The 144179-nt window shown below is 44.1% G+C and overlaps 3 protein-coding genes and 1 long non-coding RNA gene across 5 annotated transcripts; 2 read left to right on the forward strand and 2 right to left on the reverse strand.

The window, feature by feature from the left end:
* Positions 1-16825: 16825 nt before the first annotated feature.
* LOC136651339 (sperm microtubule associated protein 1-like) lies at positions 16826-20093 on the forward strand. The gene is made up of 3 exons (XM_066627626.1): positions 16826-17080; positions 17804-17903; positions 19936-20093. The coding sequence occupies exons 1-3, from the start codon at positions 16826-16828 to the stop codon at positions 20091-20093; spliced, it is 513 nt and encodes a 170-aa protein (XP_066483723.1).
* Positions 20094-22179: 2086 nt separating this feature from the next.
* On the reverse strand, positions 22180-33872 carry MSRB2 (methionine sulfoxide reductase B2). Its single transcript, XM_066627793.1, has 5 exons — positions 33671-33872; positions 32463-32569; positions 30150-30226; positions 26686-26833; positions 22180-24281 (listed from the first exon to the last, which is right to left on the reverse strand). The coding sequence occupies exons 1-5, from the start codon at positions 33783-33785 to the stop codon at positions 24174-24176; spliced, it is 555 nt and encodes a 184-aa protein (XP_066483890.1). The 5' UTR covers positions 33786-33872; the 3' UTR covers positions 22180-24173.
* Positions 33873-33909: 37 nt separating this feature from the next.
* On the forward strand, positions 33910-47411 carry LOC136651425 (uncharacterized). 2 transcript variants are annotated; one of them, XR_010794517.1, is made up of 3 exons: positions 33910-34058; positions 41926-42116; positions 45428-47411. It is a non-coding gene; the product is annotated as an uncharacterized lncRNA (long non-coding RNA). The 2 variants fall into 2 exon arrangements; XR_010794518.1 differs by lacking the exon at positions 41926-42116 and adding an exon at positions 42398-42662.
* A 7216-nt stretch (positions 47412-54627) lies between these two features.
* Positions 54628-107680, reverse strand: ARMC3 (armadillo repeat containing 3). The gene is made up of 19 exons (XM_066627628.1): positions 107655-107680; positions 107431-107479; positions 97359-97476; positions 96739-96864; positions 95317-95385; positions 94874-95049; positions 91822-92016; positions 89566-89749; positions 77833-77985; positions 77622-77727; positions 66976-67225; positions 65165-65301; positions 63180-63348; positions 62223-62323; positions 59919-60041; positions 57466-57543; positions 57148-57348; positions 55948-56110; positions 54628-54837 (listed from the first exon to the last, which is right to left on the reverse strand). The coding sequence occupies exons 1-19, from the start codon at positions 107678-107680 to the stop codon at positions 54628-54630; spliced, it is 2634 nt and encodes an 877-aa protein (XP_066483725.1).
* Between the last annotated feature and the right edge of the window lie 36499 nt (positions 107681-144179).

Consider the following 144179-nt stretch of genomic DNA (forward strand, 5'->3'; position numbering starts at 1 on the left):
ACTGATGCCACAAGGGTGGATAAACCTGGGCTCCAAAGACTTTTTCAGTTGTCTCTCCCCTCCCCTCCTCTTGCTTCATTCCTCCCTGCCCCTGTTCTGCTCATCCGTCACCACCCTCCCCCGCTCTGTTTCACCCCTCCCCCTTTGTAAAGGGGCCCAAAAGAAACTTTGTATCCCCTGATAAAACTCCTCTCAGAGACCCTGCGGAGTCACGCAGTGGCCGAACCGCATACCAGTCCAAACCCCATCCCCGGAGGAGCTGCGCGTGGCGCCTGCTTTGCTGGGGAGAGCCTCTCCTGCAGGTTGCCGAGCTCCCGGGGACCAGGTCTTGTCCCTGTCCGAGCGCGCTGCTGCCGGAGGACCTGCAGGGTCTGCTCGGTGCCAGCCCCTCCTCTGCTCGCCGCCTCCCTTCCCCTGTGGACCGTCAGCCCCTGGGACGGAAAGGCACGGGGGGGGAGCTCTGGGGGGGCACCAGGTCTGACCCGCCTGCGTGTGCTGCTGCCGGAGCGCCTGCAGAGTCTGCTCAGTGTTGGCCCCTTCTCCCTCCAGCCCAGGACTGGGGGGGGGGGAAGGGGGCAAAAGGAGCAGCGCGGGCGCCTCGGGGTCCCGGAGCTCGGCGGCACTTGCCAGAAGACAGCCTCCCCAGGCGGCGCCGGCAGCGAGCCTGGCTCGCCCCTCGCTCTTGCCTGGCCCACCTCTGGGCGCCCACCAGGGGGCACCGGCTCCCTTGCGGAGGCGAACCCACCGCTCAGCCGCGAGCCTCATCCCCTCCACGGACACAACCGCTGCAAGTGTAAGGGGATTTCCCCCCCCCCCTTTTCCCGACTAACACCCTAGCCAGCTGCGTGGGGCTACTTGGATCTCCGCAAGCTATCTGGTGGATGTCCAAGCAGCCCAGTGTAATGGGGGCTGGCCTGGGGGGGGGGTTAGGATTCAGCTGTGAGATCTTCGCTGGATCCTGCCCCCCTCCTGGGTCGGATCTGCTGCCTCATTCTGCCCTCCCCCACCCGTAACCGACCCTCCCTATCTCCGATCCACCCTCTCCCAGCCCCTGTGCCACTCTATGCCTTACTTGTCTGGCCAGCGGCTATCAGGTTGGATGCAGCACTAGCCGGGCAGTGCAGGCCACTCTGCTGGCACTGCTTAGTCTATGGGTGTCATGGACCACTTCACGGTGCTTTTGCAACACTTTCCCCAAGTGCAGGGACCACAGCGCCAGTGGCGCTTGAAGATAGGATTGTGCTGTTAGCCTTGAAAGAATCTCAAGCTCAGCCCTTCTCCCATGCACAATGATGCCCTTCTGATTTCCTTGGTTTGAGGCAAGCCCGTTTGCTGGTTCATCTGGAGCAGCAAAACTAAACTTTGGTTTTTTAATAATAATAATAATAATAATAAAACTTTATTTTTATCCCGCCCTTCTCCCTAACGGGACCCAGGGCGGCTAACAACATATTAAAAAACAGATTTTAAAAATAACAAACATTTAAAAACACATTACAGAGGCCATAAAAACAGTAGTCAGATTAAAAGACAGACTAAAAGAGCAAGTTACCGAGGAATCAAGCCTGTAACAAACTAAAAGATGTATAAAAATGTTAAGAAGGCCAAAAATCAGAAGGCTTGTTTAAACAACAGTGTTTTCAGGCCTCGCCGAAAACTCTCAAGAGAGGGAGCCATTCTCAAATCAAGGGGAAGGGAGTTCCATAATGTTGGTGCCACTACCGAGAAGGCCCTATTTCTTGCAGCCGCCCCCTGGACCTCCTTGGGTGGCGGCACTTGCAAAAAGGCCTTCTCTGATGACTTGAGATGGCGAGCCGGATTGTACGGGAGTAGGCAGTCTCTAAGATATCCTGGCCCAGAGCAGTATAGGGCTTTAAAGGTCAAAACCAGCACCTTGAATTGGGCCCGGAAACGAATGGGCAGCCAATGTAGCCCCCGGAGAAGCGGACCACACGGGCCGCCGCATTCTGTACTAATTGTAGTTTCCGAACCGTCTTCAGGGGCAGCCCCACATAGAGCGCGTTACAATAATCTAACCTTGATGTCACCGTGGCATGGATCACCGTGGCCAGGTCTGCACGATCCAAGTACGGTCGCAGCTGGCGCACCAGCCGAAGCTGAGCAAAGGCCCCCCTAGCCACAGCCGCCACCTGAGAATCCAGGAGAATCCAGGAATCCCATTTTCTCTGTACACCAGGATGGAATGCCACAGCTTGGTCCTGGTTTCCAACCCTGACCCCCCCCCCCCAAGTGAGAATAGAAAGGACTCATGTTCTCCCACTGCATAGTTTGATATACTAGCAGGCTATTACATTTTTAACATAAGAAGAGCCCTGCTGGATCAGGCCAAAGGCCCATCTAGTCCAGCTTTTGGTATCCTACAGAGGTTCACCAGATGACACAGGGAGCACACAAGACAACAAGAGACTTGCATCCTGTTGCCACTCCCTTGCACTTGGCATTCTGAGGTAGCCTATGTCTAAAACCAGGAGGTTGCACTTACCCATCATGGCTTGTAACTTGATGGGCTCCACAAATCTGTCCAATCCCCTTTTAAAGGCAACCAGGCTAGACACCACCACCACATTCTGTGGCAAGGAATTTGATAGATTAAATACACCCTGGATAAAGACATACTTCCTTTAGTCTGTTCTGATTCTCCTGCCAGTCAATTTTAGTGGATGCCCCTGATGTTGTTAAGAGGAAAAAGAACATCCCTGCATAATTTTGTAGGTCTCAATCATGTCCCCCTAAGCACCTTTTTTCTAGACAGAAGAGCTCCAAACACTGTAGCCTTTCCTCATAAGGGAGGTGCCCCAGCCTGCCTTAACCCCTATACCATGGGCACTCAAGATGGCACCCAAAGATCTGATGATGCTCATGAAGGGATTCTAAAGAATTTGGGGTCAACAGGTCTACACCACTCACTTCACCTTCAAGGAATGTCAACTGCCACCAGCAGGATCCCTCTCGTAAGAACTGAGCCTTACAGCTAAGCCTTTGCATCTCCAAACGCTGAACAGATACATATTTTGTGTGCCAGCTGTTTCGCTCAATGCCTGCAACTTTGGCAGCCATCCCACAGACATTTACCTGGGAGTAAGTTCCATTAAATTCAGCAGAGATTACTCCTGAGTGGACACACATAGACTCGCACTGGTAGAGGACAGGAGCTCTACCAGAAGCTCTGTTCTCACCAGAGCAGAAAAATAACTCAGAGTTATGATTCTGAAAACTATTTTTGGCATCTTAGTTTCTTCGGATGCACTGGTTATGGTCAGGTCTGCTATTCTCCTTGTTCATCATATCTTTTTGCTGCTGTTTCTATATTGCATAAATGAAATACAACAGAAGACTTTAATCACTGGTACTATAAAGCTGGCAATTTGTCACTATAATAGTCTTCCTTCAGTGGTGTCACTAGGTATGACACCACTGGTCATCTCTCTTACTATTGTTTTTGCTCAAAGCCATTTGCAGCCCCAAATGTGTTGCTCAGCCTTGGATTTGGTGGGTTGACTTGAGTAAAATGTCCCTCTGCCCAGAGCTTGGGAGTGACTCCAACATGGCACTGGGCACGTCTATTGCTTGCATGCTTTTTAAGCCACTAGAGCTTTTTAGAGTGTCTTTTTAAAAAGCTGTTATCTGCTGTTACGTGAAAATCCCCTTTTTCCTTTTGTGATTTTATATCTGGTTATGTTATTATGGACTAAAATATCATACAGGCCAAACTCCCCATACAGGCCACAAAGGAGTCAAGTCAAGCTCATGGTGACAACATCCCCCTCCCTAAGGTTAACAAGTCTGGAAGAGCAAATCATTGTTTAAATGTCTCCTATTCCATGTATTGTTTTAAGTTTTAACCCAATCACTGCTTATTGTGTAAGTTCCCCTAGCTAGGAAGCCAGCCATTAGACACATTGAATTTAGCTGATAAGGGACATCCTGACCCCAAACACCCTGGTGGGTGGCAGTTTTCCCCCAGCTCAGTGCCCAGCCCATCTGGGTCACAAAAAAAATCCTTTTAAGAGAGGGCTTCACCTCATGCTCTCTCTCTCTCTGGCTGCCCCTCCAAGGCAGAGGTCCTCCCCCTAGGAATTCCGGCCCCCTCCCATCCATCTGCTCCTCAGGACAGGTAACTATCTTGCATTCTGGAACTCTTTCCCCTCTTTCTTTCCCACCTATTTCTCCCCTTCTCTCCCCATCTTTAGTTAGCAACTGAGTTTGGCAGACCAGGGACCCCTAAAATCCTTCCCTACAAATTTCCCTTTCCTAATTTCCTCGGATGCACCAAATACATGTCACATGCAACCACCATAAGCTAGGTACAGTTTTCAAGTACTAGAACCAAGAAATGTGCATTATGTTTACCTTTGTGCTTTTGTAATAAAAGTATAATCTTTTATTAGAAGTCATCTTTCTCCCAGTCTCCTCCTTAAGCTAAAAAAGGAATTTCTCTGCATTACGCTGTCTTGTTATCCAGCCTGCGATCCTGAGGTTCCAATAAGGGCACTGCAATTATTCCCCTATATAAAGCAGCCCTTTTGGTAACACTGCCACAATATCCTAACCCCCCTCCCAGCCCAGGAGACCCAACAAGAAACAATTTGTGCCCGCTTAATAGTGGTGCAGATCCAAGAAGACCTATTGGGGCCACCTGGCTGCTACATGGGGTAAAGGAGCATGACACTGCTTCCCTACCCCATTGGATGCAGCAGGCTCTGGCAGCTGCAGCCCTGGGCACTGGGAAGCATAGGATTAGCTGTTTGTCATCCCAATCCAAGGCATGTCTACTCAGAACTAAGCCCTATTGAGTTTAATGGAATTTACGTCAAGGTAAGTGTGAATAGGATTGCAGCCTGTGTTACATTTTCCATTGCAATCTAAAAACTTTTCTAAGCTGGAAAAGAAAATCTACAATTCTGCACATGTTGGGAGTGGGTCTGCTCCCCAAAGTTGGGTAGAATGATATAAAGCTCCTACATACATGCATACACATTGCAGGATTGTGACCCAAAGGATTAACCCATTTGAATGCAAAGATTTCATTTAACTGGGTAATGATCAGTTGGTGACCAGACACAATCCACAGTTTTTCCTGCCACTTATATTTGATTTCCTGCACCATAAATCCTCTTGCTACATAACTAGCGACTGCAAGCGATTGCAATGTTATAGTAGAATCTCCTCCACCAGTATGTGCAACAAGAAGTCCTATGGCGGGCAGAATTCTCCCATGCCACCTGTCTCTGATTACTGGGATAAGTAGCGCTGTGGTAGGATTTAATGCTTATTTGTTCTCTTTTGTTTTCTCGTGTTGTTGTTTGGGTGGGGCTGCACCTGTTCATTAGGCCAGTGTGGCTTTGGTAGGAGGGGTGAACCTTCTGAGTGGGCATATGAAGCCTTTGGGAATGGGTGTGAATTCAGTGCCCTTTCTGTATGGTGCCAATGTTCATTTTGGATGCTGTGCAGGTCTGTACAGCTTGTGCCCTAATTTATAGTCCCTCTGCCGGGTATTTCTCACACTGAGTTTCCCTGTTGTCTTGGAACGGTGCCACGGCTGCTTGGCGTCGTTAGATCAGATGCTTGACATGTTTCTGTCTGGTGAAGGCTGAATGGCTGTCATGTGAAAAACCTCCAACAGCCCTCATCAAGACATGTATCTTGGGCTGATGAGCTGATAGGACAATTCTGGGCTTGCTTTCAAATCCAAGGTAGTGGAACAGCAAATGCATGAACGCGTTTAGGAAATGGGCTTCAGAGAGCAAAGTTGGATCCAAATGCAAAACTGTGCCAAGGGCTGGCACAAATTCAAGATTTTGAGTAAGAATGAAGGCAGAACAATAACAGATAGATCTGGTTTCAGTTTGCCAGAAAGCTAGTTGTTTCCCGATCCAGAAAAAGCTTTCAGCTCCAGCAAGAAGAGAAACCATCCTCCTGGTACCAATATTGGGAAATGGCATTGCCTCCAGCCTCGGATCAGAAATGTAAGATCTTTTAACAGTGACATTTCTTTGCTCTGAATTCTTGTTTTTGGCGCTTTGTCATATTTTTGACAGATGCCTGTCAAAGAGATCTGCAAATAGAAGGGGACCATTTTTCGGCCTATTTGCACTAGGGTGATTGTGATTAAGAACCTTTTGAAACCCGTTGCCTGACAAATTCTCCTATTTGTCAATGACCTTTGCCAAAGCTGGGCAGTTGGATTGCTATGTGTGACTCCTTTATAACAGTTTCACTTCCGGGTTCCACAGGGATCTGTTTTGTTCTGCATGCTGCTGAAATCTACATACAACTGCTGGGAGAGATTGTGGTGCTGTCAATATGCTGATGATACACAGATCTGTCTCTCCATCTGGTTTTAAGGAGGCTAAACAACTGCCTGGCATCACTGAAGGATTGGATATGAGCTAACAAACTGAAGTGTAATCAAGACAAGATGAAAGTTTTGTTTGCTGGAAGAATGATTGAAGCAGGTGTTCCAGATGGGGTTGCACTCTTCCTTAAGGCTCAGGTGAGGTAGCTTGGGGGTTCTCCTTGACCTGGCACTGCTTAGGTTGATGTGCCATTGTCCTGGAGAAGGTCTGGTTATAGACATCTTAGCAGATCACATGCACTGTTTTCTAAAGCTACTCAGCTGTGTAACCATGTAGCTCGCTGTCCACTGAAACCAAGCTCCTTGGACCTCAGGGTTCCCAGAAGTCTGACAATGACATTTGACATCATCGCTGTGCAGCCAGAAACACCAAAGACCTGCTGTGCAGCAAGCAAGGGAGTCTTTACAGTGGTGCAGACCCCTTGGAGGGAATATTGGTCACATGCAGATTTAATTGCTTTAGCGTTGCTTTATATGGGACTGTCAAGAAATTTGGATTGTACAAATAGCAGCTGTTAGAATGCTGGCAGGAACCTGTCCATCAGATCACACAGTATTTACATTGTACTCAAGGGCCATCCATCCATGAGGCCTACTGGAGCAATTGTCTCAGGCAGGTTGGGGGGACTCATTATCCACCGAGATGCCTCCACTGCTCCATCTTCTCCTTCCACTCCATGGAGAGTAAAAGGAAGAGGGGGGCAGAGAGAAAGAGATAATGTGGAGGGGAGGAGAGTGGTGACCTTGAACATTAGAGAGTGGAAGGAACAGAGGCTGGCACATCATGGGGCGGGGCAGCAACATTTGGCGTGCTGCCTCAGGTGTCAGGAAATCTTGGGTCAGCCCTGATGGTTCTCACTCACCATCTGTTTCTGGGCCGAATTCAACTCTTAAGCTCTGAGACCAGGATATATAAAGGACTGCTGAGGCCCAACCTGCAACCTCTTACACTGGGCTATGATCCTTCCCTGGGGAGTATCAGAGCACCATGTGGGCTGAGGGAACCGGATGCACTGAATGAGCTCTTCTCATCCCCAAAATACATTCACATGTATTAAGAACATCTGTATGTGCACATGTCCTTATGGCAGGTGGAATAGATGGAATGTCTATTTTAATAAACACCTTTTATGGCCATTTATAATATTCTGAACTGAAGACACAATAGTTTACTACCTTGTTAAAAAACACAATAACTATTCCAGAAATCACCATTTCTAGTCACCATTTTTCCACAATACAAGAACATAAGCAAAGCTCTATTGGATTAGGCCAGAGGTCCATCTAGTTCTGCATTCTGTTTCCCACAGTGGCCCACCAGTTGCCTCAAGCAGAAGAGAGACATATTTCTCTGCTGCCGTTGCTTCCCTGACACAGATGTTCAAGGACATTCTACTGCGGAACCTGGAAGCCACACTAAACCCCCAGGACCACTGTTCCCTTTACTATGTATGAATATGTGCAGACATGCTCAAAGGTCACATGGGATATTTGAGTACCTTAATGCCACCTAGCACTTACGTTGCTTAGACCACAGTGATGATAGCAAGAAGGTGAAGTCAGGGACACAGAATTGAGTTAAAAATGCACAGGAGCACCACCAGGACATTGTCATTTGAACAAGGCCTGTCACACCATTTCCCCTCTCTGGTTTAGAGTTATAAATATATAAACAATAGGCAGATTCAGCTGTGTCACTAGGGTTGGTGTCAATGGTGCTGCTCTCATGGTTCTGTCCCTTCCAGTCTTGCTCTGGCCCAATCCTCTCACAAAATGGGGCTGACTTTGCAGCTTAGTCTTTCACCATGGTGCTCCCAGGCCAGTCACCCATTGCTTTGCCTCCAGGCTGGCCAGCTTCCCACTTAAGTCATTTTGGTGTCACTCGTTCTGGTGATGTCACCTGGTGCAGTCTGCACCCCCCCTACAAATGATATAGTCCAGGATGGTTGGCTGATGTCTCCTCTGTGGGCACCAGTGTCCTGGCTCTCTCTCTTTTCTGTCAGATGAAGGTAGAGTTAAATTGTTTCTTTATATGGCCAAAAGGTGACAGGTGTTGGTACCAAATGGTATAGCTAAAGGAAGAGGGTTGGGACTTCAAGGATCAACTGCACCTGCAAGCATTTTTTTCCCCCACTTGAGACCACTGTCTAAGTCACTTCCTTCACTTTAACAAAGAGCTCTAAGGGATACAGAAACTTGTCTATCAAGCAATCAGTACAATACCATACAATATCTTGACCCAGCTTATACTTACTCACCGCAGACACTCGCCTCTAAGTCGATCCCACAGATAAGTTGAGGACAGGTTTTGAGCCAACAATCATCAAATTTTCTATGACTTTCTAGTCGGGGGTTAAACTTAGGGGGGTGTCTGACTATAGTTTTGTCTGATTTTACTCAAGGCCAGATCCTGAAAAATAAGCCACCACTAATTGTTATCTAAGAACTGTAGTCTCTAATTTATTAAAAACATTGTGTTGGCATCCTTCAGTCTCGGAAGACTATGGTGTCACGCTCTGAATGGTGGTTCTGGAACAGAGTGTCCTCCAGTGCGTGAAGCCTGGATAAAGTAGGTATGGAGGATAGGCTGTTACCCATGCAGCAAATCCCTCCTCTCCACGTCGCTGAAATGGTCCAATGGAAAGGCAGAAGCCATTACGGTTGGTTCCAGCGGCGTCGCAGGAGTTGCCAGAACATGACTGTGTTCAGCCATGAACTGCCTCAGGGACTCCAGCTCCGGATTTTGCCTTTGACTCTTGAAGCCTTTTCCATAACTGGATGTAGCCACAAGGCAGTGGAGGTTTGGGATCAGAGTTTTCCTTCTCTCAGATGAGCTGCCTTCCCAGGCTGACGAGTCCCATGTGGCTGTTTAGTCGCCTCTTACGACAAGTACAGCCAAACTGAGGGCCTATTCTTATCCCCAGCCCCCAGGGAGATTAAAAACATAGTAAAAGATCATAAGATACATTTTTATTCTTTTAAAATTCTGGTCTTTATCACCTTTTTGTAAGCACTATCAGAGTAAGTGCACTGTAAACTGTTGTTGGCAACCTTCAGTCTCAAGAGACTATGGTATCGCGCTCTGAAAGGTGATTTTGGAACATCGTCTAGTGTGGCTGAAAAGGTCAATTTGGGAGTGACAATCCATTCCACAATGGGAGCAAGTGCAGTCTGACCCTGGTCTGTCTCCCTGGCTATGGGCCTTCCTTCTTTGCCTCTTTGCCTCAGACTGTTGGCCAAGTGTCTCTTCAAACTGGGAAAGGCCATGCTGCACAGCCTGCCTCCAAGCGGGCCACTCAGAGACCAATGTTTCCCACTTGTTGAGGTCCACTCCTAAGGCCTTCAGATCCCTCTTGCAGATGTCCTTGTATCGCAGCTGTGGTCTACCTGTAGGGCGCTTTCCTTGCACGAGTTCTCCATAGAGGAGATCCTTTGGGATCCGGCCATCATCCATTCTCACGACATGACTGAGCCAACGCAGGCTGTTCTGCCAAATTTTCGACTCCTGCCGACCACGCCAATTTGTCCTGTTCAAATATCCCAACTTCCTTCTAATGCCTGCTTTTCGGCTAAATAACACCCTCTTTATCTCTAGGAACAACAGCTGTGGTGTGCAAAGGAATGAACACAGAACTTCTTATCTATAGCAATTAACAATAATTTATTGCTACAAACACATATACTCCCTGCAAGTCCTCTTGTCCAGAGGCTTTCCCTCCCCCAAAACTCCACTTAACTCCGTGGGTGAAGGTCTGACACCTCCAGTCCAAGTCCAATCCGGTCTCCAAAGCACAGTCCAGTCTTCCCAGTCCAGTCTTCCCAGTCCAATCTTCTGCAGTAGAGTTCTCCTCTCCAGCAGAGTGTCTCCTCTAGCAGGGTCCTGGCAGTCCTCTCTTCTGTGTCCTCCAGCAGAGTTCTGGCAGTCCCCTTCTCCCAGTGTGGGTCCGTCCGGGTTTCCCTCTGGGTCAACGTCCAACTTCCTCTGGGTCAGCGTCCCGCTTCTGGGTCAGGGTCCTCCCTCTGGTCAGCGTCCTGCTCCTCACTCTAGGTCAGCATCCCGCTCTTGGTCCTGGGTCAGGGTAGCCTTTGGTCTTTCTGAAGCTGCCTTTTATCCTTTGGATGTCTCATCATCCAAAATGCAGCTCAGCTGTGAGCTACCTTGCTAGCCCCTTGTTAAGTCCAAATTAGGCTCAGCTGAGCCATCTCTTCAATCCATGTCCATTCAAAGTCCCATCAAGGCCAAATGAAGCTCAGGTGTCCATCCAGGTCTCCATTGGCCTTGATTGATTACAGCTGTGGAGCCAGCCCTGCCCTTCCCAGAGCTGTCAAACAGCTGTCAAAACAGGGAATCGCTGTCAACACCACATCATCCACCTGATGATCTTCTGATCTTCCATTACACAGGCGTCTCTGTTTCAGCAGTGCATACATGCTAGGGATTCCAGCATGTTCCAGGACTGTGTCGTTTGGAACTTTGTCGTTTGGACTGTGTCGTTTGGAACAGATGATGCCGAGAATGCATCAGAGGCAGCGCATGTGGAAAGCGCATGTGGAAACTACATACCAGTAAAACAGTGGTTCCCAACCTGGTATTCATGTACTCCCAGGGACACTCAACAGGACCTTTAGGAGTACTTGAAAAAGAATGGAATAATGCAGGTCATGCTCCAGAATGCCTTGCAAGACAGGAATGCCTTGCAAGGACCAGCAAGGCAGGAAGGCAGGTAGCTAGTTGGCTGTGAAAGCCCCACCAATAGCTAGTTTTTGGTCATCAATTCATGTATGAACCAGTGATTGAAAACCAGCACAGTAAAAAAGCTGAAACATAATATGGAAAGTGATCAATCACCCAGAATTTCTCAGCACACTTCTGGTGCAAAAGAGTGCAAAGGCAGAGTCTTCTGTTCTTCAAACAGATGAAAAGAGAAAATATGTGATGAATACATGAAGTCTGGGCTTTCGTATAGAGGAGATGAGGGCTTGTATTATTAATTACAAACATTTTGCTAATATGAAGGGTACAGTTTATGGAAATGGTCTGCCAAGGGATATGCAAGTGAAAAAGGTTCGGAACCACTGCAGGAGATCCATGAATCAAATCCACCTTTAAGGTGTCTGGTGTGTTAAGCCAGAAGCTCTACGTACAACATACAACCCATACAACACATAACTGGGAGCGTGCAATTCAATTCACAGCAGAGAGATGCAGCTGCATATATTTGCAAACCTTTTTACTCAGAAGTAGACCCACTGCTTTCCATGGGTGTTATTCTTAAGGAAGGGTGCATTGAATTGTAGCCTGCTTCAGATGGAAAGGAACATTCCCATGCTGGTGTTTCAAAAAACAGACCTGCTTTGCAAGCATTTGCCAAGCAGAACCAGGCTGCAGCAGAAGGAAGGAGAATTAAAGGTTAACAAATTGCTTCTAAGGAGCTGCCTGGTGCTTGAGAAATTTGTAGACTGTCTGCCCTTGAGAAAAGAAACTCTTCAGAGTAGAAAGGCTCTACCCTCTGATTGACCCGGAGATAAGGCAAAGTGATAATTGGAGCTTGATTACTTGGCAAAAATTTCAGGTACTATAGGCTAGGTACTTTATAGAAACAAGATGATCTGTCTGTTTTATTTACCCCAGCTTAGAGCAAAATCACTCCTCCTGTGTGGTTAAAGTAGTTCTTTGCTGCCACCTTGTGTGTTAAAATGGAACGAATGCATTTTCTCATCCTTCTCAGTCTTCACATTGCTGTTCCTGCTGTACCTGAAGTTCTCTTTTGTCTTGCCATGGATATTACACTCTCGTACTGCAAGCCCTGATAAGAACTTGCCAGAATATTTCAGATATCCCTGTCTCAGTTCTTTATCTGGGGTGTCTTGATCTGGTTCCATCACATTCTGCCCCTAATTTGTCAACTTGGGGCACAATCCTAACCCCTTATGTCAGTGCTTTCCAGCACTGACATAAGGGCAATGCAGCTCTGAGGTAAGGGAACAAACATTCCCTTACTTTGAGGAGGCCTCCATGAGTGACACCCAACTGCAGGATGCAGCACATGTCCCATTGGTACTGCTATGCTAGAAAGCACTGGCATAAGGGGTTAGGATTGCACCCTATGTTAATTTCCCAGTTTGGCAACTTGGGTTTGGATGAACTTCATATGCTTCAATTGGAGAGCATGTTCAGTGCATAGTCCCACCTGAATTCATGTATATGCACCCCTTCCTTCAAGCACCCTCGAGAAGACAGTTTAGTTCCTCAAGAATCCTGTAGATAGGCTAAGTTGGGGAAGGAAGAGACTTATGCCCAAGGCCATTTTTAAAAATCCATTTTAATAAATACCTGTATATAGATTTATAAACATTACACACACAGAGAGAGAGAGTTATAAAAACAATAAAATATAGTTTTAATGATATTCTGTTCTGCCAAATCCCAATCCACTGGGCCTTGTGCCCACTTAAGTCTGATTAGTTTCCCTAGTGAAACTCACCAGTGCAGCAAGCAAAAGTCAGAGTCCAGTTCCAGTCCACAGATTTCAAGTAAACCAGTCCAATCAATGAGAGTTGCCAAATCAGAGTCCAGAGCCAATAAGCCAAGTTACAGTCCAAGGTCAGGTTCCAGGTAAGTCAGTCAAATCAGTCAGGGTATCCAAGTCAAAGTCCAAAGTCAATATGCCAAGTCCCAGTCCAAGGTCAGATTCCAAAGTCCATAAGCCAAGTCAGTCTCCTCTCCAACCTGCACTCCTCCTACAACCCACAAACCCTTCCTGCCACAGGTGCTCCTTATATCCCTGAAGGCCCTATTGCCTTCAAGTGGCTGCAGCTGTGCAGCACACTCTGCTGGATGCCCAGACTTTACCCTTAAAGGGGCCACTGCTGACACCACAGCCTACCTCCTTTCCAGATCTTCCGCGATTCCAATACAACATCTATATATTTTATAAACATCTGACCATGTATAAATATTACACTTATTACCATCTTTGTAACAAAGTTACAGTCTTTGATTTTCAAGACAGCTTCCAGCATCCTTAATAATATTTAAATAACAGGTACAATGCAACATCACCAGCAAAAGTTAAAAGAAAAAATGGTAGTAAAACCAATTGCACCAAAATCACTGAAAAACAAACTAGTTTTTTTACTTAGTGTCTCAAAACCATCAAATTTGGTACCAGGGGAATGGATAAGGGAATTTCTTTCTAGAACAGAGGTACTAATATTTATTTATTTATCACATTTATATACTGCCCTTTCTCCAAGGAGCTCAGGGTGCTGTACATAGTTCCTCTCCTCTTTTTGTCCTCTCCACAACCCTGTGAGATAGGTAAGGCTGAGAGATTGTAAGTGGCCTAAGGGCACCCAGGAAGCTCCATGGCTGAGCGGGGATTTGAACCTGGATATTCTAGGTCTAAGTCAAATTCCGAAACCTCTATACCATCCTAATACGTTTTCCAGACTCACAAAGAGAGTCTGGTCCAATAAGAAGCTGACTGAACATACCAAGATCCAGGTCTACAGAGCTTGCGTCCTGAGTACACTTCTGTACTGCAGCGAGTCATGGACTCTTCGCTCACAACAGGAGAGGAAACTGAACGCTTTCCACATGCGCTGCCTCCGATGCATCCTTGGCATCACCTGGCAGGACAAAGTTCCAAACAACACAGTCCTGGAACGAGCTGGAATCCCTAGCATGTATGCACTGCTAAAACAGAGACGCCTGCGTTGGCTCGGTCATGTCGTGAGAATGGATGATGGCCGGATCCCTATGGAGAACTCGTGCAAGGAAAGCGCCCTACAGGTAGACCACAGCTGCGATACAAGGACATCTGCAAGAGGGATCTGAAGGCCTTAGGAGTGGACCTCAACAGGTAAGAAACCCTGGCCTCTGAGCAGCCCGCTTGGAGGCAGGCTGTGCAGCATGGCCTTTCCCAGTTTGAAGAGACCCTTGGCCAACAGTCTGAGACTCAGAGGCAAAGAAAGAAGGCCCATAGCCAGGGAGACAGACAGGGGACAGACTGCACTTGCTCCCAGTGTGGAAGGGATTATCACTCCCGAATCAGCCTTTTCAGCCACACTAGTCGCTGTTCCAGAACCACCATTCAGAGCGCGATACCATAGTCTTTCGAGACTGAAGGTTGCCAACAACAGACAGAGATTTCTAATTCTGTTGCTGGTGGGCACTACACCTTACCTCTATAGGTAGAGGTACCTAGACTGTGGTTTCTGATGAAAATCTTAACAATTGGTCACATTTGTATAAATACATCTCACCGGTGTTTGAAGGGGAAACTTGTGAGAGTGATGTGCAGGCTTCATGTAAGCCACATGAGCCTGCCCATGTCAGCCACAAAACACAAAAATGGAACTGCAATAGTGCTCTCCTACCAGTGCCAAATGAAGATGATTATCTCCTTTGATCCTTTTAAAAGTCGAAAGTTAGTGCTGTATTACCATGCTGAGTGGGAGAAATAACATCTTTTGTCTCATCATAGAAGATCTTTCGATACACAAAGCCCTTGGAATGAGTTGCTTTTAATTCTGCCATTTAACTGCAGACTCCAAAAGCAGTTTTCATTATCCCTGTGGATGAAAAGAGAGAGGGGCAACTAGTTTGAGTGTGCTTCATTTGCAGTGCTGCCCCTTCTGTAGCTAGCTTGCTGCTTCTGGCACCATCCCAGATCCAGTGGAGGACATGCCTAATGCCACCCTTAGCTGGCATTATCCCCCTCTTCAGTTGCCTTTCTTCAAACGTAGTACCAGTGAGCCAGGCCAGACAATGAAGGCCCCACCATATAATGAAGGGTTTGCTGTGAATAGATTGAAAGGGGATCCATCCTTTGGATCCCTGGAAGATGGTTCACCTGGTGCTCCGACTGCTCCTCATATGACACCTGAACCAACCCCTTCTCATCACTGCTGCTTCCCAAATCAAACAAGCTGCCTTTGGTTCTGTACTGCATGAAGATGCAAATCAGGGACCTGAAGTCTCTACCTTCTGTTGCACCTGTGGCTAAGAGCACTGAAGAGAATCAGGGTTGAGAGCCAGTTCCAATGACAAAGAGCTTCTCCTTTGATTCTTTTGATGCTTGATAGCAATTCGATTGCCACCTGCCATCTAGTTTTAATCTGCGCCCCCATGATCCACTTGTGTGTGGAGATTTTGGCAAAGGAACAAATGGGAATTGCTTTTAAGTGCAGGAGGTATTAGTGTCTCATCAGAAGGATTTTTGTGACCAGGACAGCATCTATGCCAACCTAGTGCCCAAACAACTGTTGTTCAGGGCTCTGCTAGCTCATTATTATTATTATTATTATTATTATTATTATTATTATTATTATTATTATTATTATTAAGTGAGGATGATGATGCTTACTCTTTCTGTAGCAGTTCTGTAGAGTTCTTCAGCCCTGCTATGAGCTAAGTTGCTATTATTACTCTTTTCCTGGCATTTAGTGACTCACAGTGCAATCCTTTGCATGTCTACTCAGAAGTAAGTCCCAGTGCTTCCAGGAAAGATTGCATCCCGATAGAAGGGATGCACTGAAAATGACTTCTGATCATTAAAAGTGAACTTCTATTATCCGGAGCAGAAACACTCACGAAAAGAGGTTTATATGGAAGAAGAGATTTCTGAAATGTCCCAGTTCTTGTTGCAATGACTATTGAGATGTACGAGAAGGACTTATGAGCACATGACAGTCATTGCTGGCCCATCCATGAGGCCATCTGATGCGAGTTGCATGAGTGGCAGATTGGAAGAGTCCAAGGAAGCACTGGATTCTGGGTGACCTTCACCCTAAGTGTGCTGCCATCATCTCCCTCCAGCCTGCCACCAGAGCAAGCTGCAATGATCTGCCTTCCATTCACTCATGCAAGAAGCTGATAATTCCCTTCTTACTATGCTTCTTGAGTGCTGCCTGAATGTGCTGTCCCTGTAAATGAAACCAGAAACTCCACGCATCCAAGTTTCATGGCAGTGCATAAGAAACATGGTACTAGTTTGAGGGGGGGGGGTTTTGTAGTACAGAGGTGGCAGTCCTGAGGCAGCTGTCTGTATCACACCACCCCTGATGACACTATTATACAAAGACTGTGTTTCATTGGTGAGATCCATGGGCGGGTCTAAAATGCAGAAAACCTCTCTTTCCTTTATCGTTTGGGCCTGGTGAGGTAAAGCAAACAGTTCAGTGCAGAAAGAAAAGCAATTTCTGTGGACAGGTAGTGGCCATAGCAATACATGCCAGGATTGTTGATGCTGCTGGCTTGCTCTTTCCAGCAAACAAGGGCAGAGTCGACCAGCTGCTGACACCTTTCATTCCGTTGGGAAACAATTTGGACACTTTCTCAAAAGTGTTGGTGTCAGTTCTGATCCCACACTTCTGCTCCCCCCCACTCCAATACTGGTTTAAAGCAGTGGCTCTCTTGCTCTCACCCACCTTTGTGGGAAATTCATGGCACTTTCCAAGAAAAGGAAATTTGACCGAGTGAATCATTTCCCGCCAACTTCTTCAAAACCAGAGCTTCTTCATAAAGAACAATGGTTCACTTTGGACTGTGTGGCCATGGACAAGATCTCCAAGGACTATAGCCAGAGTTCACCAAAGCTGGGCTCTGTGATTCCTCCTTATGAAGCTCAGCGGGACCCCCATGCAGCTGCCTATTTTTCAAGCAAGCCCGTGCTTCCCTTGATCCAAAAAATGGGATGGGTAAGTCCTCATGGGAAGAAGGGAGAAATGGGAGCCAGGATACTGCTCCTCATCCAAGGTGATGGATACTGTTCAAACAGGTAGTGTCAATTTGGGAATACTGTATTAGAGTAATTTCCAATATGTTTGTTGAAAACTACACACATAGAGTGGGTTGATAGATGCAGCAAATATGCGGCACCTCTTTGTAAATGTGGTTCCTAGATTAGGTGTCTCTCTCTTGGGTGGAATATAAACAGTTCCTCCAGCTTTTTTGCTTGCCACTTTCCCTCTGAAAAATCCTGTTGCAGTCCTGGAAGGGAATCAGTCTCCCACCTGACTTTCATTGCTCTGCTCTTTCAGCCATTTTAAGTTATAACCACATTTTGAATTGTATCCACATTCTTTCCTCTTTCATCCAATCGTCCACACCATTCGTTCTTATGTATTTTTCTTTTATTTCTGTTTGTTTATGCATTGATATATAGTTATTTACATTTTTCGCCAGCGCCAATGAATTTGCAAGCAAAATCAGGCTGTGCTTTGAAATTCATCCATTTTTGACTTTCATCCATGCTCTGGGCCCTAACCAGACAAAAGTGCAACTCGTTGCTGCATCTGAGGAAAGAGAAATAAAATAAATTGGTTTGTTGATTTGCACGAATGATGAAGGGGGAAATGGAAGAGGAAGGATGCTAGTTTCTGTCTTAGATTAACCAGGATAGGATGTTAAAAAATTTACAGGTGAATCGACGTGCGTCAAGTTATGAGCGATTGGTAGACCACTTCCAGCACAGAGGAGATGCAGCGCTTTACTTGCTGAACAGAAATAAAGCCGGAGCAGGTACTCAACAAAAAGCCTTTGTAGACAAATGTTATGTTACACATCAGTCTGATGTTTTCTGTAAGTTGCAACTCTTCATGTTATCTCCGTGTTTAGAGGTCTTGCTCTGGACTGAGACTCTGGCCTAATTCTCTTCGAGGTGGTACACCTGTTTCTGGGCTGAACCACTTCATGCTGCATATGGGAGTTGGTATCGTGTGATAAACTGCATCTCCACCACCACCACCACCCCCCCGAATCCCATAAACACACATGCCCAGGTGGAAGACAATCAGCTTTCCATTTGGAGCATTATCTTGGTTTAGGGTGAAGGAAGGATTGCCCTGAAGCACACCAACCCAGTTCATGCTGCTAAATGTTGGAGTTTGTTTACTGAATGCAACTGCCATGATTACATAATCGGTGACTGGAAGGCTTGGGGTGAGGTGCTGGAACTTGGGCTCTCTGCAGTTAGGCTCTTGGGCCTCACCTCTTGCACCAACAGTGCTATGTTTCCATGCCAGTCTGACAGGTTGAGTTGTGTTTTTGAGGTGCCATCTAGGCTATTGTACTAGATGGGGGCTGGCCCTGAGGGTCAGCTGACTGAGCTGAGCATTCAGACAGCTGACCTCAAGAGCTACCGCATTTCCACTATGCCCTGATTGATGGATTCATGAAGACATGTTTCACCCAACGTGGTGCCTCCAAGGTGACTTACAACCACAAATTAAAAGCACAATTCACCATGATTTTGCAGGTACAAGTCCAAGTAGAACTCCTCACACAGCAGAGGCTTACCCCCCAGGTAAGACAGCAAATGTTCCCTTATTCAGAGGAGACCTCCACAACTGCCCCCGCCCCCCAGAATGCAGCAGTAACCTTTTTGGTGCTGCTGCATCAGCGGGGGTGGGGGGAAATTGATAGGATTGGGCTGTTAGGCTCTGTAACTGAGAAGGCCCTTTACCATGTCCCAGCCAAGCAAACCTGATGGCAACAGAACATGGAACTTGGCCTCAGATGAGGAACTTAGTGGAAAAATATCCTAATCCCAACCCAGCTGTGGCTTTATGGGGCCATAACCAGCAATTTGATTGTGCCTGCTTGTGGGTTTCCAGAGGCATCTAGCTGTCTGCTGGGGAAAGCAGGCTGTTGAATTGGTTGGATCTTTGTTATGATCTAGCAGGTCTCTTCTCATGTTCTTATTTATTATCAGTGGCATAGCTAAGGGATCTGGTACAAAAACACTTCCTGGGGTGTTAACAGTCTCTGGGGGGTCAGACGCCCAGAACACCCCCCCCGGGGGGGCATCTGGGAGATAGAGTGAGGCATTTCACAAAAACCAGAAGTGTCTTTCTAAGCCCTTCTGGAAGCCTTCTCAGGAACTCCTCCCAGACACCTCAGGATCCTCTGTCAAGGTGTGGATTGGCACCCCAAGGCATGGTACCCAGGGCAATGTATCCCCTGCTCCCTAGCGATGCCACTGTTTATTACCATCATTAATATTCACACCAAGAATAGCAGGGCTGGTCCAAGACGTCCTGGTGCCTGAGTTGGTGTGCCAAATGCTGTTCCCCTTATCTGGCAACATGCCAGTTTCTGCTCCTTCCACTCCTTGAAGTGGAAAAGGAAGTGGAGACACAGTTGCAGAGGAGATGTGGAAGAGAAGGGAGGAGAGTGGTGGCCTAGAGTGTCAGAGACACTAGACAGAGTGTCTAGTCCATTATTCTCCTCCACACCTCTTCTTCCTCTCTGTCCTCCTCTTCCAATCTAGGGAATGGGAGGAATAGGAGAAGTAGTGTAGGTAAGTGGGCACATAAGGGTTGGTGTCTCCTACTAATCTGCTGTCTGAGATGCCTACCTCTGCTGGCCTCATGAATGGGTTTGCCCTGAAGACTGACTTTCCATCTAAAGTGTAGGATTCACAATAGATACTCAAATTGTACTATATCAAGTTCATTATTATTATTTTTGCTCCCATTTGTTTAATGTTCAAACATTTTTTTGTTCACAATGAACCAACTTAAATCTCTATCTGCATTTGTGCCTCCCTCAGGTCATTCCATAGCACAGGTGAGGGGTCACCAGCTATATCTTAGCTCAGTTAAACCTGTGTTGGGCTACAATGGAGCCTATGGCTACCGAAGGAACACCCCGTCTCTGCGCAGAAGACCATCATCCTTTGGGATTCTTACCAAGTTGCCAATTTATTAGCTTTCTTTCACCAGCTACCTTCTTCCCCTTCTCCATCATAGTGTTAGTGCTGGACCACTGAGGTGCAAAGCTATATTTCTGCATGCAATGACAAATATCTCATTCACCACAGCTATGATGGACCAACTAATTGTGTGGGATTTGATTTCTAGTTTGTAGAGAGCTATTAGAATGCCTTGTCTATCTGCATATGATAAAGTAGCACCTAACCCACATCTTACTCATCTTTATGGTCAATATAGTACAGTTCATCCCCCTCTTCATACCCATAGCACAAGTTCCTCCCTTTCTGTCATGTTCCAGCCATACAGCTGGTGTTGCACTCTGCCTGGCTAATCTTCCTAAGCAAAGGGTCCCTCTCTGATTCATATGCATGCTTTCAGTGGCCCAGTGTTCCCCAGGCCCTGTGTGCTCCTGCTAGAGGTAGCCTAGATACTGGGAGCTAGAGAAGGTGTCTGTAATACTCACATGCACTGGCTATTTTGTTGTTAAGAAGAGTGGTTGTTAATGACCCAGGAGGTTAGTGTTTCCTTAATGGGAGCTGAAGTCTGAGAGATATCTGATCATCTCTCTGCAGTGTTAGTCATCAGAACTTGAAGGAGTTGACCTCCCCCCCCCCAACTTGTAAATGTTGTTGGACAATTCAGGAACTTCAGCAAGGAAGTGAAAGACAATCACAGACCCAGGCAGGGTCTTTGGACAGCTCCTGTGTCTTTCTTCCAATGGTTTTGTTTTCAGCAGTGATCAGCTTTGGTTGAGCTGCAGCAACCACAAAAATGATGTTTGAGGGTTGCCAGGTGATTCTTGAAAGGACAATTCTAGTGCCATTGGATCACATGGGTGAATTCTCTTATGTCTGCTCATTGGGGACAAATGAAGCATTTCAGAGCGATGTAAAGGCATGACAAATGCAGACTTGCCTTAGACCTTTTATTAAGATGTCATTGCTTGCAAACATCCAATATTTCTAGAAACACTGATGGAATTGATGGAACACAGAATGCACCAAGCAGCTAAGTCTCTTGTTAGAATCTTCTTAAGCCTAAGACATTAGAATGTGGTGGGCAGCCCAATTCTACTGAGGGTTTACATGGTGGATCTCGCAATCCACTGCAGTAAGTCCCAGTCCAGCATTGTAAAATATGCTCCACTGTTCTGAACTGTGGGACCGCCAGTACAAATAGCTGGAGGCCCTGCAGGTGCAGCAATGTTTAACCCAGGCCATGTTGGAGCAGGTAAAGTGATGGCAGGGGCAAATCATAGGCAGTTCAAACAAGGATTGGCATGGGGAGTGGAGCAGGCAAGGGGCAGTTTAAGGGCTGGAGGGGGGATGGATCTTGATGGTAGTCATGCACACTGGGATCCTATTCTCCTATTCCTGGTCTGATACCCCCCACCCCCACCCCAGGCTTCTTAGACTTACGTCAGCTAAATAGCTGGCATAGGTGACAAGGAGACACATTGGCAGCCAGGCAACTTAGGAAGCTAAGCAAAACATATTTTTATTTACCTCTCCTTGGAATAGGAGCATTTGGAAGATGCTTTAGTGAATTCCCAATACTTCCGAACATATGTCATAGTTGACAACGTAGTCCATATCAGTGATCAGAGACAGCTGAATAGCTTGCTGTGTTTTAGGGCCCAATCCTATTCAACTTTCCAGTACCAATGCAGCCCTGAGATAAGGGAAAAAAAGTTCCCTTACCTTGAGGAGGCCTCTGTGACTGCCCCTCCCACCACAAGATTCACCTCATGCCCTACTGGCGTGGCTGTATCAGTGCAGGAAAGTGGGACAGGATTGAACCCTTAGTCTGAAAATCCAAAAGGTGACCCCATAATGGTAAAAAATATCTTTAAAAATGTGCTGCCTTGTAATGATACCCAAAAATCTGCTACCTGGAACAGGTCTTTTTACCCTGTCATCTATCCAAGCACTGATCAGAATTAAAACGATCTAGCTCCAGCAAAGTGACAATATCATGTACCTCCAGTCCAGACCATGCCTGAGAAGAGCACAGTGCTCAGCTGACAGCTATATGAATGTAATTTTTTGACCTCAATTTTCTACAAAATAGATGCACCCTAATCCAGAGAGACATATTTATTTATTTATTTGGGGATCTTATATCCTATCTTTCTGCTTCCAAGAAAGCTAACAAGGCAGCTTATAATTCATTTAAAACAATCATAGTTCATGCTGCTAAAAATCATAAAAACACAATTTAAAAGAAACAAACTTTTATAATATAAAAAGCTTTATAAAAGCTTATAATTCATTTAAAACAATCATAGTTCATGCTGCTAACAATCATAAAAACACAATTTAAAAGAAACAAACAATTTAAAAGAAACAAAACAGCAGCACATATAATTGGTCAGCAGTAAAATAGCAATAGACCAATACTGTACTTAAATTATATGTTAAAAGCCTCCTGGAGTTAAAAAAAAAAAAAGTCTTTGATAGAAGGGCAAGGCTTTCCAGAGCTCACATGTGATAGCAGATAGCAACATATCATGATGCTGTTGATGCACATTTATTCTCAAGTCCCTGTCTGCATCATGGTGTTTATACAGGCTTTACAGGTATCTCTTTTGAAGCAGCTATATATCTACCAGTTTTTACACCCAACTTGTTGCCTACCACTGCAGACAGATTGGAACCTTGAGAATAGAACTTGCTCAGATTTTGACATCATTGGGGCTTGGTGTGCTACTTCTACATTCTGGTGTCCCAAATGGATGGAAAACAGAATCAGCCTGTCTGTCTAACACAGAAGTGTCAAACTCGTTTCATACCAAGGGCTGAATGACATTCATGATGCCTGCTGAGGGCCGGAAGTGATGTCGTTAGGCAGGAAGTGATGTCATTAAACAACTCATAACCAAAAATAAGCACTTTTTCCTCACTTAGGAATTCATTAACTACAAATAACAGAAGAGAAAACATGCAAACCTTTATCATATTTCAAGATATGGGAGAGCCCAACTTTTGTGGGGGCTGCCCTTTTAGCAGTAACACCTCAGCACTGCTCAGCAGCTGAGAACCTGAGGGCCAGATAAAAAGCTTCCATGAGCCACATCCGACCCCCGGGCCTTATGTTTAACACCCCTGGTCTAACAAGTGGTAATTTAATGAACGAGCTGGAATCCCTAGCATGTATACACTGCTGAAACAGAGACACCTGCGTTGGCTTGGTCATGTCGTCAGAACGGATAATAGCCGGATCCCAAAGAATCTCCTCTGTGGAGAACTTGTGCAAGGAAAGTGCCCTACAGGTAGACCATAGCTGCAATACATCTGCAAGAGGGATCTGAAGGCCTTAGGAGTGGACCTCAACAGGTGGGAAACCCTTGCCTCTGAGCAGCCCGCTTGGAGGCAGGCTGTGCAGCATGGCCTTTCCCAGTTTGAAGAGACACTTGGCCAACAGACCGAGGCAAAGAGGCAAAGAAGGAAGGCCCACAGCCAGGGAGACAGACCAGGGACAGACTGCACTTGCTCCCAGTGTGGAAGGGATTGTCACTCCCAAATTGGCCTTTTCAGCCACACTAGACGCTGTGCCAGAACCACCATCCAGAGCGCGATACCATAGTCTTTTGAGACTGAAGGTTGCCAACAAGGAGGAGGATATTTTAAGTTAATAGGCACCCCAAATTCATTATATTAACGTTTTTGAAAATGTACAAATGCATTTGCATATAATTATTGTACTGATTAAAAATCAAACAAATAATCAACTACCAATATTTAATTGACAGACACATTTAGTTTGCATATTCCTTCGTATGTCTGGATCTGCAGTCTGTCCTGGATTTAATGGGAGCTCTGGCATTTAAAAGACCTCTGTGTGCTTGGGGCTGTACGTAGCCGACTGCATCAAACAAATGTATTCAATCACAGAACATGCACAGCTGTTCTCACATCAGAGGCTTGGCATCCAACACATATGTGAGAATTATCTTAACTATATGTACACAAAATTTACTACAGGCACTGGATACACAGTCAAGGGGGCCCTCACCAGCAAAAGAGATTTCAAAATGAAAGCATTTCAATGATCAGGCTGTAAAGATGCATATGCGTCACTGAGTTGCGCTTGGTTTAAATGTCAGTGAAACACTGTTGATGCAGAACCTCTGCCCAGATGGCTCAGGACCGTCGTTGAACACGTGGCCCAGGTGGGCATCACACTGCAAAAGAAGAACAGGTTTGACTGTAGTGCCAATATCTTAAATTAAGGCACATCTGTTTAAATGAAGCATGTTCATGCGTTTCCAAATAACCGAGGTATAAAGTGAAACATCTCCTAGCTAAACTACTTGTGAAAAGATCCCTTTCCTGTGTCAAATGGCTTCCTAGGTCAGACACAATCAGCTGGGTCATATACAAACAGTTGGTTTGAAATCTTGATTTGTTGGGGATGTATGTATCAGGCAGAGATGTAGCTACTGCAAAAATTTTTCCCACCTCCCCAAGCACTTTGGTGGCCTCAGTACTTCTCAGGACTCAGAAGGCCTGCCAGAAGCCTTAGAAATACACTTCTGGTTTTAGCTAAAAATGGGTTTCTAAGGCTTTCGGCAGGCCTTCTGAGACCCAAGTAGGCCGTGTGGCCTCCCCAGGCCTCAGAAAGGCACCTCCCTGACACCCCAGGCACAACTCCTGAGGGAATTGGCCCCCTAGCCCCCCTTTAGCTACGCCACTGGTATCAAGGACAGTGATGATGGCTGGATGGAGTACCTGGCATTTGTAACTGAATTTCAATGTTTCCATTAGTATGGAAACATACTAATATTCTATAGACCTTTTGTGTGAATTTGATTTCTTAATACTAAAATAGAAAAAAGTAAGCTTTATTAAGGACAGAACTTCAGAACCAGTTGATAATATGAATTAAATGTGAGATTATCACTCCTGTGAGAGCCTCACTGTTAAATTAATGGGTGCTTCTGTATGCTGGAAAACTCATTGAGATTTTCAATACAGATTCCACATGCATAATCAACCAAGGGGCAGAACATGAAATGCCACATCAGCATTTGTAAATTTATGTCATCCAGACAAAGAGGTCTGGACGACTTGGACATTTATTCATTACTTTGTGGCTTTTTAATTGGTCCTAATAAAAAGGAATTTTCTTCACTGTGACTTCTAGATTTTATTGTATGACTGACTTCTTACATGTGCTACTCTGCTCAATCCTATGTATGTTTACTCAGAGGTAAGTTTCACTGATTAACACAACTTACTCCCATGCAAGAATGCATATAAGTTCAAACTACCTCTTTTTTGAAATATAGCCCACAATGGTATATATTACTGGCAGAATGGGCAGCAAAATGGCAGATGCGCTTCAATGTCAGTAAGTGTAAAGTCATGCACATTGGGGCAAAAAATCAAAACTTCACATATAGGCTGATGGGTTCTGAGCTGTCTGTGACAGATCAGGAGAGAGATCTTGGGGTGGTGGTGGACAGGTCAATGAAAGTGTCGACCCAATGTGCGGCGGCACTGAAGAAGGCAATTCTATGCTTGGGATCATTAGAAAAGGTATTGATAACAAAACGGCTAATATTATAATGCTGTTGTACAAATCTATGGTAAGGCCACACCTAGAGTATTGCATCCAGTTCTGGTCACCACATCTCAAAAAGGAAATGGGAAAGGTGCAAAAGAGAGTGACTAAGATGATTACTGGGCTGGGGCGCCTTCCTTATGAGGAAAGGCTACGGCATTTGGGCCTCTACAGTCTAGAAAGGAGACACCTGACGGGGGACATGATTGAGACATACAAAACTGTGCATGGGAAGGATAAAGTGGATAGAGAGATGCTCTTTACACTCTCACATAACACCAGAACCAGGGGACATCCACTAAAATTGAGTGTTGGGAGAGTTAGGACAGACAAAAGAAAATATTTCTTTACTCAGCATGTGGTTGGTCTGTGGAACTCCTTGCCACAGGATGTGGTGATGGCATCTGGCCTGGATGCCTTTAAAAGGGGATTGGACAAGTTTCTGGAGGAAAAATCCATTACAGGTTACAAGCCATGCTGAGTATGTGCAACCTCCTGATTTTAGAAATGGGCTATATCAGAATGCCAGATGCAAGGGAGGGCACCGGGATGCAGGTCTCTTGTTATCTGGTGTGCTCCCTGGGGCATTTAGTGGGCCGCTGTGAGATACAGGAAGCAGGACTAGATGGGCCTATGGCCTGATCCAGTGGGGCTGTTCTTATGTTCTTATCTGGGATCAATTTCACGGTATGCAGCCTATCTTTGCATATCTATCTTTAGACAGATATATGTGGTTGTAAATGAAAACAGTGAAGCATGCTTTTGTCCTTACTTCTCAACTCACATGATAGTTGGAATGGGCTGTAGCTCAGTACTAGAGCAAATGCTTTGCATGTAGAAGGTTCCATGTTCCCCGTATCTCCAAGAAGAACTGGGAAACCTCCAGCTCTGAAAATCTGCTGCCAGTCAAACCGAGCAAGAAGGACCACTGATCTCAGGATATAACAACTTTGTATATTAGGCAAATGGAATACAATTCTTGCCTTGAAAAACCATCTGGGCTTCCTTCTAGACAAATATACCTGTTTGCAAATGACTTCCATGCCATTGGATCCTAATGAATGATCAGGCCGTCTCAGGATATTAGTATTCCTTTCATCTGTGCCATGTGTCCCCTCTGCTTCGGAGAAGGAAGGCCACCCTGTCCCAGAATCATACTTTGCTTTTGAGCTATTAAGGAGAACAAAGTGGAATATTAATAATTATTTTCTTGTGTGTGTGCGTGTGCTTATGTGTGTGTTGCTATGTTCAAGAACGTTCCACAGACTCAACAGGGATTGTTTCTAACTAATGCATGCAGAACTAGGAAGACCATTACATCCTATTACTGTAGCTCAAATGGTTTATATATAAACCATTGATAAAATCCTTGGTTACTTGCACTAGTGTGGGTAGAAAAAAGAGCAAAGGAATAGCCACACTTTAATTGAATCATTCCTTTTTACAAATGAGTTTTTTGAAGCTGTTCAGTTCTAGGGACAAGTACATTATTACCACTGTAAACAAAATCAATGCTACTTTTAACCCTCCATATATTGTATACTATTACTATATAGAGGAGCTTTCTTGCAGCATTCCAGAACCAATATTCTTTAGTGGCACCTAGTGGTGGATGCAAATGGTGGCAATCTTAATTATGGAATCAAAAGGCAATCTTCTCTCATGCTTCAACCAAAACATCTCTAAAGAAAAGCAAAACACAGGTTTTTTTGCCTTTAAAATGATTGATGCTTGCAATTGTTCCATACTCAAAGAACAACTAGGGCTTTAGAAGTTATTTTTTGAAATAAAAAAGGGACTGTGGGGTTGGGGCGGAAGGGAGGGAAGGAGAGATACAGTCATAAATGAGAATTTAATAAAATTCCACTGATTTCAGTGTGAGATATTTAAGCATCACAATTGAAATCAGGGAAATACGCCCATTACCCACTTCCTGTGCTGTTTCTTTAAGCAATCACTCATGTCTGAAATTGGAGTGGGGGGGGCAGATGGGGGGAACTGCTTAACATAACAGACTGCAATGAAGTATGGCAGAAGAATCAATGGCCACTAAGCACAATGTCTACATGCTATTTCCAGGTCAGGATTAGATGGGTCTTTGATCTGATGCAGCATGGGGAGGGGGATAGTTTCACTTCTCCCACACTTCTTTCAGTGAGTGCACACACCCCACAGACACCTGTACTTCAGATGTGAACAAAGCATGCACAAACATGGCTACCCCATCCTCCCTGGTTTTGCACCAAGTCCTTTCCTGATGCCCCAAGGGGCAAGAGTGCTGGCAAGAACTGACAGCATTGATTATATGCTCAGGTGTTTGTTGGTGGTGGTGGTGAAGGAGAATTCAAAGCAAGACTCCTACAATGATACTGTCTCTATACTGGACACTGTTGTGTTTTGCAATGGACACAAAACTTTGCTAGTTCACCATTGTGTCTTCTCTACATGAAGTTTATGTTAACTTGCTTCAAGAAGCCACCTGCCAACAATCTGGCTTATTAAAATGGATCCCAACCACAACGATCCCTGTGTGGTTTATTTATAGGTCCACTGCTTTAGATTTTCTGCCAGAAACATTTTAGTGGCCACCCAAATACCAAAGCTGTTCAAAATTCTATTTGAAGTATTTTGCTAGAGCACTGATGAATAAATGGACATCCCCAAAAAATGCGCGTTAGATTAGCTCTCAATACACCATACCTCCAACATATGTCATTTGCTTTGATCTCTATTTAAGCTATCCTGAAGGCAGTCAAGATATTTTAAGAAGTATGATCCTTGACTAAAATGTTCTAACTGGATTGAAGCTTGATGTTCCATTAAAGTTCTGTAATTTGCTGTCAATAAAAGCCCAGGCTTACATTCCGTGTATTTCTAATCCTCAGTGAGTGTTTTGTAGAAGAAAACAGTAAGCTACATACAGCACAGAAATACAATGGATACATTTTACATGCGCAGGGATAAAGATGCTTCTTAAGAGGTCGTGTTAAAATTTTGCATTCAGGTCTAGACCTGTACTAGACCCAGAAATACTCAAGTAACCAGTGCAGATGCACAAGAACTGGTTAATTATTGTGCCTTTTGCTCTCTGTCCCAGTCAAAAGTCAGAACTCAAAACCAGTTGATATTTCTGGACATTCTCTGGGGCAGCTCTGCTGCACAGAGTGTGATACTTAACAAACTGCAAGGGTCCCGGGGCATGATAACAAGTAGGTTCCCCATAAAAGAGAAAGTCATCTGCTTGAAAGGCTCAAGTTAGAAAGAAAGAAAGAAAGAAAGAAAGAAAGAAAGAAAGAAAGAAAGAAAGAAAGAATTCCCTCCTCCTGGCTCGTAAAAGTTGATGCTTAAAAATATAGGAAGTGCGTTTTGATTTTTGTATCTATTTCTCATGGTCCAGTCCTGTCTGCTTGTGACCATTTATTTGTCTAGCTTTTGTCTGCTTGTGAGCTTGTCTAGCCCTCCTCTGCCCTGATCTGATTCAGCACCCACCCAACCCCAGTTCCTTGTTTCCCCCTTAAATCAAAGATCTTCTGAATTACCTATTACCAGGTATACTTTTCAGACACATGTTAACATGTGCACATGGGAAAAATTTGCTTTGTGTGCTGGGATGCAATGACATCGTTCAGGGATTTGGCAAAAGAAGAGAGAGGTGAGGGTGAAGGTGCGACAAACAAACCTTATTGCAAGGTGGTTTACAAATGCAGGAAAGGGAATAAAAGGCAATGTATTGTCTCTTAGCCATTCACACAGCTAGGCCCTAATTTGAATCGGTTGATATGCAAGAGTGAAAAGGGGAAGGAAGAAATCCTTAAAAAGGAAAAGGGGCACAATGATGCAAGCATGGAGAGGGGAAGGAAGGAAAGAGAAAAACAGAAGGAATTTTAGAGGGTTACCCAGGGGGAACTGAAAAACTGGAGGTTTTGCAGCCCTGGAGAAAAAAGGGCAGAGCGGGGGTGTCAGGCAACACGTATCAAGGTGCACACTTAGTCTGCGCTGATAAACTTTGCATTTTTAAAAATTTTTTGAAACATTTGTATCCTGCCTTATCACAAAGGCTCTAGGACAGCCATTTTTAACTTTTTTCATCTTACAACACACTGACAAGGCACTAAAATTGTCAAGACAGGTCATCAGTTACTATTGACAAGGCACACCACATTGCCAGTGGGAAGCTCACACCTTCCAATGGTCCTACTAATAAATGACCCTCCCCAAAACTCCCGTTGCACACTTGTAGACCATTCACAGCACGTCAATGAGCCATAGCACACTAATTGAAAATTGCTGCTCCAAATTCTCCTTCAGCCACAAAGCTCACTGAGTGAACTTGGCTCAGCAATTGTCTGACCACATAACCGACCTCGCAGGGCTGCTTTGAGGATATAATTGGGAAAGCGTCATGTACTGGTGCACCTGAGATCTTTGAAAGGATGGAAACAAATGTGATAAATAAAAATGAAACATATTACCAGTAGACTCCTACCTGAACAGTGGGGCGTTGCAGCAGACACAGTGGTACATCCCAGACTCTGTGTTAGTCAGATAGATTCCACTAAAAGGCTTCAAAAATGGCAGGTTAAGATTTGAATTCAAAAGTTACTTCCTTCTCCAGAATCAGCTAGTAATGCCACTATAGATACATAATCAATTTGCACGATCAGCATAGTGAAACACTGCTATCCTGCAATATCCCCCTTCCATTTGATGGGGATGTCCGAGCCAAAGGGCAATTCTACCTCACTCATGTTTAAGCCAATTCAAATGAGGACATGAATATGGACCTCTGGAGGGTCAGGAAGGACTTCTTTGCACAATGCATGATTTACAACACCACAAGATGTGGCAATGGCATCTGGCCAAAGCAGCTTGAAAAGGGGGTTGGAAAAATTGGTGGAGGATGGTTCAGTCTATGGGTAAGGTTCAGAGTGAATAGGCCACAGATGGCCAGTTGCTTGGTAGTGGGAGAAGCAATCTTCATAACCCGCTCGTGGGCTTTGCATCCCAGTAAGACTCTTATGTTCTTTTTTAACTTCTTTACCAACTTACCTGTGCATTTCAAAATGTTAAAAATAAAAACAACAACAATTATATTCCATGCAAGACTAGGGAATCCACACAGCTTTTACTAGAATATATATTGCTCATTGTGAGTCAAACTACATGAGATGCCAGCAAATCTTTGTCTTCAAACATGAGTTTGCCCCAGTTACCTGTAAAGTTGTGGGCAGTGTAATGGAGATACGCAAGATCCCTTGAGGAGATAGATCAAATGGGCCACTGTGGTGACAACAGTGGCCCCTTGCTCTGACAGGTATGGGAAGCATGAGGTTAATACTGGGATTGCAGTGAGGGTGCTGCACAGCTGCAGTCACTTGAAGGCAACAGGGCCCTCAGGGATAAAAGCAGCACCTGGAAGGAAGAAGTGCAGGTAACAGAAGGAGGAGAGAGGACTGGCTGATAGACCAGCTGACTGACTAACAGATTGAGGGACTAATGAATTGGCTGATGGACTACTGGACCCTCTGTCTGGCCAATGGACTAACTGACTGATGAATGGGCAGGAGGATGAATAGACTGCTGGAGACTAGTGCATGGCTGCCACACCCACGAGCTGCTGAGAACCACGGTGTTGCTGTAGTGGCCAGAGAAGCTGGTGGTGAGAAGGAAGGAAGGAGAACCTCTGCAGGTTGAACAGGAGCCACCCTGGTGGTGGGGTCCAGCAGTGCTGCACTGCAGAACTAAGGCCACTGATGGGGAAAGAAGGGAAACTAATTAGCTTAAAGTGGACCTAATTTCTATACAGGAATGGGAATTTGGCAAAACAGGCAGGGGGAATGATTTGAAGCACAAGGCTACTAACAGACCTTCTTTTCCCTCTGCAGTTTATCCCCCAGGACCCCATGTTATTTCCCCCCTTAGAAGTGAGCTCAGCAATGTGAAAAGTGGCCCAAGGAAGAAAGATTTCAAAGGGAAAAGAGGGGAGTCAGGTTGAATGCTTCCTGTGCATGCTGCATCCATGCGTTTTTGCATTATCAGTTGATCTCCCTACCTCACTGGTGTACCTGGGGGGTCTAAGGGGGACAAGTGCCACCAGGCATCACACCTGCAGCGCTGCCACCACCATTAACTGCCCCTGTGGCTGCTCTGGTTTTTTTGCTGTTTTTTCAACATGAAAGATGCAGGCCAAGCTCAGATCAGCTGCCTACATCTTTCACTTTGGAAAAAAAAGACAAAAAGAAAAAACCAGGGCATTTGCAGTGGCTGTGCACCACTCTAATCAGCTGCCCACTTTTTCGGTTTGTTTTCAAAGCAAAAGACGTAGGTGTTCGATCTGAGCACCACCCATGTCTTTCACTTTGGGGAAAAAAGAAAGAAAAGAACAGGTTGGCTGTTAGGAGCAGGGAGCAATTGCTCAGAGCCTGCCGGAAGTAATTGCAGTGATGTCATCATGTCAACGCAATGACTTCCAAGTGATGTGGGGGGCAGTATGTGCATTCCTGGTTCCCAGGTGGCAGAACAGTCAGGAATGCCAGTGTCCTACCTGTCACCCTCTTACATGGGACTGAGACAGGACACATTTAAAAACTAAGATCTGTTGCCATCACTGCAGTTTGGTCTTAATACAAATGCATAATACAAACAGTTAGGGAATGAACGGTTACATACAATGTGCCTGCCTATATGTTTAGTACTTAACCTTTTGATTCATACCAACCCACCATTCAGAACTAAGAAAGATGTATAAATTCAGCCTAACACCCCTTCTCCTTGACAGAATTGGATCACTTTGGCTTACCAGTTCGGTTCCTTTCTCTCTGGTGACATAAAACTGCTCAGGAGTCAATTTCTTTTGCCAGTCAACGCTCAATTCATTGTACCTTGTCAGAGAGCCCATGCTTTTATCTGGAAAGGTGGAAGAGTGAGAAGCACACCTGAATGTGCTGATGTGCAGATTGACGGGTATGAGCAGCCAAATGTTGAACATTATGCCCAACTGGAGGCTGCCCACATGTCCCAGAAGGAAAGCTATAATTACATGCAGAGGAAGGGGAAAACAGAGCATGGAGGCAGCTGACAAGGTGCAGAAAGATGGCACACTTGGAACAGCTGCCAAGTGTGAATCTTTACATTGACAGCCGCAGAATACGCTAGAAAACCGTCAAAGGTTCATTTTCAAGCAGGAGATGTTTAATGGGGCTCAGAGTGCAATAAAAAAGGGATACAGTTAAAGGAAAAAAACTTTATAAGGAAACAAAATTGTCTCAGACATATCAAACTTGCCACCAGCTCTTCCCTTCTCCAGTGGCCCCATCTGAGCGGAGGATGTAGCCCAGTGAAAGAACACTAGGGTTGCATGTGGAAGGTCCCAGGTAAGGTTAGACAGTGCTTTCTCTGAAACCCTGGAGTGGAAAGTGGTTTCCAGCCAGCTTGGACAACGCTGAGCAAATGAATCTAGAGAAAACCCACCGCCTCTAATTGCAAATCAATTAGAATTCCTTCCATAAGAATGTGGTGACTCACTGACTCCTACCAGTAGTGTAGCTGGAGGGGGGATCAAAGTGCTAAGTTTTGCAGGCACCTGAACGTGCCATTCCGGTGTGCTCAGCTGCCTGCAAAACTTAGCGCTCTGACTCTCCTCTAGCTATGCCACTGAGTCCAACAAAGACAACCAAATGCAATCAGGCGGAGAACTGGATTTTCTTGAACCTTTAAGAACAGGTCTGGAAACTTCCCACAGATGCAGCTTCTCACCTGGGCAGTGGGGGGTGTGAAAAGACACCTGCCCACAAGTCGTCTTCTGCTGAGCAATTAAAGATAAGGGGAGCCTCTACCTTCAAGTAGGTAGACACCAACCACATCCTGTGGCAGGGAGTTCCACAGGAGGACGGAGGCAGCTCTTGGGGCTGGACAGAAGAGGAGGGGAGCAGCAGGGCCGAGAAGCGCCCCGGCGCCGCTGGCATTTGGCCCCGCCAGAGCCAGGCGCAGCGCCGCCCTTGCCCGTACCCGCGTCGGTGCGCGTCGCGTCGGATCCCACCCGGGCGCCGCTGCGAGCAGCCCCAGGAAGCGCCCCCCGAAGCAGCGGCTGCAGAGCGGGGAGTCTTCGGAGCAGCCGCGCCATGGCTGCCTGCAGGGCGCTCGGCCAGCGCAGGAGCCCAGGAACCTCCCCAGCCCGGGGAAGCGAACGCCCCGACCCGCCGTGGGGATGCTCCGCCCTGCCCGCGTGATCTCTCGTCGCCAGCAGGGCACCGCTGGGGGCCGATCAAAGGTGACCGAGGCTGCCGCGCCCGCGTCGCTTTCCTCGCTGGGCCCCCTCGCTTCTCACCGCTTCCCAACAGGCAGACGTTCCACAGGGAAAGCGTCCCCTACCACAGCGTGCCCACGGGCTTTCCAGGTGGGGCTGCGACTCGGTGGATGGCACTGTGAGAGGGAACAGGATCGGTGCCGTCGGGGGAGGATAATTTATTAGTAGGCCACTGGGGATTTGAGCCTCTCACCAGCAGTGCGGTGTACCTTATCAGTTGTCAAAACCGTACAAACACACACCGCGCGCGCGCACACACACACACACACACACACACCCCAGAGCAGGTTTGCAGCCTGAATTGGGGCAGATCCACTGCCTCTGTTAGTCTGAACCCCCTTCCTCTTTCAACAAACAAAGAACAAGCAGGTGCATGTCCCATCATGGCAGTTAATGCTTCCTCTTCTTCTGGCCAACTGCCTAGGGGTGGGGCAACCCCTCCCCCCCAATACCTGCAGTTCATCATTGCCTCCTTCTTGCTCTCACTAGCCCTGCTTGGAATCCATCTAGTCCAGCTTCCTGTATCTCACAGTGGCCCAACCAAATACATCAGGTTGCACACAAGACACCTGCATCCTGGTGCCACTCCCTTGCACCTGGCCTTCCACAGTAGCCTATGTCTAAAACCAGGAGGTTGCACACACACATCCCAGAGATGGACTTTTGCAACCTGTGATAGACTTTTCCTCCAGAAGTCTGTCCAATCCCCTTTTATAGGTATATAGGCCAGATACCATTACCACATCCTGTGGCAAGGAGTTCTACAGACTAATTACATGCTGGATAAAGAAACATTTTCTTTTGTCTGTTCTTAACTCACAGTAATCATTTCGGTGATTCTTCTGCATCTTCTGAGGCAAAGTTTTCAACTGGCCTCATGGCCAGGCTGGCCCTGGATCTCACCCATCCCATCTCATTTGGACATGAGATCTTTAGTTGCCACAGAGTAAACCTGAAACCTTTTGCATGAAAATCATTTGAAATGGCCCTGAGCTTTTGTGTGCAAATTAGATAAACTGGGCCCTCCTTTTTTTGCGTAAATACTACCAGGACTGGTTTTCCAAGCAAAGATAACAATTTCTGTTATTTGTATACTTCAGGACACCGACCCATTTTCATGTTGGCAGCCCCAGTGGAAGTTCTTGTACTGGTGCTTTTATGTGCCAAAGAGATGGCAGTTGCATCACAGCTTTCCCCACAACCACAGCGTTCCTCCAGAGTCGTCTGAATATACTGCAACAATTTTGCTGGCCACTTTTCTTAGCAGACAGCCAATGATTGTTGTTAAGTATAATCAGGGCTTTTTTTCTAATGGAACGCGGGGGGACGGAGTTCCGGCACCTTTTTGCAGGGGGCCCTCCCCTTCGGAGGCATTCCAGGAGGGGGGGAGCAAAACAGAGGCATTAGCTGGGTGGGTGCTGGGGGGTGCAGGGTGGCCGGGTGCCTGGCCCCTGCCTGACCGCACAATGACCCCCTCCTGCCCCCATCTCCAAGCTCTTGCCTGAGCCCAGCCCGCCTCCCCTCCCCCCGCGCTCTGCTTCCCAGTGCAGCTTCCAAGCCGGTGAAGGGTGCGGGGAACACGCGCCGACACCAAGGAGGAGGATGGACAGCCAGCCAGCCAGAGAGACGGGCTGCAGCACCCACGGAATGCCCAGGTACTGGCTTGGCGGAGGAGGAGAGGAAGGAAGCTGGCTGGTGCAGCCCCCATGCCAATCTGCAGCACGAGCCTAGGCATGTCTACTCAGAAGTATGTCTCATTGTGCTCAATGGGGCTTACTCCCGGGAAAGTGTCATAGCCTTGCAGCCTGAGTAGACAGGCAGAGGAAAGGCTCTGTGGCTGCAGTCCTCTCCACACTTTCCTGGGAGGAAGCCCCACTGCCTCTAATGGGACTGACTTCTGAGTAGACAGGCACAGGATTGGGCCCTGAAGCTGCCATCCTATCCACACTTTCCTGGGAGGAAGCCCCACTGCCTCTAATGGGACTGACTTCTGAGTAGACAGGCACAGGATTGGGCCCTGAAGCTGCCATCCTATCCACAGTAAGCCCCATTAACTAAAGTGGACTTCTGAGTAGGAGTATGTATAGGATTGGGCTCTTAGGCTGTAATCCTAGGCACTTTCCTGGGAGTAAGCTCCATTAACTAGAACGAGACTTACTTCAGAGTAGACATACCTAGGATTGGGCTCTTAATCCTGGCAGAGATATATCTCTGCACCGGTTTTCACATGCTAAGGGCAGGTGAAAAGGGATTCTATGTGTGTACAACATGCTGTCCAGCCTTGCCAGAGATCCTCCTCATCCTTCCCCCACAAGCATGCCCTCCACCAGCCAGCGTTTGCAGCTTCTCTCCAGCAATGCACAGCAGCTGCTCAGAGCAGCAGAGAACATACAATTGCATGCCAAGTGCCTTCCCAGAGACACAGAGTATTCTGATACCTGAATTAAACCATATTTAATCGCTTGTTTACAAACGTAGCTGTTTATATGTGCACCTAAGGACCTCTCTCGTGTAAGAATTCCTTTTTTGTTCCTACTCCCACAGTTGCTTAGAGTAATTTTACTACATGGAACTCATGTCAGCCATTTTTCAGAATCCATTCACTGCTTCCTCTCCTCGAAGTAGTGCCACACTACATACTACATGCTACAAGTGCACCTGTACAGTATTTTTCCCCATGTGTAGAAAAAGTAGCTAGGGGGAAGGGGATGTGGAGATTGACAGCCTAATCCTATGTATGTCTACTCAGAAGTAAGTTCATCTTTAGGGGGGAAGCACATTAAAAATATTTTATTTCTCCAATAAAAAATGGTTTAAAAATAAATAAATAAATAAATAAATAAATAAATAAATAAATGATCAACAAGTTGTGAGTTCCTGCACCTTTTTATTTACAAAAAAAGCACTGAGTATAATGGGAATCAATGTTAATACTTAACGTTTTTTGTTCAAGAGATAACAGCAGTTATATATTATATGAGAAGTGAGTGATGACAATAGCTATGGGTCCTGACCAAATGTACATCTTCTCATAGAAAGATTTAACCTCCTTTATCTTAAAAAAAAAAGAAAAAAATTATTGCTACAGCATCATTTGTGCTGGATATAAATCACTTGCACACCAAGAACAGGTGCTAAGTTCAGTGGAAGTTGAGGGCACTCAGCAGATCACATTATTAGCTCCATCAATTGCTGTCTAATCTCAGGTCAAAGTATGTTAAAACTATGCAGTGAAAGAGGCCCTGTGTTCAGTTTAATTAATGATTAAATCTGATCACTTCAGCACTCAGAGGGAGCATACTGTTAATTATGGGTTTAATGATCTTATGTGTGTAATCTATACAGTATATATATAGCAGAAGGTTGGGAGAAGCAAGGCTTTTTCTGCCAACAGTTACTGGAGAGACTTTGATTCCATAAAGCAGAAGTAACAAAGACATTGCCATGTGCATGAATTGTGTCCAACCAGCCCTGCTGTCCCCTAACTGAAGACCGTGACTCCTTACACCATTGGAGAGGCAACTTGATGACAGATGTCAAATAGGGCTCAGTCTATACATGATAGTTTGGCTATAACTTTTGATATTTCAGTGTGGTTTGTTTTATTGTATTCTGCATTAAATTATGCATCATATGACATATAACATGATGGTATTATTCAAAAGTACCAAGTTTTTCACGAGTTTGGCCACTAGTGGTGTCACCCCCAAGTACATCACCCAGTCTGGTCTGCACTTCCCTAGCTATGCCACTGGTGTGCCTGACACATAAAGCAGGTATTTCATTGTACTTCTGCATCACATGAGAAGTATTTGTCCCCTGCTGGCAGCCATGTTCCTGGCAGCAGTTGGTGCCGATGTGGAAACATCATGTGGCAACATACTGAATGACTTCATGCATCATGTCAGTAGCAGGGATAAATCAACACATTGCAGCTTTTTAAGTTTTCTCCACATGTATTTATTTAAGGCAGATATATCCTGTATTTTCCCCTCCTATTAGGGATGTACCCAAGGTGGTTTTTACTATAAAACACGAATGCATTAAAAACAAAATTGAACATCACTAAACAATAAGAGCAACAGCAAAAATTTGAACAGTAGAGTGGTGAATCATAAAGAGAAAGCCTAATGGAACAAAAAGATCTTTCAAAATTGAAATAATGAAGGCACCAACCTTGCCTCTGAGGGAGGGGGTTCCATAGGACAATACAGGAGAAGTCGTCTCCATTCTCCTCCAGTGACAGAGGTGTTGGTGCCAGATAGTACTAGTGGTGGAACATGTAAAGGAGCTCTCCCAGATGATCTTGGGTTGGCAGTCCCTCAGATGCTCTGGGCCCAAGCCATTTAGGTAGGGCCTTAAAGGTTACCATCAGTACATTGACTTGCACCCTGGAATGTTCCAGCAGCCACAGCAGCACAAGTGTGGCAAGCTGTCCATGGCTTGGGCCAGTCAGCGGTCAAGCACCTGCATTTTGCACAAACTGAAGTTTCTGAACGTTCTTCAAGGGCAGTCCCACACAGCACATTGCAGTAGTCCAGACAAGATGTGACCAGTGCATGGATAAGTTTAAAAAAAACAAAACCTGTTTCCACATTTCCCAGCATTCAGTTCAGTACAATATATTTGCCTACAGGGAAGCGTGATTGAACACCTTATGTCACACAGCAGTGGTTTTCACATTTTTTGTGCCACAACCCCAATAAATAAATAATGAGACTGGGAACCACTGTCAATCCTGCCCTCTCCTGGGACCCAATCTGCCCACACCTACCCAACATAGCTACCTATTCCCTTTTCCCCGTTACACCCTCCCAGTACTGTTCACTGCAGCCAACTATTCTTGTTAAAGAGAGCAGAACAGGTTATTATGAAGCCTGGCACTAGTGAAAGTTATTTTAGCACAGTTGCCAAGAACCTGAGCAGGACTAGGACACATTCTCCCAGAACCTGATGGGGTACACCAGATGCCTCCTCCTTTACCTGGTGGTGCTGTAGTCCAGTGGTCTTCAACCTTTAATTCCTGTACATTGCCACAGCCCCACAACTGAGGCTTTGCAACTGCATTGGGGTCCTGACCCCAAGGTTGAAGAATACTGTCATAGAGCCAGGATGGTGTAGTGGTTCTAGAGTTAGGACTTATACCTGGAAGACCCAAGTTGAAATCCTTACTCAGCCATAAAGCTTCCTTGGTGACCCTGGGACAGTCACTATCTCTCGCCTCACCTACCTTACAGGGCTGTTGTGAAGACAAAAGGAGGGGAGGAACTATGGACACCATCCTGAGCTCCTTGGAGAAAGGGTGGTATAAGAATGGGAGAAAATAAAACAAATAGTTTGGGGCTTGAGTATCTGAATGATACACCACACAGGGAACATTGCATTCCTTACCAGAAAGGCATGCTGCATATAGTTCATAAAACAATATAATCAACACGTTTAAAAGCATGAATAATATAAACAAACAAACAAAAATCCTGAAACTAGTTCTTTGCTTGCTGTGAAACTTGCTCATTTCACAGCAAGCAGAGAACATCAGCCAATATCAGCAGTAGCTTTCAAGGATCTTCCTAAATATAAAATAATTTCACTTATCAAGGGGAAACCCCTATGGTTAGGGAGTTCCTGAGTATGGGAATGCTTGTCCTCCGACCATAGACATAAGAAATGTAGGATCACCGAGAGATCTGGACACCTTGAGGATGTTCATAAATACTGTTAATAATATGGAATATGTGAACCGAAGCTTTGTCTAGAGCAGGGGTGTCCAAACTTTTTGGCAGGAGGGCCACATCATCTCTCTGACACTGTGTTAGGGGCTGAATTCATTTACATTTCAAATTTAAATAAATTTACATAAATGAATATATTAGAGATGGAATTTGTATGAATGAATGAAGGTCTTGCAATAGCTCAAAGCCTATAAAAGTCCTTGCACAAAGCAAGGCTAGTCTTTCCTCCACTGCCACTGCTGCATCACAAACATGAAACAGCAAGCAGTGGAGGGAACCCTTGTCCCACAGCTCATGCAAGAGGTCAAACAGTCATCTTCACACTGAGAGCAGTTGCGTCAGGCCAGCATGGGCTCCAGCAAGTCTTCGGAGGGCCAGATGCTCATTGGAGATTGGAGGCACCCTGTGGGCCAGATTGTGAGTCCCTGAGGGCCGCAAGTGGCCCCCAGGCCAGGGTTTGGGCACCCCTGGCCTAGAAGGAAGATCTCTGGATTTTGCATTACAAGTTAGCAATAACTGCACTTATTGTACTATAAAACTATCTGGCTGTCCCTTTCTTGTTGAAAGCTCCATCCAGAGAAGGCTCACTTGTCAGAAGTGCATCATCTTGTTCACCAAAGAGGAATAAAACTGCTGAATTTCCAAGAATTTGTACTTCTGGGCACCAACAGGAATAACAGCATGTGTGTGGGTGGATGCAGAAAAGAGTAGGTGGTACACAGCAAGAGGTCTCTTCACACAGTCATACTAATACTAGATCTGGATCTATCTGGATCTTGGCACAGCTTTTTCAGCAGGTTTGATGGGCAGCCAGGTCATCCGACACGTTGATCTCAGCAGATGCCAAGCCGTAGAATTCAGCCAGACAAGCGAGTCACACAGAAATAGATGGACAGAGTACACTTTCAGCAGCCTCGAAGCTGACAAAGATTCAGAAGTGTTACGGTCCTGTATATCTCTGACTGATCATACACATGCCTGGTTCACTGGCCCAATGCTCCCAGGGAGTCAGAAATGCACATTCCCAATTTGTCTGTGCGTATCCTACTATCTCAAGGGAGTTTAACACTCCAGGAGGCAGCAGCATACAGGTCCCAGGCAAAAAAGTTCCCAGGCAGATATTGAGTACAAGTTCTTGTGCGCATTCCCATGACTGGCCAAACACACCAAGCAGGTGGGTATACAAGTCCTCAAGGCAAATGTGCCCTGCGGTAGATGCCACCACCCCTTTTAATATCCAGTCCTCCAGCTAAGGGGAAGCTGAAGGCCTACAGGCTAACTCCCCAGCTCTTACAAGCACTGAGCTCTCCAAAGACTCAAGCCTCAAGATTTTGGTGCTTTTCCAGTAGCAGAGCCCAATCCTGAGCTCTTCGCGCCGGTCCACTGCCAGCTCAGAGTATCGCAAACATGCCATAAAGCATGTCTGCAGCCCTCAGCACCGTTCTAGCACCAGCGCTAACTCAGTGCTGGCTGGCACTGGGCTAGCACCAGTGGGCTGCCACTGCACAGTCACCTGAACCACTGGGCGGCGGAGAGGTAGGTAGGAGCATGGGGGGAGGCAGGGAGGAGGCATTCCAGGGCAGGGGAGGCAGACAGAGGGCAGGGAGGAGGTGTGCTGGGGGGAGGGAGATGGGACCGGAAGAACTTTATTCCTCCGCATCCACAGACTCCATGTTGGGCCACTGGCCCAACACTGAGGCTCTTGATTCTACCGTAGCCCAAGGGTTGCAGTAGAATCAAGTAGTCCCATTGCAGGGCTACTTGCCTTACCTGAGGTAAAGGAACAAATGCCCCTTTCCCCTGAGGAGCTAGCAGTGGCTGCCCTGCTGCATACAGGATGCCATGGCAGCCATTTTGGTACTACGGCAGTCCTGGAGCAATGGGCAGCTCAGGATTGGGCTGTGAGTGGCCTAGGCCAGATTTGGATAGGCCCGATTCCTTTGTACTGACGCAGACCCAAACCTTTAAGAATATAATGGTTCATTTAAAGAAATAGATTAACATTACATGTTACTTTGAAAGGCATTTCAGAAAATGCATTCCCTGTACCATGCTAATGAAGCTTACTTACTTATCTACGACACTCCAACTTCTGAACATAAGCGAAGGGTAGCTCTCCTACCTGTCATAACACCACTGATATGGATAGCCAAGAACATATGAAATAGCAAAGAAACAGCTCATAAACCCCCTACCCCTCACTGTTTTTTGTTCCTTAAACTTAGCTTTTAGGCAACCAGAGATTCAGACCAGCTGAAGCTTCTGGAAAATTATTTCATCACTTGAGGCTACTGTTGGTCACTCACTCTGACCCTTCCCAGCTGAAGAATCATAGCTGCAGCCAATTGCCAATTAGCAAGACCTTGAGGAACCAGCACATTATCAGGCCTCTCACCTGGCTGAAGTGAGATTCAAAGTAAGGAGCTTCTTTTCCAGCCCACTAACAAGCTCTATTCCCACAGCTGCCACAGAATGGATGTAGCCTACAAGATGGAGTTGACTGAAACCAGAGATTGTTCTTTGCATGAAGTATACCAGAGTTTACATATTTTCCAATATTGTTGTACTGTTATTTCCCCTTCCTGGTTTTGCCCCCAGCTGAGAAGCTTGGACAGCTGCCACTGATTTTTGCAGTGTTCCTCAAACTGAACCCTCAGCCTACTCAGGTCCTAATCAAGTGGTTCTCTATCTTTTTAGACCCACCTTCAGTGCGGAGCTTGGCAATCCAGACATTTTGGCAGCAACATGATGATGCAAAGAAGTCACCACAACACCACCAAAACCTCTGGGTTGCTGAGCTTTTGCATTTTTTATAGCGAAAAGCCAACCTCCAGAATGTGTTTTTGTCAGCAAGAATATGCCACGACTCCACCTGGAGCGGACTGATGACCACTGGGTGTGCTTTGGCCCATTCCAAGCCAAGTCACATCATATTCTCACAGATGAGAAAAATACTGGAGAGGTGAGTTTTTTGCATAAACAAACTTGAAAGCTTTGCAACCCAGAAGTTTGGAGGAGCCTGGGTGGAGTTACACAACCCACCAAAAATCAGGTCGAAACCCACTTGTGGGCTGTGACCCACAGTTTGAGAACCTCTGTCCTAGTCTTTTCTGTGCTTCTGCTGTTTTTCCAGCATTTGGGAGATAGGAAAGAAGGTTGGATGGATTCAGGCTCACAGAAGTAAGTGGGACACTTTTGGTCAGGTATGCACAGATCTCTAGGGAGAATGGGCCTCCAGCCCATTATTATTTTATTCAGGAAGTAATTTTCAATGAACAGAACCTGAGCATTTTTATCTGCTTTGTGGAAACCCAACTTTTACACACTTTTGTGATGAAGTCATTTGCACAGAGGAATTCTGTTTACAGGAAGGGTCTTCTTTCCTTCCTTCCCATTCCAGTTTAATGAGAGGCTAGATAGGATGACAATTTAAATAACATAAAAAATAAAAAAATAAATCAGTGGATATGATCCAGTAGACTTACTGCAGAGGCATATAGGACAGAGAACCAGATTTGTGGTTGGTAGATGAGAATTGGTTGGATGCCAGGTGATCAGAGTCCACGGAGATAAGTGGCAGCAGGAAAAAAGGGTCAGAAACTGGATTAGAACATGGCAGGAAGTGGGTGCTAGCAATGAAGTATTCCAGAAGCACAGGGCATTTGCTCAGTCCTGCAGTCGACTGGCTGGCAGCCACATAATTGCTCAGACATTTCCTGTTTCATGCTGAGCCATCCTGTCCACCCACATGGGCATATACAATGCCAGGTACCAATCAACACCAGGTAATCTTTGTGCACCACCAATCAACATCAATCTTTGTGCAAAAGAAGCTAATGAAGCAAGGCTGTGTGCATTCTGTCATTCTCTTATCACATCATGCAAGTGTGGAAATGAATACTGGACAGATAATTCAGTATTGTAAGAATCACAGCTTCTTTGAAAGCATGTTTCCAGTTCATAAGACTAAACAGCAAGTGTCCAACAATCAGACTGTGAAACTAGAATTAACCTTTGTGAATAGTGCCTGATTCAGTCTTGGAAGGAGAGGTGGGGGAACCTGAGTATGACTTCTGGTGGGTATAGTTGTTTGCTTGTCCTCTTGACAAACTAGAGCTAATTTGCATACGTGCCTAAGGGTGCAATCCTAACCGCCACTTAGGCTGGCATAGGTGCCCCGGGAGAGTCACAAACGTACCGTAAAGCATGTTTGCGCCTCCGTGGGAGGAAGCTGTGTCGGTGCATCTAGATGCGCTGATGCATGGAGGCCAGCAGAAGACTCCACGGCAGCTTCCTTGCCACTGCTTGTGTTGGCGCACCTGCGCCGACACAAGCAGTGAAGGTAGGCTTGAGGGAGCACGGAGGAGGTGGGAGGAGGCATTTCTGGGTGGGGGGAGGGCAGGCAATGGGTGGCCCCGGGGGCAGGCGTGTGGGGAGCCGGGGGCGGGGCTGGGACCCAGCAGTTATGCCGGATCCCAACACCCGTCCCCGGGGAGAATGGAGCAGATTCAAGTTGCTCCGCTCTCCTCGAACTTGCTCCAGCTCCAGAGGTGGCGCAGGTCCGAGGAGACCCTTTGGGGCCTGCAGCCCTTACCCAGGGGTAAGGGGAAGAGCTTCCCCTTGCATCTGGCTGAGCCGCGGCAGCCAACAAACCTGCGTTGGATGCAGCGCAAGCCTGTAGGCTGGCCTGCTCCAGCGCATGTTTGGATTGCGCTCTAAACTAATTTGCATTCTCAGTATTCACCTGTGTCATAGAGCAGAATCTGGAATACCTTGGTGAATAATTTTTGATTGTCTCTTAAAGTACAGATTACACAAAGCTGAGGCCACCAGGAATTGCCTGGGAAACCTCACTATGTAAGAAAATTCAGGGGCGTTCTCTGATGTCACAAGTCCTTACGGCACATCAATCTCTGCATTTGTCTCAATAATATCAGATAGACGGCATTGGTCATGGTTACTATATTTCCAACACTTTTACCGTGACTCCCTGAAGGCCTTCACAACTCCATGGCCCAAGTTCTATGCGCTCCAACGTAGCAAGGAATCTCACATGCCCAGCTTTCATGCAGAAGAGCACAGATCTTGAACAATGGTGTTGGACGAATAATCATTTGTCCGCAGTAGCTTCCTGGAGGTTATTTTAATGGATTTATCACCCTGAACTAAGCCCAGGCCATCTGTTACATCCTCTAATTACAAATGCAGAAAGAGGTTATTCACAACTGAATCATAAAAAAGTAAAATATAAATGATTTAAGGTTGGGCGCATGTCACGTTTCGTGCACCAATCAGGAGTAAATGGCTCTTCCTCTCAACAGACTGATTTCTTTGCCAATAAAGCATCTGAGTCTTGCAATGAGAAATTCGATCCAAATTCCTCACCACAGCAGACGGTGCGCTCTGCGTAGTGGTGCTTGCTATAAATGGTGAATGGGCAATAATAAAATGCTGCATTGTGGTTAATTTTTTTTTCTTGTCCTATACAGCCCATGGGAAGTGGAGAATATTTTTTTAAAAACTGAAATCTTCCTAGTAAGGAAGGGGGAAGGGGCCGAAATAATGTTTTTCCCAACCTCCCAAGTCTTTTGTGACACCATCCATCTTGCAATTAACAAAAATGCCACAGCTGACTAATTAAAACATACACAAGATTATGTTGTTGCTGATTTATTAGTGGAGTTCGAGGTCTTTCATTAATGCAAGGCTTTTTCTCTTCTCCTCTAGGTGTTTTCCCAGGAGGACAAAATTGGGGTGGGGGGAGAGAAAAGGAGGGGAGAGTATTTATGACACAAGCCCACTGTGATATTTCAAAGCCCCATTTTCAAATCACTTTCAACTGACAATATTTGATCAAATAGAGGCTGCAGTATTTCAGTAATGATTTTCGATTGCCATTTTCATTTCTCGTTTTTTTTCCTCCTTGCTGCAAGTGGATTAAGACTCATATGAATATTTAATCCGACTGTTTATCCTGGCTCTCTCCTGAGATTCCCTTATTTAAAACGCTGATGCATCTAAAGAGATGAAGCTTAGAGAGTCAACACTAATATCACAAAAGGGCGACTTCAGCAGTCCAGGCCTTTTCTGGATTAGACGCTGCCATCTCCAGCATCACTATTTATGCTAAGCCTTTTCATTTGCCTGGTCTGCTGAAGGAGGTGCGTGAAATGCCAGCCAATCAGGACCAAGTAAGGCAGTTCACTGTCCAAAGGGAACCACTGTGGCAACTCCTTGGGGATGTAAATGCTTACCAGCCCAATCCTAACTAACTTCCTGTGCAGTGGTGCCAGTGTGGCTACCGCTGCATCCCGCAGGGGAGTTTCAGCTCCAGAGGCCTCTTTGGGTAAGCCCCTGATGAGTAAACCTACTTGGACCTGTGCCAGCAATATGTGGACTGGTGAAGGCAGATTGGGCCTGGGAAAGAGTTTCGAATTCAGTGGGTGCTGCTGCTGCCAAACCCGCCCTCTTCCCAGGTCCATCACCAACCCATTCTGCCCAGTCTTTCCCACCCCCTAGGCACTCTTACCTGCCATAGCAGGTGGCAGGTGTCCACTGCTGTGGAGAGCCTGTCACGTACTACTCCCAGTTGCAACCAGCCTGCCGAAATGTATACCCTCAAATTGATATCAGAACAAACCTGACTCCTGCTCTCAACCCCCTTTCTGTGTGTGCAGCTTCCATGCCCTCACCCACAGGAATTCTCATAAGTATGAATAATGAAATCTATACATTAATATTTATGGTTTTATGAGCGTTCTTTAAACAACTGAGCAGTGGCGTAGCTATTGATCGTGTGGCCCAGTGCCAAGTTCAAAATGCTGCCCTGGAAGTGATGTCACAACCGGAAGTGACATCACGCCCAGGTGTTTTAAAAAGTGAAAATTGGGAAGAACCCACCTCCTTCCCCCAGCAGCTCACCACCCACTTGCTCTGCTGCCTCCCCCCAGTCAGTGGCATGACTAAGGCATATATCTGCTACCTGGGGTCAAAGATTTTGTAGCCTCCCCTGCATAACAAAATCAAATTTAATTAAATAAATAAAAATCTATTGGTTCCATGCTGTATCATAACAACATCTCATTGGTACTCAGAACAATCAGTCTCACAGGTCAGTTTGGAGTTAAGCAAATTCACTTTTTGTTCCACAAGGCAGTTGTGTTTTCATTTTCTGGTTAATTGGTCATAACTTTTGATAGAATACAGATATTCCGGTGCAGTTTGTTGCACTGCATGCAGCATTAAATTACCTTTCCAATGATATATAACATGATGGTATTATTAATACATACCAAGATTTTCACAATTTTGGTCACTAGTGTCAAGCTCAGCTTGTTGCCCCCCTAAAGCTTGATGCCCGGTGCAACCACTACCCCTGCACCCCCTTAGCTATGCCACTGCAACTGAGCTAGACATGGATACATATCACTGCTACCCCAACACTCCATTTGCTTTGTGGGAATATGGTTCCCACAGATTCCGTTATACACTTTCCAATCTGATATAGTTCCCTCATGGACCTATGTCACCTCATAATGATGCGTATGTGTGTTCAGGCAGCAGGGGGTGAGAGGAGGAAAACATTCCTCGTTTGCTTTCTGACGGAAAAAACTGGGACAAGCTTATGAGTTCTGTATGCAGCTCCCAGCATGCTTGAATTCATTCATTCATTTGTAATATTTCTTACCTGGTTTTTACTAAGGTATGCTCAGTATATAATGTACAACATTTCAAGACATAATAACATAATTTATGACAACACACTTTAAATAAAGCCTTTGATGAAACTAATGACGAACAGCGGCAAAACAGACTTTTGGTTCATCCACAGAAAAGGCTTTCCTGTACAAAAAAAGGTTTTCCTTGTCATACCAGACATGGTCCAAAAGGCCTAGTAGACTTCACATATTGCAATTTGGGTGACAACTCGGAGAAGTCTCTCACAGATTTCAAGACTAAGATTGATTTTTAGACACCAGAGGTCACAACTTAGGCAGCCTCCAAGTCAGTCATGTATGAGGGTCGCCCAGAAAGTAATGCACCACATTTTTTTCTCAGCCTACAGTAATGGTACGAATGCGAAACTTTAAATATACATTATTTGAATTTTCAGGAGTGCGCACACAAATTTTTGGTTTCTTCAGACAGATAGCGTAGTTGCAGCAATGTTTCAAAATGGCGTCTGTAAGTGATGTACGTTACAAGCAGCGTGTCGTCATTGAATTTCTCACTACGGAGAAAGAAACTGTTGGGAACATTCATAAACGTTTGTGTACAGTTTATGGAGAATCTGCAGTCGACAGAAGTACAGTTAGTCGCTGGGCACAGAGGGTGAGGCCATTAGAAGGCGGTTCGGCAGAGCTCCAAGATTTGCATACTCATTGATGTGATGCCAAGAGGCAGCACCATTAATTCTGAAGCTTATGTGAAGACATTAACCAAACTCAAGAAGCGCTTCCAGTGACTTCGGCGCCATAACAACCCAGGTGAATGTTTGATTCAACATGATAACGCTCGGCCTCACACAAGTTTGAGGACTTCGGAACACATCACTAAACAGGGTTGGACTGTGTTACCCCATCCACCCTACAGCCCTGACCTAGCTCCCTCAGACTTCCACTTGTTTGGGCCATTAAAGGATGCCATTCATGGAAGACATTTTGAGGATGACGAAGAGGTGATTCGCACAGTGCAGAAATGGCTTCGTGACCAGAACAAGGAGTGGTACCGACAGGGCATACATGCCCTTGTGCCTCGCTGGAGGAAGGCCATAGAACTGGACGGAGATTACGTGGAAAAATAGGGAGTGTAGAAGAAACATCATTCTTTCTTGTGTGTAAGTTTCATTGTGTTCAATAAATAATTGTTGAAGAAAAAAAATGTGGTGCATTACTTTCTGGGCGACCCTTGTAGCTTGGGCCTGTGTGCTGCTTGTTTATATGTTTGTGGGCTTTAACCCTTTGCTCTTGCTTCAATCCTGATCCAGATTGGGGGTGGGTGGGTTTACTGTTCTTATTTCCATTTAAAATGGAAATATCTAATATGGAAAAATTCAAATATTCACGACCAAGCAATGTGATCAATGTCATCTCTCATTTGGCCCTCAACATGTGATCTTGTGAGTCCTTTTGGTCATGAAACCATAGGCTAGCTAGCACCATAGCCCATACCGATGGTTTTGTTTGGCATCAGTAGCACCAGAGCTACACCAACAGCGTAATGACTCTTGTCAAAACACAATCATGGAAAATACAATGTGTCAGTAATACACCAGTGAGTTGGAAGAATGTCTGGCTAATTAGCATGGAAATAAGCACATTCAGAAGGCTTTTCACTTATTCGTTCACTTATTACTACAGTTATTTCTGCTGATTGCGCTGTATAAAAAGCACGACACAGGCATGTTACAGAATCGTTTATCCAAGAAGAAAACATGGATAGTACATATGTACACCTTTCTTTCTTTCTTCATCCCTCTCCAAGCAAGAATTGGCCCTGCAGTTTATACAATACAATTTACCTCTCCATTTTCCTGTGAATATCTTTTTCTTTTCCAGAGTGCCAGCAGCTAATGAATGAAACAATAATGGACGAGGAAGGGCAAGTTCACAAATATCTCCAGATGTATGTGCATGGAGCTGGGAGAATTGGGTGGAGGTTTCTTGGAACCGTGCTTTATGCATGACCATGATTGTGTGAGGCAGGAGGGACAGAGGTGAACCAGCCGTCACTGTTGATCATTGTATATACAACTGAGTGCAACCAGAGTTCCCAAATTCTGACAAGGGAAAGACCCAGGCCTGTGATGGTTTTCATCGGCTGAGCCATTGCAGATTAGCTTATGGTTTCATTGCTGATTATTTTTGTCCTGCTCTGTTATGACCCACTTTGAACATAATGTGCATGGAAATGGTATACAAATAATGACAACTCCCAGGAAAATCTGATTGACACAACTAACTCAGTCTTAGTTGTGACTCCTTCCATCCTCTAAAGCTGCAATGGTATTGATAGTATGGGTGGTACCAGGGCCGATGAGAGGAATTTTAGCAGGGGGTACAAAGTTTCTTCAGGGCCTCTTCCCAAGGAGGAAGGGGGGCAATGGGGGCAGGCAGAATTGGGGGGGGGAAATAGGGCAGGGGAGGGTGCTGACACCCACAATAGTCTTTGGAGCTCAGGTCTACTAAGCTTCTTGATGCAGAGTCCAGGTCTACCCTACCATGCAGCATTAGCAGCTAGATAAATAATATGGAAAACCAAACACACTCCTCAGTCTCTCTATAGAAAATAGATTGCAGAATATTGGCAATATTGTATTTAGCCTCACACTAGAATGGATCAAAATGAACTTCTGCAGCTCCTCCATGGTTATGGGATCCACAAGCCAAAGAGCTACTGTACCAGGCCAGTTACCTCCCAGATTTGACACTGTGTTAAGGAGGGTCATGGATGCTTTCCTGGGCCTGGTGTGTATGGTTTGCAGCAGCAGTTAACACTGCATGCGCATAGTTGTGCCCCAGCATTATGCACTGGCAGTTAGTTCAGGTAAGAGAGAAAAATGTCAGGTCCCAGGAACTTTCTGGACCCCCTCCTTTGTCTCCTGCGCCCCCTTTCTGATCCTGGGCCCAGGTACAAATTACCCCCTTTACCCCCCTCTCCTAGACCCTGGGTGGTACAGTAGTCTGCCTCTGCCGACCTTTGTGGAATATAATCTATGTGTAAAAATGGCAACATCTTTTCTGATGAGGTTCATAAACACACACAATGCTGAACAGAAATCTGTAGTAAACCAAAACATCATTTTGAATCTTAGCTTGTGTGAAAAGAATACAAGAGTTGCAGGGGCTGCTGCAGGGCAGAGGAGATGGGGAAGAGCCCTTGCACAACCCTTGTTATGCCTGTGTCCGTGAGGATCCACCCTATGCTTGTATAGTGTGGAATTCTGAGTGAATACTTGTTTTTCCTGCAGTGTCAGTTTTGCAAGTATATCTGACATGCTGTTCAACATGCTTTTGAGAAAACAGAAGACCAATGTTGTTACCAAAAAGGGCTGTTATGTTTTAAGGGGAATTATTATATTACCCTTTTGGAAACTTCAGGATCGCAGGCTAGATAACAAGACAGCGTAATGCAAAGAAATTCCTTTTTAGCTTGAAAAGAGACAGAGAAAGATGACTTTCAGTAAAAGATTATATTTTTATTACAAAAGCACACAGGTAAACATAATGCACATGGAAAAATAATAAGTATATGTTTCTAATACCTAGCTTATGCTGGTTGCATGTGCCATGTATTTGGTGCATCCGAGGAAATCAGGAAAAGGGAAAGATTTTAGGGAAGGATTTTAGGGGTCCCTGATCTGCCAGCCCAGTTGCTGACTAAAGATGGGTAGAGAAGGGGAGAAAAAGGGGGGGGGGAGAAGGGAAAAGGTTCCAGACGCAAGATATAGTTACCTGTCCTGAGGAGCAGTTGGGGTGGTGGTGGAGAGTCCTATGGAGGACCTCTGCCTTAAGGACAGCCAGAGAGAGAGAGAGAGAGAGAGGAAGCACATGGCAGCCTTCTCTTTTAAGGGTTTTTGCTGACCTGAATGACCCGGATGTGGCCTAGAGCTGTCCTGGATGCGCATGCTCACTACACACAGTGGAACACCTGGAGCATGCAAGAAAAACAGGATGACTGGGTATCAACCATGACTGGCCTCCTGGGGGAGGGGGGGTAGCTTGCTTTCTGTCGCCCCTGCGGGGAATTTGGAGACATGATGTCTATTCTCAGCAGAATTCAAATGGGTCAAATGGCTGGCTTCCCTGGCTAGGGAAACTTACACAATAAGCAGTGATTTAGTTAAACAATACAACAATAGAAGACATTTAAAGTGATTGAGTTAAACAATAAAGACATACTCTTCCAGTGTTGTTAATGTATAATCACAGGGAAGTGGAGGTTGTGCAGCCATGATCTTGTGGCTTGACCTGATTGTGAGAAGTTTAAATGTGTTGTGGTTTTGCCTGCATGATATTTTAGTCCATAATACATAACCAGATATAAAAATCACAAAAGGAAAAAGGGGATTTTCACGTAACGATGTAACATACAAGCAAAGCCGTGTTCTCCAGTGTTCTGCATAGACAATGGGGGAAAAGGCTGCGTTCCATTCTTCACTAATTGAGGCTTTAGCAAACCCATCCCGAAACCAGAGCTGTTAAGAGAAAGTAAGTGGGATGACATTCTTTTCTATGCCGCCTCCTTCTTCTGGTCTGTTTGAAACTGGTCAGTTACCATCACTTCATGCCTCATTAGGCCAAATGTGAGGAGACTCTTGCCATTTCAGGGCCAAGAAATCGCCACTCCTGACACTCAGCAATTGCAATTTATTTTGTTTAGAAAAACAGACTGTTTCTATGAAGCCTGCTCACAGTCGCCAGACAAGATTACATCAGATCTTAGTAACTAGTTACAGAGGAAATTCTGGGGAACAGGACGGGAGTGAAAACATATTCAGGGGTGCTGTTTTTCAACTGCTCACTGCCAGGAACAAATGTCATGGTATGTTGCTACGGAAGATACAGTGCTCTCGTTTCCTGCCCTGATTTGTATTCCATTCTAGAGGCTTAAGGGCTGCAGTTTCCACTAGTTCTCTAGTGGAAAGAGCTTGACTTTACTGTGGGTATCTAGGTATACACAGCAGTGAGTATCAACAGCAGTACTTGAACCAAGTTGGTTCAATGTCAGTAAGTGTAAAGTCATGCACATTGGGGCAAAAAATCAAAACTTTAGATATAGGCTGATGGGTTCTGAGCTGTCTGTGACAGATCAGGAGAGAGATCTTGGGGTGGTGGTGGGCAGGTCGATGAAAGTGTCGACCCAATGTGCGGCGGCAGTGAAGAAGGCCAATTCTATGCTTGGGATCATTAGGAAGGGTATTGAGAACAAAATGGCTAATATTATAATGCCAAATCTATGGTAAGGCCAGACCTGGAGTATTGCGTCCAGTTCTGGTCGCCTCATCTCAAAAAAGACATAGTGGAAATGGAAAAGGTGCAAAAGAGAGCGACTAAGATGATTATGGGGCTGGGGCACCTTCCTTATGAGGAAAGGCTACGGCGTTTGGGCCTCTTCAGCCTAGAAAAGAGACGCCTGAGGGGGGACATGATTGAGACATACAAAATTATGCAGGGGATGGACAGAGTGGATAGGGAGATGCTCTTTACACTCTCACATAATACCAGAACCAGGGGACATCCACTAAAATTGAGTGTTGGGTGGGTTAGGACAGACAAAAGAAAATTATTCTTTACTCAGCGTGTGGTTGGTCTGTGGAACTCCTTGCCACAGGATGTGGTGCTGGCGTCTAGCCGAGACGCCTTTAAAAGGGGATTGGACAAGTTTCTGGAGGAAAAATCCATTACGGGTTACAAGCCATGATGTGTATGTGCAACCTCCTGATTTTAGAAATAGGCTATGTCAGATGCAAGGGAGGGCACCAGGATGAGGTCTCTTGTTATCTGGTGTGCTCCCTGGGGCATTTGGTGGGCCGCTGTGAGATACAGGAAGCTGGACTAGATGGGCCTATGGCCTGATCCAGTGGGGCTGTTCTTATGGTACACTGTTTCTTCCAGCCATGTTTCTCCCCATTTGGCTCCCTTTTGGTATAGGAACCAGGTTGAGAGAAAAGCACTTCAAGCAATTAAGTGTAGCAAGATAAGGCAGGGGAGAGAGGATGGGTTCACTTTCTACTTGTATGCTTCATTTTATATTTTTAAAAAGCCCCCTCCCCACCCCCTGCTTTATATGTGAACACAGCAAACAAATAGCTGCCTCATCATGTCTAATTTGGCCCTTAAACAGTCTAATAATTTATTCCTTATGTTTCAATTCTATGCCATTCCCACTAATAGTTAATAGAGACTCTGTGTGTGTGTGTGTGTGTGTGTGTGTGTGTGTGTGTGTGTGTGAGAGAGAGAGAGAGAGAGAGAGAGAGAGAACAGATTCTGTAATTGAATATAGTGCTTCCCTAACTCCTACAAGGGAGTTGGGAGCACTGTAAGTTGTTGCAGAGGAGGGCAGATGCAGCAACTCAGTTCCCAGGATTGCGCTGCTGCTGCTGGAGATGGGAGGGATTTTCGAAAAACTTACCTGAAGATAGTGCCACAGTCCTGGGGCTTCCAGGGAGTCCTCTGCAGCGTTCCTCGCGCCTGTAAAATTCTAAAAGAAAAAATGGGCATTTCTGGTTTTTGTGCAGAAATTGTTCTGGAAATCAGAAGTGCCCATTTTTTTCTTTTTGACTTTTGTAGGCATGAAGAGCCCTCTGGAGGGCTCCCCAGACCCCTGGAACCGCCAGGACTGCAGTGTCGGCTGCAAGTAAGTTAAAAAAGATCCCTCCCATCCCCAGCAGCAGCATGATCCTGAGGATCAAATTGCTGCCTTCCCCTCCTCTTTGCCTCTTAAAGGGGCAGGGGCAAGTGCTTCCTTGGCTGGTGGGTCATGGCCACTGATCTAGCAAACTTAAGGCATATTCCTGCAACTTCTATTCAATCTATGTCAAAATGAATGGACAGAGCAGAACTCTTGATAAAAGGCCCTCAAAGGGCAAATATTGTGGGTATGGTGCACTGTAACTTTTAAAAACAAAATTTTAAAGCATGTTTGAATATTAGCCACCAATTGACATTCTTGATATCTGCATTTTATTCTGAAAGATGCATATGAACAAGACTTGGCATGAAATGTTGATCACATTCTGAGAGGCACGGGTGTGAGTTTCAGGACCACCAGTAGGAAAATAAAAGACCCAAAGGACCACCTAGACCTGTCCGTGCCTGCAGAGATTCTGCACTTGGCACCCAGTCTGACTTTAGAGATCAGCCTCCCAAATCAATCTGCACAAACACAATACAAGCTTTGGGTTTTGAAGAGCGTGGGAAAGAGAATCAGATACGTATGTAGCGATCCGCTTCCATGCTGCCTTCTTTCATCAGGTTCCCTGGTTGGTACATGAGATCTACAATGTACACTTGAGGAGGAAGCAGAAGCCCGGGAATTCCTAAAGGAGAATCATCCACTAATTTCACTTCATTCCATGCTCTGGTATATTCCCCACGGTTTAAGCTGCAACTAACACCAACTCTGTCTGCTAGAACCTATGGAAGGAAATAATCCAATGATAAATACACAATTATTTACTTAACTAGAAGTATAAAACACATTTCATAATGAACTCGGGGTGATTTACATCAGTGGAGAGGGCTTCCCTATAAGGACACTGCAGAGTCCACAAGTGGCATTCCATGTTCCAAGTGGAATGGCTGCAAATGAAGACAGAACTGAATATAGCTTCCAAGGTCTGATCCACATGTCTACAATGGGCATATGGTATGTCCTCCTGAGGCTATGGGCCCATTCATACATTTTTTCCCCTTGACTGTACCACTTCAATACATTTTTTTCCTGGACTGTACTACTTCAGGCTGCAGGTCGGGTGTTTAAATGCTCCACAAACAAACAAACCAAAAATTCTATGTACAAAGACGTCTAGTACATAAGGGAGATTACTTCAATTCAGACATATCCCAACACATAGACAAAAGTCCAGGGAAGGGTTTTTCTCTCTAAGGGAGCATCCCCCTCTCCCCCCATACTGCAGCCTAAAGTGGTGCAGTCCACTGAAAGTGTTCCTCATATGCCACCTTTGCAGTCCTTAAGACATCAACCCCCTCTCTGGTATGATATGATAGGCCAGTCCTGTTATCACCATATTGCAAATGGGGGAGATGAAGTTGAGAGATGAAGGAGAGATGAAGTTGAGTTGGGAGATGAAGTTGAGAGATGAAGTTGAGAGACTTGCCTAAGGCCCCCCCAAAGTTTCATAGATGAAATGAGATTTGAACCGGGGCCTTCCCAACTCTTGGCTCTTAATTAGTACGCTATAGCAAATCTCCAACATAGTAAGGCAAAAAGACAAAATGACTATCGGGTATTGTGTTAGCATCATTCACATCTCTCTGTAAACAATTCTAAACAGCACTTACATCTCCCATATTTACAGAGAGCAATGAGAATTGTAATTTGATGGGAAATCGATACTGGCCACACTAAAAATGACTTAAGTACATAAATAAGGCTTGAACTGCAGTGCTGCACCAAGAATACGGAAGCTAATGTACAGGAGTTTGCGCTGCTTTTTGAAATTAAGCCTGGCCAATGACAACAACATTTCTGATGCAGATGATGAGATGGTGCGATTTGCTTACCTTGAAAAGCAAAGCCCTGTGGTAGAAAGTCCCTTTGTTGATCTTCCCAATGGGCACAACATTGCATTTGAGGTCGTATTCAATTTCGCTGATATGAAGTTCCCAGCTGAATTCATGCAACCTGTCTCTTTCAATTGGACCACCCATCTTGTCTGCAACAAACCTGTTGTAAAACCACCGGGATAAATTAAAACCACCATTTTCATAATATTTGTTGGCTGAAGATGGGAGGAACGGGCAAGGAGGAGGAGGGGCAGTTTCTGAGTGCAGAGGGGGGTGGGTGGGAGAGGCACAAGGCGGATTTTGGTAGCACCAGCACAAACTGGATCCTGACTCCATTCCCTGTCCCCTTCCCTCTCCTTTACTCACCTTGGGCCTGCACCAGCAAAGTAGCTAACTCAGATCAGAGGTGACCCATTGGAATAACAGAGGCTTACCCCTTGATAAGCAACAAATGTTTCTTTACCTAGAGGAGATCTCCGAGACTGCTCACCCTTCGCAGGATACAGCACACGCTCATTTGGCATGGCTGTATAAGTGGCAGGAGATTTAGTTAGGATTGGGCCCTTCAACAATTCATAGATTGTAAAACATTGCATATGGAAAAGACATTTCTCCTAAAAGATTCTTTTGTACAGGCTCCCCACATTATGAGTGGGTTCCGCATTCACAGATTTCCTCATTCATGGAGGCCAAAGGGCCTCCCCAATCAAGCCTCCAAGCGCGACCGGAGCGGGCCTGGAGGCTTTTCTGAGGCCCACAGAGGCTGGCTGCAGCCACTGAGAACCTCAAAATACGTAAAAGTCACTTCCGGTTTTTCAGCAAGTTGCGTTCGGGGGGGGGGAGAAAGATTTCAACACCTGCAGTTTTCCATATCTGTGGGGATTCCAGGAACCCCGTGGATAGAGCGGGCCCACTGGATTTAAATTTTTTTCTGTAGTATCATGTTTACTGAGTATATTATAATCTTGTTTCACCACTGAATTTAATATGTGAAATTGTTGCCTGCCTTGTGTTTGCTTTGCTCACAAAGGTGGACTATGAGTGGACACACAATACTGAACAAGCAGGGATGTGTTCTCGGAGGAGGTGGAAAGGCAGAACAGATTTCAGTGCAGTAAATTCCTATTGGTCCATAAATTCCTAAAGCTGAATTCTCTCTTTTAAATATTTACCGTACAGCTGCATTCTGGTACTCACCCTGCCAGGGCTATGACCTGTTCTTTGGTAGTTGCAAGTGGCAGAATTGTCTTGGAAACCTCGGTAATGTAATCTTGTAAAATGGGGTCGAAAGGGGGAAGCCACAAGATCTTTTCAGGAACTTCTTCGACTCTTTTAGGCATAGCTGGTTCTGCTTCCTCTTCTTTCAGTTTTTCCTCTTCTTTTTTCCCTTTCCCTTTTCTTTTGTAAAAAGCACCAACAATACAAGTTTGCATATATTATCTGCTTACTAGTTTGCCCTATATTTCTAAATAAGAATAAGACAAGAATAAAAGCAGATAATCTAAGTGATGGTACCTGGATCCTTTCTCTCTACCGGTGCTTTTACTGATTGAAGAAGATCGTCCTGGAGACTCTGGCTTGTCGTCCATTGAGCTATCAAGATTACAAAGTAATTCCCAATTTCTCCTGACTTCTTCCAATGCCTTCTGTGTATATGGCTCACCAACACAGCCTACTTTTTCAGAATCTCTTCACATACAGCTGAAGGCAGTCATCACTTGAATCCCAACTAACCTGCATTTGGTATATTAGACACACTCCCACATTGGCATCAAGCACCTTCATCAATAAGTTCACATCACAGTCGTATGACTGCACCAGTGCTAGTGCTATCACAAGACAACCTATCCTGAAACATTTTTAAATTGAACAAAGAGAAGGGAACATTCCAGTCCCCCTGAAATCACTGTTCAGTGCTCTGGTGGAACCAACACGGTTCCTGACAGTCTGCTGTGCAGGCAGGGGCTGATTTGGTGCAAGATGGGTGCACAGTCCAGTGTAGATTATCCAGTGTATACTGTGCAAAACTGATGCACCCTGGAGAATCACCTTGGACTTGATCCATTCATCAGATGCAGACATGCCCTGTGTATTTGTACCTCTTGATTAGGAAGAAGGAAAAGAATATCACTAGTTGTCTTTTCTTGTTCTTACAGACACTTAGGGCGCAATCCTAACTGGCACTTAGGCCAGCATAAGTGCCCTGGAAGGGTAAAGCACATTTGCACCTCCGTGGGAGGAAATAATAATAATAATAATAATAATAATAATACAGGTATTTATATACCGCCTTTCTAGGTCCTCAGATTTCTCCTCAGACTTTATCCAAGGCGGTTTACATAGGCAGGCTAATTTAAATCCCTGTAGGGATTTTTACAATTGAAAGAAGGCTCTATCTTTCAAGAGCTACAACAATTCAGATGTTTCGTTCTGATCTGGCCTCCATCCTCCCACGCTCAGAGCAGATGGAATAACTCGGCTCAGCTTGTCAGTTGCTTCAAGGTCTTGCCGTTCATGGTGCCGGTGGCCTCGAACTGGCGACCTTCGGATGTTATCTTCAGGCAAACGGAGGCTCAACCCTCTAGACCAGACCTCCTGCCCGTGGCAGCTTCCTCACCACCGCTTGTGTCAGTGCACCCGCACCGACACAAGCGGCAAAGGTAGGCATAGGGGAGCGTGGAGGAGACAGGAGGGAGGCGTTTCTGGGCGGGGGAAGGACGGGCAATGGGCGGCCCTGGGGACAGGCACGTGGGAGCTGGGGGCAGGGCTGGGACCCGGCAGGTATGCTGGATCCCAACCCCTGTTCCTGGGGAGAACGGAACGGCTTCAAGCCGCTCCCGCTCTCCTCGGACTTGCTCTACCTCCAGAGGTGGTGCAAGTCCAAGGAGACCCATTGGGGCCAGCAGCCCTTACCCAGGGGTAAAGGGAAGAGCTTCCCCTTGCTTCTGGCTGAGCTGCTGCAGCCAACGAACCTGCGTTGGATGCAGTGCAAGCCTCCTGGTTTGCCTGCTCCAGCGCAAGTTTGGATTGCGCCCATAGTCAAAGCTAGTGGTATTCAAACTGGGGTGTCGTGACACCCCAGCCTGAGGGTCCTGGTCCCTTTCCCCTTAAGGGGCTGGGGCAACCAGGAGGCAGGGAGAAGGCAGTGGCGCAATCCCCAGGATCGCGCTGCTCAGGGGGGCTCCAGGGGCTTGGTGCACTTGCCCAAGCCCCCGGCAGCCCCCCGGGGCTGCGGGGAGCCCTGTGCGACCTTCGGCAGGTGTGCAATCTCCCCCTTTTGACTGGGCTGCAGGGACTGGGGTGCATCCTCCAGTCCCTGCAGCAGCTGTCCCTGGCTGTGGGGAGCTAGGCGCGAACGCCTGCAGGGCTCCTCAGGTCAGGGAAAGTGAGAGTGGGACAATCATGCTCCGCCTCCCATTTTGCGGAGTTGGAGCGCGATCGCCCCACTCACTTTCCCTGACGCAGGGAGCCCTGCAGGCACACGCGCCTGGCTCCCTGCAGCCAGGGACGGCTGCTGCAGGGACTGGAGGATGTACCCCAGTCCCTGCAGCCCGGTCAAAAGGGGAAGTGAGGCGATCGTGCTCCGCTTCTGGTTTAGCGGAGCGGGGCGCGATCCCTCCACTGTCACCTTCCCTGACCCGGGAACCCCGGGGACCCCTGCTGAAGGTCAAGTGCATCAAGCCCCTGGAGCCCCCCTGAGCAGTGCGATCCTGGGGATCGTGCTGCTGCCTCCCCCTGCCCCCGCAAAGACTTACTGCAGGATTCAAACTCCCTGTGAGTCTGAAAACCATAGGTCTAAGCCCTAAATTGTTTTCTAATTTTAGTTTCTCATTATAGTTTCAAATGCTAATTTGACATTTCAACAGACCAGGGGAGTGTTTATCAGATACCTATTTTTCAATTAATTCAGAACATTTTTCAAGTTTATAGTTTGTCACATTCAGTTATGATAAAGTTCAAATACATACCTGGTTCTTTCTCTGCTTTCTTTGCTGCTTTTTCTGACAGTACTGGAGGAAACTAGAAGTCGGTTGGAAGGTTGATCTTGTGACTTTTCCTCTGTCACAATGGAAACGGTAGGTATGGGTTCACTGGAACAATAAAGGACACTGTGCTGTTGCACACATAAACTGAGGCACTGCTTACCCAACATAATAAAATACTGTGTATCTGTATTAAAAATGTTAAAGAGTGGCGGGGTGTCAATTTTCAAAACCATGGGGACAGAAAGTCAGGGGACCGGAGGAGGGCAGCTCTGGGTAGGTGGCAGAAAAGCCTACGTTATTGTGTTAGCAGGCCAAAACCTCCCCAAGTACAGAAGATTGAATCAGTGAAAGATTGGATAGCTAAGAGGAACTGGAGGTGGGTTATTTGCCCTAGGTATTACTCTTGGGGAGGGATGTCAGGGGAGTGGCTTTTGGAAGCCTTCTGAGGCCTGGGGAGGCCATGCATGGCCTCCCCAAGCTTTGTCAGGCCTTAGAAGGCCTGCTGGAGGACTTACAAAGGCACTTCCGGTTTTAGCAAAAACCAGAAGTGCCTTTCTAAGGCCTTTGGCAGTCTGGGAGTTGGAGTTGTTAAAAAGTGTTATGCTCCCAGGTGCTAGATGGCATAGCTACGCCACTGGATTGGTTCAAGAAGTTTTGGACATTACAGTGTATAGTCTTTTAGAAGAAAGACAAGTTAGAGCATAGCATTCCTCTCATATCACACCTTCTAGAGAGGGTGTGCCCTTTCTTCTTTTTTGTGTGCTTTCCCTCCTCCGTTTCCATTTCTATCAGTTGCGTGTCCTGTTCTTGGATATTTTGTGCCGTTGACAAGATAGAAATGGTTCAACGTGAACGGTGAGTGTGGGGAAACCAGAAGGTTGCTATTCCTGGTTGCTATTCTTGACTCTTTGTAAACATATTGACAGAAAATGGGGTTCAAGGAAGTGAAATGGCCCTCATGTGGCTGGGTTCAGTACAGCCATAGAAACAATCAACAGGGCTTGTGACACCCCCCCCCCCCAAGAACAGGTTCCGTAAGTGAACAGAAAGGTGGAATAGAGACCAAGCCAAGAGGTGTGAGTCACATGTGGCCACTGAAATCCTGTCAGGAGGAGGTGAGAGCAGATGGTGGAGAGTATGCTGTGCCTAACTCTGGTTGGACTGAAGGTTGTGCAGGATGCCGAGGATTCAATACACCCCTGGAAGCCCTCTTGAGATTACCTTAATCCCTTGGTTCTCAAACTCCTTGGGAGTTTGAGACCTGAGGTAAGTGTGTATGAGGAGGAGCTAAGGCAGCAACACAATCCCCAAGATCATGCTGTTGCTGGGGACAGGAGGGGTTTTTTTTAAGTTACCATGAGCCAGCCTAGGAGTCCCAGGGGAACCGGGGGAGGGGGGTCTGGGGAGCTGTCTGCAAGGCTCCCTGCACCTCCAATCATTTCAAACACAGAAACAAAAACAAAAACCCCAAAATGGGCACTTCCTGTTTTCATCATGAAACCAGAAGTGCCCTCTTTATAAAGATATGTGGAGGTGGGGAGAGGACTGTGGAGGACTGTCCCCAGCAGCAGTGCAGTCCTGGGGATTGCATTGCTGCCTTTCCTGCCCCTTTAAGGGGCGTCATGACACTGCAGTTTGAAAAACCCTGCCTTAATCTCTTTACTTTTCAGAGGAGCAGGCTCAGGTTGCCAAGGATGGCCCAAGACCTCCTGGTGCTTCATACAGTGTACCAAATGCTTTCTCTCATCTGGTAATATCCCAGCCTCTGCTCTTTCCACTTCCTGGAATGGAAAAGGAAGAGGGGGACAGAGTGGAAGTGTATCTCTGAGTTCTAGCCTGCTATTCTGCTCCATTTCCCTCTTGTGCTTCCAATCCAGGGAGCGGGAGAAGCTGGCATATCACCAGGTAAGGGCCGTAATGTAGCTGGGAGGGCAAAAGAGTAAGTACTGCAGATGCCGCAACATGCCATGTAAGCAGCCCTTCCCATTCGCTGTTGGAGCCATTCCAGGCAACAACAACACACAGGCACTTTCTGAACCAAACAGTGTCTCCTGAGCTTTGCCTTCACCACCTGGAATGGCCCTGACGGTGAGTGGGAGGGGCCGCTTTCATGGTGCATTGCAGCATCTGCAGTACTTACTATTCCCCCCCCCGCTACACTACCAGGTAAGGGTTAGGGTTAGAAGCTGACACACCACCAGGTAATGGGGGCAGTACTTGACATCACCTCAGGAGTTTTGCCAGCCTTGTAAATACCCACATCAGAGTAGAATTTAGCAGACTCACGGTTCTGATGACTTGGTGTTTACTAAGATGACAGCACGATGGTCATTAAGCTCCTCAGCACTGAGTTCCTCCAGAGATAACAGTTTAACACCAAGTTTTACCTACAGGGTTTAGGATGAGGCACAAGATATATAACGATCAACTTCAAGCTCCAGAAAGCAGCCATAGACAGTCTTTATCTGAGTGGTTTAAAATGTCCACTTCAAGTCATGCAAAATCAATTTTTTCATAGGAAACCCAGCTGTTGTCAAAACTATTGTGATACAAGAACACAACCTCCTACAGCCCAATTCTATCCTTCCCTCCCATATTGTGCTTAAGGAAATCAGAATGATAAGCCAGGACGGAGAAGGGATGGGTTGTTCCATTTGTGCAGGGCTTTTCAGACTGGGGCCTGGCCTCTTTCCCCTTAAGGGGCAGGGGCAGCGAGGAGGCAGGGAGCAGGCAGCGGCGCGATTCACAGGATCGTACCACTCAGGGGGCTGCAGTGGCTTACCTGAGCCTCCTGTAGCCTTCCAGGGGTGCGGGGAGCTCTCTGTGACCTTCTGCAGGTTGCCCTGCAGCTTCGAAAGTGTAAGTGGAGCAATAGCGCTCCTGGTTTTTGCGTAAGTGGAGTGCATCGCTCCGCTTTCACTTCTGAAGCTGCGGGAGCCCTGCAGAAGGTCGTGCAGGGCTCCCCACACCCCTGGGAGGCTGCAGGAGGCTCTGGTAAGTACATCCAAGCCCCTGCAGCCCCACTGAGCAGCACGATCCTGGGGATCACACCACTGCCTCTCCCCTCCACAAGAACTTAGAGTGGTTTTCAAACTCCCAGAGAGTTTGAAAATTGCTGCATTTGTGTGAACTCTGGCCCTACTATGAATTATTTGCCCACTGGCTATATAACCCCATTTCTTTGCCTGAGCCACAAGACAAGAAGCAGCCCCATAAAGATTGCGAACACATAATGCAATTTACCTGTCCATAATCATAGAACCCATCAGTAATTATATTACTGGATGATAAACGTCCTGTTTGACTATATTTCTGTGGAAGGTTGTGGTCAAGTATTCTCTCCAAAGCTGCTTCACTGAAGTTGTTTTTGCGCCCAAATGACAAGTTAATTTCTTCGAGAATGTCTAAAGCACTGTTTAAATAAGCACAAGTAAGAAAGGTTGCTCCTTGTACTCTTAAAAAACTCATTAGAAAGAAGTAATTTATTATACTGCATATACAATGGGCAGTATTCAAAGGTTTTCTTCTTTGAATGGCCTTCCTCTTTGGAGGAAGGGCACCTGCTCTAGAGAAAGGTAACCTATGGATGCAGTCTAACAATAACTACTATTATCACTACTACTAATCATAGTCTTTCAAGACTGAAGGTTGCCAACTAACTAATTACACAGACCTGCAAAATAGGGGGTCAGAAAAAACTTTTTCAAATTTTATGGTGGTTTTATATGAATTTGGGGTGCTGATTCCAAAAATGGCAACAGTTTTGCACTATCACATCTAGTTTTGGAGATATGGCGTAGCCTCATTTGTGAATTGTTTAGGGAGCTTCCTCTTGAGGATGCCTATGGCATGTCTTAACTTTTAAGACAGCAAAATGTGTGTTATCCTGTGTTATTTATCATTATGACTATTATTATTATTTATATTGTATCATTCGTGTGCACACAGCTTTACAACAGAAGAAAATTCCCTGCCCTCATGGGCTTATAATCTAAAGATCGACACATAGAAGGCAGCCGAGGAAAGGAAGGTGAGTGGTGGCAGAATTGTATTGGCAACCTTCAGTCTCGAAAGACTATGGTATCGCGCTCTGAATAACTGGGCTGGTGGCATAACTGAATAACTGAATAACTGAATAACTGGTGGCAGAATAACTGGGGAAGAATATGTAATTATTTCCTAGGCACATCCTTACACTTAACTGCAGTAAGTCAACAAAGAGTTTGTAAAAAGGGTGAGTTTTGAGGAAAGATTTGAAGGGATAGACGGGTTCTCCCATGGGTGATCTGGGATGGAGTTGCAGGGATAAGGGCAGCAAGGGAGAAGGAGCAGAGCCGTTTGAGGGAGCAGGAGAACTTTGGGAGCAGGCAAGAGTGGTGAAACAGGAGGAATGTGGGTCACAGGCAGGCATGTAATGGAGTCTGGGATCCCTCCTTGGGGGTTGACTTATCTGTGAAGGAGATGGGCAGATCCATGGGAAGGGGGAAGAAGTGGGTTTTGCTAATATTAAGTGAAGGGGGAAACCTCCAATGAAAGCCAATGGAAATTTCTGCCCGCTAAAAATAGCAAATGGGGGGAGGAGAAGGTGTGATCAGGATCAAAACTGTGGTAATGATAAAGTACTAAAGCCACCTAACCCTTGCCATGGTTTTGCCATGTTTCATACCCTCCCAGCAAACTACTGGTTAATAAAACACCCCCTTCCCAAATTGGGCCATGCTACATGCTTATAGGCAAGTCTTGTTTGCCTACTAAAGTCCTTCTGGGTGGCACTTTGCAAATGCTAAAAACAGAGAAAAAAGCTTTCTCTGCTACCATGTTGTAATACTTTTACAAAGAATCGTACTGCAATTAATTATTTCTGGCTTGAGATAAGTACCACATTGATCTTCTCTGGTTCTCTATATAACAAGGCCACTGGACAACAAACAAGAGTATGCAAGAGTATGCCAGGGTACCAGAATAGTGCAGTTTTCTAGTTAATTAATCTATGAAATAATTGTTCAAATACTGTTTGTATGCCTCTTTTAAAATACTTTGTCTTGAAGAAAAAAGTCTTTTAAAAACACTCATTTTTTAAAAATACACTGCCTATAGCGTTGTCTATAACCAAATGCTATTTATATGCATTTTAAAAATGAAAAACTTGTGAATGGTACGAGAGCCAACATTAAATCCACTGCTGCCCATCATTTTGTTAGCACTTCTACTCACCCTAGTCTACTCACCCTAGCCTGGTCATTTCAGCTGCTGTTAGCTCATCACTTGCACAAACCATTACAGCCCAGCAGGCATTTCTTCTGACTTCATCATGTCTAGAATGCAGGAGCTTAACAAGAGGCTCAAGGCCACCCCCATTCCGTAACTAAAAAGAAAACCAAAGCCAAGACACCCCATGTTGCTTGCCAAAGGTTATTAACAGTATTATTAACAGTATTTATATACTGCTTTTCAACTAAAAGTTCACAAAGCGGTTTATAGAGAAAAATCAAATAACTAAATGGCTCCCTGTCCCAAAAGGGCTCACAATCTAAAAAGATGTGAAAGAATACCAGCAGACAGCCACCAGAACAGACACTGCTGGGGTGAGGTGGGCTAGTTACTCTCCCCCTGCTAAAAAAAGAGAAGCACCCACTTGAAAAAGTGCCTCTTACCCAATTAGCAGGGGTTAATTCATCTAGCAAAGGTTACATTCATCCATGTGGGAAGATCATGTTGAAGACACCAGTATGGCAACAGTCAAGGCTGAACAGCTTAAGATGTATCTGTACTGTGTTTTCACTATTTATTTTAGGCAATTAAGGTTGTATCCTCACTATATTTCTTTCCTGGATAAGAAGAAGAAAACTGTCTCCCTGGCTCCTGTAAATTTTTATGCAGAAAGCAGCACAGAAAACATTTGCAAGCGCCCCATGATAGTACTATATTGAGGGTGGTGGTGGAGGTATGTTTACTTGCATAGACATATGAGTGAGAAAGGACTCCAGCCTGCTATATCACACAGTTTGCGTATAAGTGCTGTTTCCTGTGGCAAGATTTATTCACAAGCAGATTGACTTGTGAGTAGGTGCATCTGCTTAAATATAAGATGACAGAAAACATATGGAACTGCCAAACTAGCCCAGTGCCAGCAGCAGCTCTCTCCAGCTCCACTACTACTGAAGATCCTTTTAAATAGAGACACTCTGAACCTGGAAGGGACCTTCTACTTGCAAAACTGTGTTGCCCTACCATGGAGCTTTTGTTCCATCCCTATCTTGCGCAAAACATCCCATTTTTATCTTTCATATCACACTATATAGGCTTTGATGCACCTAATGCTATGTATTTCATTTGCTTTTCTTCATCATCATTTTGATCCTTTTCCTTCATCATCATCTCACTCTTGATCCAGTCTTGTTTTTTGTTCTTCTGCATTGCTTTCTGTTCCTTATTCTAGGTGGGCAATTGTGTGGTCTTCTGTTCAGACTGGTTCTGACTGAAGAGTAACCCATGTACTGTCAGATGATCTCACACCAAACACACACAAGGATTTGTGCTGAAATGTGGGAGAGAGTTGCAGTTTTCATAGTAAAACATCCCTGTACGAAGATTTACATATACTGTACCTAAAAATCACATTTGGGATTCTTTTTTTTTTATATAACATACAATACAGTCCTACGCATGTCCACAGAGGAGTAAGTTCCACTGTGTTCAAAGGGGCTTACTCCCAGAAAAGTGTGTATAGGAATTCAGCCTTACTGGTGCACAGTATACTAAAACTAAACAGAAACAAAATCCCACTTATGAACCACTCTTATAAACCACTGTCAAACCTGGCTAAGAATCAAGAATGGGAATCAGAGATGACCTGATATTTCTGCTTTTCCCAGTGCTTATTAGAAAGTAACTTATGCATATATATTAGGGGACCACAATCAGATCTTTTCTCCAAAACATAAACGATGTGCTGATCCAAGAGTACCACCAAAAGCAAAAGAAATCAAGTTTTCTAACAACAAACTTCAAAGAAAATAACATCTTTAATAGGCTTCACCTCTGTTCTTGCATCAACATCGCAGCCAATGGCGGCAACAGCTAGAGCCGCTCTGCTTTGCACAATGCTGTTGGTGGAATGCAGTGGTTCAACAATGGCTGTCATAATGCCGTGGCTCTGGATGCTGAGACGCAGTGGCTCCTGCGTGGCCAGGTTGGTGAGGACTGTTGCAGCACTGGCAACAGCCCCGTCTCTCTTCGCACTCAGAACGCTGATCAGTGGCTCAATGCCGTCAGCTTCGGCAACAGCACTAGAAAAGTGGACAAAAAAGGGGCAAATCAATATTAACTTTCCAGTCCTGGAAATAATTCTTAAGCACCCCACGTTGATACATCACGCCGATTCTGTACCTTTAAAAATCAGAGCAGTGGCTCCCAAACTCTTTTGCATAGAGACCCACCTTAAAAAAAAAATTTCACTTTACCACCCTCAAACTTCTGTGTCTATAATGGTGATTGGGCAGCAGTACTCCTCCCCTCTCAAGTAGCAGGTTGTTTAACCCTTGATGTACATAGCCTAATCTGGCTTCTCAGTTTTGTGACCCAGCAAATATTGGGTCATGGCCACAGACCCACAGTTTGGAAACTGCTGAGTTAGAGGGTTGGAAGAACTCCTTGTACATCTAAATGAGAGCTGCAACATTTAGGGCCCAATCCTCTGAAGCAAATCCTAAGGGCATGGCAAGGTCATTTGAAAGAAGGCAACAGATATTTATATTCTCACTGTAAATAAATGAGGCTGAGAAAAAGATGCAATGAGAACAAAAGGAAAAGGAATCTGAATTGTGGGACTTCTAAACCCACCTTCATGCCAGCACCCCACAGAAGGACTAGAAGTGCAATCCTAACACATCTACTCAGAAGCAAACCTCACTGAATTCAATGGAAGTTACTCCCAGGGAAATGTGTAAAGGTTATTCAGTGCCTATCTGGAACCTGCTATTGCATTTCCAGTCCCAGCAATCCACTGTGCTATCAAGTAGGAATGTGATAGGCACATCTGCACTTATTTCTATGGGCCCCCAATTCCTCAGAATCAAAAATATATAAATGCTGCAAGACACTGAAACAGATGCCTATAACAAACCATGGCTTGTCTAAATTACATAGCAGGACAGTGGAACTGATGATAAAAATCAGTCCTCAGATGAAAACTGGATGAGCCAGCCACAAGGACTTCTAGGGCGATAAGGGCATCTTGGAATTTCATTGAGTGAGGCTGAAAGGGAGTTAGCATGGATATAATTTTTCATGTCTCAGAAGTGTTCATGTGAGCTATCAAGTGGTGCAATATGGTATGACAAACTGAAATCCCAGGCATGCTTACTTGAGAGTAAATTCCATTTAATTCAGTGGGTCTTGCTCTCAAGTAAAAATGCACACAATTAGAAAGAATGTTTGTTTTTGTAATTGCCCTGGAGTTCTAAAGCTGGCAGGCTTGGTGAGGTCATAGTTTGGGATGTTACAATCCAGGAGGGAAGAAAACAAGGTTGAGATATATACTTTAAGAATGACTTCATGCCAAATAAAAGATAGTCTGAAATATTCTCCAGAGTGCTATAAAATCCCAACATTCCTCTTTCCTTAGCAAAACCAAATATACCAAGCAAATGGAACAGAAAAAAATGTAGGAGTTATGCTAGTTTATTACTTTCTCCGAGAACGCTGGGCTATAATGTGGCTTGGAGAAAATCTCAGAGGCAGAAAAGTCCTGAAAGCAGCCATTGAAAGGATCGAGAGAGGAAATAAAATACTGTGTTCTTTTGTTATGACCTCTTTTAAACTATTTAGTTGTAAAACATTATCTCCCTCAAGTAAGCATTTATGTCAAATCAAATAGGAAATACAATTCTGTTCTCAGAGTTATGAGTCATTCTTACTGAAAGCACATTTCCTATATTATCAACTGATAATGGACTCCTCTGAAAAAAAACCCAACACGATTGACTCTGTACTTCCTTTGAATGAATAAGAGGGCTGCTTTCTCCAAACAATAACATGTCATTTTTCTAAATCTCGGGCTTGTGTGCCTGCACCCAAATTCTGTTCGAGATAGTAGATGGATTCCTAATTCTACTACTTCTTCAGGTCAAACTTATTAGACAGCCCACAGAGCAAACTCTGAGCAATGGAATTCTTCTTGTATGCCTTTATATTATTTTGTAAACATAAGGCATACACTCAACCATCATTTCACAGTCATTTAATTCTAGATTCATACATTCAACAGAATTTGGCAGAGCTGTTAACACAGGAAATACACAAATGGAAATCTCAATTATCCATGCATTTTCCTACTGTGGCCTTACGGCCCAATCCTAACAGGGGCCTGCACCAGCAGAATGTGCATTCCGCTGGTGTGCACTGGTGCACACTGTCACTTTGTTTCAGTGCAAAGCCCAAGCACACTGGCGGTCAGGACAGAGCCTTCCCACTACCATGGCAGTCATTCATCCAGGGGGAAAAGTCTGAAGCAGCTACTAATATTCTCTAGTTTCAGATTACAGTGCTAAAGTATTTACTATGCTTATACCCCCCTCTTTTCTTTGACAAGTTCACTTGGTTCCCAAGTGGTCTTCCCTCCAATTTACAGCATCAGACCTACTTGGCCACCTCTGTGGATTTGTGGAAATGTATCACACCCTCCATTTCAGTCCCTGGGCCATGATTCATAAGGTTCTTGGTCCCAGTTGAAGAACCTCATACACAGGAGTGCATTGTACGCACTGGGGTATGTGAGGGACTCTCTGCCTTCCCTCCACAGAATGATGTTCGCTTTCTAAAAAACTGCTTTAATCTGCTAAAAACATATGGGCTGCTAATAATATTTGTAAGTGACTATTAAAGAATACTATTAAAGACAATTAAGTGACTATTAAAGAATATTTTCTTCTGGCTATTCTAAAGGCTTAAGAAGTTGCAGAAAGACTCTCTGCACTTAATACTCCATATCATTTTCTGAATACCCAGTCTGATTAACTGATCCTGAAGCTTCTTTCAAATAAGAACCCAAGTAATTGGGACAATTTCTGTATTTGAAAGATAGGTGCAAGCTGTTGAAGTTCCTGATTGCAAAACACAAGAAATGTATTAACTCCCAAACAGTATAAGGGCCTGATCCTATCCAACTTTCCAGTGCCAAAGTAGTCCCAAGGGAAGGCAGAAAAATTCTCTACGAGGCCTCCATGACCGCCTCCCCCAATGCAGGATGCAATGTACGCCCTATTGCCATGGCTGCATCAGCACTGGAAAGTTGGATAGGATTAGGTCCTAAGAACGTTTCAGCTTTGGGGCCTTTCTTCAGTCCCATATTTGAGATTGCTTATTTTCAGGGCAAAGGAACAGAATCTTCTTGGATCTTTGACATATCTTTTCTTCCTGCTATAATGATAAATACTGATATACATCCTAGACCCTCTCAAACTTCTGAATATAGTCCCAAAAGAGTACTCCCAAAAGAGGAATTCTGTGTCCTTGTCATGAGTCAATCTATTTATAGAGGACTTCGGTCATGCGTTTGTGTAAGTTTGGCAAGCCGCCACTAGGGGTCAGTGTTAAGTCACATTAGTACAACAAAGAATAGCAAATCTTCAAGAATATATATATTATTTAAGGGCAGTTAAATGAAGAAAAAAATACTATTATAAATCACCTACAATCATCTTTTAAAATCAGGCTCTGTGGATATTCACAATTTCTACATATACTCAGCAAATAAAGAAAGGGGGAGGGGCTGTAGCTCACTGTTAGACCACATCCCTGGCACTTCCAGGTGAAGCTGGGAAAGACCACGGCCTGAAATCCCAGAGACTCGGCGTACATAACACAGACCTAGATGGACAATGGTCTGACTCACATACGAAATATTTCACATACAAAATTATGGCCTTGTAGCAGTTATCATTTTTACATTTAGAGAAGTGCCATTACTAGCATCAACCTGTTTATCTCTTCTTGCTCTTTTTAGGGTCAAGCCAGACATTTGACTACCTGCATTCTTGAGAGGCATACCTAAAGTAGAGATGCCTCTTATTTAGCAAGAGAGATCTTGCTGCCAGACATGGGCAAACTGCTCTTCAGGAGGAGGCTGGAGAAAGAAACTGGCAGAACACCTGCTTTTAAGCATGCCTATTAACAGTGCGTTTTGGCAAATGCCTAATATGGCTTTAGTTGGTTGCTGCCATTAGATTGTACTGTATTGTGTTGATCTTTGACAGTTTTATTGTTCCTGGTTTTTGTTCCAGAACTGTAACCCAGTGAGAGTTTCCAGAAGAGACAGAAGGGCAGAATATTACGAATAAAATCTTACACAAAATACATCACTAAACTCAAATGCACAAATTATGAAAAAATAAACCTTAATAAATAGTTCAAATTAAATAAAACAAACTCATTTATTCGAGTAACTTTCATGTACTGGAGAATGAGCAAAGGTAACTTGTTACCAAGAATAATTAATATTTATGAAGGTAATTTAAACCAAATATAATGTTACCTTAATCCTCATTTCACAGTAGCTGTTTATGACAGCAGGGTATGGGAGCTTGTTAAAATAAAAATAGCACTAATAAGGCAACTGTGTGCCTCATTTTACATTTAACAGCTTGTAGAATACATACATTCTGTATTAATAAAAGGCAACACATTATTCAACCTCAATAAAATGTGGCATCAGAAGAAAATGGTGTAATGACCAATAGATGGCAGTGATGCTATAAATTAATACCAAGCCATGCAAAAAATAGGGCCCTGCCTATTAAAACAATGATCTGAGCCCTAGCTTGAGCTGCTGGTATAGTTTTTTCATTGTATCATAAATGGATTGATGGAGAATGAACCACACAAGTTTGAGAGTGCTGAAGAGATGCCACAGACATGTAGCACTGACTGGGATGCTCCTTTGGGGCCAAATTCCAGCATACATCTTAAACTGAGATTAGAAATGCAAAAGAACTTGGCTGCCATTCACCTCCTTTTCTTCTTGTCTTTCTGAAAATCTGCCGTTCCCCTGAGAGGATACAAATATCATCCACTTTTGAAAATCTGGCTGTTCAGTTCAATGTATTATTTTGCCTGCTTTAGCCGATGTGTGGCAAGCCAGAACAAGAACCAGGGGACATCCACTTAAATTGAATATTGGAAGAGTTAGAACAGACAGAAGAAAACATTTTTTATGTAATTAATTTGTAGAACTCCTTGCCACAGGATGTGGTGATGGCACCTGGCCTAAATGCCTTTAAAAGGGATTGGACAAATTTATGGAGGAAAAGTCCATCACAGGTTACAAGCCATGCTGGATACATGCAAGCTCCTGGTTTAGAAGTAGGCTACCTCATTATGCCAGATGCAGGGAAGAGGCAACAGGATGCAGGTATCCTATTGTGTGCCCCCTAAGAGCCCAATACTGGGGCCAGCACCCATGCTAGCCCAGCGCTGGCCGACACTGGGTGGACGCCCAGCCTTTGCTGCTCTGCGGTCGCATGGACCGCTGAGCCACGGAGAGGAAAGCGGGCGAGGAGAGGCGAGGAGGAGGCGTTCCGGGGAGGCGAGAGGCAGGTGGAGGGTGGGGAGAGGGCGGGGAGAGGCGTGTCGGGGGAAGGAGTGGGATTGTGAGCATTCATGTGGGCCAACACTCTTTCCTTTTGGTCAGCGGTGACCAAAGTAACCCATTGCAAGGCTACTTCCCTTACCTGGGGGAAGGGGACAAAAGTCCCCTTCTCTTGAGGAGCCATCCACAGCTGCCTGAGGTGCACAGGATGTGGCAGTAGCCGTTTTCGGTGCCACCACAGCTGCATGTCACAGGAGCTTAGGATTGGGCTGCCCGGGATCTGGTTGGTGGCTTTGAGATACAGGAAGAAGGACTAGCTGAGCCTGTGGCCTGATCCAGTAGACCTCATCATATGTTCTTAAAGCAAGGTTTCTGTTGCTGTAGCTGAAGCAGCATCCTTTGTGAGGCAAGTAGGGCAGTGCAGGTATACTGAATAACTGGGAAGACACTGTATTGAAACCATTAAAGCCCAACACATAAACATGATAATATTTTAAAAGATACTTAAAAACAAAATAAATGAGGCATCCTTAAAACAACACTGCTGAACACAGAGATCACATGATTCAGGAAAGGTGATAATCTCAAGGCAGTGGCTCCGAATAGACAGCTGTCTAAATTTGAAAATCTCTACCATCTGACACAGGTCTTCTTCCCTCAGGAGGGGCAAGATCTGGTTGGGGAGAGCTATACTGTAGTATACATTAATTGGAACAGCAAAATATAAATACGCTGCATTTTCCATATGGGTGGATCAGGAGCTTGGTAGGAAAAGGACATGTTTTAAGGCAGTAATAACTTGTTGTAAGATGCACACTTTGTCATACGTCTGAAGCACCATGATAACCCCCTAACCGAAACAGTTACAAAATCATGAACAGGGCCTATCGTGCAATATCATGAACAGTGCCTACTGTCCGTGACTTATGTTATATATACTGAAAAGGTACTGTACGTCTTTCAACTCATTCCAGCCTACACTGTAAGAATGTGTTCCTCTGCCTTGTGTATGTGTACTTCTAACAAGATTGCATTTTGTGGTCAGATAAGTTGGTGACCCTTAAAAATGATTTGCAATTTTAAAAAGAGGTGACTATCAAGTGAGAGCTCGATCCTGTGGACTGTGCCGCGACTCTGCGCCGCAGACCACAGTCACAAACGTGCCGTAAGTCACACACACACACATACTATAATGGGTTGTGCAGGGTTTTCATTACTATGAGGGCTATGCCAGCAGGGTGTTGCCCGGACAGGCATAGGATACAGTGTTCATTGTGCTGCCAACATAGCATCTGAATAGGATTGAGCCATATGTCAGTATTCGGTTAGCTTAATACAGGGGTGCCCAAACCCCGGCCCTGGGGCCACTTACGGCCCTTGAGGACTTCCAATGCGCCCCTCAAGGAGCCCCCAGTTTCCAATGAGCCTCTGGCCCTCCAGAGATTTGTTGGAGCCCGCACTGGCCCAACGCAGCTGCTCTCAGCATGAGGGCGACTGTTTGATCTCTTACTTGAGCTGTGGGATGAGGGCTCCCTCCACTGCTTACTGTTTCACGTCTGTAATGCATTAGCGGCAGCAACCTTGAGCTACTGCAAGACCTTCATTCATTCATATAAGTTCATCTTTAATATATTCATTTATGTAAACTTATGTAAATTTATTCAAATTTTTAATGTAAATTAATCCCCCCCCCGTGTCACAGTGTCACAGTGCCCCTGACACAGTGTCAAAGAGATGATGTGGCCCTCCTGCCAAAAACTTTGGACGCCCCTGGCTTAACAGATCAAGGTAGTTGTGTTACTGGCTTTGGCCTTTATGGTAAAGCAATGGTCAGAAACTGGTGTATGCAAACTGTATTGGGTATGGAGACCAAAATGGCCTTGGCTTTGCACTAACCTCACAACTTTTGGCACTGTGGGCTGCTCGCGCACTAAATGTGAGAACAATTTTCTATATTATGAAGGCAGCATGACCTAGAGCTCAAGGCTCCAACAATTAGGGATCATTGGTTCCCCAGCACCTAGTCTACCATGTGCTGGGTTCTAAAAAGGGTACTAAAGAGCAACTACAATGGCCCACACCCCTGAGAGTTAATTTTTACAGCAAAATCCTTCAGCAATCAATTTTATAACCACTTTTCACCTTGAGAGTAGAGCAAAGAAATTCTATTAGACCCTAGACTCTGGGCCCTAGAGGCCAATAGGTCTAGGAATCCAGCTACAATTGACATTAAACAAGGAGCCACAAGTAAGGAGAATTAGCGTAAATACCTCCTGCATTTTTTCAGAGAACAGAACGGCAGGAAGAAAAATGTCTATGTATGATGAACGATGTTTCACCTGGTAATGTTAAATTAATGTCAGCAGCTATTAGAGCTGAGTGAATAATTTGTAACATAAAATGTATCTGATGAACGACATCTCTTTTTCTTCATGGAATATCTATGAGCCAATCACATTCTCCACTTTACTCATTATTTCAGATACTCCAAGAAACTTTTTGCAAATTTCACTGCTTTGATATTTGAGCCACCTTGCTCATTTGTGATTGTTCATGTAAGTCACATATGGTTTTACTTCTGACTGAGTGAGCACGGCTCTTATAATCGGGAAGTGGGTGGAAATAAATCGAGAAGAAAAATGTATACGTATGCGCATATCTGAGTATGCATACTAAAAAGGTTTTTTATTACCTTTCACGCTCAACCACACAAATGTTCACTGACAACACAGTAGTATGAACACACCTGAAACAAGCTCACTACATAAATTCTGATCAACTGAGTCCAGCGCAATAATTGCTACCAGAGCTCCGTATAAAGTGTTCTAAAATGTTCTATAAAATGGAATCAGTGAAAATTCTGTTTTGCAGGCACATTCAGTCACCCAGGAAAGAAATCCATGGCATTTGCCCTTCATATCTGTTTCTACTCTTCCCTTTTTATGGGATCTTTTATAGGTGCCACCAGCTATGGAGGCGAGTGGGGTGGTGGCAAGGTGGCACCAACTTTATGGAATCCCCTCCTTCTTAGTTAGAAACCGCTCCCTCCTTAGTGGCATTCGGTGGGGCTTGAAGACGTTTCTTTTTACTCTTGCCTTCTGAAGTTCAGGTTTTTTAATATGGATATTTAAAATTTTTAAGCATTGGTTTTATGGGCTTGTGTTCTTTTAAGTGTTAATAAATCTTTATGTTTGCTTGTTTGCTAAATGTTTGCTTGCTCTTCTGCTGTTTGCTCCTAGCTTTTAATTGGATTTTTAGATTATACACTTCTTAAGATTATACACTTCTTCTTAATATTTATATTGTATTTTATGTTTTTATTGTCTTTTTGTAAGTCGCTTTGAATGCCCACTTGGGAGATAAGGCAGGATATAAAACTGAAAGTAAATAAATAATCTTTTGCAGGGTGGTGAGCTTGCTTACAGAATAACCAGTGTGAATATAAGGGAATTATGAACTTCTTAACTCTGTTTCATACTGTATCTTATGTCATGCCTATATATACATGCCTATATATATATTAAGTATAAATTCATTAGCTTCAGTGAAGATTCATCGAATTGCCACCAAGATTTCTTAGCACAAAAGGTGCCTAATGAGATTCGCTGCACAAAAATCCTGTTTACTGATTTTATTTAAAATAGTTTAATATGTGGTATTTGAGCCAGCCTACTGTGGCTCGCTCATGTTGTGAGAATGGATGATGGCAGGATTCCAAAGGATCTCCTCTATGGAGAACTCGTGCAAGGAAAGCGCCCTACAGGTAGACCACAGCTGCGATACAAGGATATCTGCAAGAGGGATCTGAAGGCCTTAGGAGTGGACCTCAGCAAGTGGGAAACCCTGGCCTCTGAGCGGCTTAGAGGCAGGCTGTGCAGCATGGCCTTTCCCAGTTTGAAGAGACACTTGGCCAACAGTCTGAGGCTAAGAGGCAAAGAAGGAAAGCCCATAGCCAGGGAGACAGACCAGGGACAGACTGCACTTGCTCCCGGTGTGGAAGGGATTGTCACTCCCGAATTGGCCTTTTCAGCCACACTAGACGCTGTTCCAGAACCACAATTCAGAGTGCGATACCATAGTCTTTCAAGACTGAAGGTTGCCAACCAACTGTGGGTATCCACAGTACGTTTGATCCAGTCCATGTCCATGTATGAAGCGATCACTTACTGACACAGCCACACAGGAAGCTGCTTTATACCAAGTCTGACCATTGGTCCAGCTAGCTCAGAACTGTCAGTACTGGTAGCAATGGCTCTCCTCCAGCTCTCCCATCTCTACTTAGAAATGCAACAACTTTAACTTGATACCTTCTGCATGCCAAGAATGTGCTTTACCACTGAACCATGGCTTCTTCTCAGATTCTGTTATGCGCACCCTGGCCCCAGCTCATATTCACAAGTGCATGTGCAGGCACCACAGCTCATTTTGGGGAATAGGAGCTTTGAATTCACCTCCTATATCTCAACTAACCTTGCACACTCCACTCAGTTAAGGAATGCAGATTGTGTTTTTTGACCAAGGGGAGGATGACTAGACTGGAAAATGGGAGGCATGAATAGGCCTCCCAGTCTCTGTAACAGCATGGCATGGTACCTGCATACATATCAACGAACCTATGTCTGGGGAGAAGGGGAGACAAGGCTCCTGTTCTGCCCTGTAAGAACATAAGAACATCCCCACTGAATCAAGTCAAAGGCCCATCTAGTCCAGCTTCCTGTATCTCGCAGTGGGTTTAGGGCTGCATTGTGGCTGCATCAGTGCTGGAAAATTGGTTAAGTTTGGGCTCTTAATCTAGTTTTTAAAATTTCCCAAGATATGTAAGATTGTACTTGTATAGAATGCAAGCATCCCTGTTCTTCCATGTTCCCTAAACACACAACTAGCTAACTTGACCGTAGAATTCACATAACCACAGTACCAAAAATGATAAGGTAAAACTTTATCAATGGCTGATTCACTCCTTGAGCAGCACAGAATTGGGATTATTAATGCAAAAGGGAAGTAACAGGACATTGTGCAAGAATACCTAGAAATTGCACAGAGGTAGGTGAAAAAAGTGATCAAGGTGCCCAACCATTCTTTATCCATCTTGCACTTACCTTGCATTGCTAAGATGGGCTGTTGTCAGATTAACCAGAGCTGTAGCAGCAGCTTCTTTTACTTCTTCATTGTCACTGCTTAGCAACTGAACTAGCTGAGGAATTCCTTTTGGGAAAAAAAAATAATAACTGTAGAGATGCAGTTTCAAATTGCAGGTTGGTAAACATTTTTGTATGAATCACAATTCCACCTCCTCTGTCACGGGCTTACCTAAAGCTCCAATGGCTTGTTTGCTGGCTAAATTCTCACACATGGCAGAAATTGCTTGAGCAGCTGCTATTTTAGTTCCATCGTTATCTGTTCCCAAAAGGGTGACAAGACATTTTTCAACTTCTTCCTCGTGTAGAATTTTCCTGTTTTCTTCTGCATACAAAACAACAACAAATCAGTAACACCAATCTTCAGATAAATGGGATGGCAAATGAGTAGAAGGGAAGCAAAATATCAATTTCCATACAGATGATGTTGCTAGCAAATGTTTGCTTTTGTTCAGCACAACATCAAAACACAATATGCCCTGATAACGCATTAGCTTGTATACTGCAACTAATCGTGATTCAGGTTCAGTGAAGTCTGCAGGAAAAAAAAATGGGGCTCTTTAGAGCAGAACAAAAGGATATAGTTCAATTACCCGCTTTAAGTAGAAATGAACTAACAACATTAGAGATTATGTTCCCTTTTATTTTTAAAATATTTAAAAATCACTAAATGCATGTAGAATCAGGAATGCACCTGCCTTCCCCACCCCCACTAGACCTATCCTCACTTGGGTATAATGCCTTCCCTCAATTAGTGCTAATAGGAGCCATGCACATGGAAATTAAAAGGTCACTTTTCCAGTAGAGATGCTGTGTACTTGACAGTTGCATTACAAAATAAATTAATGCAAAGGCTAGCTACAGAGGGAGGCTAGTTAAAAATGTGTTTTATTTATACACCTTTCATACGAGTGTGTCCAACTCAACATAAGAGGGGAGAAGCTGTGTATGGAACCCATTTTCCCATAAGAACATAAGAACATAAGAATAGCCCCACTGGATCAGGCCTTAGGCCCATCTAGTCCAGCTTCCTGTATCTCACAGCGGCCCACCAAATGCCCCAGGGAGTACACCAGATAACAAGAGACCTCATCCTGGTGCCCTCCCTTGCATCTGGCATTCTGACATAACCCATTTCTAAAATCAGGAGGTTGCACATACACATCATGTAATGTGTGTATGGATTTTTCCTCCGTAATGGATTTTTCCTCCAGAAACTTGTCCAATCCCCTTTTAAAGGCATCTAGGCTAGATGCCAGCACCACATCCTGTGGCGAGGAGTTCCACAGACCGACCACACGCTGAGTAAAGAAATATTTTCTTTTGTCTGTCCTAACCCGCCCAACACTCAATTTGAGTGGATGTCCCCTGGTTCTGGTATTATGTGAGAGTGTAAAGAGCATCTCCCTATCCACTCTGTCCATCCCCTGCATAATTTTGTATGTCTCAATCATGTCCCCCCTCAGGCGTCTCTTTTCTAGGCTGAAGAGGCCCAAATGCCGTAGCCTTTCCTCATAAGGAAGGTGCCCCAGCCCCGTAATCATCTTAGTCGCTCTCTTTTGCACCTTTTCCATTTCCACTATGTCTTTTTTGAGATGCGGCGACCAGAACTGGACGCAATACTCCAGGTCTGGCCTTACCATAGATTTGTACAGTGGCATTATAATACTAGCAGTTTTGTTCTCAATACCCTTCCTAATGATCCCAAGCATAGAATTGGCCTTCTTCACTGCTGCCGCACATTGGGTCGATACTTTCATCGACCTGTCCACCACCACCCCAAGATCTCTCTTCTGATCTGTCACAGACAGCTCAGAACCCATCAGCCTATATCTAAAGTTTTGATTTTTTTGCCCCAATGTGCATGACTTTACACTTACTGACATTGAACCAACTTGGTTCAAGTACTGCTGTTGATACTCACTGCTGTGTATACCTAGATACCCACAGTAAAGTCAAGCTCACAACATTCTCCTTTACTCATTCAGATCCACTTGTGCCTCAAAAATAATGTGACATTCTGAGGACCAAACTAAATGAAACATGAATCATGTTTCTTGGCCCTGTGATTGTATGTGTTTTTAAAAATGTAAACAGCAGGTTCTGGGAAGCCCTAACCTGATTCAGGACCAGTTTATATTAAAACAAAACAACCTAATTCTTTAAACTGGAGAGGAATCCACCTATAGTCTCCACTGCCTTACTCAGTGAGGTACAACCCAGAAAAGACTTGAATGTGCTATGGTTGTGTGGGTAAGAGAGGGAGAGAAATATTAAGCAATGACACTAGTAATGACACTCTCCCTCCTCAGGGAACTCAGTGCCTGGGCTGTCCGTGGGCAGGTCTACCCTGGGGTAGCAGGCTTGCTCCATGGCTCATCCCATGGAGCAGGGAAGAGTGTACCTTCTTGCTCCATGGAAGAGTGTACCAGATACATTTATGATGACAGTGTATTGTACAACCGAGTCTGCTGACGCAATCTGAGGGTTGAGAGAAGCACCGATTAAAGGAGGTGAATGTGCTCCCTCACAGAGCTATTCTGGAAATCACCCCTGTGGTATTTAATGATAAGTGGGATATTAAAGAACACACAATGTATAATTTGCACATCTGAGATTTTTTTTCTTTTTAAAATTTGTAATACTGGTGGGGCCTTGGTATTGGCAGGGGATCCATTTTTGGTTTCCAAAAACTGTGGATAAACAAATTTGTGGTTTAGGGTCCCTTAAACCCTCCGAAGGCAACTGGAACTGTACAGTTTCCTCCAGTGGTCTTTTTGAAGCCTGCAGAGGCCGTGCGCATCTGCCCATGGCCTCTGCAGGCTTCAGAATACTCCTAGAGGCAAAATAACACCACTTCCAGTTTTTGGAGGAAAACTGGAACTGACATTTTTATGCCTTTAAAAGGCATTCTGAGGGCCAGGAAAGTTCAACCTGTATACAGATAAGAAGTGGAATTAAAAATTGAGAACATGCATAGGAAAAATTGAATTTCAGATAAAAGCAGACACTTTCCTGTGTCAATTTTCCATACAGTTTTGTAATTCACCAATCAAAGTTACAGTTTTTAATACTTCAAATGGTTCTGGGAGAATTCAGAAAAAAGGCAGAAACAAGTTTTGTCACACTATTGATGTAGAACTGCAAACACTCTAGAGAAGGTATTAATTGGGATTACAGATTGGCTTGACATGTAATGGACTTTGCCTCTGGCTCAATGCTTGCCAAACTTGTCTGTAATCCCTGGTAATGGTCTCTAGGGGGACTCCATTTGTCAGTAATTTGTTTTTTATACAGTACATTATTTGTTCCTTAGAATCTGGAACAAAAGTGTTGATCTCACTATTCTTCTAAATAGTAATTATGATAAAATATATTTTAAATTAAAACCATCTTTCAGTTTTACATAAAAGAAAAGAAAACTGATATTTGGTTTAATTGTTGAAAGAGAAAATGAAATACATTTGAAAAAGTAATAATTGAGAGTTCACTGAAAACAGTGGTCACATTGGTTCAAAGGATGAAAGTTTGCCTCTGCATTAGATTCTAACCAATTTTCATTAAATTTTTAGAATAAATAATAAAAACAGCATTCATTAAATTCTAACAAATTTTCTAATGTCTACGCGACCACAACACAGCCCCAAGGTAAAGGAACAAACCTAAAGCACATGGCATGCCAGCGGAAAGGCCAAAGCCCTTCTACATATGCCAGCAAATCAACAGAGTCCCACCAGTGGAGGTAAGCCTGCACAGGGAGTGGGGATTGGCAGGTTGGGGCAGTGGCAGGGGGAGGGTGGGTCAGGCCTAAGAGGGGATCGGTGGTGGCGAAACACATCAAATCCCAACCCCCTTTCCAGGCCTGATCCACTGGTATAGATCAACTTGGACTTGCACCAGTGATATTACTGGTGCAGGTCCAAGTTGACCCCTTATCTCAAGGAGACCACTAGCAGCCAAAATTCCTCCACAATATCAGTGGCATTGCTAGGGGTGCGGGCCGCACCAGGTGACGCACACAGGGCAGGGTGACACCACTACTGGCCAAAATACATCAACACACCCACTGCTTGGGGCATTGCCCCACCCACTGCATCCTAGGGGTGACACACTGGTCTCCCGCACCAGGTGACACAACCCTAGTAACGTCACTGTACAGGATGCAACAGAAGTCGCATCGCTGCCACTGCATTGCTGAGCGTGGAGTTAGACAACTCGCAACCCAATCCTAACTATCTCTTAATGTGGAAAAATGTAGGGTGAGTAAATCATGTGAGAAGTTCCCATGTCAACTTCACAGTTCTCTGTGGACAAACAGACTCAGACACAGGAACTTTCAATCTACCCCATCCATAATTGCTAACATCACTTCATTGCAAAAGGATAAATACAGTAGCATCTGCTGGGGGATCAATTTTCAAAAAAAATAAATATGGTAAAAATTGTGATATTCATCACTTGATGATTCAGAAAGCTTTACTAATCAGAAATTGACTAAAAGACCCATTACATTTCACTGTTTTATTAACTGGCAGCACCCAGTTCTGAGTGGCCGGTAGAGCTGAGAATGACTCTCTGAATGGCCATGTGAGTTCAGAACCCCAGTGCACTTCTCCAAGTAGCTGTAAGCATTCATTATGGAAGTGTCAGCTAAGGCAAATTAAAGTAGAAGAGAGTTGTGTTAACCATAAAGAGCTAAATAAACATTTGCAATCAACTTCAGTGTGGAGAAAACTGTACCAGGTTGATTGAACACTGTGGCATCAGATCGTCTTCACTGTATGGCATGCAGGTTTTTTACTAGCACAAGTCCATCTAATTTTAATAAGAGCAACAGCTAAACTTTATACCATAAGCTCAACTTTTGTCAGAAATGCTCAACTGTGTAAATATGGATGGACAGAACAGTCATAGTCTACTACGGACTCCCCTCTTATGCTACATCAACTTCAATCTGCTCTGCTATGTAATTTCAGACCTGCAATGCACATGAAATCAAAAACATTTCTGCAACCATGCACATCAAAACCCACCTCTGTAAGCAGAGCTACTGGGTTTTACCTATTGTATCAGCAACTGAAGAAGGGAGTGGTGGGGGGGCACCATTCAGAACCACTGAAAGTTGCTGGATTAGGTTTCCAGTGTTTTATTAGAAACTGGCTGCAGTAGCTGAAGTAGCTGCAACCACCAAAATGCTTTGAGTATTAGATTATACAATGTGGGATGTTCACAACACTAGGATGAGAAATACAATTCAGATCAACAGCACCTGCACACCACTGCAGACAATGCAGTACTTCTAGCTTCTCATTTTTGTTTTGTCGAGCAGCTGCACCCACAGTAGCTTGTCATTGTCAGAACAGAAAACTTTTAAAATGAAACTAAATTGAAGTCATTGGTAAAGAAAAGTAACAAGAAGATACATCATTAATACTGACAGCTGTATTCAGCTACATGGAGTCATAGGGAATAGAAATATAATCTGAGATGTAATTTGAAACTGGTTTAGAATCTCTTAACAAAAGCAAAAACTTTGATATCCAGTAAGTGGTATTCCATACAATCTCCTGCTAGACAAAATTGGCTGGTTAGACCCTGGAGGACAGCCAAGATGGCAAAACTCACTGAATATATTCACCCAAGAGAACAAAAAAAAACATTGGTAAGGGAAAAAATATTGGAATGATCTATTTTACCGGGGCTGCATTTTTAAATTTCATGAAAATTAAATACAGTCTACTGATCCCTAAAGAACACTTCACATGTGTAAATTGGGTCTTTATTTTTTTATAGCCTGTGTAAATTTGTGATTATGTATGCGACATTTATAACGCGTTTATGTCAATATAGGTCATACTTCGTAATTGTATTTTTGTATATTTCTAATAATATTTTATATATAGAATGTACAGAGAGAGAGAACAACATAATACAGCAAAAACAATAAAGTCAATTCTAAAATCAGTGACTATTTCAAAGCTCAGGAATGTAACATTAGTAGAAAGTCAGTGTCAATGGGAAGCTTGGTGGATTGCAAACATCTTAAGAACTCTTAACCAAATCAAGGCAAAAGAGAATGGATAAGGCTGACCTCCCTATGATTTGAGGTACATCAGAGTGGCATTAGAAAACTTTACCTTCCTGTTGGCTTTCAGTTCCATATTGATAGATAGAAAGCAGAGCTCGATGGTACGACTTAGTACAGATTGCAGAACAGCTAATCGTGAGAATATTCTTTTAAAAGAAATTTGCATCATGATTTCCTTCAATTCTCCACTGTCATGATATAAGCAGGGAACTTGAAAAATACTAAATGGATTTCAGCTCCTGCTTTCTGTCTGTGCCACTGATGATCAGGTTTACATGGGCTGCCACTATCATGTGATGAAGCCCAGTTGACAAGTTGCAGAATAATGCAGCAAAGAACAGGAACAGGTCCATTCATGTCAGTTCTAATCTTCCTATAGTTTCATTAGTATCTATAAATAAACTCTAAAATGTCAACTTGCCAAACTGGGGTGCTGAAGAAAAATATGTAAAATACTGGAAAGCTAAGATGTTGCAAAGAATAAGAAGCTTTTCTGCATTAGAAACTATATATGGCAAATACACATAAATTAAGGTAATAATTCCAGAGATTCTAGAAATAACTAATAACCCAGTGATGGGGAAATAAGAAGTATCTAAGTCTGTCACAGCTTATGTCACCAGAATCCCTTGAGGAACTCAGAATCCTATTATGGACATTAAGAAGTACATTATTTTTTATATCATTATATTTTGTTATTCAGCACTGCTGCACTTTGATTGCAACTTGACAAATCACTGTATAGATTCTACTCTAAGAGATATTTAAACATTGTTGTCATGCTGAGTGCATCCAGCCTGCATGTATCAGAATTCCATGATGAATTCAAAAGCAGTGAACTGTTCATATAAACAAGAATTAAAGAATGAATAATTATAAAAATAAAAAAATGAAGTAGTTAATCCACTGGGGACATTACTCTATAGACCATTCTAAATTCTGACTTTGCAGGAAAAAATTCTGCTTTCCAGTTGCCTGAGATTTAGAAGATTAATGCCCAATCTTATCCTGGACCCATAGCAATGGATCTCACAAACTGCTGCTGTAAACCCAATTATTGCAACACAAAAGCAGCAGCACCGTACAGGCACTCCCAAGCTGCTGCTGCAAATGGCCAAAAGTCCTAAACGCATACCAACTGCCCACCCAGACCACACTGGAGCAGGCAAGGTGGTGACGGGGGGAGGACTGAGGAAGTTCAGGGGAGTACCTGGGGCTGGTTCAGGGGTGGATCTCAGTCGCAGAAGTGCGTACTGGATCCTGTTCTCCTTTCCTGGCCCCAAATCGCCATCTCCTCAGAAAAAGAGCTGGTATAAGTCAGTAGACCCATTGCCATCCAGGCGGCCTATGGAAAATATTTTTCTCGCCTGTCCCAGGCTGTCTGGTCCCACCCCCACCCTAGCATGCAAAGTGTGCTCTCTCAGTGATACTGTATGCTATGGACTGGCTGTCCAACTTGCAACAGTTTGCGCTGTCCAACTTGCAGCAGATTTAGGTTATTGCAATTAAAAAGCAAAGTATCCTGTGGCACACACAAGCTGCCAAATTGATCATACCATAAACTTATATGGATTGCAGTTTGTTGCATCAGATGCATGAAGCAGGGATGGGAAAATCCAGCAGGGCTTGACTCGAATCGAGTCTAGAGTCACCGCCCCCCTGCAACTCAACTTGAAATAGAGTTGTAATGGGGACACTTCAGGGACACATTCCAAGTTGCTGAGTCACCCTTTAGTGACTCAAATCTATATCTAGATTTAGTTCCCAAATCTAAAAGACTCAAGTTGAGTTGCCCCCCCTTTAAAAACCCCACCACGGATCTGTGTGTTTGTCGGCGTTCTCTTTAACTACTTCCCTGCTGCTCTGTCCCATCAGTAAAGAGGGCAGGAGGGGGTGGGGGGAACTGCGTGAGAGCCGGGACAGAAGTGGCAAGAGGGAGGAGAGTCACGTACAGAAACTGCAAGGTTTATCATGACGACCTGATCCTTGATGCCCCTACTCAGAAGTAGTCCCAGTGCAGCTGGTCATTCAATGAGGCTTTCCTCTCCCCACCAGCCATGTGGTGCAAAATGTGATCCCTATAATCCTTCCCCCTTCCCGCTTCCTCTCCTCCCTCAGCTTCTCAAGCCAATCATAAGGCAAGAAACTTTTCCTCCTGCCCTCCCTCAGCCAATGAAAATAACAGAATGTACATCCTTTGTACAATGATCATCCATTCCTTCCTTCCTATCAGAGATGGGAAAAGAGAGTCCAATCCCACCTTCCCTCATTCATTACAGGAGGAAAGGATTAATCCTTCCCTGCCTCCCAGTTGGAACTTACTTGCTGCTCGCCTTGTCGGAATGCTGGCCCCACAAGGTTTTTCATGCAGCAAAAACTGTAAGCAAGCACACCCAGATACAGGCAGGCTTGAGTCAGCATGTGTGGGGACAAGTGCCGAATCATGGGGTCCCTGACTCGAGTGTTTTTCAGAGACTTCCACACATGTGACTCACAAGTCAACGAGTCACCCCAAATCGCATATTTTCACGACTCAAGTCCTAGTCACTGACTCAAGTTCCCAAATCTGGCATGAAGTGTGCATCCTGTGCCGCACCCCCACTCACTAAATGTCTATCAGCACAGATTGTTGAACTGGTTCCAAAATATGTGTCACAGAATTGTAGACCAGGAATGAACAAGAAGTAATCTGGCCTGTCCAGCTCAAAAGCAGGGCAACCACTTAACCAATACAGCAACTGAGTTGTCCTAACCAGTCCCGATTCACAAAGTTAGACTGGCACCCAGGAATAACCCACTACAGAGACAGATTCAGAAGAGAAAATTGCAGAACACCACTAGTTGTCACTACAGTTCTCAGCTATAACCACTCCAATATGCCATCAGTGATCTACAACCCACAATGGACAAAGACACTTCTCTTTCCCAGAGAGAGAAGTTGCTTACCCAGAGAGAGCTGCTTACCCAACTCCCTAATCTTAAAAGGTTATTCACAAGCAGCAACAACATACAGCAGAGACAAACAAAAGGGAGCAATCCCTGCTGCAAACCCCCGAAGAAGGTTGGCATATCAATTCAGGCAACATAGGAACTAATAATGTTGGCTAAACCATCAGGGGTTCATTCACTGTGATTAGCTACCAACAGTGCCCTTCTGCTGTCCACAGAGGACAAACTGTTTGTTTGAAGAATTTATACCCTGCCTTTCCAGTTAAAAACTATGCAAGGCAGCTCACAATGAAATAAAACACAGTATCAAAAATAAAACACAATAAGCAGGCAGAGATAGAACAACAGGCAATAAAATAGCAGATCAGTCTCTATACAAAATAATACATGGACACAAATATGATATCAGGAATGGTAACATTTAGAAACCATTGGGAGAACACTGTAATCTTCCAGGCCTTAAAATGGTCATTCTGCACAAAGGAGAACATCGAAGGGAAGAAGCTGAATTAGAATTTATAACAATGTTTGGTCCTGTTGGCCTGAAAAGGATCCTACCAGTTCTACCACATTACAAAGTTAATGAATTGCTAGGAAGATGTTATCACCAGTAACTGTTACTGTGAGCCATCATAATGCTCATCTTCACAACACTAGGCCTTTTGCATTTCCTAGTCATTTAGCTCCTCCCACCTTTTCCTTTCTTTTTATGCCCATGTACTACACACACAAAAAAACCCCAAAACTCATTTTTATTTTCCTTCTCTCTGCCTACCAAGCATTATACTCTTTGGATCTGATGAAGTGAACTGTAGTCCACCATAGCTTACCCTAGAGCAGGTGTCGGCAACCTTAAACATTCAAAGAGCCATTTGGACCTGTTTTCTGGAGAAATGAAAACCTCGGGAGCCACAAAACCCTTTTGACATCTAAAATGAAGATAACACTGCATATATAGTTTTTTTTTACCTTTATGCTATGTATAAAAAAACTATAGTGTGTTGCATTTTTGAAATGAATGAACTGCTACAGAGAAAACAATATGTAACATATTTTAATGTTACAAGATCACCATAATCTTAAATTTAGAATTACAGATAAAAAACGAAAGAGCTAAAATAAAATACATTTAAATTAAATACTAATTTATTTTCCCAGGGCCTGCCCTAGCCAATTTGGTGCTATAGGCAAGACTTGGGCTGGTGCCCTCCCTAGCAGAAAATCCTGCCCAACAGTAAATAGTCAACTTTGTGTCTTTTCCACAGTAATGTAAAAGAGGTACAATGAAATACAAAATCTAATGACTAGTATTTTTCAATACAATAAAGAGATTTATAGTTATTACTCCCCCTTGTATGTCCCAATTTATAATGCACTCCCCTCTTGTATATGCAACTTTTATAATGCGCTCCCCTCTTACAGGTCCCATTTTTATAATGTAGCCCCTTCTTGTAGCTCCCTTGTAGGTGCTGGGGCACCTTCCTTATGAGGAAAGGCTACGGCGTTTGGGCCTCTTCTGTCTAGAAAAGAGGCGCCTGAGGGGGGATATGATTGAGACATACAAAATTATGCAGGGGATGGACAGAGTGGATAGAGAGATGCTCTTTACACTCTCACATAACACCAAAACCAGGGGACATCCTCTACCTGTCTCCTCAGAAGTCAGTCCCAGTAGAGTGAACGGGGCTTCCTCCCAGGGAAGTGTGGAAAGGCTCCTCTCCCTGTCTACTCAGAAGTCAGCCCCAGTAGAGTGAACGGGGGGGGGGGGGCTTCTTCCCAGGGAAGGGTGGAAAGGTTCCTTTCCCTGTCTCCTCAGAAGTCAGCCCCAGTAGAGTGAAGGGGGGGCTTCCTCCCAGGGAAGTGTGGACAGGCTCCTCTCCCTGTCTACTCAGAAGTCAGGCACAGTAGAGTGAAGGGGGGGCTTCCTCCCAGGGAAGTGTGGACAAGCTCCTTTCCCTATCTCCTCAGAAGTCAGCCCCAGTAGAGTGAAGGGGGGGGGCTTCCTCCCAGGGAAGTGTGGACAGGCTGCTCTCCCTGCCTACTCAGAAGTCAGCCCCAGTAGAGTGAAGGGGGGGGCTTCCTCCCAGGGAAGTGTGGACAGGCTCCTCTGCCTGTCTACTCAGAAGTCAGGCCCAGTAGAGTGAGCGGGGGCTTCCTCCCAGGGAAGTGTGGACAGGCTCCTCTGCCTGTCTACTCAGAAGTCAGCCCCAGTAGAGTGAATGGGGCTTCCTCCCAGGGAAGTGTGGAGGAGTGCAGCTCACCTCGCTCCTTCCTGCCCATCGCCCGACCAGCCTCGCCTCTTCCGTTCAGCCCCCTGCCCACTGCAGGGAGAAGGAAGGAAGAGCGCAGGGAAGAGGTGCCCGGCTGCCCCCCCCGCACCTGCTCGCAGTGGGGCGGGGAGAGCAGGTCCAGGAGAGCGCAGCTGCCCCTGCCTGCCTGCCGAGGAAGGAGCTGCTGTGCGCGTGGGGGGGCGCTTTGCAGGGAAGGAGCTGCAGCTTTGCAGGGAGGAGCGGCGCCCCGCACTCACCAGCAGCCACCTGCAGCACATCGCGCTGGCTGGGCTGGCTGGGCAGAGGCCAAGGGGAAGGGCGCCCGCTTCCAGCCCCCACTGGGGAGCCACATCAGAGGACTGAAAGAGCCGCATGCGGCTCTGAAAACACAGGTTGCCGACCCCAGCCCTAGAGTAAGTTTGCTAGCCTTCAAGGTGCTGCAAGGTTCTTCATTGCTTTGGTTGCCACAGACTAATCCCTGTGGAAGAGTTGAGTTTGTAACATGCAAACTAACATTACCTCAGCCATGAAAATAAACCCAGGACTGGCATGAAATACGTTCATAAGAAATAGCATATGAATTTCAGCAGTGACATACGATCATAAGCTGCTTTAGCAATAGCCTTGGCTGCATTCTTCTGAAAATCAGTAAGAGTGGAAACTTCAGTGAAGGCAAGTAGTTTTCGAAGACCCCCCGTCTCCTGAATCAGTTGCATAGTATCTACATCCTCAAGAGAATTTGCCACCACTCCAAGAGCTTCCACATGTAGATCATTAAATTCCTAAAACGTACAAAGACACAGACACTCAGTGAAAATTAAAACTGGGTTTTCAAAGCGCAACATGTCAACCACTTCAGGCCACATGTTATGGTAGGAAGAATGTCATTCACTGGGCTATCCTCCAATAATACATTTATGGCCTCCATAGCATTGTTTGAAGGTATTGCCAAACTGTACACCATGTGCTCATATCACCTTTAGCACAATTAAAAAAAGAAAGGAAAGTATTCCACATACTGCAGGTTGAGTACCTCTTATTTGGAATTCAGAAATCTGGAATATTCCAAAACACTGAACATTTTTGAGTGCCAACATGACTTTTTTTTTTTTTACTTTTTTGTTTGAAGAAATAAAATTATAAACTGTGTTTCATGCACAAACCTTGTTTCATACACAAAATTATTAAAAATACTGTATAAAGTTACCTTCAGGCTATTTATATAAGGAGCATAGGAAACAAAAATGAATTTTGTGTTTAGACTTGGGTCCCATCCCCAAGATCTCTCATTATGTACATGCAAGCATTCTGAAATCCAAAACACTTCTGGTTCCAGGTACTTTGGATCAAGGATGCCCAACCTGTACAATACTGTATTTATCATTTCCAACAGACTTAAAGTTCATGAAACCTCATGATTTTCCTTTGAGACAAATAAACACAATACAGTGGGCCCTCAGTACCGGGGGGGGGGGTCCATTCCAGGACCCCTGTGGATACTGAATTCCACAGATAATGAAATCTGGGGCTGGAAGGCCTCATAACACCTCTGGTCGTGACCAGAAGTCACTGGTGTGAATAGGAAGTTACTTCCGGTCACATCTGGGAGGTCCTCTGAGGCCCTCCATCTGTGGGCTTGGCATCTGCAGATACTGAACCAGCAGATGAGGAGAACCCACTGCATATATTTTCTAAAAGAGACAGAAGGTTCCTACAATTCAATCACAGTCTAGCATGGTTTGCTTTAAAACTAAACATTATTGTCTTCCATATTAAAGTGTCTTCCATATTAAAGTTGCTCTACTGAGTCAAGTGAAATGCTAGCACAGTAGTTATGCGCACACACACACACAAGGTATTCCCCCCCCCCCATTTCATCTACTGAATTGGCTCCCACAAATGCATATTTTGCATCTTGGGGTTACATGCATTGTGCTGGAATGCTGCTGTTTTGAGGGACTGGGTACACATCAAAGAGATGTTTCACACTGTCTATTATAACAATGCTCAGTACTGATTACCTCTGCTAGGAGGGAATGATCCCAGTTATGTCTTTCTTAGCAACCAGTAATTATCCATCTGTTCAAGGGGGGGGGAGGGTCTTTCTGAATTGGGGCCATGTAAACCCACTGTTCCATTGAACTAGAAACAATTAGCTAAAGATTCTCAGAAAGCATTTTGCATTGAGAAAATACAACTATATCAAATGAAAATTTTAAGTTTAGGCATATAGTTCACTATACATTCAAGTAGGGATAGAATATTTACTCAATTAAATGGTTAAATTTTGATCTGCTATCCAATTAATTATTCATTTATTCATGAGATTTTGACCTCCCCTGCACTCCATAATAGTAGAGGGGTGGCTATCTAAAATGTGCCTCTGGTTGTTTAAACATTTAATTTTAAAAATTATTTTAATTGTAGATAGTTTTAAATTAATGGTGCTAGCCACCTAAACACCTTATAAGGAGTGGAAAGTGAGAAAAAAATCTCATGTGTAAATAATCAAGCAGCAGATTCTAATTTTTTTCAAATTATGTTAATGCAAGTACCACAGAAAATTGAGGTGGCAAGTACAATTTTTTTTTAAAAGGCATTCATTCCTTTGTCAGAAAAAAAGAGTGAATACCTCTTCTAAGAAGATGCCTACTGCAATACGTGCATGTTTTGAGAGGAATCATTTCAAAACAAAGGAGGTGTGCTTTGTTTATTCAGAACAGTTGCTTTTTCAGATATACAGACTTCTGCAAACTTCTGCAGACTGAACCAATTAATTAACCAAATGGCTAAAAGTCATGGTTAATCAAGCATCTTCAGCGGGGTGACAGCCATCATTTCAAAGAAATAGTACCTTAGTTTCTAATATCTTGAAAAGATGATCCAATCCTTGATTTTCTCTTAGCATCACTCTGGTTTCTTTATCAATAGTAATGGTACCTAAAGTTTTAAGAGCTAATAGCTGAATGATTGGATAGTCGGACTTCAGAAGTTCCATTAAAGGAGGAATCACATTCAGTTCACGAACTGCAGCACGACTCTGAAAATCCTGTAGTTAAATGTCAAACAAAAATGATTAAGTGATAGGAAACACAATAAATGCAGAATATCTTGATTTTGCAAATGAGCATTTGAATACAAATGCAGTTAAATGAGTTGTTATTTTGATGCTGGCAATTGTTATGCTGTGAATGTCACAAATTATACATCACACAGAACAATACTCAGCAATCCAGCCTTGTATATAATTTAATATGCATTATCAATGAGTTAATTTAATGTTACATTTTTAGGTATTTTTCAAGAAGGAATTATCACTTGGGCTGAAACATTTTCAACCCATCATGAGAAGAATATAACAGAAAGGATCAATCAGATACAGTTTGATAATTTTTCTGAGTACAAAGAAGGTATTTATATAGTTTCCTGCACCTTCTCAGCTCTGTTTTCCTACTTTTTAATACCCAAATAAGGTTAAAAACTGTCTTGCTAAATATTTCAACCTTTTCTGCCATACAAATCCTCTGAAAACAATAGCTGCCATGTCCATATTAAAATGGTAAAAAATAAAAATGTATAAATTAAAAAACGGAACCCTGCGCATGTTTCTGTGCAATTTTCCTTATCAATCTAAGCAAGCACCAGGTGCAGTTGTCCAGATATACCTTACAACAAAGACAGCTAGATAGCAAAAGAAGGGAAACAGCAAATGTGATTCAGAATAAAGACATGCTCTGATGCCCTAGAAAAGACTGAGCTGTGAATTGAATTCATTACTGAGTTGATTCACTTACAGCTCGATCCACAGTGCAGTTATATTGGAGCACCTGGATTTAAGCCAGTTTGGTACCACTGAAGTCAATGATGCTAAATCAGCTTAAATCCCAGTACTTCTGCTTCACTGGGTTGTGGATCAAGCTATTAGACTCTGAAAAGAACTCCCATACAAATGCACTATTCTTTTGCTAACCAGCATATGGTGACATTAACACTGATTGTGAAAATAACCAATTACAATAACCTTCCTTCCCTTATGAAAAGCAACTGTCAAAAGCATTTACCTGGAGTTAAGAAAAATCATGGTGTGTAATGCAAGAACAAGGCAAAAACTATTTCTGATTCCCTTCCCCCAAAGACAGACATTTTCATAACCCTTCTAGAAGGGTCAAACAATTTTTCTGCACAATAGAGAGAGGATAGATTTTAGACATTATAGTCTTGAAAATGATTTCCTTTATGTGCATGCAAATAGAGTCTGCTCCAACCTAAGCACACTTAATTGGAAGTAAACTCCATTGGAATCAATGGGACTCGCCATTAAGTAAATTGCCTCAACCCACTGTCAGAAATACATAGATTATCAGCCATGGATCTCTCCTTCACGAGCACGCAAGGGTCAAGGATAGTAAAACCACCTGCAAGCAAAGCTGATAGGGCTGTACAGAGTGTGCTAGCACAGCAATCTTTTTCAGAAAGGGTGGAGAAGTAGATATCCTTCCCTCTTGCCTAACATATGATGAGCACTGTTGGAGATAACGATGCTGACCCCCACTGGGTGTGTAGGGCAGAACAGCAATGTTCCTTCAGCACAGCAGTAGGTTCACCGCCTTTTGCTATGCTTCCAGTTTTTAGATGATGGAGTGGGAGGAGAATGTGTTTGAGAGTACAGCAGGAGAAATATAAAGATACAAGGAAAGAAATATAAAGTACCCATGTATTAAATGCTTTGCTATCACTTGTGAAAAGACAAGAGAACCACAATCTGAGAGTCAAACTACATACAGTATTACTTTAAACATACTGTTGAGTTCTATGTGCTTGTTTCTCTAGAGCAGGGGTGCCTAAACCCTGGCCCTGGGGCCACATGCGGCCCTCAAGGCTTCTCAATGCAGCCCTCAGGGAGCCCCCAGTCTCCAGTGAGCCTCTGGCCTTCCAGAGATTTGCTGGAGCCCGCACTAGCCCGACGCAACTGCTCTCAGCAAGAGGGCGACTGTTTGACCTCTTGCGTGAGCTGTGGGATGAGGGTTCCCTCCACTGCTTGCTGTTTCATGTCTGTGATGCAGCAGAGGCAGCAAAGGAAATGTCAGCCTTGCTTTGTGCAAGGCCTTTTATAGGCCTTGAGCTATTGCAAGACCTTCATTCATTTGTATAAGTTCATCTTTAATATATTCATTTATGTAAACTTATGCAAATTTTAAACGTAAATTAATTCTTTTTTTCCCCCAGCCCAGTGTCAAAGAGATGATGTGGCCCTCCAGACAAAAACTTTGGACACCCCTTCTCTAGAGTAAACAGCAAATGCAAGATGCTTTGATCTGGATCAGGACTATGGTGTAGGGAGGGAATAATCAGTCCTCCCTCTCTCCATGGTTGAGATGAAAATTCCCCTCCCCACCTGCTATTTGATTTAGGAGAAAAGCTCTTATTGGTGTCAAGGGAGGCCATCTTCCCAGAAGATATAGCAGCTGTGGGGAGAACCTGATGGAACCATGTTAAATACTGTTAATAATAATTAATAATTATCCCCTCCCTCTTGCCACAGTCACAACCTGGAATGGAGCATTCTATATCTGCTAGAAAAAACATGCATGCAGGGCCAAATTATGCATTCATTGTAACTAGTTTGCTCTCCCCTTGTAAACTATAAAAAAGGCACCATTTTAAAAGGTGCATTCTTCATATACAGTTGCACACAATACCAAAGCGTTTTATGCATTTTAAAACACTTGTGTTTGTATTTATTTCATTCATTTTGTTAATTTGGAATAATATTTCTTATATCAATTACCTTTTGGAGAATGGGATGCCAGGAAAATCTGGCATACGTGAAATTAGAACCATGCTCCAACCAGTAACTTAAAGGAAAAGGTGTATTACCTTGCAATTAAAAACAGAAAAATCTTTACCTGTACCATGTTATAGATGCATTCAACACAATTCTTCTTAACATCAGGATCAGGACTACTCAGCAGTCTGATAAGTGGTTCTAGGCCACCTTGTTCAAATATTTGCACTTTGCTGTTATATTCGACTGACATATGGTCTAGACAAAGGCTAGCAAACTCATGGATGACTACATCTTCTACAGTATAAAAAATGAAATAGTGTTATTAGACATTAATCAGCACAGTAAATGTTTATTTATTCGTTATCAAATTGCTAATAAAATTAAATGATATCTCTTACATTCGGCCCATTTTGCTATACAAGTATTGAAAGTTTTTTAAGAAGAAAAATAAATACAATTATTTATCTCGGCAAACTGGAGTCTTACAAAAACCTGTTAAAAAACTTGTTATCAAATGGCAAGTGTAAACATTAATTTGTGCAAAGGGACACTGCAAGTTACCTTCTGGGGCCAGGCGAGCTATGAATGCAGTTGTGACATCAAGTTGCCTTAACGACTTTTTCACATCATCTACAATGAAACAAATATAGACACAATATGTTTAGTTAACTGAAGAAATACAGTGTCCATTAGAACTAGAGACACAGGATTAACAGCCCAATCCTAGTCAGCTGCCATGCTGATGCCACCCCAACACCAGCACCACCATATTTTAAGTCCATCTGGGCAATAGTGTGACATCAGTGCAACGTCCAAAGAACTGCTAGGGTGAGCTGAGCAAGGATCAGGGGCAGGGGCAGGGCCAATGAACAGCCATCATTAGGGGGACCTCCTCTCACCAACACCTAAGAATGAGTAACACAGCAACACATATCACTGCCACCCATGGGAGATGATCAAAGGACAGCATGCATGCATGCACACAAAGATGCCACTGCACCCCCACCCTCTACTTGAGCTACTGTGGTACAAGCAGCAAAGGGGCAGAGGCAGATAGTGACATCCATCCATGAGGCCAGGTGAAGTTGGGCTGGGGTAAAGTAACAAACTGACAGCAGGTAGCCCACACCTCACACCCACCTACCACCCCTCCCAGTTCACTATCTCCATGGTCATTCTACCTGGTCCTTCCTGTGGTGCTGCCTAATCCTTTCAGAGAGTGTGGAGGATGGGGGAAAGCAACTGTTGAAGATCATGGCAATGCTGTCATGAAGGAGAAGGTCGCTGCCACTGCAATCCTATTCCCAATCACTCTCCTACCAAGAGATCAAGTGGAAAGAAGGCTCCGGTTTCCCTGCCAACCACCCCAATAGCAAGCCTGCTGCACTCATTGGTTGAGGTAGTTTTGCAACTGCCATAAGGCAGCCTTCACCAGTACAAAGTTAGTTATGCCAGTCGGTGAGGGGGTTAGGATTGGGGCAATAGTCTTAGAACTCAGATTCATCACTATTCCTTTACTGCCATTTCCAATCTCCTTCCAAGAGAAGAAGTAGAAACAAGTATACCAGTGTTGTTGCCGCTGCTGCTGCCTCCTTCCACCTCCCTCTGTTTCTTCTAAAATGTCCATACTGGGAGAATCCTGGAAGCAGAAACTCAAGAGGCTCCTCCCTGCCTAAGCAGTTTAGAAGAAGTAGTGGGCAGTGACGGAGGTGAGGAGGAGCTGATGGGGTGAGGTGGCACATGCAAATATATGTAGCCGACATGAAAAGGAGGGTTGGGATTTGAGCTCTGGTTTGGCATGAGTCAGGCCTGGTGATGCTACCTCTATTGCGCTTACTCTGTGACAAAGATGATGAGACAGTAGTCCTTAAGTTGAATTGTTCTATCATCATTCTATTGGTATGATTTCACTGGTTATATCTGTTTCATGTGGTAGCAAATATAATTGCAGGAGAACATGTTTATAAAAACACAACCCCTTACTATGAGAAGCCATGATCCCAACTACCATGGTGGCATTTCTGCGGACAACAGGGTCTTCGTGTGTAACCAATCTGAACAAAGGTTCCAAGGCTCCAAGATCAAGAAGGGTCAGCTTGTTTTCTTCACCTACAGACCAAATATTCAATTGTCCTTAATGCCAAACTACAAGATGAACACTGATTAATATATACATCTCATAAAAGGAATGGGCAGCCTAAATCCCTGCAGCAATGAAGGGGCTGCTGTATCCCACAGGGGATTTTCAGCTGCTGGAGGTCTCCTCAGGGTAAGGAAACATTTGGCTCCTTGCTCCAGGGTAAGGCCAAGCAGCTGCTACCGGTCATTTCAGACCTGCACCAGCTCAGTCACTGGTGCCCATCCTCATTGACCTGCAGCAGTGGATCAGGCCTGGGAAGGAGGGGGTTAAGATTTAGCATGCACTGCCAATCCTGCCCTCCTTTCACCCTCCTCCCTGCCCCATCACTGTCCCGTTCCTGCCTTCTCCCTCCTCCATTCCTTTCACCCCTGCCCCGTTCAAACCTCTCCCCTCTTCCCTCCAACCCCATGTGCAGACTAAAACTATAAGAAAAGTGCTGAGATTTGATCATTGAGAGACACACCTTTTGCTGCAAATTTATAGAGCGCTTCACATGCTTTAGACAAAACGTCCTCTTCAGGGGACCCGAGCATCAGAACTACTGTTGCAGCCTTCTTGCTTTCAACAGACAAAGGATCAAACTAGAAGAAAAATGTGGTTTTCAGAATTTTGATCATATTGATCCTTACTCTTCATTTCTACAGTTTACCATGAGCAATTCAGAAATTAGATGCTAGACATAATATTGTATCTCAAATGCTATCCCATAATGCTGGGATAGCATTATGCACTTGAAGAGTCCAGAGTTTGTTAAGAGTTTCTTAAGAGTTTGTTAGCTGTTTTTATAGCAATTTGACATTCTTATGAGCAGTGCTTTTTTGTAAATAAAAAGATGCAAGAACTCACAAATTGTTGATCATTTATTTATTTATTTTTAAACCATTTTTTATTGGAGAAATAAAATATTTTTTATGTGCTTCCCCCCTAAAGATGAACTTACTTCTGAGTAGACATACATAGGATTAGGCTGTCAATCTCCACATCCCCTTCCCCCTAGCTACTTTTTCTACACATGGGGAAAAATACTGTACAGGTGCACTTGTAGCGTGTAGTATGTAGTGTGGCACTACTTCGAGGAGAGGAAGCAGTGAATGGATTCTGAAAAATGGCTTACATGAGTTCCATGTAGTAAAATTACTCTAAGCAACTGTGGGAGTAAGAACAAAAAAGGAATTCTTACACGAGAGAGGTCCTTAGGTGCACATATAAACAGCTACGTTTGTAAACAAGCGATTAAATTATGGTTTAATTCAGATATCAGAATACTCTGTGTCTCTGGGAAGGCACTTGGCATGCAATTGTATGTTCTTTGCTGCTCTGAGCAACTGCTGTGCATTGCTGGAGAGAAGCTGCAAATGCTGGCTGGTGGAGGGCATGCTTGTGGGGGAAGGATGAGGAGGATCTCTGGAAAGGCTGGACAGCATGTTGTACACACATAGAATCCCTTTTCACCTGCCCTTAGCATGTGAAAACGGGTGCAGATATATATCTCTGCCAGGATTAAGAGCCCAATCCTAGGTATGTCTACTCTGAAGTAAGTCTCGTTCTAGTCAATGGAGCTTACTCCCAGGAAAGTGCCTAGGATTACAGCCTAAGAGCCCAATCCTATACATGTCTACTCAGAAATCCACTTTAGTGAATGGGGCTTACTGTGGATAGGATGGCAGCTTCAGGGCCCAATCCTGTGCCTGTCTACTCAGAAGTCAGTCCCATTAGAGGCAGTGGGGCTTCCTCCCAGGAAAGTGTGGATAGATGGCAGCTTCAGGGCCCAATCCTGTGCCTGTCTACTCAGAAGTCAGTCCCATTAGAGGCAGTGGGGCTTCCTCCCAGGAAAGTGTGGAGAGGACTGCAGCCTCAGAGCCCCTCCTCTACCTGTCTACTCAGAAGTCAGTCCCATTAGAGACAGTGGGGCTTCCTCCCAGGAAAGTGTGGAGAGGACTGCAGCCACAGAGGCTTTCCTCTGCCTCTCTACTCAGGCTGCAAGGCTATGACACTTTCCTGGGAGTAAGCCCCATTGAACACAATGGAACTTACTTCTGAGTAGACATGCTTGGGCTCTCAGGCTGCAAGGCTATGCACCCTTTCCCAGGAGCAAGCCCCATTGAGCACAATGAGACATACTTCTGAGTAGACATGCCTAGGCTCGTGCTGCAGATTGGCATGGGGGCTGCACCAGCCAGCTTTCTTCCTCTCCTCCTCCGCCAAGCCAGTACCTGGGCGTTCCGTGGGTGCCGCAGCCCATCTCTCTGGCTGGCTGGCTGTCCATCCTCCTCCTCGGTGTCGGCGCGTGTTCCCCGCACCCTTCACCGGCTTGGAAGCTGCGCTGGGAAGCAGAGCGCGGGGGGAGGGGAGGCGGGCTGGGCTCAGGCAAGAGCTTGGAGATGGGGGCAGGAGGGGGTCATTGTGCGGTCAGGCAGGGGCCAGGCACCCGCCCACCCTGCACCCCCCAGCACCCACCCAGCTAATGCCTCTGTTTTGCTCCCCCCCTCCTGGAATGCCTGGAAGGGGAGGGGCCCCTGCAAAAAGGTGCCAGAACTCCGTCCCCCCGCGTTCCATTAGAAAAAAGCCCTGCTTATGAGAAGGAAGAGGCCAAAATTAAATTTGAGTTTGCTTCATTGACTAGTAGAACAAATGGAAGTATAAATGTAATTAAATTTCTGACAAATACTGAGAGCTGAAACACATTGCTTTAAATTGCATTTTAAATTAGTACATCAGGAAAGTTCTGGCTGAAAAAGTTCAGGTGCCCAGTCAACACTGATAACTTAAAAATTAGATCTGGTGACCAATACCTACACTACAAAACAGGACAAGACAAATCCTTTCTTTCATATCCAACCCTGAACTCACAGAGAGAAATCAATGTAGATGCAATTCGGTGCAGGGGAGAGGAAAAATCTTGCTGTAAGACAGACAGTCTGCTTATCCCTTTCTTGAAACAAACAAATGGGAACTGTGCATTTTCCTGCTTCAGCATCACAATGTACATCTTTCAGATGCAGAAATAAGAGTTCAAAACAAAAGTACATTCTGTATTTATCCTATTTACTTAAAAACATTTCTGCTGTAGCTGGCATTCAAGACAGCCTAACAAAATACAATGAAAACATCAATATAATAAAGACATAGAACAGCAGATACAATCATCGAGCATGTCATTATGCGAAAGAATAACAATAAAAGCAGCAGTTAGTTCAGCAGCTGGCAGATCAACCTGAGGCCAAAAAAAAAAAAAAAAAAAACTCCCAGCAAATACACAAGAAATTAATTAATCCCATGTAAATAGGACTGACTCTGCCCAGTGCCTTAAGGGCAGTAATGAATAAACCAGGTAGATCTCCCTTAGGAAGAAACTTCACAATTGAGGCAAGTCTTAGAAAAGGCCCCTTCTCAGGTTGCAACCTGTTCTAACTTCACACCTATGCCAGGAGAAGGGCTTCTGCTCAAGTTTCTGACTGCCAAGCAAAATCATGTGAGAGCTGTATATGCCAGGGCACTGCTGGAAGGGAGCATGGGCAATGTTTATATTCACTCATTGCTGTTGTTGTTTTTCATATGAGCCCCCAGAGGAACTCATCTAAAACAGCAGGATAGCAGTCATCCTGGGGGGGGGGGGGGAACTAAAATTGAACATGAAACCTTAAGAACAGTATCAAAATTTGAAAAGGCAGAGTTAAGAGGAAGTGTGTGGTTTAATCGTCAGCGACATCATCACTACAATCCAAGAGGTGCCCATGACAGTTTCGGTAAGACTGTTGGTATCAGTGGTTGGATGGCAGGGAATCGATAATGTTACTGAATTTAAATTAGAAACAATGAATTGTTGTTTTGAATGCTGGAGATTCCATGCAACGGAGGCAAGGAGAGGCCTCTGTGATTTGCTGAAAAAGTTTCTGTTGCAGAAGCCCAAAAAGACAACAGTTGCCAACAAACAAAACAAAAACAAAACAAAACACGTGTTTTCATTTTGGTGAACATGTTGCACCATAGACCTTCTGCCAAGCATGGTTTAATGTTTACTAGATAATAGTTTAGTGAACAACTGTAAAAGTTCATGAACAATCTCCATTAGTTGGGGAGCTGATTTCTCCTGGCAAGTCTGTCTAACTGGGAAAAAACTTTCTTCATCCCTGGGGCTGCTTCAGGCCCAATGATTTCCTCCATTCAGACTGTGACTCCTGCCAAGCCAGAAACTGGTATTGAGAATATCCTGCACATTTCATTCTTCCCCCTTATTTGAGTCAGTTTCCAGACTTAGGATTCAGTATCACATTCTAGTATGGTAGTGCTACAGTATGACAAAGAGGAAGGAACTGACCATTATACACATGGAAGACTGCTTCAAGAAAAAGCTGACAATGAGATGCCCTATGATATTAGGGGCTCTGCATTGCCTTTGATGTTTATGAATTTTTCAGTGAGATCATATCTGCTGATGATACAAGGTTATAGGCAATAATCATGTGGCAGGGAGGAACCTACAAATTGGGTCAATTCAATACCCTTAAAATATAATGTACACAGATAGTTTTTAAAATGAATTATAGTATTACCACATGTGACTTCTTACTCAAACAGCTCTTGAAACCCTACACAAAAGGGTCAAGGAAGACTTGAATAGAGATCATTGTGAAGTATTGAGTGAAGAGAACTGCTCAGTGTGCAGGTGTTGTCAGAAGCAAGTAGGAGAGCAAGTGACGGAAGAGAAAGAAATGGAAAAGATACAGAAAAATAATACAATGCCATCATAAAAATCTATGGTTCACTTTCACCTGACATCTGTGTGGAAATGACACCTCAAAAAGAATATAACCAAATTAGATAACAAGGAGAACAATAACTAAGATTATTGATGTCTCATAAGCTGTTGGAAGAACTGGAAATCTATTTATGTAGATTAATAAAAACTAGCTAGATGAGAGCATTCAAAAAATGATACAGGTAAGGGAAACTAGAACTACAATTATCCTCATTTAAAATGAAAAGTATAAATGAAAAAGTAGCTAATTTGTAGCTGATAATTTCATTCATGCTGTATGTAATTGTACAGCTGTGGAACCTTTTACAACAGGATATGCTTGGGCTCAAGAACCAAGCCAAGTTCAATAAAATCAACATCTATATGTACTCTAGCAAAAGTTTTTCCTATTTAAAAAAACAGTGATATATAACAAGGCAAAGAATCAAAATTTAAGCTTTAAATTCTCATATGTGATCTAATCCAACCTTTTTCTAGGCTGTAGGGATAAATGAAATGCAGGGAACGAAAAATTCAAAAACAGAAGGCACACTGCCTTACAAAAAGGTTAACAGAATGTAGCAGAGAGTAAAACAAACACTACCAGATAATTACTGATTGCTGAACTGTTTGGGTTCTTACTTCTTAAATCCATGAGACTGCGCAGGCCTTGGGATGATTGCTTAAATCAGACATCTGTCTGTACTGTTTATTTGTTTACAATAAATGTGCCCTCTGGCTGATATCCAAGGTAATGTTAAAGCCCTTATGAATTTGCCATGCATGTATTGTCCTTCCATGATTGGACTATTGTGCTGCTCATGGCTACTAACCTCAAAGACTGATTCTGGAAAGACTGTCATTCACCCACTCACATCTTTCTATGAGCTTCACCATTCCTCTTCAGTCTGGTAATTCACAGGGCTTTTGCACAGCTCTCCAGAAAAGTGTCTTGAAATGCACAGAAGTTATAGAGCATAAGTGCTTGAAAGATTGCACTCATTATACCACATAGGGATTAATAAGGTTCTCATGCATTATGAATGAAGCTGGAAAAGTATTGCAACTCCCCTGTGAATCAAGAAAATTCTCCAGAGATCAGGAATTACAATTGTTTTATGCCAGGCATGGTTCCAAGATGCTTTCCGGCAATCTCAGTTTGTCATTCTACTCACCGCACAGCCAACAAGCCACTTTCTCCAGAAAGTAACCCCAGCGAAGCTCTCTCTCCACACAGCCAATTAACTCAAAGAAAGTAATAGAATTTGGCCATGACCCTGCTTGAGCTATCTTCATGCAAGTTCCTCTCTCAAACACCAGCTCTCCAGGATGCCATGCTGATCAACACTCTAACATTGCATGATCCCCGTTCAGCAAGCTAGAAGCGATGCAAATGTTCATTTTTATTTCTGACCTTTCTCAAACAGAAAGGGCTCTGATATGAAATCCAGCTGCTTTGACTCTATTTAATAAATTGTTAAAACTGACACAGCTTGAGAAAGGGCAAACCCTTTTGTTCTCTATTTAGAATCTAACACTTTAGAATACATTACATTTAAACAAGAACATGATTAACCACTTTAATACTCTCTTAAAAATGTATTTTGGATTTGAACAATGTGTTCATATCATGTCACATTTGCCCAACCTGGCTGTCCATTGACGTTATACCTGGGTTCATTCAAAAGTTAGATAGAACCAGTTGGGTAGACTTATGAGAGAAAAAGCTGGAAGTTACTAAGCATGAAAATCATATCCCTGCAAGGCACAAGTACATCCATCCATTGGCATCCTTCAGTCTTGGGAGACTATGGTATCGCACTCTGAAAAGTGGTTCTGGAACAGCATCTAGTGTGGCTGACGAGACCAATTTGGGAGTGACAATCCCTTCCACACTGGGAGCAAGTGTAGTCTGTCCCTGGTGTGTCTCCCTGGCTGTGGGCCTTCCTTCTTTGCCTCAGTCTGCTGGGCAAATGTCTCTTCAAACTAGGAGAGACCATGCTGCACAGCCTGCCTCCAAGCAGGACACTCAGAAAGGCCAAGGTTTCCCATCTGTTGAGGTCCATTCCTAACAAGTACATCACCCATACTCAAAAAAGCCATTACCCATACTTAGAAAAATAATACAGGTTGAGTCTCTTATTTGCTTGGGTTCTGTTCCCAAAACTCACTTGGATGGCAAAAATCGCACTAAAGCAAATCCATTTAAAAAACAATGACCTTTTCCTCAGTGATTTAAAAACTCTTTGCTGACCTTTATGATGTAAGAAAGCATCACTAAGCAGACAATCCTTTGATCAATCTCTCTCCAGATACTTAAAAAGGCTTCACTCCAAGCCAGTACCTCCTTTCACAAAGAGCAAAGAGATTTCAAGTCCAACCTTGTTATACACTGATTTTTTAGTGTATAGGTTAATATAGGTGCAACCTTGTTATACACTGATTTGACTAAACACGAATGGCCTCTGCAAATGAAAAGGAATGTGCTGATCCCTGGAGAAGGGGAAAAATGCATCCCTTTAAAATCACAGTTTTAAAAACTGCTTTTCTTACTGTTGTAGAGAGACAGTCATGCATTCGATTACAGGTATAACCAAATTAGCCATGGTTTTTTCACCTGCAGAAAAACCAGTGGATTTTTCTATCTCAACAGAATGAGAAGGGCCCTTTAAATTAAAGGAAAATAGTTGTTTAACAATAGCCTCCTTAATGCGCGAAAGGGCAGCCAGCTGACAATCATCACTCATTCTCTCTCCAGGCACTTAGAACAACAGCGATCCCTCCCTACCCCATGCTTCTCCTGAGCATGTGATAATACCTTTGCTCTGGGTGAAGGGAGAGGTGGATGGTGCACCTGGAGAGAGACTGATTGCTGGATTGTTTGCCTAATAACTGTCTTAACATCACAAATGTCAGCAAGGCTGTTTTTAAATCACTGAACAAAGGGACTTTGTTTTTTAAATGGATTTGCTTTAGTGCAGTGGTGTCACCCGGTGCGGGAGGCCTGCGCATCACCCCATGCAGTGGGTGGGAAAACACCCCAGGTGGGCATGGTGATATGCCATTGCCCCACCCCCACTGGTTTTTTGGCTGTACCTTTTGTTATAACACAAATATTTCAATGTGGTTTGTTTCATTGCATTCTGCATGAAATTACACATTAATTGATATATAACATGATGGGATTATTCCTCCAAATTCTGATTTTAGTGATTTTGAAAACTTGTAGTCTCACACACACACACCCCTGTGTCAACTTACCAACACCTTACTGCAGCAGTTCTCAAACTTTTAGCACTGGGACCCACTTTTTAGAATGACAGTCTGTCCAGGACCCATTGGAAGTGATGTCATGGCCAGAAGTGACATCATCAAGCAAATTAAAATAAATAATTATAAATAATTAAATTAAAATAAAAAATAAATAAGGGGGAGCCAGTCCTGTTCCACCAAGTGAATCTACTCTGAAGTAAGTCCTATTGTGGTCAATGGGGCTTAGGAAAGTGTGGGTAGGATTGCAGCCTGTGAGCCCAATCCTATGCATGTCTACTCTGAAGTAAGTCCCATAGTGGTCAATGGAGCTTAATTTGTAGCCTGCCTGCAATAACAACCCCCCAAAAAGAATCAGTGAGATTTCCAGCCCTCCCAGTGCCCAGTTTAAAGTTCTTCTGTTTCAAGTACATCAATATAAAGACCCACCTGGCTTTGCAAGTGCAAAATAGAAAACATGCCCCTTACCAGTTGAAGCCTCTTTTTTGTCCTTTTTTTTGGGTGGAGGGAAGCTGCCTTCTGGAGCATTTGTTGCACTCCAGCTTCATCAGATCAAGACCATTCTGGTGGCCTCACATTCCCCTTTGCCTGGCCTGACCACCAGCCAAGGAATGTCTGCCTACTCATGAGTAAACACAACATGAGGCTGCTTCACTTTCCACAGGGCTCCATAGACTCACAGCTGGGAGGGGGGACCTCCTTCTCTGTGTTTTGGGGGGCTGCATTCATTGGATCAGGACCATTCTGATATCCTTGGAGCCTCGCAGCCTGCCCTTTCCAACGGACTATGGCAAGTACACCTACTTGCGAGTAAACCTGCGATACGGCTCACTTTCACTTTCCATAGGGTCCCATGCATTTTTTCCTTCCAGTGTTTTGACCATAACCTTTGAACTAAAGGAGCTATTGAAATTCTATTTTTTGCATTGCACTCCGCTGGCCATTCCACATTCAACGGTGTATGGCATGATGTGGTAGTTCCTAACGCTGCAAAGTTAGCACATCCTCCCCCAGGGCACGTCACACACACACACACACACCCTGCGTGTCACCTGGTGCGGTCCACACACCCCTAGCGACATCAGTGCTTTAGTTTGATTTTTACCGCCCATCTGAGTTCTGGGAATGAACCCTCCAGAATAATGAGGCTCAACCTGTATCTTTCTTTCAGGTGCTCAGGGGGAAGGGAGGAGTCCCTTGGAGTGAAACTGTGTGATAGAATGATTAATGGATTGTCAGCAGGCTGCCCTCTCTCACAGGAAGCTATTATTAAAGGACTGTTTTCCTTTAATTTATTGGAAATTATCTATCTCATTGCACTGAGATAGAAAAATCTGTGGATTTTTCCACAAGTCAAAAATACCTGTAATCGCCTGCATCACTGTCTCTCTACAACAGTAAGAAAAGCAGTTTTTTTAAAACTGTGATTTTAAAGGGATGCATTTTCCCCTTTTCCAGGGATCAGCACATTCCTTCTCATTTGTGTTGAGTCAAATCCGTGTATAACAAGGTTGGACCTGTATCACCTATACTCAGAAAAATTCAGTGCCAGGAGATAGGCCCTGGTTACTGGAGCCAGCTGCAAGACCCCAGTAAATGATAACTGATCAGTAAAACAGTCAACTTGACAAAGAGAAAACAGAGAGATTCTCAAGTATATTTGCTACATCAAGTACGTATGAATTTTTTGTTCAACATCTAAGAATTGGTATGTAAAACAGAGTGATAATAAGTGCAGGTGATGATAAAATAGTCTGCTATTTTCCAAGTCTCAAAGGAGGAACTATGAAAATGTTAAAAATACTAGATATTGGGTATTGGCCAAGAGAAAGGCATACTGAATTTGTTTTGATATCTTCAGTTTTGAAATGGACCCCAATGATACACAGAGAGTGCATGTTCTACTTTCCAAGCTACAAGATCCTCTATAGAGATGCTGGCAAGATTTGTTAGGACAAGTATTAATTCCAGGTTTTGATGGAATTTATTTTCTGCCTCTGAGGAACAGCTCAAAGTATAAATTAGGTACTGATTTTATTGGAGCTTCAAACAATTTTTTAAAAATTGTAGCACTTACGGGCTTCTCTCCGCCCTTTTTTTAGCCTGCTGAAGTGCAATATATCACTCCCCCTTTTCTCCTTTCCCTGTTGGAGGTATCCCAGTCTTTACAATCCAAATCCAGAGTTTATATAATTCTTTCCCATTTTTCTTCTCACTTTAACAGTTCACATACATACAAATAAATATGTTTGTTGGTTAAAGAGAAGCCTGCACGGTTTTATATAGTTGCAAAATGAAGAGTCCTACCAAGACTCCAAAAAAAAACAAAAACAAAAAAACCAGCGTGAATGGTCTGTCTTTCTGCACACACAATCCAAGCAAAACAAAAATGTTATTATCTCTGCAAGGCATGTTTAGAGGTACAACGGAAAGTAAGTGGGAGTAAACAATTGAAGAAAGAGCACATTTGGAGTTCTAATTGTGAAACATTTTCATTTTTACAGCAAGTTGCATTTTATAAACTTACCACATCCTTGGGTGGAGGCTCCACTTCCTTTTTTACCTTTTTACCCATTCTAAAAACAAACAAAAGAGTAGATGATGAACAAGCAACAAATGCTAAGCGGACAGTTTGCATGAGTCTCAGTCCTACTTCACTGAACTCAATGGAATGGTTATCACTAGGGTGAGGAACCAATCCCAGATTTACTAGATCTGTTGAGTGCAAGTTCTTAGAAAAGAATCTTTTACCTTGGGCACTGGCATCCTGACACCATTGTGGCTAAGCTGTAGCTAAAGACGTAGCAGTTCTGTTCCACTTCTTGTAAAAAACAAAAACTTATCTAACCCATTTCACTAACATGTTTGCTGCTAAAATCCAGAAATAAACAGATTCTCGTATGATGTCTGATCATACTGACTATTTTCCTTTCCTGCCAGAGTTTTAAAAAAGTTTGTTCTCATTTCCAGACATCCTTTAAGCAATGCAGATGTGGGGTCTGTATCCATACCAGTAACTTACCAATACTTTCTGTAATCACTCATAGTTAACATGTTTTAGAGAAAGAAATAGTTCTTTTGACCAGGGGTGCCCAAACCCCGACCTGGGGGCCACTTGTGGCCCTTGGGGACTCCCAATGCAGCCCTCTGGCAATGCCCAGTCTCCAATGAGCCTCTGGCCCTCTGGAGCCTTGCTGGAGCCCGTGCTGGCATAACATGACTACTGTCAGCGTAAGGGTGACTGTACAACCTCTTGCATGAGCTGTGGGATGAGGGTTCCTTCCACTGCTTGCTGTTTCACATCTGTAATGCAGCAGCGGCAATGACGGAAAGGCCAGCCTTGCTTTGTGCAAGGAATTTTATAGGCCTTGAACTATTGCAAGATCTTCATTAATTCATATAAGTTCCATCTCTAATACATTCATTTATGTAAATTTAAGTAAATTTATTCAAATTTGAAATGTAAATTAATTCTTTTTTTCCCCGGCCCCTGACACAGTGTCAGAGAGATAATGTGGCCCTCCTTCCAAAAACTTTGGACACCTCTGCTTTTGACCAACACTAATGGTGCAATTCTGTGCCCCAGTAGAAACAGTACCCCTGCTGCATCCGTGCATTCAAGTAAAGTTTATCCATCACAAACGATACTAAGAAAAATAAAAGTCAAAATCATTCCACGGTAGGAAGCACAGCCCTGCAAGTGATTCAACCAGCGTCCATGAAAACCCCAACATTACCCACCAATCACAGGATGAACTTCTTGCCAAAGAAAATTGGCAGACAGGCACAACTGAACTTCACAATACAGTATAGATTTAGTATCTTGACCTTCTTTCCCCTATAGATTTTGACAAACTCTCTAGATAAGAGTGCTTAGGCTTCCCAATTACTACTGTTTTTTTCTTTTCAACTTTGTGCTCTAGTCCAGTGTTTCTCATACTGTGGGTTGGGCCCCACTAGGTGGGTCATGAGCCAATTTCAGGTGAATTCCCATTCATTTTATTTTTAATAGACTTGATGCTACCATGGTATGTGACTGCATTTGGGGAAATGTTACAGATGTTATGTTATGTTAAAATGTTATTTTAACAATGATAGTAAATAGGACTTACTCCTGTGTAAGTGTGGGTAGGATTGCAGCCTATGATTGTTAAAAATTTTCCTGCTTCATGAGGTCACTTCCAGTCATGACATCACTTCCGGTGGGTCCTGACAGATTCTAATTCTAAAACGTGGGTCTAATTCTAAAACGCTAAATGTGTGAGAAGGTCTAAAGCACTGGACTAGATGCACTAAAGAGTATGCCAAGACATTTACAATTATTACACAGACAAAGTAGAAAGGGTTGATTTTTATCTCTGAAGTAAAGAATTAGAAAAGTTCCAAGAGCAGGAAATGAACAATTATGTAAGGAGCCCTTATTTTAAAATAATGGAATTGATTCTCTAAGGCTGTTGACCTTGTGCTCTCATTTACACGTGTGTAAAGTAAGGACCTAACCTCACCATTTTCAACTGATCCGAAATTTTGCTCACTGCAAGGGGTAATTGCTGTATAATCAAATTTCACCTTGAAGTGTTGCTTTGAGTGTTTTGAAGCATGGATCTTTTAAATCCACTGCTCTGCTAAATCAAAACTGTATCTTTTTTCCAAGCATTTTAAGTTCAACAACAATTAAGAGCATGAGATTTGTGAGAACTAGCATAAATATGAAGCAATTATGGTGCCATTGGGCTAACAGCTTTTTGGCCCCACTTAATTGCTTCCTTCACTGCTGTGTCTACAACTAGGATGCAAAAATATTTGGTCTTCACCTTCTGCTGCTGTAATGGGTTTGCTCTACACACTCTCAAACTTGAAGCAGCATGAATAAAGATGCTTATTTATTGGCAACTTAAATGCAAGTATATTATACTGAAATGGAATTAACTGCTCATCATGCAGATCCACAGAGATGTTGAACAATTAAGGAATAAGTGCACTTTTTGCCTTGGTTATGCAAATTCTTGGTTGATTAGCATAATGGTCATACTGCTCCTATTTTCAGGCTGAAACTTTTATGTCTTTAGTAGTAACTGGCCACAACAAATCTGGCTACTTCTTAACCTCATCCTTCCCAGCGGTGTTCACATGAATAAGGCAAGCTATATTTAATATACTGCAATAGAAGCTATTCAAGATGACAGTACCTCAGTTCTGGATTGCACACATATACTCCTAAATAGACACGGAGAAACAGAAGGGCATTCCCTTCTGCCAAATAGTGCACCTATCTATCTTGTCAGTTTGGTTACTCTTGTAAATGCTTCTAGGAGTCTGCAGCTGTTTGGAATTGGGACGCTGTGCCACTGGAACTTGGGCCCCGGTGGAACAGCGTGGTTTATAGCTGTCGTAAAAGGAACCGTGTCATAGAATGTGGCTGGGCCACCACTGCCAGCAGCAGCAAGTGGCCAATAGCAGCAACCTATAGTCTGCCAAGGAGCCCTGGCACCAGTAAGTCAGTGTGGGAAGGGGGCAGAATGGGGCAGGAAAGGGGGCACTAACGGTGGAAGCAGTATCGCTGATATCCTATTTTCAGGTCCACTCAGACGTGCGCCATCAATATTGCTAGTGCATGTCCATGTAAACCCATTTAGGCAGTGTAGGTTTGCTCCCAGGCAAGGGAACAGAAGTTATCCAGAGGAGACCTCTGCGACTGCCCCCCCCCCAGAGGATGCAGCACATGTCTGGTGGCACGTGTGCATTTGTGGGGGAATTTAGTAAGGACTGTGCTGTCAGTTTTGTGTCCCTGTTGGCTTTTTTCAGTTTGTTCAGCCTGAATGTGGACAAGATTCTTGGAAGTGTGAGATCACCCATGTGCGCTATTAACCATTGCTCATTCTGGCTTTAAAAAGCTGCCAGTAGGGGGTGGGTTGAAAGGTCAGGAAGTGTAATATTCTTTGTTGATTGAGGAGTAGTCTATATGCTTTGAAGAGGCCCTCCCTAAATGCTTCTGTGTTAGATACGTAGTGGCCACTCTCCAATTCTTGGACAAGGCGTTTGAGTATACAGTATAGTGGCAGCCCAGCTCTAGATATTTCTGGAGAAAAGAAGTTATTTAGACCCATTCCAAACTACTTCAGGCTGGGACTAGGAACTGAGACAGCTCAATTTATGCTGGGGGAGTGTGTCCCTGTTGGTTTCAGCAGTTTTCAATGCCATGGACCAAAGGATCTCCTCTATGGAGAACTCGTGCAAGGAAAGCGCCCTACAGGCAGACCACAGCTGCGATACAAGGACATCTGCAAGAGGGATCTGAAGGCCTTAGGGATGGACCTCAACAAGTGGGAAACCCTGGCCTCTGAGCGGCCCGCTTGGAGGCAGGCTGTGCAGCATGGCCTTTCCCAGTTTGAAGAGACACTTTGCCAACAGTCTGAGGCTAAGAGGCAAAGAAGGAAGGCCCATAGCCAGGGAGACAGACCAGGGACAGACTGCACTTGCTCCCGGTGTGGAAGGGATTGTCACTCCCGGATTGGCCTTTTCAGCCACACTAGACGCTGTGCCAGAACCACCTTTCAGAGCGCGATACCATAGTCTTTCGAGACTGAAGGACCATGGTTGCCAGGATGAATCTGGCAACCACTTTACAGTGGCTTCAGTCTTTCCTGGAGGGTAGATCTAGAAGGCCCAGAAGTTGGTAGTGGGGGGAGTGCTTATTTGATGCCTTGTCCTTTGATTTAGGTTGTCCTTCAGGATTCCATCTTGTTCTTCTTGCTTTTGAACATCTACATGAAACCACTGGGAGAGTTAATCTGGGTTTGGTGGCTGGGAAACACCAATATACAGATGACACCCAGTTCTACCTTTTGTTTTCATCTTTCATCTCATGCAACCATAGTGGCATTAATGCCCCTGTAAGGTAGGCCAATATTATCCCTATATTCTAGATGACTGGCTGCTACTGACAGACTACTGGTTCTTTGTATAACATATTTCTTCTACATTTATACAATCTGAAAGATGACTAAAAACAAAGTATTCTTCAGATATGCTGATTGGCTTCAAATTCTGGTTTACAACAAACCCTAGTTAGAATTAAACATGGTTACAATGCGTACCAACATGTAAGTCTTAACAAAAATTAAGACCAGCAAGAGAATTTGCATCAAAGAGTTGACAGGCTGGCAAGATGGAGCATGTGATACTATGGTCCATTATTTAGCCATGGTTAAGCGACTGAGGGCGCAATTCTATCCTGCGCTGGAACAGGTAAGCCAAGAGGCTTGCACTGTATCCAGTACAGGATAGGGGCCCAAAGTGGTTCAGCCAGAGGCAAAAGGAATCTTCCCCTTACCTCTGGATAAGGCACTTTGGCCCCTATGGGTCTCCTCTTACTTGCACCACCTCCCCAGAACACCTTCCTCCCGCCTCCTCCCCGCCCACCCTGTCTTGCAGCTGAGATAAGACTCGGAGCCTCAGTTGGCGAAGAGGCTTATGCCAGCCTCTGCAGGCCAGTGCATCTCTGCCTGCTGGCCTTGCCAATGCACAAGGAGGTGCAAACATGCCTTATGGCACATTTGCGACCCTCCTGGGCTGGCGCAAGGGACGTGCAGTCTGGATTGCACTGTAAAAATATTATGAGTGCATTGGCCAATATTCTACATCTCTTATATTGGACCAAGCCATCATTCAAGTCAAAATGCCATTGTTTTACCCAAGAAGAATATATCTGGATCAGTTTTCAACTGAAAACTCCGAAACCAAGACTTGTGTATACTGTAAACTATTTCAAAAAGGAAATATATTTTCCCTGGTGTTTGGTATTGGACTAAATATAATCATCCATCATTTATGAAATTAAATTAATAGAGACAAATGACAAAATGTAATAATAATACCCATTTCAAAATCTGTAATCACAGGGTTCTTAAGGCAGAAGCCAAATTTCCCAGGGAAGCAACACTAGCAATCTTGGAGGAGAACACAAGCTGTGACAAACAATCTGAAAGGCAAAATGATGTGTGAGATTTCAAATGTCTTGCTGAGATGCACAGTAAAATCCTTCCTCCCAAGAGGGAGAGACTTTAAGAAAAAGTACTCTAATAGGAACCTAAAATAAATGGGACATGGCAGCTACTCAATCAGTTACTTTAAATTAACAGCAGGGCATTTTTATCAAGAAAATTAGGAAGGCCTACTTCAAAAGCAAATCATATTAAAGGGTCACATAAACTAAAGAGCCTCTTAAAGAAGTGTCAGCATAATTAGATTAAGCCCTGTTTTCCATCTCCAAACTCAAAAATGTCTGTGTGCTCTCACTGTGTGCTTCAGTTCATGTTTGCTGCAGGAACAAGGATAATGATACCTAGTCTAGATGCAATTGAAAAACAGGGTAATGCAAGCATTCACAGGTTGCCACTGACCTAGTTTAATAGAATTGTTAGAGTTTTACAGTGAACATTAATAAACAATTATAAATTGATGCTGTTCAATCAGTTAGTAGTGTATACAAATGAGCAGTGGCTGTTTCCATTATTTTCCCTTGTGCAGGAAAAGATCAAATCCAACACTCTAGGTCAGCGGTTCCCAAACCGCCGGTTGGCATTTACCAGTGGGTTGCAAAATACTATGTTTGGTGGGTCATGGAAAGTTTTTGAAAATTTTTTTTTAAACTTTGCAAGAACCTTTGCCTAGTTTGCAGAATAATATTGTTAACTGGAATGCAGACAATTCCAGTTAACATTCCAGTAGGAGGTAATCTTCATATCCCCAAATTAAAACATCAAATTTTCCTATTTCCTCTAGTAATTTGCATGCTGTAGATCACATGTGAACCCAGTTTCAGCCTTTTGTCTGGCCTGTCACTGCACAGCTTGTTCAGCCTTCTGGGTACCCTGGAATGACTGTAAAGTTTTGGAAGAAACAGTCCTTGAACTCCATTTCTAGGGACAGTCTAGCAAATGTCTACACACACATACTATATGTAAGGTCTCTAGGACCCTCATTAGCACAGGGCCTTAATTACTATTTTAATACTTTATTATTATTAATACATAAAATATTATTTCTTTCTATATCTCTTTTTTGTCTAGCATGTTGCAGTATATTGTCATTTTTAAAAGTGGGCCCCAGTGATAAAAATTTTGGGAAGCACTGCTCTTGGTTAATGCATTGTTGCCAAACTAGCAAGCTTCCCTGCTTCACATGCTGCTTTTACCAAGACAGAAATTCTCTTTCTTAAGATCAAAGTCTCTTCTGAAGCATTAGATGAGTATCAAGTTGTTCAAGGTCCAAGATATGGAGCAGAAAAGTAGAAAAGTTGGATAGGATTAGGCCCTAAGTATCATACACAGTAATGGCACAAAGATAAATGGTATATATATACATGCACACACAGAACATAATATACAGATTGATTCATTATTCACAAGGGTTCCATTCCCAGAACTCACCAAAAATTGAATTAAAACAAATCAATTTAAAAAATGATGACTCTTTGCTAGGCAATTTAAAAACAGCCTTGTGACTTTGTGATGTAAGAAAGAGCCATTAAGCAGACAATCCATTAATAAGACTCTCTCTTAGAAAGGCTCCACTCCGAGACAGCGACCCCCCCTTCACCCAGAGCAAAGTGATTATCTTTCTTTCACATGCTCAGGGAGAAGGGAGGGGTCGCTGGCTCGGAATGAAGCCTCTCTAAATGTCTGGAGAGAGAATGATTGATGAATTGTCAACCAGCTGCCCTCTCTCACATTAACAAGGCTATTGTTAAACATCTGTTTTCTTTTAATTTAAGGAGCCCTTTTCATTGTGCTGTGATAGAAAAATCTGTGAAAAATCCATGGACAATTAGGTTATAACTGTAATCACTTGCATGACTGTCTCTCTACAACAGTAAGAAAAGCAGTTTTTTAAAAACTGTGATTTTAAAGGGATGCATTTTCCCCTTCTCCAGGGATCAGCACTTTCCTTCTCATTTGCAGTGGCCATTTGTGTATTAAAAAATCTGTGTATAACAAGGTTGGACCTGTATATACATTTACACACACACACTTGTAGATAGGAAAAGAGAGAGACTAGCAAAAGAGTCAAGTAAAGCACAAATTCTTGTTAACAAGGAGGATAGCATGTTCAGGTAAGCAGAGCAACTATGAGTTTTGGTTGTGGTGCAGTGATACAGCACCTACTTGGCCTGCAGAATGTTCAGCCACTGGAGTCTCTAGCTAAGGGATCTCAGAAAGCAGGGTTGGAAGGAGCCCTGTCTGCTGAGACCTTGTAGAGCTGCTGCCAATCAGCAGCAAGTAGGCAATGCTTGGTTAGAGGTATCAACAGTCTTGCTCAGCATAAGACAGCTATACAGTATACATTCATTTCCTTTGTCTCTTACTGGTTTTGGTTCAAGCGCCATGTTGGACAACAGGCAGTTTTAAACTAGGACTCATAGATGTTAACTTGCCAACACAAATGAATTTATCTGAAAGATGTGATATTCCTACCCAAACAGAGAGCTGCTCTTGTTGAGTGTTAGTTCATGCTTAACAATACAGCTATACAGAGTCTCCATGTTCAGAGGCTCTCTGAATTAAAAATATATTTTTAAAAAATATATTTATAATGAGTATACATAAGAACATAAGAACATAAGAACAGCCCCACTGGATCAGGCCATAGGCCCATCTAGTCCAGCTTCCTGTATCTCACAGCGGCCCACCAAATGCCCCAGGGAGCACACCAGATAACAAGAGACCTCATCCTGGTGCTCTCCCCTACATCTGGCATTCTGACTTAACCCATTCCTAAAATCAGGAGGTTGCGCATACACATCATGGCTTGTACCCCATAATGGATTTTTCCTCCAGAAACTCGTCCAATCCCCTTTTAAAGGCGTCTAGGCTAGACGCCAGCACCACATCCTGTGGCAAGGAGTTCCACAGACCGACCACGCGCTGAGTAAAGAAATATTTTCTTTTGTCTGTCCTAACCCGCCCAACACTCAATTTTAGTGGTTGTCCCCTGGTTCTGGTATTATGTGAGAGTGTAAAGAGCATCTCCCTATCCACTCTGTCCATCCCCTGCATAATTTTGTATGTCTCAATCATGTCCCCCCTCAAGCGTCTCTTTTCTAGGCTGAAGAGGCCCAAACGCCGTAGCCTTTCCTCATAAGGAAGGTGCCCCAGCCCCGTAATCATCTTAGTCGCTCTCTTTTGCACCTTTTCCATTTCCACTATGTCTTTTTTGAGATGCGGCGACCAGAACTGGACACAATACTCCAGGTGTGGCCTTACCATCGATTTGTACAACGGCATTATAATACTAACCGTTTTGTTCTCAATACCCTTCCTAATGATCCCAAGCATAGAATTGGCCTTCTTCACTGCCACCGCACATTGGGTCGACACTTTCATCGACCTGTCCACCACCACCCCAATATCTCTCTCCTGATCTGTCACAGACAGCTCAGAACCCATCAGCCTATATCTAAAGTTTTGATTTTTTGCCCCAATGTGCATGACTTTACACTTACTGACATTGAAGCGCATCTGCCATTTTGCTGCCCATTCTGCCAGTCTGGAGAGATCCTTCTGGAGCTCTTCACAATCACTTCTGGTCTTTACCACTCGGAAAAGTTTGGTGTCGTCTGCAAACTTAGCCACTTCACTGCTCAACCCTGTCTCCACGTCATTTATGAAGAGGTTGAAAAGCACCGGTCCCAGGACAGATCCTTGGGGCACACCGCTTTTCACCTCTCTCCATTGTGAAAATTGCCCATTGACACCCACTCTCTGCTTCCTGGCCTCCAACCAGTTCTCAATCCACGAGAGGACCTGTCCTCTAATTCCCTGACTGTGGAGTTTCTTCAGTAGCCTTTGGTGAGGGACCGTGTCAAACGCCCATCATAGCCCTTTTTTACCCAGTATACCCATCATAGCCCTTTTTTTACCCCAGTATACCCATCATAGCCCTTTTTTGAACCAGACTTCTCTTTTCTGGACCCTCTTTTTCATACATAGGAGCAGCCTTGAGTACCAAAGATGACAGCATGAAATTTTAGCCCTGCTGACATCAACTAATTTATTAGGAACTGGAAAATGTACACTTCAGAAAAGGATTACTTTCTAAATCCCCTGAAATCTTTCTGTACATTACTGTCTTGCCTGCTTCTTTCTCCATCTGCATTTGGTTACACTGCTGTTCATTTAGCCAAGAATGGCTTGCTTTGCTGCTGTACTGGAGGTATTGCCTGAGAGTCAAAACTCTTACCCTAGCTGCAGTCAGAATGAAAATTAAGCTCTGAATATAGAAAAGCAAAATGTGTAAATGTGGATCAAAAGGAAAACCAACAGCACAGATTCCTCAATTGTGACAGTGAACTCTCTGTGGTCAACAAAAAAGGACTAGCTGAGTGCCCAAAGTTTAACCAAAATTGAATAAGCATCAGTCATTCTTGCCCAGGGGCTGGCAGATAAAAAAAGAAAAGGAATCATAGTCATACGCCCACTCCTCACTCTTGTGCCCTCCCAAAACTGGGAGCCATATATCCTGATTAGAAAGAGAAAAAGTTACCCTAAAGCCTGCGGGGGTGGGGGGGGGTGGGAGCCAGCAACGCGATCCCCAGGATGCTATTGCTCCATTTTCACTTTCTGCATGCTGGGGAGCTGTGTAGATGCTCCCGCAGGGCTCCCTGCACCCCAAGGAGGCTGCTGCAAGGACTGGTGAGTAAATCCCAGTCCCTGCAGCCCCATTAGCGAAGTGATTCTTCCCCCTGCCCCCGCCCCTTAAAGGGGCAGAGGCCAGGGCCCTCAAGACGGGGCCTCGCGACTCCCCAGTTTGAATACCACTGCTCTAGTCCCATGGTCTCCTACCTTTTTCATTCCCATATGTTACCGTATCCCCCACAACTGAGGCTTTGCAACCCCATTGGGGTCCTGACCCCAAGGCTGAAGAGCACTGCCCTAACACACTGCTAACAACATTCAAGCAGTGAGACATAAATAATTATTAGGTATTTGTTGCTTGCTAATTATTGTAACTAAACTTAATAATTAATCGCTGCAATATTTAGTTGATTGATTGATACAAGGGATTTTACAAACTACTTTGAGTTTATTAAAAAGGTGCCTTAACAAACAGGGCAGCAGTTTGCTTTTTTTAAAGTTAATTTTCAATGCTAATACTGAGCAAGGCAACAGGAGCTTATGTAGAAGAGGCAATTCCTTCTCTCACTCAAGAGAATGGCACTTCTGAATCAGTGCCTCCTTTGCCATATGTCCTCATCACCTGAATAAACAAAAGATGCTTTTTAAATTTAAGTATTTCTATACCACCTTTCTCTGCTTTTACACAGCATTCAACGCAGTTTACATAGGCAGGGGGACACAGGAGCCCAATCCTATGCATGTCTACTCAGAAGTAAGTCCCATTAAAGCCAATGCAGGATGACCAGATGTCCTCTTTTTTTAGCCTCCTGTCCTGGAAAATAACTTAAATGACCTCCTTTTCCACTGTGCGGAGCTAGAGGGGGCAGTGCACTAAGTATTGCAGGGAGCCTCCCTGCACATGCAAATGGCTCCTCCCCCTCCCCTTGGGAGCCATTGCCTCCGTCATCGTCCCCCCACGGGGAGGGGAGCCGCTTGCACGCTTTAAGGAGGCTCCCTGCAAAACTTAATGCATTGCCCACCTCTAGTGCTCTTTTCCCTGTGAGTTGGCCCCTGCAGGCAGCACATAGCCTTCTTGGAATTAATAAACTATATGTAATGAAGTTTTACATTTAATAATAAGTAATCTAGTGCAGTGGTTCTCAAACTTTTAGCACAGGGACCCATGGTTTTGGAACCACTGGAAGTGATATCATCAGGCAGGAAATTTTTAACAAACCTAGGCTGCAAACCTACCCACACTTACCAAGGGGTTAGTTCCATTGACTATCATCATTAAAAACATATACATAGTAGCCTGCTAAAAGCACAGATCTGTAACATTTCCCCAAATGCAGTCACGTACCATGGTCGCATCAAGTCTAATATATTAAAAATAAAATATTGAAATGTATGGGGACCCACCAGAAATTGGCTCACTACCCACCTAGTGGGTTCTCATCAGTTTGAGAAACACTGATCTAGTGTTTACATTAATTTTATTTATTTATTCACATTTTTATCCCCTCGTTCCTCCAAAGAGCTCAGGGCAGTATACACAGCTGCTCCCCTCCTTTTGTCCTCACAACAACCCTGTGAGATAGGTGAGGCTGAGAGAAAGTGACTGGCCCAAGGTCACCCAGGAAGCTTCATGGACAAGGGGAGATTTGAACCTGGATCTTCCATGTCTAAGTCCACCTCCCAAACCACTACACCACCCTGGCTCATAAAACACATAAAATCAATATATGAGCATTTTTAGTTTTTATTTTGTCATGTCCTGCATGTCCTTGGGTGTCCTGCATTTTGGGGTGCCTTGTCCTCTTTGGGTGACCTCATTGAGCCAATGTGGCTTACTCCCAGGTAAGTGTGGACTTTTTTTTTTTTTTTACAAAGTGGGACTTTTTTTTTTACAAAGTTCTTCAAAACTATTGATTTATGCTTCTGCTAATCTTGCAAATTTGTTTATGTTATGATACAATACCACACAATATGATACCATACTCATGATACAATCAATCAAGTTCAGATTTCTTTAATCCACCGACAGCCCTAACCCAAAAAATAAATAAAACATATTGCAGAAAAATGAAAGGAGTGCTCTGTGGACCACTTTTGCACACAGCCCCAGTCAATGAGGCACACAAAGGTTACCCAGGGGCAGACCTTCCCCACCACCCCTTTCACCAGCCCTATCGACCCCCTGGGGGAAGCCGCACTCACTTGACAGGCTCTGTGTGCCGGGCTGTCTACAGGAAAGCCCTTCCCAAGACCTCAGAGCACCTGCCTGGCTCTGTCTTTCCAGTGTGTCTTGCTTGGTCCGTTGCTAGGCAACGCCAGCAGGTGCGGATGCAGGGGGAAGGAGGCAAGATGGCGCTGGAGCAACATTCTTTCAGCAGAGCTCCTGCTAGCCCTTTAGCTTTTTCTGCTTGCAGACATGGTAGAGAAGAAATTGCCTTTGATTAATGGGAAGAAATGGCTGCAGAGAAGCCCCTGCACCGGCAGCTGTGAGGCAGAAGGAGGAGGGAAAAGGAAAGAGCAGAAACAACTGAAACTTGAAAGCTTCCTCCCTTCTTCACCTCCGGAGAACAGGCAAGATGCTGTGAGTACCAAAAACAAATTCCTCTCACTTGTTAGAGACTCTGCTGGTAAAGCAATTCATTATGAGGCAGCAAAACGGTCTAGAGGGGAAAAGCCTCCTCCTCCAAAGAGGAAGGCAGGCAGGCAGTCAAAAGGAATGTTGTGCCCTCCCAAAACAACCGGAATTTAACCTTCTGCTCCAACAACTTAGAGAAATCTGTGCTATCTCTGCTGAGACTTAGTTATTGATACTGGGAAGACTGAACAGTGCGGAGAAACAACTGGAATCTTTAATACAGGCTGTTGCTCAATCAGATTAACTTTTTATTAGAGAATGTTTTACATTTACAAACAAAGAACAACCGAGTAGAAAATATGAGGGCCCGAAACACAGTTACATATATTGGGAGAATATTGGCGATCATAAGCACAGAGCATTCAGGCACAGTATGCAGGTCTGTTTCAGGGGATTACACGTGGTGGGTTTGGAGACCATAAGTCACTGGCAGCCCAATCCTCAGCTGCCTGGGGTGCAGGGCTGCCGCATCCTGCATGCTTTGAACAGCCATGGGTGGCACCTCGGGAGAAGGGGACTTTTGTCCCCTTCCCCCAAGTAAACACAGTAGCCCTGCAACAGGGCTACCTGATTCACCACCAACAAAAAGGTCAGCAGTGAATCAAGTGCCTCCGTGTTGGGCAGTGAGCCCACCTCCCTCCCTCTCTGCTCCCTCACCCCAGCATGCTTCCCCCGGCCCTCTCCCCACCTCCTGCCTCCCCGGAATGCCTCCTCCCCACCCTCTGCCCACCCTGCACCCACCCTCCGCCTGCCCCCCTTCTCCCTGGAACGCCTCCTCTCCACCTCCCGCCACACTGGCTACCACTGGTGCTCGCCTGGCATTAGGGCCACAAATGTGCCTTATGGCATGTTTGCGACAGTGCACACCGGCAGTGAGCTGGTGCACTGAGCCGAGGATTGGGCTCTAAGTCCAGGGCTAGAGAGTGGGACATGCCCAGTCTTGCCTTTCATGTGGCCAGTGCCAGGCCAGGCTTCTTCCACTGATGGCAGCCTCTGGTCATGGGTCCTGGGTTCAGGGGGTCCTTCGTGGGTGGTCTCTGCAGTCATCACTTGCATGTTTGGCTTCTGAATGGGTTTGCTCTAGGCATGCATTAAAGCAGTGGGGCACAAATCAGAGCACAAGGTGACATACAAGGCAATAAGTCATGTTTGGGGTGAAGGGGAAGAGAATAAAATATTAAGCGCAGCCTTGGGCAAATGAACGCTGAGGACACCATGACTGAGTTGCTCTCTTCTTTAGCACTAGTTTATCGTTATGATTCCCAGCCCAAGGCTCCATGGAAAATTCAAAGAGTATTGCAAACTAATCACGTTTTAATAAATCTGCCTAGAGACCATAGCCTCCTCTGGTCTAATAAAAATTAAAAAAAATAGATCCTAACTTCCCTCACCAAACTTTTGAACTGTCCCATAAGCCCATCAGAATGGGCTTACCACTTACCACTTTCTGCCAACTCAGCTGTGATCGTAAAAGACTGTTTTTTGGATTTCAGAACAGCAAATATACCCTCTCAACTATATCACAAGGCACAACTTTTGAGTAAATTTGATATCCTCTCCCAACGTGTTTTTAGAGAGTTTGGAAATAAGAAGTCACTTACAAGCAGAGAATGCAGCCATGACGGTGCCAGGGAAACTGAGGCCCGGAAGGCTGATTGGGCATTCAAGGCACGATAAGCCCTCAGCAGCCCAATGCAAAAATTGGAAAGCACTCAAACTATTGAAAAGGAAGGGCTGGCAATTTTGATAAAGAAGCTGGATAAATTTCTGGAAGAGAGAAGCAGATTGGACAGAACTGGACCAAAATTAGGGAAAGAAAGGGATACTATAGATCTAGAACAGGGGTGTCCAAACATTTTGGCAGGAGGGCCACATCATCTCTCTGACACTGTGTTGGGGGCCAGGGAAAAAAAGAATTAATTTACAATTTAAAATTTAAATAAATTTACATAAATGAATATATTAGAGATGGAACTTGTATGAATGAATGAAGGTCTTGCAGTAGCTCAAGGCCTATAAAAAGCCTTGCACAAAGCAAGGCCAGCTTTTCCTTCGCTGCCACTACTTCGCTGCCAGCAAGTAGTGGAGAGAAGCCCTTGTCCTACAGCTCAGGTGAGAGGTCAAACAGTCCTCTCGCTGAGAACAGTTGCAACGGGCCAGCACAGGCTCCATCAAGTCTCTGGAGGGCCAGAGGCTCATTGGAGACTGGGGGCTCCCCGAGGGCCTGATTGGGAGCCCCTGAGGGCCACAAGTGGCCCCCGGGCCGGGGTTTGGGCACCCCTGATCTAGAAAGTCCCACACAACAAGCTCCATCCTTAGAACTTACATAAATGCCAATTGTCAGCCCATTCCTATCCACACTTTCCTGAGAGTAAGCCCTATTGACTCTAATGGGATTTACTTCTGAGTAGACACACATAGGATTGGGCTGCTAGATGCTTCAGATTTGGACAGTGAAATTAACAGAGATTGGAAGAATAGCCGAATTTATTGCCAGGCCCCCTCCCTCTCAGGTATCTAGAGGGGAAGTAAGTAGGACAACGGTCACACACCCTGGGTCTGTGTTGGCAGCAGATCCACATTTTGACACCACAACAGCTATACTTGCCCCAGATTTGCTGCACTCATCTTGTCTCTCTCAGCCTCATATGGATATTATCAAAGAAATGAGTGTGACAAAACCTACTCACGTGTTAGAAAGTTTTGGGAAATAGGGATTGTAATGTGTTTAAGAATATGTTTTGGAAGATTGGGAATGCTTTGCCACTTATTTTTAACTGAACCACAAAGTCAAGAGTTTTTTTGTGATGTGTTATGCTGTCTAGGAGACAATGAAGGAATATCTGAGAACAGTTTATTACAGTCTTATGTATGGTTTCTCAAAAGTAGGTTCCTCTGTACTCAGGGCATTTACTTAAGTGGTAAATACATTTAAATACATTTACTTAAGTGGTAGATTGTACAGGGTGTCTACTTAGAAACACAACATGAAAAAGAATGTATGTGTCCATTACAGAGACAGGCAAAACTGAGTCAGAGAAGCCCCTAGTGGCCAAGTACAAGCTAAAACACTAATGGGCACATGAAATTAACTGGATGTTATTTTCTTTTTAGCAGAGCTGTAACAAGATACTTGGAGAACCCTGCCTGCAGTTATATAATTTTGAATTTGTGCCTTTTCTTGCAATTAACGATTTGTCTTTTATTGCTGTTTTGTATTGGGAAAGAAGATATGCCCTGCAGAAAACCACAGAATAACCAGTTTGCCTTCTTTAGGGACTCTTCGTGAACCATGTTCTCTCCTTCCAGCAGGGCAGGGCAGCAAAGCAAATTAATGTAAAAGAGTCTATAGCAGTGGTTCCCAAACTCTGAGAAAGTCTTTGTGGGGGAGGGGCTAGGGCAGCGACCCAATCTCCAGGATTGCGTCGCTAAGGGAGGGCGAGGGGGGTGTTTCTGACTTATGTTATGTAGGCTGGGTTGCAGCAGGCTGCAGGTGGTGCGGGGAGCCCTGCGCAGCCCTCCGCAGCGCTCCCCAGGGCTTGGAACGTTCAGAAACAGCAGGAGCAAAGCACCTTTTGCAAAACAGAAGTGCTTTGCGCCCGCTTCACATTCAATTTTTCTTTTAACTTCATATGTTTGATGTTATCTACCTGAAATATGCCCAGATATTTATAATGGTCTTTCTCATCCAAGTTCTTAATATTATTTCCATCGGGTAATTCTGTTCCTTCAGTTTTTATTATTTTTCCTCTATTCATTTTTAAGGCAGCACACTGATCTAGTCCAAACTCCACTGCAATATCATTACTATATATATGAACGGTGTTTATTAGTTATTCTATTTCAGATTGGGACTTTCCATAGAACTTCAAATTGTCCATGTAGAGCAGATGATTTGTTTTATTTGATGTTTATTATCTGAGGCCTGTTTTATTTAATATTTGTGAAAGTGGAGTCATGGCAATGACAAACAGCAGAGGCAACAGTGAGTCCCCTTGGAAGATGCCTCTCCTGATGTTCAGTTGACATTTCGCCATTGATTGTTAACAACATCGATTGTTAATTGTGCACGACATATGCTCATTGCCTTTTTTTACAAATGCCTGACTATTTGTGCTGACGCCTGTTATTTCTAAACATTTTAATATCATGCATCAGACAATGAGTTGAAGGCCTTCTTGTAATCAACCCGTGCAACACTTACCGGATTTGTTTTTCTCTTTTTGCTATTTTCCAAAGTCATTTTGTCAATCAAGAGTTGGTCTTTCGTGCCTCTGGTGTTTGAGCAATTTCCCTTCTGTTCAATTGGGAGCTGCTTATTGATTAACAAGTGTTGTATTATTTAATCTGCACTGATAATAGTTACCTGTACATTGCTGACCACACACTAGGACAGGGGTGCTCACACTTTTTTGGCTCGAGAGCTACTTTGAAACCCAGCAAGGCCCGGAGATCTACCAGGGGGGAAGGAAGCATCTGACAGACACCCCCTTTAATGTATGGAGCCCCTGCTGGAGTCTAGTCAGTTTCGTCAGTTTTGTTGCTGCATGCCTGAAGAGCAGCTAAAGTGTCAGTTTCAGTGTCAGTTTAGGGTCAGCTAAATATGTCAGTTTTGTCTAGTCATTAGACGAAACTGACATATTAACAGTTTGGAGAGACAGGGCTCCGCGATCTACTCATTTTGCCTCGCGATCTACCGGTAGATCGCGATCCACCTATTGAGCACCCCTGCACTAGGAGATGAACTAAGGAAGCTGCAACAACCTCAGTTTCCTAACCAGGGCCATGTTGCATTTATTGTTTTCATTTTGCTCTAAATTCAAGTGCCCATTTTATTCATTTGACCATTCCCTTGTGTGTTTTTGCATTTCATAATAAACTCTTGTTATTATTACAAGTTGATGAGTATCCATATGGATTCTTTCCTAGTTTCCCGGTTCTGGTCATTGCAACAAGATGACCACCCTCCCCTTTCTCAACCCGGCTTAGAACAGAATGAAATAATTTGGACGTGGTCTGACCATCAACCAACAATCACGGAACAGATTAAAAAACGCAGGCTCTGTTGGTTTGGCCGTGCTTGCAGAATGAATACCATCCGAATTCCAAACAAACTTATTTGGTGACAGCGACCTAATAGAAAATACAGCAAAAGGCGCCAAACATGGCTAAAGCATTTAGAAGAAGATCTAAAGAACCAGTGAATGCCCATTGATACAGCCAGAATCATTGCCATGGATTGCAATGAATGGAAGCACGTTGTGACTAATGAATCGAAACCCTGTGGCACCTACAGCAGCATATTGGCTTTGAAGACGACCTGTCACCCCAAATGCCAGCTAAAGGAATGAAAAAGAAAAAAAAATTACTAGTTACCCATCTGACCAGACCTCAGACCTATTTGCCATTCACTTTCAGATGGATGTCTCAGAACTAATACTAAACAGGGCCAGTGGTGTAGCTATTGATCGTGTAGCCCAGTGCCAAGTTCAAAATGTTGCCCTGGAAATGATGTCACAACTGGAAGTGACATCACGCCCGGGCTTTTTAAAAAGTGAAAATTGGGAGGAACCCACCTCCTCCCCCCAGCAGCTCACCACCACTTGCTCTGCTGCCTCCCCCCAGTCAGTGGCATAACTAAGGCATATATCTGCTACCTGAGGTCAAATATTTTGTGGCCTCCCCTGCATGACAAAATCAAATTTAATTAATTAATTAATTAATTAAAAAGGTATTGGTTTCATGCTGTATCATAACAACATCTCATTGGCACTCAGAACAATCAGTCTCACAGGTCAGTTTGGAGTTAAGCAAATCCACTTTTTGTTCTACAAGGCAGTTGTGTTTTCATTTTCTGGTTAATTGGTCATAACCTTTGATAGAATACAGATATTCCAGTGCAGTTTGTCGCACTGCATTCAGCATTAAATTACCTTTACCAATTATATATAACATGATGGTATTATTGATACATACCAAGATTTTCACAATTTTGGTCACCAGTGTCAAGCTCAGCTTGTTGCCCTAAAGCTTGATGCCCGGTGCAACTGCTACCCCCTGCACCCCCTTAGCTACGCCATTGCACAGGGCAACCCTTGTGAAGGTGAGGTTCAAAAGATAATTTTAATCCTAGATATCCCCTAGAGCCCACACTAAGGGAGCCCAGTAACTGACTTCCTCTAGATGGGAAGTAGGTTGAAAAGGGGCACTCCCTTTCTGTTATTTCTTTCCCTTTTCCTTTCTGCATAGGGCAACTGGGTCATTTCCTATGCCAAATAATACATTAAATCAAATCTGATGTTAGAAATGGCAACATTCAGAAAGCAGAGACTCTGCTGCTAACCTGAAAGTCATCCTTCTTCAGCTAAGAAATATCCAAGGGAAATTCGAACATGAAATGGTTAGCTAAATGGTGAACTATAATTTATCAGTATGGTAAAATTTACCAGAAATGGTAAACTAAAATTTACCAGTATATTTTATTTTCCCCCCATTGTTTAGGTTCACACAAGATGGTTTCCTCTTCCATCATAGTAGGACAGTAAAGCGACGGAAATTGTGTTACTGCTTCTGCTGTGAATGGTTACTCCGCTTATTTTGTACATATTTCAGTTTGACAATTACATAGACTTGTCAGAGGTTGTGCCTCTTTTATTTCATATCCATTTGGCCTTAGCAAGATCCTTTCTATTTCCCAGCCTAACCTGATGCATTACTATGATTGGTGTGAGCATATGCCTGGGTGGAGTCTGCCTTCTGAAGTAAAACACTAATATTTCTTAAAATCGAGAATTTTGAAGTCTAAATTGGAATTTAAATTTTCATAATTCCAGGTTAGAAAAATGTGGTCTGCATGGTGGTTTTTGAGGAAGATCTGGCCATCTCATGCACATTCAGTCCTTTCTTAGGAGCTTCAGGGCACAGTCCTATCCAGTTTTCCAGAACCAGTGCAGCTGCAATGCAGCCCCAAGGTAAGGCAACAATTGTTCCTATCCCTTAAGGGGGCCTCTGTAATTCCCCACCACAGGATGCAGTGCATGTCCCATTGGCACAGCTGCACCAGCACTGGAAAATTAGATAGGATTGGGCTGGCACCCATCTTTTCCCTTCTCTGTATCTATCCTATTTGCAAGCAAGTCAGTTGCAGAGCACATAGATCCATACTCCATAATTTAACAGCGGAGACTTTTTGCAAGATAATGGGTCCTGTCCTAATTAGTGTTTCCATTCAATGGCATTATTAGGGTTTGCGTCACCTGGTGTAGGAGTCCAGCATGTCACCCCCATGATGGACCTCACCCCATGCAATGGTGATGTACCATCACTCTGCCCCTTTTGTATTTTTGGCTGTAACTTATGATAGAATAGAGATATTTAAACATGGTTTGTTTTGTTACATTCTGCATGAAAGTACACATTGAATGATATGTAACATGATGGTATTATTCAAAAACACCAAGATTTTACCAATTTTGGCCAGTAGTGGTGTCACTCCCCCCCCCTGTGTGCATCACCCAGGGCAGCCCGCACCCTCCACACCCTCTAGCAATGCCACCGTTTCCATCGTTGGGAGCTCCTTCTGGAAACAGAAAGAGCATCTTGCTCATACAGTATAAGTGGAATGTTATTTCTCTTCCCAGAGGAATCTCCCAATGTTGGAAGCACTAATCAGGATGCCACCCAATGTATATGGTTTAAAATTATATATAATTGGTAGGAAGGAGCAATAATGCAACAGTCAGAAATTCTGCCCAGATTTATTTAACCAGACTCAAATAAACAAATCAAGTATGACTTTTTAATACATTTGAAACCCATAATTAGGAACCATACCTTTCCTCTTCATTTTGCAAAGGCATTTTAAACAGCAACATATATTTGTACATCAAAGTCAAACATATTTGAAAGATTTAAGCTTCTGAATATTTGTGTACTTTTTTGGTTCCTGATGTAATCTTTGCAAATGCACTGAAAGCTCCTGCAGAAGAAGCTGTTTTTCATTTCCTGAATGATCAATGACGGTGTTATTATTTGCTAGATTGCATACGTGAAAGGAGTCTTGTTCACTTTTTTTTTCTAGAGACAGCAATCACTTTATTTTTTATGATGAACTTTAAATTATGAATGTGATCATGTTGTACAAACATTTCCTCATTCAGCTTGCTTGAAATTATTGATAATAAGGAATATTTTTTCCTTGTCATGATAGGAAGGAACTGACATCCACAAGAATGAATGTGCAATGTAGGTCGACCTTCAGCCTGGGACTTCAAGGTCTTTGGAAGGACAGGCATTGGGAATAGATGATGCATTTTCTCTATGTCCAGTTTTCATGGGCCCAATCTGTTAGCTTGAAAACTGAGCTGCTGGTGGATAAATAAGGAGTGCTGCTGTTCAATAAAATTCAATTTATCTGATATCTCTGGGCACTAGGGAAGGATTGGGCTGTAAGGTGACAATTCTGTACACACTTACATGGGAGTAAACTCCATTGCCTACAATAGGACTTACTTCTGAGTAAACATGCACGGGATTGAACTGTAAACCTTGGAAGTAAGGTGAACAGCAGACTGGCAGCAAAGGTATGGTAATTCAAGCAAAAGGGTGATGCATTTGTCAGCAAAATAGTGTATAGAAGAGCATGCTTTATTTATGTTGAACAAAACTGCCTTCCCATTCCACAGGAATTCTGTTCAGATTTTTTCCTGACCACATGGCCCACATCTTACAAATGTGATGATAACAATGTGCAACTGTTGCAATTTCAGCTGTGAAATTATTATTATTATTTATTTTTTCAAAAAGCTTGGTTATTGGAGCCTATTACAGGCAGCGGAAGCAAACGGAGTATTTGTGTTGCATGCAGCTATCCCCACTAACATGATATCATTCATTGTTAAGATGCAGTCATAAGCCCAGAAACGTTTTTTGTGTGCAGTTGGGCAGCTGATAATCAAGTTGATGTGTTTAAAAGAGCTTTGGCTTAACTCTCACTATAATTTGCTATTATTGGAAGCCAGAGGTGATTACTAATGTTTCTTTTTTTCCATCCCTTATGCCAGAATTTAGAAAGCAGCAGGTAGTCATATTATTAATCTTTCTGTCATCTTCTTTATTACAACAACATAATTTGATCAAGCGTGGGTCATGCTTTGGCTCTTTTGTTCCCAAATATGTCAACCCATCCATTTAGAACCCTCTCTTTGGGCTGTTGACAATTTTCATTTCCACATTTCATAACTGGTTAGCATCACTTGCTTTGGAAAGAAAATAATTAAAAAGAAAATGGAAAATATAAGCTAATAAGGCTGAGTTCATACATACATTTCAGAACTAGATTTAGGTGCAGGCCCTTCCTTCCTGCTTGTGGGCTTCCCAGAGGCAACTGGTGGGCTGCTTTGGGAAACAGGAAGCTGGATTAGATGGGCCCCCCTGACCTGATCCAGCAGGGCTTTTCTTATGTTCTTATGAAGATAAGAATAGTCTTGTTGGATCAAACTATTCTTGACCAGAATTATCTCCAACAATGGCCAAACACCCAGATGCTGTGGGAAGCTCATAGGAAGTGTTGGCCCATCCATGAGGCCAATTGAGGCAGTTACCTAAAGAAGCAGATTGGCTTGGCTGGTGATGCCCACCTGCTTTTGCCCATTTGCTTCCACTCTTCCTCCTCCTGTTTCCTGGATTGGAAAAGGAAAAGGGGAACAGAACCAAAGAAAAATTGTGGAGAAGTCACACTTTAGTCTATTTCTCTACTTTACATTTTCTCTTCTGCTCCATTCCCTTCTTTTCTAAGCAAGGGAGCAAGAAGAGGACAAACAGGAGGAGCCGTGAACATAAGAACAGCCCCACTGGATCAGGCCATAGGCCCATCTAGTCCAGCTTCCTGTATCTCACAGCGGCCCACCAAATGCCCCAGGGAGCACACCAGATAACAAGAGACCTCATCCTGGTGCCCTCCCCTACATCTGGCATTCTGACTTAACCCATTCCTAAAATCAGGAGGTTGCGCATACACATCATGGCTTGTACCCCATAATGGATTTTTCCTCCAGAAACTTGTCCAATCCCCTTTTAAAGGCATCTAGGCTAGACGCCAGCACCACATCCTGTGGCAAGGAGTTCCACAGACCGACCACGTGCTGAGTAAAGAAATATTTTCTTTTGTCTGTCCTAACCCGGCCAACACTCAATTTTAGTGGATGTCCCCTGGTTCTGGTATTATGTGAGAGTGTAAAGAGCATCTCCCTATCCACTCTGTCCATCCCCTGCATAATTTTGTATGTCTCAATCATATCCCCCCCAGGCGCCTCTTTTCTAGGCTGAAGAGGCCCAAATGCCGTAGCCTTTCCTCATAAGGAAGGTGCCCCAGCCCCGTAATCATCTTAGTCACTCTCTTTTGCACCTTTTCCATTTCCACTATGTCTTTTTTGAGATGCGGCGACCAGAACTGGACACAATACTCCAGGTGTGGCCTTACCATTGATTTGTACAACGGCATTATAATACTAGCCGTTTTGTTCTCAATACCCTTCCTAATGATCTCAAGCATAGAATTGGCCTTCTTCACTGCCGCCGCACATTGGGTCGACACTTTCATCGACCTGTCCACCACCACCCCAAGATCTCTCTCCTGATCTGTCACAGACAGCTCAGAACCCATCAGCCTATATCTAAAGTTTTGATTTTTTGCCCCAATGTGCATGACTTTACACTTACTGACATTGAAGCGCATCTGCCATTTTGCTGCCCATTCTGCCAGTCTGGAGAGATCCTTCTGGAGCTCCTCACAATCACTTCTGGTCTTTACCACTCGGAAAAGTTTGGTGTCATCTGCAAACTTAGCCACTTCACTGCTCAACCCTGTCTCCAGGTCATTTATGAAGAGGTTGAAAAGCACCGGTCCCAGGACAGATCCTTGGGGCACACTGCTTTTCACCTCTCTCCATTGTGAAAATTGCCCATTGACACCCACTCTCTGCTTCCTAGCCTCCAACCAGTTCTTAATCCACGAGAGGACCTGTCCTCTAATTCCCTGACTGTGGAGTTTTTTCAGTAGCCTTTGGTGAGGGACCGTGTCAAACGCCTTCTGAAAGTCCAGATATATAATGTCCACGGGTTCTCCCGCATCCACATGCCTGTTGACCTTTTCAAAGAATTCTATAAGGTTCGTGAGGCAAGACTTACCCTTACAGAAGCCATGCTGACTCTCCCTCAGCAAGGCCTGTTCGTCTATGTGTTCTGAGATCCTATCTTTGATGAGGCATTCCACCATCTTATCCAGTATGGATGTTAGGCTGACGATAATTTTAAGAGTTGTTTACAGGAACTAAAATCATTTATGCCACTATAGGATGTGACCTCTCGAAACTGTCTGTTTTTTGTGAACAGAAATGCATCTGAGATCTTGTTGGCCTTCTGGTTCAAGATGCCAAGGCCTACTTGTCTTTTGCAGGGAGAAGATTCAAAAGAGTAAGGAAGGAGGTTAAGGTACAGTTTGCATAAATAAGAAATATACCATAGCCAGGAAGAACTATTGGATATATCTGAACAGCCACATATGCCTGGCTTCTTCTAAAAGTGCAACTATTTATTTCTGACAATTCACTGGAAAGTCCCTGGCTGAAAAGAACTTGGAGTGGCAAAATACTGAATACAGTTTATCTCAGAGCTGTCTCTGGTGACTAGTCAGTCAAGCCCAGGACTGTTCAGGCTTGTAAGGGAAGATCATTGTGGCTCAAGCACTTACACTCTCCTGCACAAAAGTGTTTCCAATTCTTTCTCATATAGCTAGAAGTGTGGTTTTTTGGTGATACGAAATAAAAACACATAGCACTGCTTAATGCACTTCTCATTTTTGTATTTTACAAAAAATCTGAAATCAGTGAGAAAATAAAAAACTGGGAAATCTGAGAAAAAACTAAATAATGGGCGGGACAGGGTGGGGTGCAAGGGTAATGACTGTGGCTGGATCTACTGACACTATACCACCTATATTACCTACCTTGTACACGTTTAATGTGATTGCAATTATAAGGTATAAAAATGCACCCTTGGGGGGAACATAACACTGCTTTCTGCACTTGGGGGAAAAGCAAAATCTTTTAAGAGGTTTAAGAACACCTCTACACATAGCTCTCCCATTCTGGCACCCTGATGCATTCTGGGCTGCCTTTTTAAGCCATTTCTGCCCAACGTTACATATACGCAACAGGAACCAAAGGTGTACACCTGTGGCCTGGGCAGAGGCCATTCACAACAAGAACATTAATCGTTTCCCCCAAAGCACTCTTCTCAAGGGATAGGGGTGTAGAGTGCTAGACACCCATGGCCACAGAGTATAGCTTCCTGTGATGAGGGGAAGCTATGTTCTAGCTTTGCTACCCTCTGCATGTTGGTTGAAGCTTTCCATGTATGGCTAATTTGTGGGTGGTGCTGGTGGTGATCGTCATTGTGAGTGATGGATGGTGGCAACAAAGTTATTGGGGATGCAGTGGTGTGGCTGTTCTTGTTACAGGACCCCTTTTTCCTATCGCTAATATGCTTTTGATGTTGTTGCTGGGGAAGCATAGGATCTGATTCGCAACTAGTTTCATTGGCGTAAGCTCCAGCATAGTGGTGACCATCTTAGCTGGACCACAGAATAACCTTGCAAACCTTTTAATTAAAAGAGGTTATGTTTGAGAAATGTGTGTACATTATGCTGTGTTAATAAGGTGCTGCATGGCTATCTGCCTAGAGAAAAAATAAAAACATTCTCATTCTGCTTATATTTCAAAACCTCCCTCCAGCAGAGTGAAAACTTGTTATAGCATGCACATTATGCTAGAGTTGTTTTTTTTTTCTATGTAATTTTTAGCACATAAATTGTGAAACAATATGTTTTAGTGACTTTGGGTATGCAACAATTATGGAAATGCTCTGATAAAATGCATATTTTACAATGATAATTCTGCCTATTAGGAACATTTCATTCTGAAAAAACCCCAATTTTAAGAGTTGTTTACAGTCTCTTGAGAGATCTTAGCAAGGTTTGCTTTGGTACTTAGTTGCTGCTTAGTTGTATTTTTATATAAAGAATGAGCTCTTATAATTGGAAAAAAATCATTAATATATTCATGTAGTAAGCATTAGTTTTAAAATAATTTTCTTTGCAAAAAAAAGAACAGATGGTACAGTAACCAAGATGACTACAGAAATCTTAATCTGTAGTTCAATTTATTTTCTGTACTAGGTTAATTCCATTACAGGGTAAAATCACAAGGCAGAACTCATAGATACAGGAGAACTTATGTTTCTACTTCTCCTTTGGCCTTCTTTTGACCCACAGCGTTTGGACTAATCTTTTCCATTGCCTTTTAACAAGAGCAGTGTCAACCTCATGTCCTGCTTGATGCCAGATTAATTTCTGAAATCTATTGCTATCTCATTCTTCTTGCTATAATGATCTCTAAGGAGATGCCTACACAGCTGGCAACTGACACATCTGGTGTGATGCGTACTGCTGAAGTTGGAACAGGAGAATATTTCCCACTTGAAATAAGAACAATATAATACAGGTAAACAATGTCACTGACAGATATTGTCCTTGTTATTGGTGCAGACTATCTTCATTGGAACTGCATTCATTTTTATTTGTAGACACATGGAAAGAAGGCATACAAAAGCACATGTGTGGCACAGAGTCTATACCCACTTCCATCATTTGTGCAGAATAAGATCCAGCACACATGGTCCCCAATGCCATATGAACCCATATGCCCACAACCACACATGTGGATATTGGGTGGTACATGCAAGAATACATAGCTAATATATTCAAGTTCCCAGACCTTTCTACTTGAATGAGGGAAAGGGCTGAAAGAACTGCAGGAGTTGGGTACACACGTACTAGTGCATGTAATTCATGCTTAGATGAAACAATCAATAGTGTTCCGGGGGGGGGGGTGCAAAGCACAAGGTTTTGCAGGGCACCTCAACATGCCCTGTAATCTGCCCCTCCCCCTTGCTGTTGGAGCCATTCCCCATGGAGAGAGCAACAAGGAGGCGTCTCCTCCACATTGCTCTCTCTGCCAGGAATGGCTCCGATGGCAAGTGGGAGGGGCAGCTTACAGGGTGCATTGAGGTACCCTGCAAAACATAGCATTTTGCCCCCCACTAGGAATGCTACTGGAAACTAGTGTACTACTTTCAAGTGAATGTGCAAAAATGATCAGAAACATACACTTCACACATGTGCTCCTATATATGGTAGGGAGCACCAAACACACACATGGAGTGCAATCCTATCTTGTGCTGGAGCAGGCAGGCCAAGACGCTTGCACTGTATCCACCGCAAGATGGGGCACCAAAGTGGCTCAGCCAGAGGTAAGGGGAAACTCTTCCCCTTACCCCTGGGTAAGCCACTGCAGCCCCTATGGGTCTCCTCAGACTTGCATCACCTCCTGAGGTGGCACAAGTCCTAGAAGAGCGAAGCAGCTTGCAGCTGCTCCATGCTGCTCAGGAATGGGGGTTGGGCTCCAGCATAACAGCTGGATCCCAGCCCCGCCTCCCACTCCCCGCCCGCCCGCGCACCCCTGGGACTGCCCTTCACCCACCCTCCCTCCCGCCACATCAGAATGCCTCCCTCCTGTCTCCTCCCTGCTCACTCCAGAGCTTTGTGTTGGCCAAGCTCGGCTGATGAAAGGCCAGCTTCGCAAGCCACCACAGAGGCTGGATGCAGCCTCCGTGCTACAGTGTACCTCCATACGCTGGCATGGCTTGCTCCTGCGAAGGCGCAAACGTACTTCGCAACCCTCCTAGGCTGGCCCAAGGGACTTGGGCCAGCCTATCGCGAGGCTAGGATTGCGCCCAAAGAAAAGGAGGGCTCTTCTGAGCTAAACACATTTCTGAACACAACATAAAACTGGTTTGCCCCCCACAAACATAAAACACAACCAACATTCTGCTGGTATTCATTTCCATCTTTTTAGATTGTGAGCTCTTTTGGGACAGGGAGCCATTAGTTATTTGATTTTTCTCTGTAAACCGCTTTGTGAACTTTTAGTTGAAAAGCAGTATATAAATACTGTTATAATAATAATAATAAATTAATAAATTAATTTCCGATGTTTCAGTGCATGATTGAGGATGGAAGCATTTAACTCCTCTCAATTGTTTTTTTAATGCTAGAACAGGTCTTAATGATGCCTAGATTCAGCACAGAGTTGTTGCCAGACCAGACAGCTGCAGTTATGCCCACTGAGGCTGCCTTTGCCTTTCATTCCTGTGGAAATTTGGGTCTAACACTGAAAATCTTCTAGACTGTTGTTCAGAATATGATGTGTAATTAGAAGTTACCCTCCTTCTCTGTTTATCAATAATGCAGATCCAGCACAGTTTCTCTGCTGTTTGTGCTGCTATTATTATGTTCATACTGACAACACAGCCTCAATTAATCATTTATAGCTGATCTGACGAGTCTGTCATATTCAGCAATTATTTTAAGTCACAAAGATCAGCATGCATAGACAAGGACAGATTAATTATTCTATTAAGTATGTCATGACTGCAGGCTAAGCCCAATTGGGTCTCATGTTGTATTGTAATGCTTTGAGGGTATCTCTGTGTGAAGTATGGCCAAGTGCTATTCCTTGTGTACTGCTGAAATTCTTTATTAGTTAGAACATGGCAGCAAATATAATATAATACGTGATGTCCCAGCTATCAGGAAATTAAATATACAGTATTACTACTGCTGTATATAGCAGGGGAGCCAATCATAAGGCCCATGGGCCAATGTGGCCCCTGGAAGCAATTAATCTGAGCCCCATTATAACTGGGCTCTCCCAGCTTAATAATTGGGCTCTCTCATATCTTGAAAATAGGAACATGATTTCCACATTTTCTCTTCTGTCTTTTGCAGCTAATGAGATTCTAGGTAAGAATAAAGTGCTTATTTCTGGCCATCATCTGCTTAATGATGTCACTTCCAGTCCTCAGCAGGCATGAAGAATGCTAACTTTGGCCCTTGGTATGGAACAAGCTTGACACCTGTGGTATACAGCATCTACATTTGCAAGGTGCTGAATTCTTCCCTGTTAGTGATGGGTTTTTAAAGACACTGGAGACTAGCAGAAAAGGCATTGGTAACCCCAATAAACAGTCATCACTGGGAACTAGCACGAGAGTAAGTGAAGGTTTCCAGCTTTTTTTCCTCAAAGCCCCTCTGTCTTTAATTGGCAGCCTGGCACACAGGAATTTCATTTCATGTCAGGAAAAATCTCACTGTTTACATTTCTGCATTTCAGTAAGCCTTTTGGGGCAGAAAAGCTCCACCATTAAAAAAGTTGGCAATCCTAGAGGGCCCTTGGCTCTCAGCTCCACCAGATCTTGAGCCCTGTGTTGAACTGCACGGTCCAACACTGGACTCTCTGATTCTGCCGCAGCTCCGGAGCTGCCGTAGAATCAAGTAGCCCCATTGTGGGACTAATTCCCTTAGCCAGGGGAAGGGGACAAAAGTCCCCTTCTTCTGAGGAGCTGCCGCAGGCTGCCTGGCTGCATGCAGGATACCGTGGCAGCCATTTTTAGCGCTGTGGCTGTCCCATGCGCCAGGCAGCTCAAGATTGGGCTGTCAGTCAATATAGTGAATTTCTCTGTGAATTCATTTCATACCTTTCCAAAAGTGTATTTCATGTTCTGTCCCATCTATCCAAGTTATTCCAGTCTTTTCATGAAGCTCTGCTACTTCAAAAACATAGTGGAGTTGCCAACTGACCAGCAAAAATTAAGTAGCTGCCTCTTGTGCCTTTAACAGCAGCTTGATGAGCACAAAATCAGCATCTGAAGCTTTGAAGAGCACTGAGCTAAGTCCTCCATCCTGAACATGCCAGCACGTGAAGTACTGTTAAATGCATGGGAGCAAGAGCCAGTTGAAAACGAGTATCTCTACAATGAAGGCCTGATTCTGCCAGTGCATCAGATGTTACAATTTAGCATTGAAATAATCCTACTAGTGCTTATTTTTAGTATTCCTCCCTCATGTTCACACTTCAAAGTTTGTGAAGAAGCGATATTCAGGCCTGTCATTTGAAGCACCTGCAACACTTCAGTCACTTGAAAGCTCTGATCCATAGTTCTTTGTTTACATGCATTGCTCATTTCAACAATAATTTGACTAAACCTTATCTTTAAAAGTAAAAATAAATTTAATGCAGTTGCTAAAACTGGGAGCCTTGTTTACATTCGATAGTCTCACAATGTGCTGCATAGACTAGGTAATAAAACATCTGAAATTTATCCTATGCCTCAAAGGTTTCAGGCTTGAGCACCCCATTCAGTAGGAAGTTTCAGATAGTCAACCATGTCACAACACAAGAAGAAAAAAGTGACCTCAAGCCTCTTTAAATGAACAACTTTATTTTGACACATATCGAGTAGCGTTTCCTTCTTTGGCAAATTGTGTTGATTTTCCTTGGTGCTAATACATACTTATTCAATATAAGGGTACAATTTGCATGGAATCATCTCCCATTCAATGTGTTCATGGCATATAGATGTCACTGGCTCAACCTGGACTCTCTTTCCTTCCTAAGGTTCAGACAAGATGAGATGTTAAAGATCTCATTTCCATCTCTATATCTGCACTTGACAGCAGTCACAGGAGGCACTGATCTACATCAAGACTGCAGGGCTCAGAGAGGGAGGCCTTGGAGGGGAGGATGGTCCCCTGCACATAGGTGGCATCGGTTTGACCAGATCAGGCACTAGCAGAGGGACCACACCCATTGAAACATTCCCCTGGCCAATTTTAAAAGTATGAATCGATTGCCTAAATTTATGCAATAATTTGATCCTCCTTTCTATATGTCTGTTGCAATCTTCTGAAGTTAAATTAACTTGGATACACTGGGATTTATCTGTTGTAAGTAACCGTAACCAGGCCACATGAAGCATCAATGCAAACATTAACCGTTGCCTGTATAATTTGATATGCCAGGATGCATAGACATTATTGCCAGTAGCCTTTTTCAGTGGGTTTTTTTAAGACTGCAATTCTATACACACATTCCTGCCCCACTGGACACAATAAGACTTCCTTCCGAGTAGACATGCAGAGGCTTGTGCTATAGTTCATATTAACTTCCCTGCGCTTGTGAAACCAAACCAAATCATTTCGCAATTGTTCGGAGGAATGTTTGGTCAGAAACGCATTTTTCACACTGGAACATTTGAAATTTTCGCTATATCTGGCCTGGGATGAAGATGTCTGCTATTGTTGTTTTTTGACATCATCTATGTGCACATACCAGTGAGAATATTTCCATTCCGCTCATTTTTCTTACATTATGTGCTGAGCAAAGACAGCATGTTTTCCCTTACATTTGCACTTGCTGTTGCTGCTCAAGACAATTAGAAGGAGCAAATAGGAGAGATTAAGAACAAATTAGCTCTGCAGCAACGTAGTCAGAGCCTGTTGGCATAAAACTACATTGTGTCTAACAGTGAGGATGGTGATATTTTTACTCAGCTGACACATTTGGCCTAAGATGTTGAATTATAGCATAAACAGCTTGCCTGGAAGAAATAATTATAGGTGGTTAGTTACTCTTCTGCAGAAGGTACACACAGTGACAATCTTACCTTCTAATTCGCCACATTGTGTGCAGTACACAGAATGACAGTGTTAGCGGGAGAACATTGCAGACGTATTGCATCTTTGTAATATTTATTTACAAACAGATCGTGTTGGGCGCAAACAGATCCCTAAGGCACACAGCATGACCTCTATTCCTGAAACAGTTTCCCAGTGAGACTCAGGGTTGCATCACTACTAGTTGTGAGGCTACAAGGGCAACCCAAGGTCTTACGGGAGGGGGCTGATCCAAGGTAACAAATGCTGCTTTGTTCTGCCCCCTTGCAAACTTTAAAGCAGGGGTGCCCAAACCAGTTGCGGCCCTCAGGGGCTCCCAATAAGGCCCGCGGGGAGTCCCTAGTCTCCAATGAGCCTCTGGCCCTACGAAGACTTGTTAGAGCCCGTGCTGGCCCGACGCAACTGCTCTCAGTGTGAAGACAACTGTTCAACCTCTCATCTGAGCTGTGGGACAAGGGCTCCCTACACTACTTGCTGTTTCACATCTATGATGCAGCAGTGGCAGGGAAGGAGAGGCTGGCCTTGCTTTGTGCAAGGCCTTTTATAGGCCTTGAGCTACTGCAAGACCTTCAGTCATTCATATAAGTTCCATCTCTAATATATTCATTTATGTAAATTTATTTAAATTTGAAATGTAAATTAATTCTTTTTCCCTGCCCCCCCCCCCCACACACAGTGTCAGAGAGAAGATGTGGCCCTCCTGCCAAAATGTTTGAACAACCCTACTTTAAAGGAAGACAGGCATGGAGAAGAGACTGCCAGCAGTCTCCTCACCGCTATCTTTCATCCGCTTTCTGGGAGAGGAAGGAGAGGAGAGGAGACGCTCTACCCTGCCACTCTCCTTTTTCCCTCTTCAAGAATGGAAGTACAGCAGTGTTAGTAGCTGGGGAGCAGGAGGGATAAGGGATAGAGCCAGGCAGCAGCTGCAAGCAGGCAGATGGGGTGGTCCTTGCAGCAGTTTTACTTTGCCTAATGGAAAGGCCACACCTATGCTGCTAGCAGGGACCAGCTGTGGAACTCCCACTTTTGCTCAGTTTACTTCTGTCACTACAACCTTCTTTGGGGTCTACAGCCTAGGACAACAGCTATTTTGGTGGAAATTCCTGCTTTTTTAATTTGCTGGTCATGCCTCGCTGCTGGGTTTTATCCACAGCCATTTAATCACATGAAACTTTACCAGGGTCTTCCATGCAGCCACATTTAAAAGCAGTGTGTGCATGTAAAATATTTGTATGGCTCTTTGCCTCTATTTGCTCTGCAAAGGTAATAAAGAATATTTCCTCCTTATTCATGATCAACAGTACTGTTTACACAGGGTTAGCCCAGTTATATACAAAAGGAAAACAGAACGTTTGATAAAGACCAGAGGGTTACACAGGTGTCACTAAAATCTCTCTTGTCCTGCACCAACTTATGTTGCTGAGTGAAAGGTAATAACCCAGCCTACTGCCCAAATACAAGGCTGGATGTGCTTGATTTGGAACTGGGGGAAACTGTCAAACCAATAAGGAAAAATGCACACAATTTATTCTTTGGATGTATTGAAGGGTCAAGCTAGATGCTGCCTTGAACGTTTCTTTAACAAACAGGCTGACAGCAGGAGGTGGACCAGAAGTGATCCTTTTAAGACCCCAAATAGTTGTGAGGGGGGTTGTATTCAGCACAAGAACATGGCACATGATGGAGGGGTTCAATGCTTTCTCCTTCCTCTGTTTTTACACAGAAAATCCCCCACAAAGCAGCTATTTGTGGTTGAAAAGTGGCTGTTGGCAGAAACAGCTGCTTTGGGAGCAAACAACCACTTCTGGGAAAGGGTGATTTCCAATCTTGTTGGTGCCACCATTTTGAACGTACAGTGCATGTGATGCAGTCTGAAAGAGTGCCATTAAGAACATGACTGCGACAGCAATGGAAATTAATGACTGGGTAGGATCACCAAGGAAGAAGGCAATACCTGATACTTGCTTCTACCTGAAACAGTATGTGAAATCCAAGTAATTCGCTGCAGTGCTTCATTTCCCAGCCCTCCCTTCCACCACTGCCAAACAAGCAGAATATTTAACTTGCAAATTCTCATTAAGTGTGACTCCCCTTTGAAGCAACCAAAACCCTAGTCTGATGCAAACACAGACCAATGATCTGTGCAAGGGGAGATAAACGCAACATTACTCATTCAAATGTGTAAAGCAGTTTGTTGCTGATAAAAATGTAACATCACTGTTATAAATTCAAATATATGTCATTTGCTTTTCTAAGTGAATATTTAATATTTTGCATTAGAACGATTCTTTTTACCACTCAGAAAAGGTCATTTGCTTTCCTGTCCAATATTTCCTGCTTGATATATTGACTACAGTGCAAAACTTGCATGGATCTGTTAAAATCATCTGTTAACGTTTGGACAACAAGAATTGGGGCTATGAAAGATTTGTTTTTAGGGATCTTTCTCACCCCTTAGAATCAAATGCATGAAAAACCCTCTCTGAGACTTAACTGAATAACAAATTGACAGGCTGGAGAAGGATATTACGCCACCATCTGTTGTTGGCATCCAGATTGTGGTAAACATCTCTAGTACAATTCAGAGAGCTGAGCAAATAATACACCTGGGAGTAAACTCAAGCTGCATTTTCCAGCAATTGGATTCATTTACCATCTAAATTTAGCTCACACTTTTCTCCATTCCAGCAGAACGCACTTGTAAGTTACTTACTGGCTTGTTTTAAATGCCAAATGATCACAAGTTCTGCATGACTACCAATAGTAGTCTTGGGGCCCAATCCTTTCAAACTTTCCAGCACTGATGCAGCCTTGTTAAGTTTGCAGACGACACCAAACTTTTCCGAGTGGTGAAGACCAGAAGTGATTGTGAGGAGCTCCAGAAGGATCTCTCCAGACTGGCAGAATGGGCAGCAAAATGGCAGATGCGCTTCAATGTCAGTAAGTGTAAAGTCATGCACATTGGGGCAAAAAATCAAAACTTTAGATATAGGCTGATGGGTTCTGAGCTGTCTGTGACAGATCAGGAGAGAGATCTTGGGGTGGTGGTGGACAGGTCGATGAAAGTGTCGACCCAATGTGCGGCGGCAGTGAAGAAGGCCAATTCTATGCTTGGGATCATTAGGAAGGGTATTGAGAACAAAACGGCTAATATTATAATGCCGTTGTACAAATCGATGGTAAGGCCACACCTGGAGTATTGTGTCCAGTTCTGATCGCCGCATCTCAAAAAAGACATAGTGGAAATGGAAAAGGTGCAAAAGAGAGCAACTAAGCTGATTACGGGGCTGGGGCACCTTCCTTATGAGGAAAGGCTACGGCGTTTGGGCCTCTTCAGCCTAGAAAAGAGACGCCTGAGGGGGGACATGATTGAGACATACAAAATTATGCAGGGGATGGACAGAGTGGATAGGGAGATGCTCTTTACACTCTCATATAATACCAGAACCAGGGGACATCCACTAAAATTGAGTGTTGGGCGGGTTAGGACAGACAAAAGAAAATATTTCTTTACTCAGCGCGTGGTCAGTCTGTGGAACTCCTTGCCACAGGATGTGGTGCTGGCGTCTAGCCTAGACGCCTTTAAAAGGGGATTGGACGAGTTTCTGAAAAATCCATTATGGGGTACAAGCCATGATGTGTCTGCGCAACCTCCTGATTTTAGGAATGGGTTAAGTCAGAATGCCAGATGTAGGGGAGAGCACCAGGATGAGGTCTCTTGTTATCTGGTGTGCTCCCTGGGGCATTTGGTGGGCCGCTGTGAGATACAGGAAGCTGGACTAGATGGGCCTATGGCCTGATCCAGTGGGGCTGTTCTTATGTTCTTATGTTCTTGAGGTAAGGGAACAAATAGTCCCTTACCATGAGGAGACCTGTGCGACTGCCGCCCCCCACCGCAGGGCGCATTTCCCGCCCCTTTAGCACAGCTGCATCAACACTTGAAAGTTGGATAGGATTGGGCCCCATGGTTGAATAACTGTGCAAGCCTAGGCCTGTCTACTCGGAAGTAAGTCCTACTGCATTAAGTGGAGCTTACTCTCAGGTTAGTATGCACAGGAGTGTGGCCTAGCTGACCTATTTGGAGAGGCCACATATTTCTACTGCTCACAGTCAGGGTGACCAGACACAGAGTGCCTATATCTTTAACTATTGTATAGAATTTTGGCAGGTGCAGTTTTTTAAAACCTTCCATGTTGAGCTGCACCTACCAAAATTCCCTGTTAAGCCATTTCTCCCCAATGTTGCATATACACAACAGGGATCAAATGTGTACACCTGTGGGCTGGCCAGAAATGGGTTTTAAAATACTGTATAAGGCAGGGCCTCTGAGATGAAATTTATTAGGGGGTACAAGGTTTCTTTTGGGTTCCTTCCCAAAGGGGGAGGGGGGCAATGGGAGCAGGCAGAACAGGGGGCAAAATAGGGCAGGGGGAGGGTGCTGACTGCCAGAATAGTCTTTGGAGCCCAGGTCCATCAGGCTTCTAGATGCAGAGTCCAGGTCTACCCAACCATGTGGCTTTGGCAGCTAGATAAAGTAAAATGGAAACCCAAACACACTCCTAAGTCTCTCTAAAATCTTTGAAATATAGAAAATTAGCATCATCACAGAGACTTGCACTACAATGGACAGTGTGCTGTGTGCACCAAAATGAACTTCTGCAGCAGCTGTAGCCCCACAACTGTGTCTCTGCAGCAGCTGTAGCCCCAACTGTGCCCCCAAACTCCTATACACTCCTTCATGGTTATGGCATCCACAAGCCAAAGAGCTAGTGGAACAATCCAGTTTCCTCCCAGATTTGACACTGTGTTAGGAAGGGTCATGGATGCATTTCTGGGCCCGGTGTGTATGGCAGTTGCCACTTCATGCCTGTGGTTGTGCCCCCAGCATCATGTGCAGGCAGTGAGTTTGGGTGAGATTGGAAAACATAAGATCCCAAAGACTTTCTGGGCCCCCTCCTTTGGTTCCTGGGCCCCCTTTCTGACCCTGGGCCCGGGTACAAATTACCCCCTTTACCCTCCTCTCCTAGGCCCTGGTATAAGGTACTGTCCTCTATTGTATCTGGTCTGCCTGCTCAGGATCATAACAGTGACTGAATGACAGTTTGTCTCTAGTCACGCTTGTGTCCACACCCACAACTACAACCAATTTGTAGAACCAAATTGTTCGTTGTGTACAGCATGTCACCAGCCCTAATGCACTTAACTTTTGTTTAGTAATTAGCAGTGGTAGTGGGTCAATCAGGATCTGGGAGGGCTTTAACCTATTTCCACCCAGCCCACAGGTATACACATTTGATCCCTGTTACATATATGCAAAGTTGGGCAGAAATGGCTAACCCATTGGTACATCTGAGCTAGATCACTGCTTCTCTTTG

The sequence above is a fragment of the Tiliqua scincoides genome, chromosome 5 (assembly GCF_035046505.1).
Source record: "Tiliqua scincoides isolate rTilSci1 chromosome 5, rTilSci1.hap2, whole genome shotgun sequence".
NCBI classification, from domain to species: domain Eukaryota; kingdom Metazoa; phylum Chordata; class Lepidosauria; order Squamata; family Scincidae; genus Tiliqua; species Tiliqua scincoides.

What these genes read in the sequence shown, in the direction of transcription:
- LOC136651339 (XM_066627626.1), top strand. Translation starts at nt 16,826, where the DNA reads ATGGCACTTTCCAAGAAAAGGAAATTTGACCGAGTGAATCATTTCCCG. An exon ending in TGATCCAAAAAATGGGATGG is followed by an intron (nt 17,081 to 17,803) that starts GTAAGTCCTCAT and finishes AAAAATTTACAG; the next exon opens with GTGAATCGACGTGCGTCAAG. An exon ending in CAGAAATAAAGCCGGAGCAG is followed by an intron (nt 17,904 to 19,935) that starts GTACTCAACAAA and finishes TGCCTCCCTCAG; the next exon opens with GTCATTCCATAGCACAGGTG.
- MSRB2 (XM_066627793.1), bottom strand. Translation starts at nt 33,785, where the DNA reads ATGGCGCGGCTGCTCCGAAGACTCCCCGCTCTGCAGCCGCTGCTTCGG. An exon ending in CGCGACGCGCACCGACGCGG is followed by an intron (nt 32,570 to 33,670) that starts GTACGGGCAAGG and finishes CCACCTTTCCAG; the next exon opens with ATAAAAGCATGGGCTCTCTG. An exon ending in TGGAAGTCATTTGCAAACAG is followed by an intron (nt 24,282 to 26,685) that starts GTATATTTGTCT and finishes CTTCTTTTGCAG; the next exon opens with TGTGATGCCCACCTGGGCCA.
- ARMC3 (XM_066627628.1), bottom strand. Translation starts at nt 107,680, where the DNA reads ATGGTGTCAGGATGCCAGTGCCCAAG. An exon ending in AGCCTCCACCCAAGGATGTG is followed by an intron (nt 97,477 to 107,430) that starts GTAAGTTTATAA and finishes TTTTTCTTCTAG; the next exon opens with TTTGATCCTTTGTCTGTTGA. An exon ending in GCCCATCTTAGCAATGCAAG is followed by an intron (nt 67,226 to 77,621) that starts GTAAGTGCAAGA and finishes CCACTTTTCTAG; the next exon opens with TGCTGTTGCCGAAGCTGACG.